Source organism: Mytilus galloprovincialis, chromosome 5, assembly GCF_965363235.1.
Source record: "Mytilus galloprovincialis chromosome 5, xbMytGall1.hap1.1, whole genome shotgun sequence".
NCBI classification, from domain to species: domain Eukaryota; kingdom Metazoa; phylum Mollusca; class Bivalvia; order Mytilida; family Mytilidae; genus Mytilus; species Mytilus galloprovincialis.
Genome location: NC_134842.1, coordinates 42,964,390 through 43,108,568, shown reverse-complemented (window position 1 = coordinate 43,108,568; position 144,179 = coordinate 42,964,390). Strand labels below are relative to the sequence as shown.

The window sequence follows — 144,179 nt, the reverse complement described above, 5'->3', positions numbered from 1 at the left end:
AGAAAAATATTAACAAACAATTAAACAGGTAATAGTGAAGCAATAGTTACTTCATTCTATCGAATTGTGTAACAATGAATAAAAATGACAAGTTCATATCAAATTAAGTGTTAGAGGTTATTTAAGTAGGAAGACAATTTCTGTTAAAAGTGCAAAATCGATAAGTCTAAATTCACATCATTTTTTATCTTTGAATTCAGTATTTGAAGCATTTAAAAGTTTAGGCTACAAAAGTAAACACAATTATTAACTCTAAACAGACATATAACCTTCTTCAAGTGTTTATTGAATAACATATGATGCAAGGACATTTAGCAAAATCATTGAACATACTGCATTGAAAAATGAAGTTCAACAATGAAACTATTACCAACAATTAAGATTGATCAGCCAAATATGTTAATCATATACTTGTAGGGAAGTGAATATTTGATAGGTTGACAAACAAATAGAAACTGTTTTCAATATAACTCCAATTCAAATTATTTTAATATCAACCATATAGTTACATTCCTTTGCGATGATATATAATTTGAGTAATTCAAGATTAATCTCCATCAAATTAGTTTCGCCACGCCCCCATTAAAGAAATTTAAGCATTGTATCAATTACTTCTAAACGTTACATTTAAAGTGTCGGCAACATTGTCAGGTAAATCACTGAAGTAGATAAACCACCATATGTATATACCGTCAATCTGTTCCAAACGATATAGATTTTAGTAAGATAACATATATCAAACTAAGGTTATCAATTTTAAAATGAAAAACAAAAGAGAAAATTAGCTGAAAATCAAATACAGTATAAAGATAAATGATATGACTTATATGTGTTCACATGCAGTAGTTCTACGTCTTAAAGATTGTTGTTTATTGATGTAAATATCTAAATTATTTTAGCCCAACTTTAATTGAATTTTTATAATATCTATAGATTAGGTATAGAAGACTTAAATAAATGATATTTTTTTTATTATCATTTTTGGTTCTCTAGCAACAGATATAACCTGCTATTAATAAGCTATAATTTGCCTGATTTATCATAAATGAGTCTAATACATTTATGAAATCTCAAACAGTGACTTTTTTTAATTCATATTAGCGAAACGAGTTAGTATACATTTTCTCTATCAAAATGACCTTTCGCAAAAATACTTTATACCACAGACTTAAGCATCTATACAAGGTTCAAAAAGTTCAAAAGTTAAAACTATGTTATAACAAATCAAATGCTAACTTAAATCGCAAACACGATTAGAATATTTTCTATCATTTAACATCATATTTTTCATTAAAAATATTATTTTCATAGTGTTCATATGCAACAAAAGGCAAAAGGAGTTTACCGCTCATCCAAAGTCATAAATTTATTGAGAGAAAACACATCCGGGTACAAAATTAATACCGTGGTAAACCCATCAACTATGAGAGGAAAACAACGGAACAACAGAAAGACTTTACTGCAATGTTTTAACAAATCAAATGCTTACTTAAATCAACAAGCGCCAAAATATATAGAAACGGACTATTTGATATCAACTGTCATATTCCTAACTTGTAACGGGACATTTTAAGAACAAATGGTCGTTTGAACCGGATTGTTTGGTTACCTCCGCTGTTCTGGCAATGTTAAAACTATTGTTAAAATGAAGAGATGTTTGGTGTTTTTTTCTGCTCTTTATGATTTGTTTTCATTCATTCGTTGTCAAGTCCTTATTTTTTCAATGTCTCGATAGTATAAATTGATATATTTTATTGCAGAAAAAAATTCTGGGTCATAAACATATATCTTGGGTATTACAATGCACCATTAGTTTTTTGTTTGGTGTTTCCATAGAATATTTTGGAAACTGGAAGTTACATAGTAACTAAAGCTTGTACATAGGTAAAACAAGGGGAAACTTGATTTGTTAATTTCCAATTATTGTTATTTGCTTATATGCATTGAAATGTTATGGGAAATACATTCACATTTTGGAAGAGTCAGGAGAGGTATATAAATAATATGAATACACAGAACCCTGATCCAATCCATCATTTGCCTGAAACATTTCAATGCATATAAGCAAATAACAACTTTTTCTAAATCAATCAACTTTTGAATCAGGACAAAAGTATAGTTAATAGCCTTTCATTCTAAGAGACAATGTCATAATACTATATGACAATGTCATTGACACTGTGCAAATAGTTATCAAAGGTAACAGGATTATAATTTAATACGTTAGACGCGCGTTTCGTCTACATAAGAATCATCAGTGACGCTCATATCAAAATATTTATAAAGCCTAACAAGTACAAAGTTGACGAGCATTCAGGATCCAAAATTCAAAAAAGTTGTGCCAAATACGGTTAAGGTAATCTATGCCTGGGATAACAAATTCTTAGTTTTTCGAAAAATTCAAAGTTTTGTAAACAGAATATTTATAAAAATGACCACATTATTAATATTCATGTCAACAACGAAGTGTTGACTACTGGGCTGTTGATACCCTCGGAAACGAAACGTCCACCAGCAGTGGCATCGACCCAGTGGCGATAATAATTATCAAAGGTACCAGGATTATGATTTAATACGCCAGACGCGAACTTGGTTTACATAAGACTCATCAGTGACGCTCATATCAAAATATTGATAAAGCCAAACAAGTACAAAGTAGAAGAGCATTGAGGATCCAAAATTTTAAAATGTTGTGCCAAATAAATATCCTGATGGAGAGCTTAGTCGATTCTTAAACTGAAGGATTCAACAGGTAACGGAATATTCCCCAAAGGTGACCTACTTGGTCAAATGAAAATGTATCTTCTTAATACTATTGTTAGTAATAAGCGTCGAATGGTATTAACACGTTTTTTTATGTTCTTGGCAGACCACCATCTTATTTTTATCTAGGGAGAGGTGATAACCCCGCAACCTCAGGAGGCTTCGTTATTTAGAAAACTGTGATAGTGTTGATAACTTAAATCGATAAAAATTAGATACAGAAACTTCTTTTTATGAAAAAAAAATCAAATTAAAGGTTTCTATTCTATCATTGTCTATTCTATATTCTTCATATGTATTTTTTTTTTTTATTTTGTGTGTATTGAGGTTTCTTATCAAGACACAACTATCCCATAATATTTTGGAATAATAAGTGTTTTTTAATGTCGGTAAAAAAAAGGGGGGTGCTTTTTGATAATTAAACATGTGAAATAAATTGATGATGGATGATTACCTTCATTAGGCTGTTGTACTTTGAGTTATAAATATTGCGTCATCTATAGTCTCTTATGCCAAATCCAACTCCTGACTCAAAAATGTGTCCGTCTGATATCCGTGCATATTGACTTCATACATGGAGCGTGATGCATTTGTTTCTATCACAATGCACAATACGACCATCATTTACCTATTAAAAAGCTATGGTTTATGAAAGAATATTTAATGGGTATTATGCGAAATGATTATTTCGACATTTGTAAAATCTTCCCATAAAATAAGGTTACTAGTGGGTTTCGTCTGAAAATTCTGTTGATTTTTTTTTATTAATCATGGTTTGATAATGTCAATAAAAATACTATCTAGTAATCTCATTTTTTTTTAATACGCAATATATATGGTTTAGGGTAGGGTGTAAGTTAGTTATAAACTTCGGAATAGGAAACCCCTCCAGTGGATCCCTACAATATAAGTGTACAACTATTACTGCAATCACAGGTTTTTATTACTACCAATCACCCTACCAATGTAGTAATAATAATTCAATAACATATAAACGGCATGACAAAATAGATGATGGAATATCGACGATGCTTTAGATTTGACAATTTAATTAGTTCCTTGTCATGTGAAAAAGTGAAAGAACACAAAGTATATTACAATATATATTGTTGTTAGTTCAGAAAAAGTGGGGGAGAATGTATTATGTAAAATTGTAAGGGTCCACAAACTGTGACGACCAACAACTGAAAATAAGATTTTTTTACTTTTTTAACAACTTATTTACATGTTTTTAAAACTTGTAAAATAGGACAATAAACGCACGGATACATCCGTTTGTATTCGGTCTGTTAACCCGACGTTTTCTTCATTTATTTGGCATTAAGCAAGTGCACTGGTAAGTTTATGTACTGTAAATTTAAAAATTAAAGCGTGCATTTATTTTTGCAATTTTTGAAGCACGGATAACAAATGCCAGTTATTTATTGCAATAACAGGTAACTATTCATACAGATAAATTCAGCCAGTCGCAATTTTTGCAATGATAATAACCTCTCACCTTTCTGAATTTACAATATCAGATCTTTCTTAGTTTCATTGATGAAGATTAATATAAAATAACTTATGACGAATTAGGTTTATATACACTGAGATTCAGTAAAACGGATACGTAAAAAAAGGAGGAACAGTCTTAATATCGTATGAAGCTAAAAAAGTAGTGTAATACCTTGGTACTCGCCCATTTTTTTGGATCTTGTATCTTGAAAAACATGTATAGGAATACAATAGTTTGGAAGGTGGCCGATTGTGTTTTTTATGATTTAAGATGTAACTATCCCTAGTGATTTCTTCCTTGATATTTTTGCTTCTAAATCAGTTGATAAAAAATTCCTCATATGTTATCAATTTATATTATATGCATTGATATTTTAGCATACACGCCAAAATTAGTCTCAATATGTGGTTTAACTAGTGTTAACATTAAAACTATCGTTCTTGTAAACAAATTAAAGGTCAGAACACATTGTTGTCAATTTATCAATGAAAGGATCTCTGCAGTCTGAACTAACTTAACAATAAAATAGTTTTGAAGTTTTTGAGGGTTTATATGCTTTTTAGCTTGTGTTAATCTCTATTTTAGGTCTCGTTTGCTTTGTTGGCATACACGTGGATTTAAACGAGTTGCATTTGCAAAATACATAACGTATTCAAATGTTGACAACATGCACATCCATATCTCGAAAACTCAAATAAGAATGTACTTGTACTGCATTTATGTATAATATACAATATATTACCTTAAATTGAACATAATTATGACGCGAAAAAGGGTCATAGATATCGAATAAAGCATATGCTTTAATCATTTTAGCGTATGTTAAATTATATTTAGTATATGCTATATTTTATTAAGCTTGTATAGAAATGTTGTCGCGGAATCAAGGTCATAATTGATATAATCCGAAAAATGCAACCATTACTTTAAGAGAAACCATATGCTTTCTTAAGAGGGGGAAAAGGGGGAGAGGGTAGTTTTTTGCTCACAATTTTTTTCACAATATATGTAATCGGCTTTTTTTCACGCGCTGTCTCGTTCCATTTGTCGAAGAGAGTAGTCTGCTTTTTTTATTTTCTCAGGTTTGAATCCTGCCATTTTTTTTGTTCAATTGTCCTTGCCACCTACCATCAAAATGAAATGGTAGCTCCTTAAGGTGGTACCTAACACTACAGAGAGATAACTCTGTAAAATCAGCTGAACGTTTTAATCACGTTGTATTGTTAAGGAAATATTAAGCTTCTCAATGATCAAATTAAGTGTTTGACAAACTGCTATATATCCAATGACATTATTCCAAGAAAATGTGAGGTTCAAGTTTTTTGAAATATTTTTTGTCAAAGGGTCAAAGAAAATATGTTCAAAATATAAATTTAAACGAGCCAAATTAATTTCAGTCAAGGTGTTGGGTACCACCTTAAATAAATATTTTGACATTCACTGTGGATTTTTAACTTTCAGTAAACGTATCCAATCCTCTAAAATTCTATCACACATAGTCAGAAAATGAATATAAAAACGATGGTATGTACAGGGTCTTCTGTAACCATATACAATTCTAAATTTAGGTGCGATATGTTTAGTATCAAAATGGACCGCATGCAGCAACTGTCCAACCAAATAGTAAAGAAAGTCAACTTTTCATTGGAGAGCACAATTAATAAATCATAAACTAAATAATTGTTCAGTATCAGCTAAATTAATCTTAGCATAAGCTAAAATCATTTAAGTATAAGCAAAATTCATTTCCCACCAAACTTTCAATTACTTATATATCTTGAAAACAAGCACACTGACCCTTCATATTATCAATTCCTTTATTCATTTACTATCAAATAATAACAGAGTAGCGAACAATCTTAAACAAAATGTTATTTATAAGTATAAAGATAAAATAAACATAAAATACACATTTAGTAAATTCAATAGCTGAACGGTCTTGAAACATTAAGCATTATATTATGTATACAAGTGGTGTGGGCGTACAAAGATCGTGAGATAGGATTTTAAAAGACGGTTTAGTTTATGAGTACTCTATATTAAATATAAATATTTTCTTAAACGTATGAACTATTAATCCTTTTATGAATTTTAACGTGACAGCTATTCAATTCTATTTTGATGTGGAGGGTTATTTTGGTACTACATGTACTTGTTTGCTGATTATATCACATATATGCTGTGTACAAGATGTAAGATTGTACAAATTATAATTTGTACAGATTTGGTAACAAGATATAAAGTTTGTTTGACATATACCTTTTTGCACTAGGTGATAAAATTTTACCTTGAAACATTAAGCATTATATTATGTATACAAGTGGTGTGGGCGTACAAAGATCGTGAGATACGATTTAAAAGATGGACTAGTTTATGCGTACTAGTTTGATGATTATATCATATATATATATATATTAGATTTGTACGATACGGGTTTATCAAAAACCTCACTAAAAACATGGTATATATGAATAAAAGGGGATGTAGGACAACGAAAATGATTTGTTTTAAATTACTAAACTGCACCAAACAAAGGACCATGTTGTAAAAGTTTATAAAGCTTTTGGTGTACCAAACAGGGGAAACGTTTTAATCAGACGGGTTTTAAGGACAGAATTAACTATGGTAAATATGATAAGTTAAACAAAATCTTAATCCTGGTATCTTTGATGAGTTAATTTATGCATTGTATTTTGGAAGGCATCCCTCTGGCCTTTGTTAGTCTTGTGTGGTTTGAATTTTAGTTTCTTCTGTATAATTCGGAGTTTAGTATGACTTCCATTATCACTGAACTAGTATAGATATTTCTTTAGGGGCCAGCCGAAGGACGCCTCCGGGTGCCGGAGTTTCTTGCTGCATTGAAGACCTATTGGTGACCTTCTGCTGTTGTCTGTTCTATGGTCGGGTTGTTGTCTCTTTGACACATTCCCAATTTTCCTTCTCAATTTTATCCCTATATAACATGTGAGATTATTGCAATTCAACATTATTACTTCATGTACTTTAAGGGATATTAAAGGAAGTATGACGAACTATGTCCGAAAGAGCATAAAAAGCCTGTTTGAGTTAGTGGAAAAACAACACTGCATTGATAGTCTAATCAAAGAGAAGACTAATCAGATTGGAGCGGATGTATGTTGATTTACAGTGCTTCAAAATATACCATGATTTCATATTTACATGCGCTATCAAAATCTTAAATAGTAACATTATAATGGGTTGATATCAGATACTCCTTTTTATGTGTAAATAGATAAATTCGGAACACACACATATGCAAACACACATAAATCGTTGGGTATACGTATATTTACAATAAATCATTATAATCATGATTATTCATACAATTTTTTAGGAATGTTAGGTGCAGAATAATAATGGACATATTTAATGCATAGTAAAAACCAACAAATAGATATTTGGATCAATAGAATTATATTTCGTACACATATTGAAAGCTTTGATTTCTCCTATAAGCATATGATAAATATTTATAGGTGAAATATTACAATAAATGCACATTTAAAAAGAGCAACTATTCAGACAATAAGGACTATTTATCCTATGTTTACTTCTTTTGATAATTTGATGTTGATCGTGATTGAAAAACTAAATTTACTACTAACGCGATTTCTTATTACCAAATTTGAAAACCTTCATTAAAACAATCCATATGTTCTAGGTATGCGTTATGTATGAATATATTAAAGATGTTTTTTACAACACCTTTACATTAGAAAAAAAAACGTTGACTCAGAAAAGAAAAGACAACATGTAACACTTATGTGACACCTTCACTACCATATAATTACACATGAATAAAGGTAGCAGTAGCATACCGCTGTTCGAAGTTCATAAATCTATTGAGAAGAAAACCAATCCGGGTTACAAACTAAAACTGAGGGAAACGCATCGAATATCAGAGGATAACTACGCCACAACAGAAACACAACATTAAAAGGTAACATACACAGAAACGAACTATAATATAACTATGATAGAAACGAACTATAATATATAACTATGATAGAAACGAACTATACTATAACTATGATAGAAACGAACTATACTATAACTATGATAGAAACGAACTTTAATATAACTATGATAGAAACGAACTATACTATAACTATGATATAAACGAACTATAATGTAACTATGATAGATACTAGTATCTATTTATATATTTGACAGGAAAATCCCTTTTTCATTGGTGATCTAGGAGATATTATCAGAAAACACAAGATTTGGCAAAAAAGTTTTCCGACGGTTGTACCATTCTACGGTAAATACTTAAAGATGATAATGTTTTCATAGTCAAAAACACCCCCTTGCATTAGAGAGTAGCTGCTAACGAGTGCCATGATTAACGGGCCGATTCTCCTCGCTTCTATTTTTTTTCCGAAAGATAAAAACATCCCTTGCACGACATGAGAATAAATTGGACGTGAAAAGGGCAAAGACATCGACTTAGATGTTTTAAGTTTTATCCAAGATATCAGGCTTATAATTATAATGTTGTTTCGTCTTTAAAAGAATCGTCCAAAAAATATAAATATTTTTTATATATATATTTGAGGTAGTAATAAGCGTGGACGAGGCGCGCGTCTGGCGTACTAAATTATAATCCTGGTACCTTTGATAACTTTTATCTCACTTATAATATCTGATCATAACTTAATAGTTGATAAACATTATAATAGAGAGGCAAAGGATAACCAAGAAAAAACCCCATCCACACTCATAAGTCGAAAACAAATTGACAATGCAATGATAAAACACAAAGAACAACTAAAAGACTAATAGCAGCACAATGTACAAAAACACAAAACAAAGTCGAATCATTATATCTTTTTGTAAGTCCATAAGGTATTGTTTTTATGTATTCCTTGCAGCAGTGAAATGCAATGATTTTTACCCTGTGCTGCGACTTATGGCTGACATGGGGCTGTCCTTTGATTGTGCAAGCAAGGTGCAGGCGCGGATCCAGAGCTTGAAGTGGGGGGGGGGGGGGGGTGAGAAATGTTTTTGATCATTAGAGAGGTTTTCTTGTTATAACAACCACATGTTTTTCAATAATTGGCACACTTTTTGTTCATCCGGCATATGGTTACTCAAAATAAACTTTTTAGATTAATTCAATTATTTAATAACAGATCGTATCTACCCGACTTGCAATTGATGTATCAGCCTTTGCATCTATACCACTAACCGTCTTATCATGTGTTATGGAACGCCGTAACTGCCTTATGTTAAAAACTTTCATTATATGATGGTACTTTGACATTATGCGATGGTACTTTGACATTATACGATGGTACTTTGACATTATATGATGGTACTTTGACATTATACGAAGGTACTTTGACATTATATGCTGGTACTTTGACATTATATGATGGTACTTTGACATTAAACGATGGTACTTTGACATTATATGATGGTACTTTGACATTATATGATGGTACTTTGTTATTTTGTAAAGACAAAAAGGAATCATGGGAAATTAGAAAAAAACAAGAATGTGTCCCAAGTACACGGATGCCCCATCCGCACTATCATTTTATATGTTCGATGAACCGTGAAAATGGAGAGAAATCTCTAATTTGGCATTAAAATTGGAAAAATCACATCATAGGGAACATGTATACTAAGTTTCAAGTTGATTGGATTTCAACTTCATCAAAAACTACCTCGACCAAAAACTTTAACCTGAAGCGGGACAAACGGACGGACGAAGGGACGAACGGACGGACGGACGCACAGACCAGAAAACATAATGCCCATAAATGGGGCATAAAAACAAAATGGACGAATCACTCATGTTGAGTGTACTAAAGAAGGTTGATTTGAAGCATGCGTTTGTACATTTTAAAAGAGAATAGATAACACCAAACATTGTGGGTATGCTTTCGAGACATGAAATAGAAGCTCTAGGAGTTTCATATGCAGCAGACATGATGAAGAGTCGAATTGAGTGTATTAAATATGGGACTATTAAACCACAGACAATTCAAGGAAGTTCCGGACCTCCTTAATTTGACAGAGCAAATCAACACTTGAAAATTTACTTGATAATGGATTTTGATTTGTTGCAAAGCTTTTGCTCGTAACTGAATATATCGAAGAATGGCACAGTTCGATCTGAGTAAACGTACATTTTCAGAACTTAACGATGGTGAGTACAGAGATGGCGTCTAAGAGACTCTACTCAACGTTTAGATTCATCTGAAGCTCAAACAAGGAAATCGGGAAGAATTCACAGACGAATTTATAACGTAATGGGGACTAACCACTTGTGGCATATAGACACTAACCATAAGCTTGTACGCTGGCAATTCATAATAATAGGTGGTGTTGATGGTTTAAGCAGAACGACAAATTTTCTTAAATGCTGTAATAACAACACGTCTCTAACAGTCTAAATCTGTTTTTGTCAGGTGTCGCCAACTTCGGTGTGCCTCTAAGGATTAGATCGGACAAGGGACTGGAAAACGTGTCAGTTGCAGACTTTATGCTCAGTGAAAGGGGTGATGGAAGTATGTTAACAGGCCGGAGTACCCACAATCAAGGGTCTAAGAGATTATGGAGGGACATATTTGAGTGTATCCTATGTTATTATTTTATTATATGGAAGATCAAGATATTCTAAAACCATTTAACCTTCAGCATTTGGTAGCTCTACATTTCATATATATAATGGGGAGATAAACAGAAGGCTTCAACGGTGGGAAACAGCATGGGCTGGTCATAGGATGTGTACAGTTATATCGTCTCCTTTGATTTTGTGGTCATCTGGCCAACTTCAAAACCCAGTAGGCATACAACTTAGTGGAACCGAATTACTAGAGTATGGACTTGAAGGACATATTAAATTGAATAACACAGAAGAAGGGGACCGACCAATATTTGCCCCAATTAGCCATTTAATCAATGAACAGTCTAGACTGGCATTGAGAGAAGTCAACCGTTCTCATGAAAACTTTGAAATAAATGACTATTTAAAGTTTTTGGAAATTATTACAAGAAAATATTTGTTGATAAATTAACACAAGTTGATCTTTAAAATTTCAGCATCTGATAGTTTGTTATAGCCTGTGTTGGCCAGGATGCACTTGGTCAGAACCTTGCTATGAACATTTCTATATAACATTTGATTTTATTGTTAAAGATATTTTCCACAATATCGCTAACATAGATTGTTTTGACCTCAATTTTGACTGACAAAATCAGAGTATGGATTCACTCTATGTACACACTCGCGTTCATTTATGAGCATAATGCATAGCACATGAAAGCATACAAATACATGTACAACACTATGTTCACTGCGTCTTCTACGATTACAGCACTCATATTACAAAGTGAACTACACCATTGTACATGCAGTTTCATACATAATTTTTGGTTTATATCAATCAACTCAAAAGTTGTTTGTTTGCATTTCCATTAAACGCAATCATCCCCTGCCACTTTTGGCAAAGTTACAACAATTATTTTACACTATATGTGTAAAAGTCAAAGTTACAACAATTCTTTTACACTATATGTGTAAAAGTCAAATATCTGAAGCCTAGGTAAAAAAATTGAAACATGCTTGAGACAAGTTAACACTAAAACGGTAATTTGACCTGACGGTCACGACAAACATTTTGGCAATACACTCATGTGCCATACATCTAACGTCTAGGTCAAAAGGTGTGGCCTGGACAAGCGTCACTAAAAAGAACGAGAGAGAATAAAACAACATGTCTCTCTTCATCAAATGAAAGACATAATGGAATAAAGTTCATTGGGTCAAGTTGTTTGAGGTTAGGATAAGTGGTGATATAAGCTTACCCTACCTTTGCATACTAAAACATTCCAATCATCTCTTCATTCAAGTAACTTTTTAACAACTTCAACTAAAGCTAATTAATACAAACAATCAAATAATGTCACTGTTCAAATAATGTGCTCACCAACAAATAAGGGCACTTCCATGAGGTGACCTATACACAAAACCTCAATTTGTGTCCATAATGCTATGAGGTAACTACATCATTGACCTGATGACATTCAACTGGGTTCAGCAAACCAATTCTAAATAGTGTTAAATAGATGCATTTGTTGACCCTATATTGCATGTAGGTTCTTCCTATAAAATTTTAAGTCTATTTATGACCATTGAACTCTGGTCTTGAAATTCAATAAGTTCTTCCTCTTTTGTGTTCAAAATGTTGTTGATCTGCATGTAGATAAGCTTTTTCATATTTTAGAAGTTGCTCTAACATGCTAGTATGCCTTAAATGTTTGCATGTGTGCTATATTTTTATTAGTGCTTAATTTTAGTTGTGCTTCAGCTTTGGTTGTTAAGATATGTATTTTAGTAGTGCTTTGCATGTTTTTCAATGTGCCTATGCTGTTATATATCTTGTCTGCATGTTTGTGTGTTTAAATGTTGTGTTTATGTTATTTTATATTCGGTAAAAAGCTCTTAAGAGCTTATGTTTGTATTCTTAAATGTAAACCGAATCAAAATAAAACTATTCGTATTCGTATTTTCGTTAAAGACATTTTTATAAACACTCTGATAGTTTTAAATGGCTCACCGAGATATATGTTTTATTATGACACATGATATCTCGTATGTGTATTTAAATAAAGTCTAGACTTCATAATTTTGGTAAATTGACATAACCTTGGTTTTGAATGTATCTGTGTTATTCTATTGTCGATAGAACTTTCAATAAAATTACCACTTTTTATTTCTAAATAATGAAAGTGGGCAAAGCAGAAACTATTATAAAGTCAACCTTTCTATTATGTTGATCCCTTTGTATACTGTACATACAACATCTGTCGAACGGAGGTTTGGAGTTTGCATTTCAAAATGCAGTTGACAACAGAAAACCTTGATTTGAATTTAAAAAAATCTAAATAATTAGATTATTTCATCATTTTTCAATCTTATCTGCTATGGAAAAATTAATTTCGGCGAAAAATGGATTTATGATTTTTTAAAGCATCAACCCATAGTCAAAGGTACAATATCAACAATAGAAACATAGGGGGAAAGAAAGAAAATATGAATGTTATTTTCAAATGGCCATTGACATTAGTAAACGCTGACTGAAATTTTTTTTTTTTTGAAGAATGATATTCGGAAATCCTTCTAAAAGTTCACTTGCTATGGGAATTTTTTTTTATCACATTTAAGGTAAAAAAGATATCTTAAAAATTATAACAGGGTATCAGTGTTTCCCGTTTACATCAATTTATAAGATATCGATTTATCAATAATCTAGTATTTGTACTGATTAATGTAAAAAAAAATATAAATGTCCTTCATTTTTGTGTATGCTTGTTTACCAATTTTGATGTTGATCTGGTGATATAAAAATGTAAAATCAAAATTGCAGAGGACACCGAGCTACTCGAAATTGACAAAGCAAAGTATAATGTTAAAGTACCATCGTATAATGTCAAAGTACCATCATATAATGTCAAAGTACCATCATATTATGTCAAAGTACCATCATATAATGTCAAAGTACCATCGTATAATGTCAGAGTACCATCATATAATGTCAGAGTACCATCGTATAATGTCAAAGTACCATCGTATAATGTCAAAGTACCATCGTATAATGACAAAGTACCATCATATAGTGAAAGTTTTTAACATAAGGCAGTTACGGCGTTCCATAATGTGTGCTGGTGATCTTAATAAGGCTGTTTGGTGGTACTTTTTTTGTTTGTTTTTGAGATTAACATTCTGTGTTCACCATTCTATTTACCCAATTCTGAACGTGTTTTTTTAAACTGTCCGGGGTTGTCGTCAGTAGCGAACAAAGCGTGAAAATGTGCAGTAAATTCCGTCCTTTGAAGTTGAATATACAATCCATGGGGGATAGTGCAGCCACGCATTTTAGAATCATCTTTCTCGTTTATGAAAAGAAAAAAGAAAAAAAAACCCTAAATCCGCTTATGCTTTGATTTCATCGCCTTCTATGACTATTATGTTGTCGAAACACGCGCGTCTTACGTTCTAAAAAATAAGATTGGTATATTATGATCTTATTGATGAAAATACACAATAATGTCGATTTTCTTTACTCAATTTTATGTACTAAGAAGTGACATTTATATAGGAAAGTTGATATGTGATTGTAAAAAATCTTAAAAGCTGTGCTCATAAATATTGACGCTTCGTTATTGTTGTTATATTTGTAAAAGTATGACATCAAATTGATTTATGATTTAAAAAATGTGGCGTACAGAAAAACAGTTCAATTCGTAAGCTGATGAGTTTTCTCTACATATCGCATGAAAGCAATACTATGCAATGAAGATGCATGTAGTACTGGTTTTTTTCATATATGTACTGCTACCTATTATTTCAGAAGTTATAACTTGTTGATCCTGCTGAAAATATATACCTTTAGGGAAAGTTGATTAATGCATGTAGCAATTGTATTTGTAAGATATTTGTTTCTCTTTAGATTGAAATACAGAAAATTCTGGATCTTGGGGTTGATCCGACCAGAATCATCTATGCTAATCCATATAAACAGATCTCATTTTTGAAATATGCCGCTGATTATGACGTAGCTATGATGACATTTGATTGTGATGATGAACTAGAAAAGATCAAAGAAGTGTATCCTGCCGCAAAGTATTTAGGAATAGACTTGATGTTTATACATGTATTTACATATATTGTGGAGTCAATTTTCTTTTGAATTTGATGGTCTCAAATACTGTATTCATTGTGATTAAACTTTTGTCAATCTTGGTCATAACTGACAAATTACTGGCATTGGGTCTTTGTATTCGCCTGTTTAATTTGCTTGTCTGAGACGTATCTGATAAAAAATTGATGTCATTTAAAACGTAGAAGAATTATTATTCTATACAGTTTCATCATGCATTTTACTTTTCCGAATTGTCTTAAAATGTGTACTAACAGTTAAAAACAGTTAAGATCGTAAATGAAAGAGGACTGATTTCTCTTTTCTAGGAGAAACATATTAGAGCAACTTCATACTATAAATATCCAATCTGTTCGTTTCAAACAAATCAATAAACGTAAGTACATAGTGTATGATAACTATTGTCCTATTTCTTGTTTGGTAACAATCGTGTTGTCGCTATTGACTGAATATTTCTTGTTTCAAAAGGTGGTCATCCCTTTATAGCTTTATTCGAACGTCCCTGAATCAATTACTGTAAACCAACTAATTTTCGCGAGCGATTTATTTTCGCAACTTTCGCAGTAGAAAAATAACGCGAATTTAAATCGTCGCGAATATGTAAAACTTGGATCTTTCCTTATTTAACTACATCAAGTTAATTAGAAAATCGCGAAATTAAATTGCCGCGAAATGGACCCGAAAGGGCTAAATGCGAAATAAAGTATCCGCGAAAATAAGTTGGTTTACAGTAACTTTGGTTTTAGAAATAAACAATATTATGTTTAGAACTCTCAAGCATTCAATTTGCATACACACAAAAGAAGAAATTAAGGTATGATGCATCGTTGACGATACCGAACATATGGTTAATTTAAATAACTGCTTAATAATTCATATATACCACATTAATATAAACATCAAACTGGTACAAAGTGTGTGTTTCTATAGTTATACCCCTGTGTAACACCTCAGTTTTGCAATGAATTGGTATATTAATTTTGTATACTAGTACTTGGTATTTTATATCGTTGTAATCTAAAATATTTATTTTCATGTTTTAAAGACTGGTTTTGCGAATATGTCCACAAACAAACCACAAGGTAAAACATCCATTAAAAAGAAAGTTCGGATGTCATCCTTTTAAAGCATCACAGCTTCTTAAATATGCAAAGGAATTGACATTAAACGTAATTGGTGTAAGGTAAGCTACTTATTTAGATAAAGCTCTCTTCATTTGAATTTGCTTTTGTGGTGGTAAAACTCTAAAATCATAATGTGGAAAATAAAACTACTACAATCAACACTTGTATTTCGTTAAAATGAAATTGCTGAAGTGTTACTGCATAAAATTACCTTAAAAGTGCATATACGAGTATTATTCAGATTATCCACTGATACAGTCTATATGACATAATTTTGTAAAACATGTCATACTGAACATTATAAAATAACATGTGTCATGTGTATCACAACAGTACAAATCCGTTTCTACAAATGACTGTAAACAACAAAGTACTACTTAAAAAAAGTATTTCTAATAAAAATAAAATAAATAAAAAATAAAAAATGAAAAATACCGAACTGCGAGGAAAATTAAAAACGGGAAATTCTTTTGACAAACGGCAAAATCACAATCTCAAATAAATTTAAAAAAAGGGAAACAACTGTCATTTTTATGACTAAATTGAAAAACTGAAATAAATTAGATCATTACATATGTTTCCCTTTCTTTTCGTTCTTTGGTAAAACAAATTAACAAAATATGATACTGCACGAAAATTCGAACAAAATTCAGGAAATTGAGAGAATTTCGTATGTAATCCGCAATTAAATTCACTATTTAAGGAGATGCTAGATTAAATGGTTATTGTTCATTTAATAATGAAAAGAAAGTCAAATTAGCACGAACAACTCATTTAGAAGTGTTAAAATTTCTTAGATACTAACCAGCTTTAGACAGTCCTTTAACTGGTGTCTAAGAGTTTTACTATATTACAGTTTTCATGTTGGAAGTGGTTGCCAAGAAGCCGAAGCTTATCGAGCAGCTACAGAGGAGTCTAGATATGTATTTGACATAGGACTTGCTATGGGATTCGATATGACTCTATTGAACATAGGTGGAGGTTATCCCGGAAGAAGCGTACCAAATGATAAAAACACGTTTAAAGAGGTACTAAAATGGCTTACTATAATTAGCATATTATTCGTTCAGGGGTCTGATTTGTTCTATTTTCATGATCACACTGATAAGTGAAATGTCTTTATATATGTACCCATGAATATATTATATTATATCTGTATCTTTAATTGTTTATTGTCAACTGAGCTGTATCAAGAAAATGTATTTAAAAAAACATCGATTATTTTTGTTACCAAAGTTTTGATAAAAGTAATTACACCACTAAGTAAATGAAATTTAATAAAGATAGTACATTTTCATCAAAGAAGAAGGATTTACTATTAGATGCATATTTGATAGTAGCATATAACAAAATGTTGTTATTTTTTCACCAATAAAAGCAACAGATCTAATTGATAGTGAAATATGTCATGGACTTGGGACCAATATACCTGTATTTGTATATCACAGTATTGCACTGGTCATTTAATGTGGTCATTTTTATAAATTTCCTGTTTCATGCTGTTTACAAAACTTTGAATTTTACGAAAAACTAAGGATTTTCTTATCCCAGGCATAGATTACCTTAGCCGTATTGGAATTTTGGATCCTCAATGCTCTTCAACTTTGTACTTGTTTGGCTTTATAAATATTTTGATATGAGCGTCACTGATGAGTCTTATGAAGACGAAACGCGCGTCTGGCGTACTAAATTATAATCCTGGTACCTTTGATAACTATCATATCTGAGAAACAGGTTATATATGCCCTCAATTATAGAATTAATTCAAACTTTTTGTTTAATTCAAAATTATCAGTAAATTGTGTGTTCTACAAGGAACACCATCCCTTATCTTTGATAAAATACCTTAATTTTAATAATGCATGCTACATAGTTTAAGATTAATCCCTTATGTGTAGAAACTATTTTGTTTTGAAAATTTACTGCCCCTCAGTGTTTTCGTTTTTGAAAGGGTCCGATTATGTGGTGTTACATCTTTTTTGCTCTGTGTTGAAGGCCGGATTGTGACTTCGATATGAAGAGCAGAAATAAAAGCGCCGTTGCTTTGTGTATTTTTTTTATGCCCCATATTTTTTGTTTTTCTATTATACCATGCAACAATTATTTACCGATGTTTAAAACGTTTAAAAAAGTAAAAACTCATAAATGCATAATGAATACATATTAAGCAAATAGAGAAAATGTTAACTCCATATGAACATTGATTCATTTTAGAAACAGAAAATAGAACTTTACTCATTATGCCAACTATTATTATAGATATCTACCGTAGTGAATAAATCCTTGGACAAATATTTCAATGGGAATGACGTCAGAATAATAGCTGAACCTGGACAGTTTTACGTATCCTCAGCTTTTACAATAGCAACCAATATTATATCGAAGAAAATTGTGGATAAAGAAATTGAAAATATAACACCTGGTTTGTATACATTCGATATTTATATTTATAAAACAATTATTAACATGTAATGGATGTAAACAAGTGATGAAAATTCTAAAACATTTGCACTCCCAAATACTTGAGATTTCATTCAGTACATATCAATACCTCTGAAGTTTAATTAAATGCCCAAAAAAGGCTTCACAAGCCTAGTAGCCAGTACTGGCATGAACATTTTGCTTTATTCAAAGGAAATGCGAAAATCATTTTAAACAAACGAATACATCTTATCATGTATAGTGCTCGTTTCTTGTTCAGGTTTGGCTTTATTTATTGTTGTCGATTGAGTTATAATTCACATACATGTATCACATATTGTCGAATGTTAGTTTCAGATGGTGAACTACATGGCTTCACAGATACACTGTATAAACAAATTAGAATGTATTATGTTAATGATGGAATTTATGGATGCTTTTTCGACTGTCTTCTCTACCCTGGCTGGTTCGTTCCATCCCATTTTAAGGTAATATACAATATGATATCAACAGAAGATTTAGATATTGCGTTTGACATTGCATGACGAATTGGTAACATGATTCTTCTTATAGACAATAATTATGACTAGACAATTCATTTATATTAGCGAGTGTGGCAATATTTTTTGTTAACATTAGTAAACTAATTCTTATCTGAAACGGTAAATTCTATATAGACTGCTCCCTCTTAAAAGACTACACAAAACGTTATGAAGTCTTTTAAACAATTTACAGACTTACTTGCAGTCAGTTTAAGTAGAAGGGGATCTAAACTATAAATCTTTTTTTACAATTTCTCAAAATTTATTTCATATTGCGCTTTTTTAAAATGTAATATAAACATGATAAAGTAAGGGTCACTATATTTTTTTCACGCTGCAAAAAAGTCAGATGAGGTATATATTATGCATGGAAAAAAACTATCTTGTTAGATAAAAAGAAAACTACACCATGGGATTTGAATATTAAGAGAAGGTCCCTCTAATAGTATGCTTTCGGGTAAGAAATAGAAACAAATATATGGTCACCGGACTCGTTTTCTTGTTGCATAATGATATAGGTAAATACACAACACATTCTATCAAAAAAGTTATTTAATCTGAGTTATCTCGCCTTATATCTGCGTTATGTCATCTGATGTGACATAGTTGAAAATAATGAATATAACAAACATATACTATTGTCTGTAAAATACATCGCTAGCCGTAGATATGACAAATCACATAATTTCTAAATTAATGTGAAAAGTGTTACACATCAATTTCAGACAACTCCCTCAATTTGCACATTTCAGTAAAGATCTAGACAGATTATTATTTTTTTTTCTTCAAATTCCAAGATGGAGGAAGCCACCCCATCTGTCTTTAGATTTGTTCAGTCTATGTTTGGACTGTTCTGCTTCAGTAATTGGTGTTTAACTTTACACATCAAAACTATACCAAATTGTCTTAAAAGCCGCTGATTACTTTCGAATTGACTGTCACCGAATAGTTTGAATGGTACTGAATTTACCATAGTGGACTTAACCGATTATGTTAAGATCTAAATGACATTTTCAGAATAAAGTTCGTTAAGTGATGAAACGTCTTGGCACACCGTTTTGCATTGTAAATGTACGTGTCGTATCAAATGCCAGATACAAGTATTTACTTTCCCTTGTCACTACCTTTGAATACTCATGAAATGCATGGATTATTCATTTATCTAATTATACCCTTTGTGTGTGTTTCCAAAATGCACTTCATTTCGGGTTTTATACAATTCGTCGGGTATATCTAAATATCTACATTATTTAACCTTAAACAGCAGTCTTAAGACTGAAATGTTTTACACAACTTTAAAATTTTAATTTCCAGAAAAAAGATAGTCTATTTGAAAAGTTAAAGATGCGTTGTGTCTTTTTGGAGATAGTATTTCAAGCGAACCTAAATATTAAGGGAAGGTGGATATGCATTTAGGTTTATTTCTTTTCAGGACGACGACGAAAAAGTGTATGACAGCGCAATATGGGGACCGACATGCGATGCTGTTGATTTAATTATTGAAAACATCAACCTACCAGACTTAAAAAGGGGAGAGTGGATTTACTTCAAGAATATGGGAGCATATGCATTCCAATGTGTGACATCTTTCAATAGCATGCCCAAAGTCAAGGAATATTTCATATGTGAAAGAGTGTTATTGTAAGTTCTTTTGTATTTATTTCAATAAAGTGAAAGACCTGACAGTAAGCACCACTAAATTGAGGAACAAAAGGGTGCTATGATCCTTCTAGATAAAAACAATGAGGTGTGAGGTACTAAAGTATTTTAAGTAGAAATTTACTGTTATAAAATTTTATAAATCAATTCAGGAATTAAAGAATGTATCTCTCTCATGCAAAGCTCATTATTCAAGTTTGTCAATACTTAAGGTATGATCAGCTCTTCAACATGTTCAATATAAATAACTTGATGTGGTCTGAGTGCCAATAAGACACCTCTTCAACCAAGTCAAAATGTATAAAAAGTTAACAAGGATAAGTCAAAGTACGGCTTTTATATAGATACAGGAAGATGTGGTATGAGTGTATATGAGACAACTCTCTATCCAAGTCACAATTTATAAAAGTAAACTATTATAGGTCAAGATATGGTCTTCAACACGGAACCTTGGTGGTCTAATCTAAAAAAACGAGAAACGAGAAACAATTATGAACCACAACAACAAACGACACCTACTGAACATCAGATTCCTGACTTAGGACAGGTGCAAACACTTACAGTGGGTTTAAATTTGTTTTAATGGTACAAAACTTTCACCATTATCTGAACCAATAGTGTAGCATCACAACATAGAAAGACACACAATAAAATATATAAAATATCAATTGTAATGGCTTAACCAAATCAAAAGACGTACCAAAACAAATAAACATACACTGAACGAATACATTTGATCTATGATACAATGTAAATGCAAAGTTAATGAAAATAAGGGATGAATAGTTAAAGTAAAAGTATTATACCGCTGTGAAATGCCACAGGTAAATGAAATTATTTTGTTGTCAAGTATACTTCCTTTTCTGTCTGTATAATTTTCCGTTTAGTACACCAAGACATTTCTTGTATATCAATAAAACTATTCTAAAACTTGGTACATGTGGGTGAATATCAACAATAAAACTATAAACTTGGTGCTAGATACAACTTCGTGTTTTTCATGTACAGATGCAGGAAGTGTGATGTATATACAGTATAAATGGAGAAAGGAAATAATATTGATGTTCATAGTACGAAGAAGTGAAAATTTATAGTAATTCCAAACATTTATCAAAGCTGGTATATAGACCAGATATAAGTTAACATTACGTAACAAAAAAAACCCAACATTACAAAGAGTATCAACATGTCAAATTAACAAGAAAATACGATTTGAGCAGTAACTGACAGCTAGTTAAAAGTTAAAAACAATTTATAATAAAAAGAATCATGCATCAGAGACTAAATTCAACTAAAACACATCCCAGAGAGATAGTATTTTAACGTCATGGACAGTAAAAGAAGACATGACTTGTGTAATGCCAAAATAAATGTATCGACAGGCAGTAGGATAGTAAGAAGTTGTTTATATAAGGTTTAGGATTTTAAAATATGCTGCCTTCGACCATCACAAAAGAGAAACTATTTGTCGACAGACGCATTTTATGCAGTAAAATTAGTACCTTCAATGTTATCAAAGACCTCAATGAGACTTTCAGACGAGGAACACTAATACTTATCCGTTTTCTTTGCTTTTTGCTTTTCAAACATATAAAATGACTTTTCGTAGTGGATCTATACACCAAATGACTTTTTTCCCCATTATGCTATCCTTCAGGTTTAACCTTTTAAATTATAAAAAAAATAAGCAAAAGAAACGTAAGTTTCGATATAATTCAATAAAATTATATCACATTAAATTTTACTGAATACTAATCAATCCAATAATTGACATAATATTAGGGGAACATGGTTTTATTTCGAAAAATGTTTCTGTGTCTGTAAAAATTCAACAAATATACATGGCTTTGTTAAAAAACAAAAAAAATCCAAAATGTTGCGCTAAGTACGGCTAAAGCAACCTATACATTAAAAGCCATGGAAAATTGAATATTGATTACTATTGATAACTCTTGGTGAACCCTTCCCCTAACATGAAAAAGCGTTATATGAATTCAAACATAAGAGCAAACTTGAAAAAAAAAAACAGTTGGGAAGTGATCGAAGTGGATAGTTGTCTCATTGGCAATTAAACTACATCTCCTTTTATATAATATATATTTATATATATAACATTTAAAATTAAATCTAACATTTCAAAGTTTAGATCCCAAAAATTACGCTGGAATATTCTTAATACACAGGTTATCTTTTAAAGTACAACGATGTCTGTGACCCTAATTTTAGATTTGATACAAGTCAAACTATTTATATGATTATTTTATTTTAATTTTCATTCGAAATAAAGTAGTTACATATCATCGAATAACATTATATTACATCATTCTTGACCTAATCCTTTCTGATTGTATAGACATTTAAATGAATACGGATAGCAATAGAATTCGAACCTTAATCAAACACATGATACATAATTTGTAACAAGATATTTTGTATATTTCATTAGGAATAAATTGTTCTACAGCACTTGCGGCTTCAAATAGTTGTCTATTTGTAGCGTAACATACCTACTCTTAAAATGTACAACTGGTTAACCACAACAATATTTTGGCCGAGTACCATGTCTGGATATTTGGACAGGGTTATGTGTTGTACTGTCAAACAATTTTGAAAATTTTTATTATCCTTTTTTATGTATTACCCATACGTTTAAATATCTTAAATTGCAACGTTTTATTTAACATTTTCAAAGCCAACGATAGATGTTTTGATGATATGATTATGCAATTATAATTGAGAACTTCTTTTTTTTATTTTAGGGAGGAAATATATCCACTAGAACAAAGTCGTCTAATCAAGACTACACAAGGGGAATGATAAGCACATTGGTTGATGTCGAATATATGAAACATTCACAACTTGTATTTTTTAATAACTGATCTTTATCTTGCGGAATGAGGTCACACATGTCATTGTATATTCGGAAAACTATAATTATTTTTAGTTCAGGTGTTTTATTGGACAAAACGTAACCAATTGATAATATTGTTTTAAATGTATACAATAAATCGTACAAGACTTATACAGAATCATAAGAAATGCAATATATCTAGAGCAGATGATTCTCTATACAAGAGGAAAATTTCATTTCGTTCTTATGTATATATAATTTATAAGAAGAAAATTATCTCTTCGTTTTTCGCAGTCTGACAACTGTCTTCAACAGATCACTCTCTGGTAGCTCTTCACTTTGATATTCGCATCCACATCCGCATCAATGAATGACTTGCATAGGCTTTATCAGCTAACTTATATCCAGATAAGCAAACAATACAATTACCACATTTGTTATACTCCGCATTATTCACGTTATTTGCAATAATTTTCTTTTTAAAATTTCAATTCTTGAAAAAAACATTGTTTTATTCTTACGTATTAAGCCAATTCTTCCAGAAATAAAAACAATTATTTCAAAATTTTTTTAATGCAATGAAAAATATTTCTTTAGATGTTGTCTGATTTTTATTTAAACAATTTCAAAGCATGACAACACGTACATAAACGCACGCATACACGTACATATATGCACACATACACGTACATATATGCACACATACACGTACATATATGCACACATACACGTACATATATGCACACATACACGTACATATATACACGCATACATGTACACTATACATATAGACTCTACCACTACACTCAAGAAAGTTACATTTTTAATTTTGAAACTGTCGAGATTTAAAAAAATAATATCGAAGTTGTTCGAGATTTGGTGTTTGAATCTGTTTATCTGATGTCTTTTAGACGATTTGAAGACAAAACTCATCCTTCTTTTCCAACATTCTGCAAAAAGATGTTCTTTGTATGTTAGGTCATCAGCCATAGTCGTCTTTTTTCGTGAAGTCACAATAGGAAATTCAGAAGAAAGCAAGAACGTTTGACGTTATAATTGAATTTTGACCAAAAAAGAACTGAGAACAAACGAACCACGTGAGTTACAAAGAAATAATCAACAGGTAAGGAAAAAGGATAAATCCGCTAAGAATTAGAGAAACATGCATACACACACATAAAAAATATTACACATATTCGCTATGCACATGATCAGGGGTTATGGAGTAAGTAACCTTTAATCATTTATAGGTATGGTACAAGTGAAAAATTAGGGAAGCTAAATATTGATTTTGTTTAAATGATCATCAATGCAAAAAGGGAAGCCCCACACCTAATCGCCCCACTTTTTCGCAAACTCGCCCCACTTTCTAAAAAATCGTGCCACTTTTGTTTACCAACTCGCACCACTTATGCAAAAGGGTAAACTCCCTTGCAAATAGGTATGATAACATGTCCCACTTATGAAAAGGGTTAAAATCCCGCTGAAATACGGCCTGTCAACTCGCCCCTCTCATGTCACTCATGACAATTAGATAAACCAAGTGGAATTTATTAGTGCCAACTCGCCCCACTTATAAAAAAATATGCAATCCCGTTGTATATCTTTGTCCCTACCCCACGTCAATACTTATGAAAACAATTATATATACATTGTATAAGTAGATTTTACCTTTTTTCAATAAGTGGGGCGAGTTGACAGGGGAAAATTAGTTGGATTTAATCCTTTTCACAAGTGAGGCGATTTTTTTAAAAAGTGGGGCGAGTTGGTTAACCAGTTTGGGGCAATTTTTTTTAATAGAGGGGCGAGTTGGGAAAAAGTGGGGCGATTTGGTGTGGGGCGTTTTGCCAGTGGGGCGATTTGTCCTGCTTCCTAAATGTATCATTGACTGCCGGATAATATCTTTCACCATTAAGCAGGATCAGACAAATTTTTCCTAGCATTTACACGTACAGGGATTTATATTGTGAGCTACCAAGATCATAACAGATCTTATGTATGTTTTGCTAGCGTAGTGGGAAGGTTAATATGTTCTATCTCTTTTTGTTCTTTGAAAAAAGTCTTTGTGTTAAGAAATAAAAAATGGCAAACAAATCCCGAAGAAGGAGAAGGAAATAATGTATGAATAGATATTCTGTGTCCTTTTGTATATTACAACATTGTGCGCCAGATTTTCATCAGCTGCAGTATATTTAGCTGATTTTTATGTGATCGTTGTTCTATTTTAGATAAGTTTACAGCTGTAAATTGAGACCTGAGATGCAATCATCACTAACATACATTAAGAGCACATTTCGTTGTATAAATTATCATAGTATTCCTATGAAGAGAGGCAAACGATTTCAAAGGGACAATCAAAACCATAAGTCGAAAATAAACTGACATCGCCATGTAAAAAAACCTGAAAAAGACCATAAGACAATCAACAGCATACAAAACATATCATAGAAAACTAAAGACTGAGCAACACGAACCCCGTCAACAACCGGGGATGATCTTAGCTACTTCAGAAGAATCAGGTCCTGCTTCATATATGGCACCCGTCGTGTTGCTTATGTATGCACAAACTCGGTGATAAGTCGGTAGGTCACATTCGAGGAAAAGAGGACAGTAAAGAGGTTACTATAATTGTAAAATATCCGTCGTTTTCTGTAAAACTGATATTCCAAAATGGTCAACCCTTTTGTGATGGCGTCCGGAAAATGTTTGAAAGAATGATTTTAACTTCATCTCTTGGAACTCTTTGTTTTATAGCTTTCTATTTGTTTTGTTCACATATTGTTGCCAATATAATGGAATTTTATGCAATTGACATATACGTGAGAGGTTTAGCTAGCTATAAAACGAGTTTTAATCCACCATTTTCTACATAAAATAATACCTGTACAGAGTCAGGAATATGACAGTTGTTTTTCATTCGTTTGATGTGTTTGAACTTTTAGTTTTGCCCAAATTGCTACATATAATTGGAATTTCACAATTGAAAAGCTAAAATCATCCCTTTTGTCATTGATTTTTTTTTCGATCGACCCTCATTGTCAGGTTTTAGATGAAAGTCAAGATATGAGACAGGCGTAACTGGATCTGTTGTTTACTTTTTGATGGTGAGTTCGAATGCAATCCAAAACATATTATAAACATATGAGATGATGAATAGGTCTATTGCTTGTTGATTGATTTTAAAATTTACTGTTTGTTCCCATTGTTTTTCAAATAATTTAGCTTTTACTTCGACACAATCTTATCAAACAAAAGTTTTCCTATTTTATTAACTTGTAGTTTGATAAATCGATTGCAAAATAATTTGCTACAACACATAAAAAAATCCATTTTCTCAAATACTGACACCGACCTTCCAACGAAACATAAAAGAGTTTCAAACCAATCAATAAATGATAAATTTTATCTGTTTAAGATATCTTCTCCTATCCGGGACATTTTTCCAATTATATAAGCAATAATATACTGTAAATGATATATAACAAAAGTAACAAATCTTACAGTTCGTCATATACGAAGTCATTTTATACTCATTTTGTGCTCTGCTATAACAAGACTGCAGTTAAAATTGATCATGTTGATATACTTGTTCCCTGAAAAATAATAAAAAATAAAATCATCAATGTTTCTGTAATTGCATAATAGTTTGTTTAAAAATCTTTAAATAATAACATTGGCATACAATGTGTTGACTATACAAACGTTCTGCAAGACCGGGGGAGGAGGTTCAACAAATCAAATTCCTATAGTAATTTTAGAAAAGGACAAACTATGGTTTGTCCCTTTTCCAATTCCCATTGATAGAATCAATCATATTTGATTTTTTGTGGAAAATAAATCACCCTTTGTAATTTTTTTATACATGTTATATGTTAAATGAGGTGAAAATCGCATATAAAAAAGGGAAGAAAAATAGCAAAAAAGCAATGAAAATAGCACTATAAAAATTGCTGGTGGAATACAAAAAGAGTTAAAATAAAGTACAAGAAAAACAAGAAATTAATCTATAGCATTTTTTATTTAATCAATTTATCTTTTTAGATCTTATTATTAGGATAATTTACTGTAGATATATTTTAGTGGATTGAGGAAAAATATAAATTTCCTGTAATCGTTTTCTTCCTTCTTGATTTACTAACCATCAAATTTTGAATAAAAAAGAAGCGGAAAATACTTAAGGGACTTTGAAATCTAATTTGTTGAACGTAAAATGACAACACCATGGCAACGAATAAACAAAAAAAAAAAGAAAAGAAAAGAAAACAAGTCCACAAAACACTACATAGAAAACTAAGGACCCTACAAACAAGTGTCTCTGGTGCTTCAAAAGATTAACAGAAAACACTCATATATAAAAGATATGATAAGGCATTTTAAGGATATCTATCTGTCATAGTATAATACCGTTGTGACTTTTTAAATTACTTAAATTTCCACACAAGGCATTTGATACGTCCCATTTCAATAAAAATTTCGATTTAAATGTATTTACATATATAAAGCTCATTCATCGACTTAAAAGTGGTCTTCCAAATTGAATGAAAAAAGCACATTTAGGTCAAATGGTGGTAAAAATTTGTTTGTTATCCCTTTTATTGACCATACACAAGAAACAAAAGTGTGTCTTAAATTTTTAGCTCACCTTGCCAAAAGAGACAAGTGATATTTTTTCATCACTTGGAGTCCTTCGTCCTTCGTCGTTTACCTTTTATAAAATCTTCGTTTCTGAAACTCTGGGGTCAAATTTAACCTAATTTGGCCACAATCATCATTGGAGTATTTAGTGTAAAATTGTTTCTGATGACTCCGCCTACTAATCAAGATTGCTGACATGACTACAAATAGAACATAGGGTAAAATGCAAGTTATTCCATTATTTTGAAAGATTTTATAAAAATCGAAAATCTATAGGACAAACATTTTCAGAATGTTTAGCACTACCAATTGTGTATTGACGTCAAAAATGTCAGACGACTTCTTAAAGGAGTTATTGCCCTTAATTGACAAATTTTATTATAAGTGTTTTTTTCATTTTTACCTATTATGTTGAAAATTATAATAGATAAGGAGAAATTTTAAAATGGAAATAGTATCAGCAAGACAAGTTGTACAGAAAGAACTACTGGACGAATTCTGCAGTCGACTATTTATTAGAGTTATTGCCCTTTGATGACGAATTTTACTATTTTTTTGTGTTTTTGCTTTATATTTTAAAAAAATATAAAAGATAGGTAAAAACTACAAGCAAGTCAAGATCTGTAATCAAGACAAGATAAAAGAAATAATTCAACGACACCTTATTTAAATTATTGCCCCTTAATCATGTTAATGACGTTTTTTATCATTTTGTCTGCGTTATGCCTTAAATGATAAAAATCAGAATAGTTAATTAGAAACTTTTGAAAAAAAATGATAAGCAAGACAAGATCAACAAACAAATCAAATTTTGCCTATATAGTTAGTAGACTGTCATTCTATAAAGGAGTCATTAACCCCAAATGAGGGGTTTTTAACCTCTTTTCTATTTCTTTTCTGAAGAAGACAGAAACTAAACAAACCAAACGATCAGCTTTACAACATTGTACAAGATCAACAAAAATGATGAGATTTTTGTAATGAATTCTCTTCTTGTCTACAATGTTGGAGAGTGTCATCTGTTGGATAAGCTAATAGGCCTAGGTGAGCTACACAGGCTCTTTAGAACCTCAAATCAATATGTGCAGCCAGTTAGAAGTTAAATTGATTTAACTGCTTGGTTCCATACCTCATTTCACTTTTCATTTTGGAGACAATTTTTTCACAAAAAAACAAACTATCCAAAAAACTGGGACACAATTTTGTTGAAAATTCTTTTAATCATATATTTCAAAGCCAAACTAAGAGGACATACCCATACATTTTTTAATACCATTTTTGATAACAATTCTCAATGACATGAATTTTTGTTTATAAAATCACTTTAAAACTGAATACATTGAACCCAATGCAGCAAACATATGTAGGACTCGGAGGTGCGATGGGGACGCTGAAGTGCGATGGTCACGCTGAAGTGCGATGGTCTACGCCGAAGTGCGCTGGTCCTTTCGCTGAAGTGCGATGGTTTTGCATATGACGTTTGAATATTGTGATGTTTTCAAATACAATGTTATTACAAAATCTCAAAATTAAATGTAGGCAGGAGCATAAGATGATTTGTAGCTGAAAGTTTCATGCGTACAAAGAATCGGAGATAGAATGAAACGAACGATTCAAGTCCCAAACAATTTTGATCATTGGGTTACCAAAATATGTAAATCAATAAGGAGAAGTCGACTAAAAGATAAGATGATCTTGGTCTCTAGATGACCTAACCAGTGTTCGGAACTACAAAATGTATGCCGGAAAACTTTTGTACGACAAGTAAAATGTCTTGATTTTATTATTAATTTTGACTTTTTTAAAGTATCCTTCACATTATTTTGTCTTGACAACTTAATAATAAGATAAAATTAATCATAAGCATTCTTTTTCGTTATATCAAGTAGCGATAATTTTGTTTTATTATTCAGGGCTAAGATGAACCCTGTTTTGTAAAAAAAAAACAAAAAAAAAAAAAAAAACACGCACGATATCAGTAATTTTATTGTGCTTACAGTATTAATCTTCTGCAACGGGATAGGCAAAAAATAAACCCGATTGGTCCCAACTGGGTCCTGAGTGGAGAAGAAACTAATTACCCACTATGAGTCAATCATAAAACTGTTATGATATCAGATAAATGGATGACTGGGTGTTGTGAGCAATTTCTTAGATATGATATGACAAAAAAAGTTACTAGTATATTTGATAAAATATGTTGGATCCTACTTAGTGAATCAATTTTTATTATCGCACTTCAACACGCAATATAAAGACATATCTCGAAAACAACATCGGTGACTCCAATTTGTTTCTCTTAAAATTCCGAAAAAAGTATAATCTATCTTTATGCAAAATTTCAATGATTTATTATTAGTAGACCAAGTAAAAATAGTGCGATTTCCCTTTAATCTCAGCCATCAAGTCTATTTTCTGATCCCATACTGCTGTCTGCTAATATAAGAGGATGATTAGCATATTAAAAATTAAAGTCTTTGGTTTAACCTGAACAGAAATATAAACCCGATCTCTCAAACATGAGGCTAGCACACTAACCACTACACCTCTACATAAAATAGGATTCCAACTTCAGACCGTCGCATTTAGTTAGTATAAACAACGTCAAAATTAGACCATCGCACTTCAGCTTACCCACCATCGCACTTCAGCGTATCCACCAACGCACTTCAGCGTTTCCAATATACACCGTGTTGTTGGAAACGCTGAAGTGCGTTGAACAACAAGTTAGCGTCACAATGTCACCATGGCACTTCAGCGTGTTAACCAACGCACTTCAGCGTAGACCATCGCACTTCAGCGTGACCATCGCGGTTCGGAGTACCATCGCGGTTCCGAGTCCTACACATATATACAAAGTCTACTAAGAACAACAAAGAGTGATCTGATCCCTTCATTTTATCATTAGCACCTGATAGTTTGTGCTTTTTATACTGCAATCAGCTGTTTTACTATACAGATAAAGCTATACGTATAAACGTTAGCTTTATACATCAATGACCCCAACTAACCTATAAGCCCCGCCTACTTAACGGAACGTCACGTCACAACCATGACAACGTGTAGTAACAAAGATCAAACTTTAATGAATTTAACTTGTTAAGTCTTCAAATTGGTATTAAATGTTATTAATTAAGTTGATTTTCCCTTTCTAATTCCTTAAAATGTCAATGTTTACCGCCTGGACTACGCTCATAGGGAAATACCCCAAAATGGTGCCCCAAGAGGGAAATTCCAAACACTTTTTTTAACACTGTTTGTTACATATTTTTTTTAAATTTTTTAAATTTTTTATCGAATTCAGTATAAAAACAATATACGTATAGTGTCTTGAAATATGAAATTTATTTGTATTCGGCACGAAACAGGGGAAATGCTCGGTAGAACCTCGCATTTCCCCCGTTTCTAAGCCTCATACAAATAAATTTCATATTTCAAGACACTATACGTATATTGTCTAAATATACACGTACACTGTAAATTTGGCATTATTTGTACACTATTTATCCCTTAATAACTCTAATTCACATTTAAGGTCACAGATTTGAGCAACTGCTGTAATGTAGTAATTAAATATGGTCAAAGCTCATACCCAGTCCAGACAGTTTAAGATAAGAGAAAATAAAAAGTAACCAGCAGTATACAATCAATATTTAACATAATTATCACTATGAAATAATAACAATCATTCATATTCAAAAAGAAGTATATGGTACTGTGAAATTCACTAAAACTAAACACACACAAGCTTAAAAATGTACAAAATAAAAGAAATTTTCGTAAAATCCATTATTAAAACCATCCCTTTCTGAGAATAGACTGTCCCGAATGATTTTTGAGTTATATGAAATTAAAAAATAACACATGTGTACAAAAAATAAATATGTTTCAATGCTTAAATTTCCTACACAATGCATGCCCATCACTTAGACGTAAAAGACCAAAGAGAAGAATGTTAATTTACAAGTTTCAGAAAAAAAACACTTTCTCTATTATCCAGGTGATTTGTCTAGAATGAAGATTGTTGTCACTGCTGATGGTGTCAATTGCATATTGTTCTTGACTCTGTACGAGGCTTTCAAGGCTACTCTTACAAATTTACCCATATAATTCTTCGCTTTACTTTTTTTTCCCTCTATATTTTTTTCTCTTTTAGATTTTATTTTGTTTGCCGCACTAGTAATATACAATACTTTTGATAGCATCAAAATAAGGTAAGAGCGCATTATTTGTCTAATGGTCAGAGATCAACAGCGGGACGATTGAAATCAAAAGATAATTGAAAGATAAGCTCATCTCATAAGCACTCATATACTAAGTATAGATAATTTATTGTGTGCTTTATTTAAATCATTTACTAATAGTTATTAATTTACTCCATGTTGTGACATGATAATGACTGGGATTTTTAAAAGATGTTCAGTGTGATAAATTCTTCTTCACTTAAAACAGTGCTACCTTAAGTCCCCACTACATTGCCATAATGATAATTTGAATTAATTTTCTTTGCTAGTTGTTAAAAATATTTTTCCCCTTTACCTTGTTTAAGAGCTGTTTTGTCTAGTGAATATTGACCTCTAAATATACATTTTCTTTAAGGAATAACTGTAATATTTCTTGATCGACAGATAAATATTACAGTTATTCCTGATAATCTAATTCTAATATGGAATAAATCATGATAAAAAAGGTAATGGCGTCACGGTCACATGACAAATTGTTGTCTATGAGCCCATATACAAAACACTTTCAACCAATCAGAAGACGTGTTACGACGACAATTTTACGGACGAGTTGGTTGACCGTTTTGGAATAATCGTTTCTCAAATGATGCCGGATATGTTCCCTGCGTCGTAACTACCATCCCCTGTCCTTCGTGAATGTGATCTACCGAATTAGACTTTTTACCAGATTTTTTATAATATAAGCAACACGACGGGTGCCACATGTGGAGCAGAATCTGCTTACCCTCTCGGAGCACCTGAGATCACCCCTAGTTTTTGGTGGGGTTCATGTTACTTTTTCTTTAGTTTTCTATGTTGTGTCATGTGTACTTTTGTTTGTCTGTTTGTCTTTTCATTTTTAGCCATGACGTTATCAGTTTTTTTTTTCGATTATTTAGTTTGACTGTCCCTCTGGTATCGTTTGTCCCTCTTTTACAACCACAATTAAATTATTCTAAAATAAAAACACAGATTATTATGAATTAAGACAATATACCATAATTTCTTTTCACATGTGAAGTACTCCTGGACTCTTGGCATACTGTTAAAATTAGTTGCTGTAGTAAAGGAGTATGATCCCATATCTTTGAAGTATATCCAATCTCCAGTAGATAGATCGGGTAGCTTGATTTTGTCTATAACTAAATCAACTGCAGCGCAAGTTGGTCCCCAAATAATACTGTTATATAATACTTCTTCATGATTGCCCTTGAATTAGATAAATTTAAAATTGGCATCAGTGTTAAACAAAAGATAATTGCTTATTGTGAAACACAGTTTCAAATCAGAAGTTATCGCATACGGACATTTCACAATATAAGTCAAACAAATTAGGGGGAATATCTATTTTAAGAAGAACCGGATTTTGCCAAAGACAACCCTCTGGTTGTGTATACTGTGCTGTCAGGGCAGTAACGTTTGAGCGCTTTTTTTTCTCGAGTGGGGATATGCTAAGAACGAGAGCAAGTTCTGTTGTTGTTTTATCTTGATAAGGCGACAACGAATCAAGTTTTAATGAATACTCAATTAAATGAAGGGCAGCCTCCGGTAATCCCCTTCAGTTGTCGTTAGGGTAATATTAATATTTCCAACAATATATAATATTTGGCAACACTTTTAGGAATGTTGGATCTCAATGCTCTTCAACTTTGTACTTTATTTGGCTTTTTTAACTTTTTTGGATTCGAGCGTCACTGATGAGTCTTTTGTAGACCAAACGCGCGTCTGGCGTGTATTCAAAATTATTGTCCTATATCAGTTATATATAAAGTTCCATTTGTTTATTCACGGTTTACGTAATGCCGACTAACAAATTGGCCATAATTAGTTTAGTAATATAGATAATTATGTAAAATACAACATTTAAATTTTGGTCAAGTAAAGGTATTTGTATTGCGATATGCTTGCAAAAGGTTAAATGTGTGTCAATACATAGATATTAAAAGAACGCTCACCTTAAAGTGTGAAGGTAAATAACACCCTGGATCAGTCAAACATGTCAGAAAACATCCGTATATACCCTCATTTGCATAGTACATTCTGAGGTGTTCATTCGGTGCTGTTGGATGGTCATGTAAATCTCCTTCTGAAATCAAAAGTTACTGTACTGTATAGAAACCTTTTTAATAACTAGAAATATGGTTTTTGAACTGAAAACATCCCCTTTCCCAATGATTTAAGGTTACAATCATAGCTTGGTTGATGGATGTAGCATACATTTTATTTTTTTATTTTTACTTGTAATGTGAAACGCGACAATGCTACCGAAGAACCTGAGTTCCTCTCCAATTTTTTATTAAGACCAAGTTTATTTTTGTCTCGAAGACGAAACTTAGGTGTTGGAGACTATTTGTTTGTGATTATATCAGTTTAAAGGGAAACTAATAGTAAGTAGATATTAAGTGTGTTTTTGGATGAGCATTGCAACATCTCATATACTCCTTGCGAGTATTTGGTCCAGCCGCCTGAGTCATGGTCAATTGACTGAAAGATTTTTTAGTTTTTCTTGTAATTATGTTAGATTTTGTGATTAGTTGAAGAGGAACCTCTTATATAAAGTCCACTTATTTGATATGTAGCTGTATTTCTCAGTTCAACGGAGAATATTAAGCCCTGTACGTTCAGTCATGGCACATTGAGTCTTGCAATTCACATTTTGATCCTCGTCTACCGACGCCCGTCCAAAGTTTGCTAATTTATATTGATTATAAATGATGATCATGATCTTAGAATCTACAATTATGCAAATTTTAGACGAACAAAGCAACAATGATGTATGTAATGTTCTTTTCTAATAATTTTCATCTGGTATCAACTTTGCTTATAAGCATGGCATCATAGGTTTTGTTTTGTAACTTTCAAAGATCGCTTAAAATTTAAATCAAAATATTGCCAGTGGCTTACTTTTCATACGACTAAATTGATCATAAGTTTACTGCGTGAATCCTAATTCCTAATAATATTTTTGTGAAATAAGTCACAGACTATTTGGAGCCTACATTTTGTTTTACATCATCATCGGTTCTTCCTCGACACATGCTTAACTGAGTAATAAGCAAAATTATGAAGACTGTTAAAGATTTATTTTAAAAACCTTTTTATGGGGGTGACAAGTCAGAAAAATCGATGCATTGTAACCAAATTTTACGTTGGCAACATTTTCTAATGCTTAACTTGATTTGAGTGTAAACAATAATAAAAAAATACTTTTTAACATACTTTCTTCATCCGTAATGATTTTCTTTGTTATGATATTGGTAGCAATTGTGAACGCTTAAACAACATAGTACCGTCCTGGTTCAGCTATAATCCGAACGTCATTACCAGGGAAATATTTATCCAGAGAGAGGTTCACATCTGCAGTTATCTGTAAAATTATTCACTGTTAGTTATAACTTATTACTGTGTATTTGTTAAGTTATGTAAAACACAAATATATGTTAATTTTCCTTATATGAAACACACATATGTTCTTTCATTAATTATACTTTAACAGAAAAAAATGACATTGATGACTGTTTACATATGACTTGTAGAGAATATCAACAATTGTAGAAATACGCAACCATGTTCTGTCAGAATAGGGATGTTTAATAACTTGCCAAATGTATTGTCAGGGCCACACTTTCTACACGTTTATGGAAACCTTCACAAGGAATGCTAATAACAAAAAATGTGATAGCCAGGGGTGAATTAATACCGTAATACGTGAGAAGCTGTATAAACAAAAAGTTATAAAAAGTATAGCCAATTGGTTTCAAAATAATTTCGTTATTTGTCAACAAAGAATTTCAGAAAAGTATGTTCCTAATCATGAAAAAAAACAGACTACTTAGCTGCTTTGACCAGTCTTGGCAACAATCATTATCGAGTTTACAAAACTCGACCGTTGAACCAGTTTCCCGACCAACATAACTGACATGGCTTAAAATACTACATAAGGGTAACATGCAAGTTTTGTCTATTATCTTGAAAATCACGATAGATATAGAGAATGTAACAGGGGAACATGTTTAAAAGCAGATCTAGCTTCTGTTTTTTTTTTTTACATCAAATCTGTCAGACGACTTCTTGTGTTAGTTTCTTCCCTTAATAGCAATTCTCTGTAACAACCAACCAGGTTCCGGCACGCATAGTCTCAGATTTTCTTGAAATTTTGTTTGTTGATAGCTATCGATAAACAAACAAGAAATATGTGTGTTTATGTCCCCATTGCCATGGTTACAGGTCCCCTTGGATTCTGCCTCAAAAATGCATATTTTGACGACTAAAGATTACCAATTTTAAGAAGTTATCACGCACACATTTCAATTTTGATGAATATATAAATAAATGTTCGAATTTGTTTCATGTTTGCTTATTAAGTTAAAAATTATGATAGATAAACATAAACTTAATCAGATAAAATGACTAGCAAGACAGGATATACTTGTCAGTCGGTTTCTCAATGGAGTAATTGCCCTTTGATGACGATTTCTCTTTTGTTGTTGTTGCGTTTTTGCATATCACTATATTATCTTGAACTGTTTTAGTTTAAACTTTAAGAAATAATAACGACCAGTAAGCAAATTTCTACAAATAAGTAAAATTGTGGAACCGTCAGATGACTCCTTATAAGAGTTATCGCCCTGAAAAGATGATTTTTACCATTTCATGTGCGATTTGTTGTCTATTTGTATGACACTATAATATCGTCTGTCAACTCTTTATATGAGTTTCTGCCGTATTTGTGCGTGTTTGCCTATTACATTGAAAACTATAATAGATAGATAGAAACTTTAAAGTAAAAATTATCTGAAAGACAAGATCTGCAAATAGTTCAGCATAAATATATGGTGTATATATATAAGTAGATGAATTAAACATTTGTCTTCTTTTAGGAGTAATTGCACTTAAATGACGATATTTACACTTATTGTGTTTTGGGCAAAAACTATAGAAGATAAAGAGAAACTGTAAACTGAAAAACATACAAGCAATGTAAGTTTAACAAAACAGAGATTTTAGTCATGAAAAATATTATAGTCTACAATGTTGAAGAGTGTCCATTGACGAAGATGCACATAGGCCTAGGTGAACCAGCCACTTGTTATATCAGATTCATTACATAAGACAGTTCTAGAGATACCAATATCATTAAAACAAATATTAGTACTCCTATTACTCAACAAGAGCAATAAACTTCCTAATTCGAATAAAATCTTTTTGGATGAAAATAGATTTGGAAATGAATGGTATACAAATTCATCTGATTTTATTCGGTAACCTTATGTTTTAACTTTATTTAAATAAACAGGTTTGAATGGTCTTAGATATACTTCTAAAGTTGCTGATACACTTTTTCTTCTATTGCTATTCCAATGCTTTCTTCATTCATTAATATTATATCTGGAGGTTTGAAACAACGAGAAAGAAGGCCAGAGCTGGGGGCTTTAGTATTCCAAACTTTATTAATGTTACCTTATATATCAACTGATATGTAATTGTAGTTTTATGAAGATATATTTTATTTTGAATTTTTTGTGAGGAACATAGTTATTAAGCATCACATTTAGTTTCATACTGTTGATTAGTTATTAGAAATGCCATTTAGTTTCTCCGTACTTTTGATTAGTTATTGTGCACCACATTTAGTTTCTTCCGTACTCTTGATTAGTTATTGTGTACCACATTTAGTTTCTTCTGTACTCTTGATTACTTACTGTGCATCACATTTAGTTTTATCCGTACACTTGACTAGTTATTAGGCATCATATATACTTTTGATAAGTTATTTTGTATCGCATTTAGTTTTTTCCATACTCTTGATTAGTTATTGTGCATTACATTTAATTTCTTCCATACTCTTGATTTGTTATAAGGCATCATATAAATTTTATTAATTATTAGTTATCACATTTACTTTCTTCCGTACTTTTGATTAGTTATTAGACCTCACATTAAGTGTCTTCCGTACTCTTGATTAGTTTTTAGGCATCACGTTTAGTTTCTTTCATACTCTTGTCATCCGTAGTGTTATTTTTGCCCTTTATTTGCATCCTGTAATTTTATCAAATATGTCCAAACAAACCGTAAAAGAATATTTGATTTACTTGAATGTGTTGCTTTTCCTTTTTCTGCAGAAATAACAAACATTTGACTTTTGAATCAAACGTAATGTTGAACCATATGGCCGGAAACTAAGATATGTTCGAAAAAAAAACCACTACGAATATGAACAAATCAGAATCTATCTAAAAAGTTTTTGGAACTTTTTCGAAAAAAACGACCAGTGGCCTACTCAATCAATGGATCTTGTTGTCATTCGTAAATTTATGAAAATGTAAACAAATGGACGTAGTCCTTAATAAAGAAACTGTCGCTCTTAACATTTTTAAAACTTTAATATATAAAGCTGCTGTGTAAAGGAAATCTCAAACAAAACTATTCGAATTTTAGTCAAATACGCACTTAGTGAAGTACAATATCTACCGTTAATGTTTTACTACAGCTTGGTCGATACCACTATTTGATGACTGTTTGTCTGCAGATACTAACAGCTGTACTTCGGTTAATGCTTTATTGAAATTGTGGAAATAATTTCAAATTAAGGGAAATATCTCTCTCGTGCATAGGTTTGTTGCCTTGTTAGATTTTGCTCTACATTTGTTTTTGTTTTGTTTTACCAACTGATCTTTTCATCGTTCCAATGTGGATTCATTTATTTTTGCGGATACCATTTTTCCTGGAATTGGGTAAAAAAATATTGTGGGTTTGTAAATGCTTATATACAAGCCTTTTAGCAAATGTGTACCTCGTTGATTATTTAAATCTTGATTTACTTCTAAGCACGAAATCCACGAAAATTTGTATCCCGCGAATAATAATAAATCAACAGTAGTAGGCTTCCGACTTTCAAATTTTTGGCAATGACCCTCATTGACAAGACATAGATTGTTGATAGGCGCATATGGTGGAGTAAAATTATTTGTACCAATAACGTTTTTATCAAAACTGTCATTGGTCGACACTTCTATCGGAAATTCACCAAGTGCATCACCAGCCAAGTACTCAACTACAAGCAAAACAATATGTACATCGTTTAATTGGAATATGCTGTTACCAAATTGTGGAAATAATTTTATCAATGTATCATGAAAATTCATCAAATTCCTTGTCGTCGACGCCTGTATTACGGAAGAGAAAATAATCGTCGACATCCGTATCTAGTTAAATATTTGTTACCGTTAATTTTATAAATTAACTAAAGTTTTGTTGAAGAAAAATAATATATTAAATGAAAATACCTTTCAAAAGGAAATATTTTTAACCTGCAATTGGTTCACTTAACCGTTACTATGTAGTTTTTGATTCACAATTTTTTTTATACATAAGGCAGATATATGCAATGCTTGTGTACTTTCATACTTCTAACAACATGAACAATACAGTGATAAAAGTATATAACAATTTGTTGAATCAATACTTTATGCCTAGGTGACACATTCACTGATCACCTCGATGGTTCCACTACGGAAGAAATGTCACGGATGATCCCGGAAATGCAGTTTCTGTAGTCTGATACGGATCCGATACGGATGCACCCCGATGTGACTACGGGCTCTGACGGATCTACCACGGGTGAAGTAGGAAAGGGGTCATTTGGCGACATGAGTGATACTGATTCTAACGGTATAATACGGTTTAATACGCAACGGTACGTGTCGGGGCGTATATGTACTGCGGATAAACAGCGGTTTGCTACGGTATAAGTAAGGGTTAGTACGAATTAGAACGGTCTGATACGGAATAGTACGAATCGCCACATTTTCTAAATCGTCTATGATTTCTAATTAAGCTTGTGATTTATCATTTCTTTATGACAGTGAATCGATGATTTTTAGTTTTTGTTTGTTTGATTAAATCATTTTTCGGTCTTTTTGAATGAGGTGGTGTTCTGTGTAATCGTCGGACCTAATTTTCCGCAAAAAGTTCAGCCATGAGGGCCTCATACTGGCCATGGATTAGTCTTCGGAGAAGCTAGTCTCTAGTCCACAATCTCCGCTGACTCTGGTTGCCTCCACGTCTGTCATCAAGTATCTCGACCACTGCCCTGGGATTTTGTGCCATATCAATATCCAATTCCAGTCAATTAATTGTAAGCATCAGTTGTTGATTGTTCATGTTGGATAATGTTATGTGTATCTCTACGACAAGACACAGACTACCTTGGGCCTTATAAGTAGGGTATTTATACAATAGCCTGATGCCAGTTTGTCGTGGGCAGTAATATTCCGTATTTTGTCGTGTTGTAACGTAGTTAAGTGTAAAAGACTTTAAGAACACTTGCTGATCCCAAGCTATCCGTATTGCAACATTATGACATCTTGCCGTTCCGTGACAAACTAGTAGCCGATTGTAGTGTATCCTTAACAACTACGTGATGTAACCGTACTTGTTCGTAGTTCTCAGAAACAAACTGTAGAAATCCTTCGGGCCTACGAATAAGTACGGATAAATACGGTTTTAATAGGGACTAAAACGGATTAGTACGTTCAAAAACGGTTTAGTAAGGATATACTACGGTTGTTTGATCCGTGGTCAAATCTTGCGCATTTTCAAAAATTGTTCCGGATATACAATTACTACTACGTGTGATTACAGCTACAATACGGAAATCTACGGACCAATACAGATTGCCACGAATGATACCGAATCGTATCCGGAGCTGATATCTCAATTAACATCATATTGCCATTAAATTATATCTTTATATCTCAATTAGTATGATATTTTCGTTTAACTGTGACATATTTTTTGTATAACAAGTAAATTACATAAGGCGACTGTCATTAGGATATATGATATATACTGGCTTCTACAAAATTGTTTTACTACAATGTAGGTGGTGGCAAACCGTAAAAGCTAAAAAACCGAAATTGAAGTTGATTTACTCCAATTTTTCTATTGGTAAATATATGTAGAATGCATTTTTAAACAAAAAAAAGCAAACCAAATTTATTGAAAACTAGTGACATTCATCTTATTGCGATGAGAAAGAGGAATTTTAACGTTAAAAGTTAAAATATCGCTTCTTATTTAATACTTTGTGAACATGGAACGAGACTGCAAACCCTTTTGGCGCAAACAACCAAAAGACATTTTAATATCAAGCTAAAACTTACATTTCAGTCCTGAGTTTAAAAAAGTGTGAATAAAATAAACAGAAACTATCGACGATTTGCCTTCAACAATATTCTGTAAACAACATTAGGATATTTCATTCTTACCTTATACCGATGACTTTTAATTCTAATCTCTTAGCAAATTGCAGCAGTTGTAAAGCTGTCGACGGGTGACATCCGAACTTTCTCCCCAGTTGACAAATGACCTTGTTGTTCGATTGTGGACTGATTCTCAGCACCAAGCTTTAATAAGAAGATAATTCTTTTGTTGGTAGGGAATCAGATGGTTTTCAGTTTTTGCAAGCAATATATTAGTTATGACAAAAACTCCTAGTAAATATAATGTCCATGCTTATACATGTAGGAAACAAGATAGTCAAAATAAAATTATGAAGGATATTATATTTGTAGATAACATAACTTGTTATCAATTTGCTGAAATACTAATGAAAATTGAAGAAGATTGATGGAAATTCTGATTGTATATAACATGACTTGTTATCAATTTGCTGAATTACTAATAAAACTGAAGAAGATTTATTGAAATTCTGATTGTAGATAACATAACTTGTTATCAATTTGCTGAATTACTAATAAAATTGAAGAAAATTGATGGAATTTCTGATTGTAGATAACATAACTTGTTATCAATTTGCTGAATTACTAATAAAATTGAAGAAGATTGATGGAAATTTTTATTATAGATAACATTACTTGTTATCAATTTGCTGAATTGCTAATAAAAATTGAAGGAGATTGATGGAAATTCGATACACTTCATTAATTTTCAAAAAAATCAACTATGAGTCTTTTTATATTTGTTAAATTAACGGACTACCCGAACTTATAATATAAAAACGGATAATTGTGTTTACGATAACGCCTTCTCTGAAGGATTTTGTGGTCATATTGAATATTATGAGGAACTACCTAACTTCTGACCATTTGGATATATTTTGTGTTCAAACCAATCGACACATATCTTTATACCGTTTTGCTGTTTAAAAGTTGAACTTTTGTGACACATTTATCTTATTTTATTTGAATGGAGTTTTTAATCCCAAAAACAACGGATAGTCAAGAGTTTGTGCTTCCTATCATAATTATCTATAAAACGGTTGATGCTTCGAAAGAAGAAACAACACCATTAGTTGATCACGATAACTTTTTCGGGTGCTTGCTGCCAAACACTAGAAATAACCAGATTTTAACATTTCAAAAGTAACACAGTTGGAACTAAAATCAACATCGCTTACCGATGTGAACTTCATCGGCTCAATCTTGTTTTTGTGTGTTTATATTGATAAATCGTGATTTTATTGCTATTGTGATCTTTTGTTGTTTTTATAATTTTCATCAATAGTTTTTATTGGTTCTACATTTTTCCTCCAAATGCATAAACGTACCAGCTACTAAATTACAGATAATGAAAACAAAATCAAAAGTATACCGTATTTTCAAGCTATTCCAATTAAAATATTGTGTACTTTGCTTGGGGGTATTCTTTCTTAATCTTTGTTAGTTCATCCTCACAATCGAAGGTCATCAAAGTGACTCCATTATCACCAGCATATTTGATAAATGATTGTTGTTTAAATGTGTTGGCATATATAATTCTAGAAGGATCAACTCCAAGGTCCAAAATCTTCTGTATCTCAGCCTATCAATGAAATTATGTATACAATAAACATATAAGTATGACACTACTCATTGTAATATTTTCGTTCCGACAACATAAACAATTTGAAAGGCCGAACTTATATCTAGAAAGGTCTGTGTTAATCTGGTTTTATTCATTTGCTTCCATATTCGTTGATAGGAATTAGCTCTGGTGGATTTCTAGTCTCAGAGAGATTTATCTGACCAAAAGCCAGTGTTAAGTCCTGATTTGTTTCAGATAAAATATGAATTCTCATTTCAATCTATAATTATAAATAGTCTAAAACTAAGTTTGCAAATTTCTCTTGCAATGCTAATCTGAGACAGTTTTCGTCAACCATTATAGAAAACGCATCTAATATAGGACATCAATCAAATATCAGGATAACAAACAATTTCCAGGTTCGGGAACATTACATCCGAGATTTCGAGTAAATTAAAATTACTGTGATAAATTGTGAGATATAATGCCAATTAATATTTCAATGTTTGGACCATGACATTCAATGGTCTACTTTTTTTGGCAGTCGTTTGGGGTGACTTAGGCCACAGTTGGTATGTGTAAGTGGGCAGGCTTTTCAATTTACCATGAGGTTTGGAATGCTTTGTTCAAAATTGTTTTCAAAATATTCCACTTATCACATTATATTGATTTTCTCCGTTATTAAGTTTTCTCTCTTTCTTTACATACCACAAAAACCCATATAGTGACGCAACATGATATTCAGTTTGCGCAGATATTAAGAATTCTAACAATGAATAATATGATGTCATCGCCGTTTAATATATGCCAACTAAAACTGATCAGATTTTTTTTATGGGATTTTTTGCATTCACTTATGAATTTCTTTTACTAGTAAATGTTTTTTCGTCCTTTCTTTGGGGAAAATTCCTCATATTATTTTTTTTCTTTCGTATGTTTTCACTCCAATGTGCGTATACTTTTCTTTTAGAATTCGAGATTTTCATTGATTGCTTTTATATGGACGTTATTCTGCTTTGATTGGAACGCCACTGATGAGTCTTCAGTAGATAAAACGAGTGCATAGAGATGAGCCATATATTCCATCTAATGAGTTAAGCCTTTTTATGCCCCACCTACGATAGTAGAGGGGCATTATGTTTTCTGGTCTGTGCGTCCGTTCGTCCGTTCGTCCGTCCGTCCGTCCGTCCGTCCGTCCGTCCGTCCGTCTGTCCAGATTCAGGTTACAGTTTTTGGTAAGGTAGTTTTTGATGAAGTTGAAATCCAATCGACTTCAAACTTAGTATACATGTTCCCTATGATATGATCTTTTAAATTTTAATGCCAAATTAGAGGATTTACCCCAATTTCACGGTCCACTGAACATAGAAAATGATAGTGCGAGTGGGGCATTCGTGTACTGGGGACACATTCTTGTTCAACTGATTTTTATAGTTGTTCTTATGTTGTACTGTTACACCACTGTCCAATGGTTGTGGGAGGGTTGGGCGTCATCTAACATGTTTAACCCCACCACAAGTCCTAAGTCAGGAGCCTGAAATTTAGTGGTTGCCGTTTGTTGCTGTGTTACATATTTGTTTTTCGTTCATTATGTTGTACATAAATTAGGCCGTTAGTTTTCTCGTTTGAATTGTTTTACATTTGTCATTTCGGGTTCGTTTATAGCTGACTATGCGGTATGGGCTTTGTTCATTGTTAAAGGTGACCTTTAGTTATTTATTGCTGTGTCATTTGGTTTCTTGTGAAGGGTTGTCTCATTGGCAATCAAAACAACATCTTCTTTTTTATATTGTCAAATCTGGCACGATTTTGTTGAATTTTCGTTTAATTCTTCAACTTTGTATTTACTTTGGCCTCACAACTGGTTAATCGATCGCCAATAATGACTGTTATGTAGACAAGCATGATGTCTCTTGATCTGTTTAGATTTTTAAATACTGATGAAATCTTAACTGAATATAGGTAAATTACATTAATTATTCAGTTTTGTAGTTCCCATGTATCTTTTGTTGTCTATGGTAGGGTACAATATCTTTTCACTAATATTATGTGGATAGTTTTTGAAAACTTTATTTATCAACTTTTAATGTTTACCTTACTTGCACAGTCAAATGAAATGCCCATATCTGCTAGCAGTCTAATTACAGGATAAATATCATTACATTTTACAGCTGCAAAAAAACCCAAAAAACAACAAACTGTAATCGTCTATAATATCAATGCCGTTTTTATTTGTTTTTTTACTAAATCTTTTTGTCTGTTTTTTTTTTAAATTTCATATCGACACAATAGTTACCCACACTACTGAATCGATGTATTAAACCATTCTCAACGGATTTTTATTTTATACATATTCATACAGTGTACAAATTTATTTTTTTTAACTATCGATGGTTTTTCAAACAAGATGGTGTTTCGCAGCTAAATTTCGAAGGGCGACAGCCCTGAGATCAGCTATATAGCCTAGAAAGAAAAAAAAAATGAAAACAACACATTAAATAACTACATGCGTCCAAAGCGCTTTTCTGGATTTACCTTCATCAGGAACGCTCAAAGTGTACAAATACATGAACGCTTCCTAGGAGAATGATTTCAATGCCTTTCCGAGCATAAATGCCAGTTTTGATCGACGATGTCGTTAAAATTTCAACTAACATTACAATTTTAATTGTGACGTCATTATCATGCAATTATATTTCATTGGAATTTGAACATGTCTTAATTTACAATCTAAAAGTAGGGCTTCATATTAGGATCAGTGTGATATTCTTTTTGACAATGTTGATGTGTACCTTCCATCTGAAAAATCAACAAATCAATGGAACAAAACTAAAGTAGGGTTTACTTTTTGTTAAGGACAATGCATTTGCTTGCAATAAGTCAAAATTCATTGTACGTATATTTGGTTTCAGTTTATCTACATGATTATTCAGATTAATTGCTACAAGAAAAAACCCCATCAATAACCGTAAGTTGCCTCTTATTTCAGCGTTTGAAAATTTCCAGTTTTCCAATATAAAATGTAAAAGGTGAATGTTTACATGTAAAGGAAGTTTAATATAAATTGTGCATTCTGCTATATCTTTAATCATCTGTCTTATCTAGAACAAATTTTGGTTAAACACGATTTACGGGATTAAGACTATACTAAATTCATATCTCGATAATTTTAATGTTTTGTAAAACTTCGATATGAAAGGCCATGCAGAAATTTTATTCATAACTTTGATATAATATTTTAGGAAGTAGATTACTTACCATTAAACGGTTCAACTCTTGGTAAACATTCCTTCCACTTTTTGTGTTTCGATATTATATCACCAAGGTCGCCTATAGAAACGGCTTTTTCCTATAGGGATTATATGAGGATAGTATAAATGATTTGCTTTAATCTAATTAGTTAATGTGCAGATGAACAAAAATTCCACATAAAACGAAACCATATACAAACACATCAATATTACTAAAAAAAAATCGAGAATCAATTTGTTAGCGTGCATAATGTAAAAACGACGAATCAAAGACTTAAACTTAATATATAACTAATAAAGGACAATGGTGTTAATTAACAATTACACCATTCCAGGCCCTTTTGTTTTCTACGAAATTTATATTACCAATGATATAAAAGTTCCGGTTCAAATCAGATACCGATACCAACAGTACCTGTTACCTGTTACCTAAAATGCACGTTCTGCCTCTGTGTGTATTTGGGATTTGCTATATCACCTGAACTTCGTCATAATGCAGGGATTGACATTACTAAATTCAATCAAAAAAACTAAATCTACAAATAGATTCCGGCTGTAGTAAGAAAACTAGGACGATTCACTAGAGAACACTGTGCATCTTATAATCAGCATGACTTATCAAATGATGATACAAATACTAAAAATCCAGGCTGAAAATAAGGCGTAATGACTTTAATTCAGTCACAGACGCGGGTGTGTTCTAGTACAAATATAATTATAATGATAGACATGCCTCATCCATCGCCATTGAAACATGACAAACGCGTGCAAGAATATTACACTAATAAAAGTGTTTTAAGAAAATGTTTAAGTGACCGTAAAATCTAGCTTTTGGAGAAAAAACTGCTTGGAATGTCAGTAATGAGGGGGTCAGTAATGACATTTTTTTAAAGAATTTAACATGAATCATTTTCATACATTCTTATCTTTACAAGGTATTCCGTTAAAGAAATTTTTACATTCATCAAACAATAAGAAATCAATAGACAACTTTCTAGTTCGATGCATTTCCGTCATAAACTTTGGTTTTAGTGAACATCGTTCGTGCGTTTAGGGGCATCGTCACTTCCGTTCCAATGTTGAGCGAGTGGTCGGAAAACAATAAGAGACTATATTACACGAATTAAGCGGCAAATTAAATTCTCATAATTGACATTCAGCACTGCTATCATTGGGAGATTGTGATTAAGTACTTACAAAACGAGCTTTAGTTCTAGTTTATCCTGCACAATGACGATCACTAAGACTCTTGATGTACGTAAATAGTTCAGGGATACAGGCGATCCCCTATATCTGGTAAGTGATGTCATAAAGGCGTGCATAATTGACGAGTTTTTTCCGGTGACAGATGAACTCGAAAGTGGTCTATTATTTTGTGATATTTCATTTCATATTAGATTCTAAACGATGATATAGATAAAAGTAAATAAATGATTACGTCAAGACTACAAAGGTTAATTTTCTCCTGGATTTGTTTGCTGATGGGTTGCAGTTTTTCTTGTATATCAACAAATACATTGTTTCCAAAATCCATATTCATCTGTCTCTTCCTAGAACCTGTTAAAAAATAATATATAAACAGCGAGCATATTTTAAGCTTTTAATTTTCTTTCTTAATTCTGAATAACGAGAAAAATTGATACAATAAATTGTAATGTAAGTATATTATATAACAGTAGCGAGAACATTCAATTACAGAAAGTAGTAGTTATATCGGCAATTGGTATTACATTTTCGCAAAGGTCAGTATAATTTAGAGCGGTAAGTTCAATACAGGTAAACGAATTTCTAAAAATAGGTTTAATATAATCTATGATAATGTTTAATCAGCTGTTATCTGTAAATATTGATAAATTTAGATTAGTTCCACCTACATGGCAACCTAAATAGAAGTATATCTGTTGAATACATTGAAAATAACGTATAACAATTATTCCGATAGCTTACACTATACATTGTTGCATTGTGCCGTAGTTCACATTTTATTTTTGATAAGACATAGATAGCAAGAAGCAGAAATTACAATAATAGTATCACAAAAATATGACAGTTGTTTTTTATTAGTTTAATGTGTTTGATCTTTTGATTTTTTGCAATTTGATATGGGACTTCTCCCGTTTTGAATTTATTTTGGAGTTCGGTAGTTTTGTTATTTTACTTTTTAGTACTTACGTCTTGGAAAAAATGTCACGTCTTTTTTGTAAACACTATTGTGTATGGAACGAATTTAGAGATATAGATTACATTATACTGATATAAATAGCACAACATAGACAAAAAGGAGGTACATTTAGCTTCCTTAATATAAAATATATTTATAAACGAGGTGCTTTTAGCTTCACATCAATAAAACGATATTTATAAAGGAGATGCAATTATCAATGTGAACAATACAGATGCAAATAACAACAATAAACACGATTTCAGTCAAAACAGCTTAGTTTTTAACAGGACCTCCATTTAACAACAAAATCTGGTATAAGTAGCCCCACACATAGCAGCTGGTCTGAAACGGTTCGACTGCCCTCCACCTCATTTTATGGATCAGTGATCAAGGTTATAGCAAGATTTAAGCTAGGATTTTAGGCCTTTAGTCAATTTTGCGTGATCAGAAACCTGACCTTTCTTGGGTAGCAGCTTTACATGATACTTGTAAAGAAGTGATTGTAGAAGGTATTATACATGAACAAAAACATGAGTATTTTCTTTTTCAGTATATCAGAGTATAGTAGTATACATGTACAAATAAAAAATTAACAATTGAGATTCAACAAAAACAGCTGTTTATCTTCAAAAGATACATATTGTATGTTTTTGTTTTTATTGGTATGTTTCAGATCATGTTAACGTTCCTGTTTTTTATAATTTGCGTATAGTCTGCATATGCTACAAAATAGAGAAAATGTTTTAATATTAAAAATAGAGAAAATAGAGAAAGTAAAAAAGAGAGAAAAATAGGTTCTTTAATATACAGAATAGAGAAAATTGGTATAAAAAATAAAGAAAATAGAATACCGAAGCCCCTCTCCTTAAACCCGCCAATTTGCACAATAGCTCAAAAGACCTCTTATTGTCAGAAGTATGTAGACATATCATGAGTTGGTATTTTAATACATTAGTGTGTTATAAGGTTGTGTGAGGGAATTCGATGTTTGATACACCATGGTTCATATTAACTCACTTCATTTGTTAATTTCTGTGTAATTTGGTCTCATGTGGAGAGTTGTCTCATTGGCAATCATACCACATCTTTTTTTTTTATTCGTGACAATACCGTTGAACAAATCAGAATTAAATCTTTTGCAGTATTTTTAGAGGAAATGATTTTTCTATGTATACGTGTATTATATGTTAATAAATAAACGCTTTAAGAAGGTTAATTTCCTGTATATAGTCAATAATATTGTTGACCTTTTAAGCCCAAACTTTCTATAGCTTTAAATACGCTAACGAGAGATCGAAAAATGATGCTAATACAGACATATAGGTTTTCGAGCTTCTTACAAAATATTTTGGTGATGAGTGTTTTGTAGTATTAACATGAAATTGTCTTAAAAATCTCACATTTTCTCCCTACCCAATTTTCCCCAACACTTAATTTAATATGGACTGGTCATTTTTATTAAATCTTATGCAATTCGATTGAATGAAGTTATTATTGCTTCACCTTTACCTATTTAAATTTGTCCTGTGCGTGTATTCTGTTAGCACGCGAAATTTTAAAACGCAACAATAATGATTGTTTATGAAGGCAAGGATTGCAACTCTAGATCCGAAGTTAAAAATCTTTAAGAAATTAAGAAATTATAAAAATACTCTTGTTGGTGGATTAACAATTATAGTTATGGTTTCAAATTGTCTTTAGTTTTCTGTCCTAGTATTATACTAAAAGGTCAAGTCGAATTTTGATAAATAATATTTTTTAATCAATACAATTAAACCAATGTTCTTTAACTAGATAGTCTGGATATGTTACAGTCAGTCTTTCGAACCAGAGTAAATCATGAAAAAACGTTGATGACGTCATGGTCACATGACAGAATTATGTCTATGAGCTGATAAACAAAACGACGTCATCCAATCAGAAGACGCGTTACATCCAAAATTAAATTATTGTTCTTTAACTAGAGAGTCTGGATATGCTACAGTCATTCTTTGAAATAATTGACAACATAAGTGAAGAATAGAGAAAAATGTCCTTAAAATTAAAGAATATAGAAATGAAGATCCCCATCCTGACCCTCATACTTAATAATTCACAATTTAACTTGGCTGGACGTTTCTACTCTGAATGCATTTAAAGTATAATTATATTCTGTATATCTGAAAACAGGTTACTATGCATTTTTGTTTACACACACACGTGTGCTTCAATTGACCATCAAACTGTATACTGGACAAGTTCATGCTATTTTAATTAAATAAACAAAAGATATGAAAGGTTTGATTTTGCATTTCTTACTTTTTTACGAAATTTTCGTAATACTGTGAATCTTTACAATATGAAATAGGGCGTTGTTTAGAAATATAAGAAACTTTACAGAAGTTGTTCATACTCCATGTTTATTGTAGTTTCATGATGTAAATGTAATTGACAGAAAGACAAAAAAAAAAAGAATTTAAAACATTTGTTATTCAATCAATTGAGCTCTACAGATCTGATAATTAAAATAGTTTACTTGGCAAAAAGTAAAACAACAATAATACCGAACTCCAAGGAAAATTCAAAATTGGCAAAATCAAACACATCAAACACATCAAACGAATGGAAAACAACTGTCATATTCCTGACTTGGCACAAGTATTGCCTTATGTATAAAATGGTGGATTAAACCTGGTTGTGAAGCTAGCTAAACCTCTAACTTGTATGACAGTCGCATAAAATTCCATTATATTGACAACAATGTGTGAACAAAACAAACAGACATAATAGGTATAAAGCTGTACTTTATGACAAGCATTATAACCGTGCAGCATCAAAGATACATGGTGTACTGTTCCAGACTCTCAGGGATAGGGTGGCTGGAGACATATATAGATCCTGAGTGTACTACCATAGACAATGCGCCTTTATTTACCTTAGATGAATAAAGCAGGGGTGTGACTCACTTGATGGAAATGGGTGAACTTGGATATGGATATTATCGTCAGGGAGTTTTGGACATAGCATCTGACTATGCAATAACGCTTGATAAGAAAACCAAAGATGATAATCCCTTGATTCTGGCCTGGTTCTATGGGATACTTAGACGACGGCCAAATCTATAGTTGCAAAGCAAAGGGCATTGCAAGTTGTTAAAGGGAATACTGCCATCAAGGAGAACATTTCTAAGTACTTTAATAAACTTGAAAAAGCTTCACTTAAATGCAATCTCATAGACAAACCTCATTTCATTTACAATGTTGATGAGAAAAGTGTTACCAATTCAGGAAAAGGCGAAACTGTCACTATTTTGGGGAGTGGAAACGCAATTTGCAAAGCGCATTACCTCCTTTTGTTATCTCCCTGGGCAGAAAATGAATGACAAGCTGCTAGAGGGGTCTTCAACAGACACTGTTGGCACAGTCTCTAAGAATGGAGGGTCTAATTCTGACATTTTTATGGATTTTCTCCGCAATCATTTCATGAAGTTAGACCCAGATAATGGACATGTGATATTATTGCTAGATGGACATAAATCTCATATCCCTGTTGGCACATTTGAATGGACAATGAATTATAATATTGTACTACAGTTAATTCCAGCACACACCTGCCATTTTTTGCAACCACTTGATGTAGGTTGTTATGACCTTCTCCAATATATCTATAACAGTCTGTGCAATAAAACTATCAGAACAAAAAACTGTGCAAATGATCACAACGATTTTTGTGCCATGGTATGCAAAGCGTACAAAAATGCATTATCAACTAATAATTTGCAATCAGCTTTTAGAAAAACAGGAATATATCCATTCACTAAAGATGTCATGGACTTGCCTTTGGAACCATCTGAGGCATTATGCATTATTGACACTGCAAACATTAAAGAAAACCAGGTTGAGAACATGATTGATTTAAAAGTAAAAGACAATAGTTCATAAGTAACAGAAGTTGTAAATGAGAGAAAGCATATTACTGATATCAATAAATGTTTGAAGATAAGATCGAGGTTTTATTATGCTTTGATCTGATTTATTGGATGAGTGATCAAGGTTAAGATTTCACGATTTGGTCTGTTTTGCAGATGTTATAATTAAATGGGCACTTATATTTTGTGTATGCAATTATAATTAGGTGCACATATCTATTTGGCAGAAGCAATAGGTTAACATGGTTAAGTTTACACTTATGAAAAAAAGCAATATGTTAATCATATTTGGTATACTCAATGATGTTTACATGTTTGTCTGACCTTGACCTCTATTTCATAGGATATTTGTCGATTTTAATTTTTGGTGATGAAAACAGTTTCGCAGGGAGATTTTATGATAGGCTTTCTATATATGGCGTATAGAATGATTGTTTTGTATCAAGTTGGTCTGACATGATTCATCTTGACCTAGTATTCTTGGTTCATTAGTCAAAAGAAAGTTTTAATGATAAAGCCTGTTTCTTAGATTAAAATCGAAATAACTTATCTATGTAAGTTAATAGAATGACAGTAAGGTGTACTGGTCTATCTGAGAGGATTATTTTACCTTGACCTGATTTCCATGTTCCATTGATAATATTGAGTTTTTGTTATACTTGTCTTAATGTTTTATGTAGAGGGGATACATTTTAATGTGTGCACTCTTGGTTCATGTGAATACTGTAAATTCAGAAATTGTTGTGAGGTTTTTATAAATGCAACAAATGCGACTGGGTGAGTATCGCAATATTAAGAACTCGCATACTGGAATCTGATACATAATCTTTATGCAGACTTTCTTGAATAGCAATAATTATAATCTTGCATTTTTGTCCATTCTTCAAAAATAACAATGTCTAAATTAGTTAAAACTGATTATAAAAAAAAATATGTTATAAATCATATCAGTGGTAAAAAGTCAAATTACAAAAATACCGAACTCCAAGGAAAAAGTCAAAACGGAAAGTCCCTCATCAAATGGCCAAATCAAAAGCTCAAACACATCAAACGAATAGAAAACAACTGTCATTTTCCTGACTTTTTGTACTTGGACTTTATGTAGGAAATGGTTGATTAAACCTGGTGTTATAGCTAGCTAAACCTCTAACTACTGGTTTTATAGCTAGCTAATCCTCTGAGCTAAGGAAATCGTTTTGGACCAATATTCTTCGAGTAGCAGTATCAATCTACTAGTAGTTCAAGAAAATAAAATTAACACTATGAAGATTGGGTTCTTCGGTAGCATTTTTATTGAAGTATCTTCATCAGGACTGACCCAAGCTAAATTTTAACAGCCAAGCAAGGATTTTGACTGTAGAATGGATTGGAACCATGATTGTATGTTTATAAATGATATTTGCCTCCTCCCATTTGACAGTTATTTGTTGCAACTAATCAGCCTTGCGATATTTATGAACGACAAAAATATCAAATAAAAATACAAAGGATATGGGGTATCCATCCGTGACAGAAAATCAGTACATGCACAGCAAAAATCTCACAAAAAGCAAAGGAACAGCGCTTTCTTGCCGTTCTTCATCTCAAAGTCACAGTGAGGTCTTCAAACCGGAGCAAAAAGCTCTCACCTCACTGCAAGCTTAAGATGGCCCGTAGCACTAAGATTATTTCGAATGTCACTTATTTTTGTGAAGAACAGTAGTTTTGATGGTTGAAATTGACAAAATGTAACACTTTATTGAATAGCTATCAGACCCCTCCAATGTTCACAATGACGCATTTTGATGTTTGACGATCAATCTGAAACAATCTTATAATCATGATAATTAAGAAAAGCAATCTGCGACATAATTTCAAACGTATTTAAATCAAATATATATATTTTATTAAATATAAGTTCCATAATGAAATTAATATTTTGAAGGAGGATATATTGAAATCAAAGTTCTAGTGTAGACTGTCTATGTTGGTTGGATAATGATGTTGATGTACGGCAAAAGTGCAGTGTCATTAAAGGTTCTGATCATGTGTATTATTACATTAGAACTATATATAAATATACTAACATTAAAAAAAGAGTGAGATGCATGACCGGGAATCTTTCCATAACTCGCCACACAATATATTTCAATTTAGCACTGTATGTTTACTATTAACAAGATTTCAAGCCGTCATAGTATTAAAATACTTGACAAAGGATGTATAAATACTTCAGGAGCTATATGACCAAATGGGACTTGCATTGAAAAGCTAAGATCATCTTGGATCAACGTTGTCTGACAGGGCTATGATCAAGAAACTCGTCATAGATACCAGGATTAAAATTGTGTACGCCAGATGCGCGTTTCGTCTACAAAACTCATCAGTAACGCTCGAATCAAAAAAGTTAAAAAGGTCAAATAAAGCACGAAATTCAAGAGCATTGAGAACCCAAAAATTAACCAAATACAGCTAAGGTATTCTATTCCTGTAGTATATAAAACATCCTTAGTAATTCGAAAAATTCAAAGTTTTGTAAACAGTTACATGTACTTAGTAACTAAGTTTATAATTATGACCATATTTATGATAGCTCATGCAACACAGCAGTGCTGACCATTGGGCTGGTTATCAAAATATTTCTCAATACGAAATATTATTGATTCTGCTTTTATGTAATATGATTAAGCCTGCAAATTCTAAAAAAAAGTAATGTATGTGATTTTCATGAAACGTATATCATAGTTTTATATCTGTTATATCTCGGACAAGTTCGAAAATCGGTCGATCAATTATAAAAAAAAAATGGAAATATTAATTTATGGAAAATTGCATTGTAATTGCTCTCCTGTGGTCATGAAATTTTTATGAAAAAAGTAAAATCACAAAAATACTGAACTCTGAGGAAAATCAATTCGGAAAGTCCATAATCACATGGCAAAATCAAATAACAAAACGCATCAAAAACGAATGGACAAGAACTGTCATATTCCTGACTTGGTACAGGCATTTTCAAATGTAGAAAATGGTGGATTGAACCTGGTTTTATAGCTATGATAAAGGTTAATATCAGCAATGTCTCAAACAAGTTCTAAAATCAGTGCCGATCATTTTTTTAAGGAGTTAATCCCCTTGGAAATATAGAATAAAGGACTTTTTGTTTTTGATACTGACTTTATAAAGTCAGTATCAAAAACAAAAAAGTCCTTTATTCTGTTTATCGGTAATTTAAAAAAAATAAAAAATAACTACAATAATAGAGAAAATAACAAACGAACTTCTTTTTTGCGTCGAATCACGGCGAATCACACTTGACGTCACAGGCGGCATTGCGTCATTTGAAATTTTGTCACAGTGCAGTAAACATAGCGTTGTATTGCACAAAGTATTGATAAAGAATTATTGCATGCGCTTCATTAATATTCTGCTTTCGACATGACACTAACAATGGCAAATATAATAGTAGCATACCGGTAAGTCAAATTTCTTTATTTTTCACAAAGCATCAGCATAGTCATAGTGATAGTCAGAAATATTCAAATAAGAATGATACGATATGAATCAGCAGATTTTTCATCTATCATCATTTCGAGTTCAACGACAAGTTATAATTATGTTTTACTTAGTTTAGTGGATAAAATTACATTTATTTTGTCATTATTCGCTCAGTGTTCATGAAAACCAGGGGCTGATCCAGCCATTTTAAAAATGGAGGGGTCCCAACCCAGAACAAAAGGGGGTTCCAACCACAGGTCCCCATTCTAATGCATTGATCGTCCAAATAAAGGGGGGGGTTCCAACACCCGGACCCCCTTGATCCGCCACTGAAAACGATCACATTGATTTCAAATAATTTTAAGAAAGCACTGTGAGGAGACATTTATACAGGAGGCAATGGCCCAATGTAAGCTGACTGTAAATTATCTGAACAAGCTCATTTCCTGTCGACTTCATAATTATTTCAAACATTTTAATAGACGTCACTTAACTTTTAGCTTATAATTCTTGCTTTTTTAAAGTCATGTTCATTTATTTTCAACACGGACCAGAAATTTGAAACTTGAAAAGGCCCTGCGGTTACCTTTAATTTCTGAAGCGAATTTAGGGGTAGGCGACCCGGGTCACAGTCACCCCTTTTAAAGGCAATAGTTCTGGTCAAAGCAGACTTTTAAAGTTTGGTGCCCCCGGTTACCCCCATTTTTAAAATTTATCCAAGATCCGCATATGAATATCACGGTTCACTTTTTTTGTTTTTTGTTCTATGAATATCTGTCATATTGACAATGAAACCACATCTTTTAAAATTGTATATGATGGTCCCTCAAAAAAGTCGAAAATGCGTAAATTTCAATTTTTTTTCTAGCTTCTTTCATGCGATAGCGGTACCTTTTTGGTAACTATTTATGTGTTGCGTTTAAATATGAATTGTAACACTTTATAGTGACTGAAAAGGTAAAACAAATACTTCTCAAGAAACAGAAAAAGAAAACTACATCGAACAGCACCAAGCTATGTATCAGGTATTGGTATTGTATGAATAAAAACTCAGCATGGACGATATGTTAGTTGTACTTCATATAACGCATTTTTTTTTCATGCATTTTCTGTTCACATTTTCACAACAATTGTTCAAAAAGGCTAAACTGACTTTGTGAAAGTTTCAAACAATGTCAAGTGTTTCATTCGCCAAAAATCTCGTGCGTTTCTGCGAAAAAAATCACGCGCAATTTTGTGAATGAAAGGGGAAAGTAGATCCTTACGCGTTGCATTCGCGCATGTCATTTGCGTACTAACCCAATCATTTTTATATCACGGCAAGTCCACTGATACTGACATTATCAGCGAGTATACATCATAGGAAAAATGTACAAATTACCGATAAATATAAATTATATTGAAAAAATTCATTTTAAGTGCTTTAAGGTGTACAATTATTGCCATAAAGATATAAAATGTTTATATCCATTAAAACAAGGATTATTTCATACTGGTGTAAACTTGTAAATACTAGTAGAGGTGATAAGTTGTCATCCAGCATATATAACCTGGCATATTTCCATTATACAATTAACAGTTGTAATCTGCCTTGGATGAAATATATTTTTTTTCAATTATCAACGAATGCGGACTTACTTTTACCTTCCACATACAGAATGAACACAAGTGGCATACATTAAGCATTAAACAAATGCTCACTGATCAGTTTAAACAAATGCTCACTGATCAGTTTAAACAAATATGGTACATGTATGCTGAAATTTAGAACTCCCCGAAATGTCTTAATTACGATATTTTTAAAGAAGACTTGAGTTTTGAAGATTACTTTAATATTCTGAGAGATCATGACATGATTACATTATGTAGAGCGGTATTTATGATACATATTTTTTATTTCCGAAAACAGTAAATATCTATCATTTTAAGGTAATTCGAAATAAGTGATATATATAAACACCTGAAAATGACGTGGATAACCTTGCAGAAAAAATTGTCGGGTGACGTCGAAATTGTCAGCCTCCGACCACGTGCAGTTTTGCGCTAACGTTAAGGTTACCAAGGGGACTCAACTTTGGGGATTTGTTGAGATTTATCTCTGAATCCAGCACGGTGACAGCAATTTTGAGAATCTATAACAAAAGATAGTTAATGTAGAAAAATGAAAAAATGGCATTGTAAGAAATGCACGATTTCCGCATTTCAAAGTTTTAAAAAAAATCTCACTTTGAGGATCTGGCTTAAATAATAAACTGATTGTTCCTATATTGATTTTTTAATTTTTTTTCTACTTAAGATGAATCCAATCTTATTAATTTCTGATGAAGAATACCTAATCTAAAACGGTCATATCTTTGCTTAACTTTTTTTTAACAAAAGTGCAAAAATCACCAATTTTCAGCCTCAATGTTTTCAAAAACGAACACGGTGACCAATATTTATTTTGTTGATTTTTTACAACTCGCCTAGGCCTACAAAATACTTCAAAATTACAAAAATGACAATGCAATGTGAAACTGTATCGGTTGCCCATATGTTTAGCATAGTTTCTTCCATACTTAATTACGGATAAAAATGCATGCCGAAGAGTAATCTCAAAAGATATTAATCTGCAACATATGGCTAACCTTGTGACAATATTTATGCAAATAAAGGCTTATAAATGTGATCATGTATCATAAATAAAAATGTGTCTAATCAGCAACCTAAATGTACAGGTCTTGGTCTGCTATGGCAAACATATAACTATGGTTTCTATTTAACCACAACTAACGAGAGTACTGTCTAGTGATGTAAGATTTAAGAGAGTGATTTAAAACCGTTTTCCAACATAACTGTATTCTTTTTTACTTTTGCCCAAACAAAAAATACGAAAAATCTTATCTTTCTGAAAGTATAGACAGAAGAACAAATCAATTAGTGGCAATGTGTAAAACAAATACAAAGTAGACTTAAAAACGAAATTCTTAAAACACTGAAATAGGTATCCGTTTTTTAGAAGTGTTTCATATACATCACCAGAGGTATTGTTCAGTTTATTTATGCAGATTATTTCTTTATTTGAGTTTTTCTGCGCTATTTTGGCTTTTTATCTTAATAATATATATATATATATATATATATATATATATATATCAGATTTGTTGTTTTGGTTTTGAAATAATTATCAACTTATTTTATTTACAAACTGAATATTTGATTTTTATGAGTTGTTTTGTATTTTGTTTTTATTAGGTTAAAAATATTTAAATATGCACAAAGAATAAAGCAAAAGTCAAGCAAACTTATGATGTTTTTCTAAGTCTAGTAAACAATGTATGGCTGTAGTGGAATATGAGCATGCTCCAGTACTAAACAAAAACATATTAAATTACGACTAACTCTTTATTGACTAGGATTGCTAGTTTTCCTACCGAAGGTCAGTGGTTCTCTCCGGGCACTCCGGCTTCCTCCACCATACAAAAACAAACGCCACGAAATAGTATAATAGTGCTGAAAGTTGCATTACACACTAATAAATCAACCAATCTATATTCGTCCGTTCGTCTGAAATCCATCGATATTCAGAGACGGTTTGACTGGAAGCTTTCATACTTGGTAGGATTATTTCTATTGCCTGTACTATATCGTCAGTTTACACTACACTTACTGAATGAATAAAGGGACCGTAACAAAATATCGAAATCTGCTGAAAGAATTACCTCGTAAAACTTGGTTAGCTCCAGCTAAGTTAAAAAATATGTATTCTGTGATTGGTTTCATATAATTATAATTTTTCGGAGGAATCTGAGATAGAAACACCGAATGCTCTAATTAGTTTTGAAATTCTTTTAGTGAGGAATTGGTGACAGACATCTGTTTTTACTTCCTGTTTGGGCAATTGTGCCATATTAGTTATTTACTTTTGCAGCCTCCTTTGCTGCTAGCAGCAGTTTATGGGCGGAGTTGCATAAACCCCCAATGGGGAAGGTGAATGGGCAGAGTCGTCGTCTGATGCTGCGCCGTCATCGAGGTAAGCGACGACTTCATCTCCTTTCTCATTAGTTTGTTATCTTTTTTAATTGTTTTTAACTTTTATGATAATATATACTATGTGAAATTATAATCTGGCAACGAACAAGAACAACGCCCAACAGTGTATGCTTATGCAACTAACAGATCAGAAATTGGCTTTTATTAATGACTGTTTTTTTGTTAGCAAACAAAATTTATCCAAATCAGACATAATGACGCTCAATAGCCTGCAAATCTAAAAAGAAAATGCAGGAGATTCAATAGACTTTTAACGGAATACCATGCTACGGTAGAACATACAATTGGCGAATTGAAGACCTATAATGCATTCGGGACATTGTGGAGACACACAAGGAATAAATTATCTGCCATTAGTAATATCTGTGCAGGCTTAGTTTATCGTCCACGTTAGCTGTTCTCCTGAATTGAATAGCATAACATGTAAATATTTGTGAGTTATATATCCTATACACTTTCGTGTTTCTGTGTAAAGACCCCATCCCCTTTTTTTACAAAGTATAATATGAAGATCGGTCAATTCTCAGCTACTTAAGGTGGTACCTAACACTACAGGGAGATAACTCTGTAAAGTCAGCTAAACGTTTTAATTACTTTGGGTTGTAAAGGGAATATTAAGCTTCTCAATGACCAAAATTGGTCTTTGTCAAACTGCTATATAACCAGTGTAATTTTTCTGACAAAATGGTTGGTTCAAAATTTTTGAAATTTTTGAATTTTTATTAAAGGTTCAAAGTAAATACTTTGTCAAAATTTATGAAAATTAAACGAGCCAAATTAATTTTAGTGAAAGTGTTGGGTACCACCTTAACAGATTCAATAAAGGTTGCGCTTCTGTAAATAATTATTCTCAATGCAATTTCCTATAGGAACTTCTTTTACGGCTAAAACTGTGCCATTTTCACTATGAAGTTTCGTAAAAAATCAAATCCTGGAATGGAAAATTCATATGCACTTTGGGTTTAAAATTATACTAAAGTTCTGTACTACCCTCCCTTTACTCTGAGTTTTTGTAAGAATTCAATTGGTCCATTATCCAACAGTATGTATACTTGTAAAATTCCCAAGTCGTATCTCTATGAGATGAAACATGGAGATCATATCTGGGAACCAGTAGGTTAACAAAACAAAACATTTATGAATAATACATACTTCCCCAAAAGAGGCGCGGTTTAGAAATCAGCTATATTCACAAAGTGCAACCTATGCTAACATTTATTGAAATAGAAAACTTTGTAGAAACTCTTACATCACAAGAATACTTATTGATCAGAATCGTAGCCTATAAGAAATCTCTGCATATACTCTAACTTTGTTGTAACAGTACATTTAATACCCCACCCCTTTTTCAATATTTATAGAGTTTGAAAACAAGACTTACATTATTGGCAGCCTGCCCTATGTGCATGTTTTCTGACATGAATAGCCTATACTCTGTATAAGCCTGCTCTGATAACAAATTGAAACCATTCAGAATAATATAAATGTTAAGTTTAATATTTTGATTGATTGATTTGGATCTGAAGATAAACCCGATTTGGTAAAATTCTACATGTTCTCTTTTATCACCCAATATAGAAACAAATCATTGAAATTAGAAAAATATACAGTGTTCAAAATATAAAATAGATGGTATCTTCAAATATGACTGTCATTGCACACTTTGAGATGCTCAATTCCGAAAAAGGTTACATGTCGTCCTAGGCATCAATGTAAGCGTCAGTATCGATAAGTTTTCGAAAATATTTATTGGAACATATCCGTATTCATCTGTGATATTCTAATACGGTCTACCAACTCGTGGTAGCGTCCATAATAAAAACAACTGGTGAATGAAACTTCTTTGAGACCATCTGAAGGAAAGCTTTGATACTTGGTACTATATTATTTGCCGTCATGACTAGTTTTACTAATTGCCATTATGTGAACATGACCATATTATACATGTACCGTAATTTTGATCCAACCATTTTTGCCGGAGTTATTGGACAATTTTTTGGAGTATTGCAAAAGTGTGATTTCATGTCGTTCTGGTCCCAGATTGATTCGGCCTAAGTCGTCCCGACCAATATTCTACGTCGAGTCAGCCCTATATAAGAATACTTACAAGGGATAAGGTGATATATATTTGACTTGTAGTTTTTAACAGTTGGTTCATTCTATAACTTATAACAATGACGGACAATAAACAACTGTCCCCTTGACAAAAAAAAAATAAATTGTAATATAGTCCTAGGTAAGACATTCATTCGAATATATTTTCCCTTGTGAACACAACTATGGTACTTGATTACTTGTTAAGTTTGTTTGGCAACATCTAGTGTTGACCATAGTTTACCGTCATTTGAAAATTTTTAAGGGAATTTTGGGCTTTTAACTGTAGTTTGACTATCGTACCACAATGACACATTGTCGTAAATGTCGTAATTACAATCCCGTTCCTTTTCACGAATGTGTCCTATCGAATTACACTATTTACCTGGTTTGGACTAACATGAGCAACACGACGGGTGCCACCTGTGGAGTAGGATCTGCTTACCCTTCCGGAGCACCTGAGATCACCCCCAGTTTTTGGTGGGGTTCGTGTTGCTTAGTCTTTAGTTTTCTATGTTGTTTTTTGTTGTCTATTGTGTGTCTGTTTGTCTTTTTTCCTTTTTAAGTCATGGCATTGTCAGTTTATTTTCGATTTATGAGTTGAATGTCCCTCTGGTATCCTTCGCCCCTCTTTTGTGACACACCATTTAATTCTTCACTAATTGAGCGGCGTTGGACAATTTGCTTCGTAACAATCTTGTTTAAATTTATATAACGTATCAATAATGCTAAAACACATTTGTATAGTTAAAAGTATGAAAGCTTAGTTGGTCAAGGAGAGAATTTGAAACGGGTATATCAGTATATTAAGGGTTTTCTATCTCAAGACATAGATCGCCTTATCCAGGATTGTCACAACCCTTGAGATTTAAGACTTCCAATGCACTTTAACTACGAATTGAGTTTGGTTACGGTTTGATTTAAACGCAACTAAGGATTTTGTTTAGAAGAAACGCACAGCGGCCGCGTGATATACAATAAGCCTGGTATGTGTAATAAGTTTTTTGTACTTTGAATTATTGGTGGAATCAAATTACAAAGATAAGCAGATGCAAATATTAGTAAACGATAGACGTGTGTCTTAACAATGTGCCAAGTTTTAAAACGTTTCCAGTTTATTTTTTTTGTTTGTCTGGTTATTAGTTATCCAACTGAGTTATTTTGATTTTTTTTTCTTGAAAGTATTTTGATGTAAAATCTTTAGCAGCTTCTTTCGAATTAGGTGATTGTGAAGAAAGATTTTGAATCAAACATAATCCATGAATTCTTGAAAAGTGATAAATAGCAAAGAAGATATACAAACTAAATGGAAAAAATAAATCGAGACAATCTGTCGTATTTACCATTTTAATAGCTGCTGTCATAGAAATTTCTTACTGGCCTGGTAAAAGCAAAGAATTTCAAAAAATACCTAGACTTTATTGAATCTTGAATAATATTCCAATTACACATATTTTATGATAACAGTTTTCCAAATAAATACATGTCAAAAAATCAAACAATTTGTACTAGATAGAGATAACATTAACGCATACCAATTTGAAATATATAATTGTTTTTTTTTTTGCGTATTACAATATACCCAAGTATTTCTATTCTTGACAGCAATCATAGCTTTCACTTTTTTCTGGTACGATAATAGTGTACAGAAATCGACAAATTTACTTTGGATCGAAACTTACTTATTCATTTCATGTAATAGTTTCTGTTCAAATATTAACAATAATCATTTACGTATGTTACACGCTATATTTAAATTCTCGGTTTTTAATGAAAAAAAACCCTAAACGTGCGATTATCATGTCTCTTGGTTCTTATGAAATAGCAATGTATGTTAACAACAATTTTCAAAAACAATTTAAACTATAAAAAACTTGCTTTATCATTTCTGAAGGAAGACAATTATTCCAAAATACTCCATCGAAAATCACTCAAGTTGTATTTGTATCAATAAAGTGTAAACAAATAGGCATGTGCTTTAAATAAATAAAATTTATCAAATAAATAACTTAAACTCAATGTTTAACTTCAATCTGATATTAAATTCAAAGCAAGAAAATAAGACTGTTTCGTTAAATATATAAATGCTAAAATAAAAATTGTTATTAAATTTTTTATTAAGAGAACTTTAAATAATTATACCTTATCATAAACTTATAATATAGAAAATATTTCAAAATTCTTACAGAATGATTCTATCATTAAATTAACGTAAATTCCATATTTTTAAAAAGGGAAAATATAATCAAATGCGTGTGATAGGAAAGTATGTACTTTGTAAGTTTCGGCCAACGTTACAATTTCAATGAAAAAAGCAGCGCATTTGGAACAAATAATACAAAACAAGAACATAAATCATGAAATCTACAATACAAATAATACAATGAGCATTGTTTTAAATTTTAAAATCTTTGTATGGACTATGAAAGTAAAACTTAGTTCAAACCATTTCACCAATTAAATTTGATAATTCATATGATATGTAAACTGTCACAAAGTAATCTTTTGATCGTATACGCCAACTTAGAAAAAAACCCAATATTGTATCAAAATTGTTTAACCTAAAAACCATCCATTGTAAGTAATGTATACTGCATTTGTATACTATATAACACAGTTGAAGATAGTTATTTATACTAAGTATTTAAGATAAATATATTAAACCGTAGATTCTAAAACGTTTCTATGTTATTTCGGTCCCAGAGAGGGTGTGCAATGTGATATTCCCAGCTTAAGGTTTATATTCCCTGAAACCTGAATTACACGTATATTACGGATTATCCTTCCCTTACTGGGTTTTCCTGTACTGGTATAGATTGAACATTCACTATGCAGTATAGATATCTATATATTTTAAATACTTCTCTTACATGCTTTTTTTTTTATCTTGAAAAATAAATTGTTTTACGGTGGACATAATTTTGCAATATATATACATTTGAAAATGCCTGTACCAAGTCAGGAATATGACAGTTCTTGTCCATTCGTTTTTGATGCGTTTTGTTATTTGATTTTGCCATGTGATTATGGACTTTCCGAATTGATTTTCCTCTAAGTTCAGTATTTTTGTGATTTTACTTTTTGTTTGGGTATGCAAGTGATTTATTTGTGTATTTTGATCACCAGAAATATTGATAAACCCACCCTGATATTTGTCTGCATACGTGAATCATTCTGTAATTTGAAGTGAAAATATTTTTTCCGTATGTAATACTTTATAATAATACTTTCATTGACGGATACTCACTAATGTTCCCTTTGTAAGCCTCTGATTTTCTTTTTCTGTTATGTAGAAGGCTATGTCACATAGTAACGTTCGATATTGATTTTTTAACAGGGGTAAAAACAAGTCTTATGTTCCGCGACTGCTTTCGGAATAAACTGACATCTCTGTGTAGTCATCACAAATCCGTAATATTTTCATATTTAACAATGATATTTTTGAACGACGGTGTTAAATCCTAGAAACGTTTAAGTTTTTACGGTTTAATATATTTATTTAAAATATACCTCTAGATAAATTTATTCAACTGTCTAATATATTTGTTGTTGACCTGCAGTATAAATTGCATATTTGCGAGAGATATTGTTTTAAGAAACACATTTTTAGTAAATCCTACTTTTTGTTTAGTGCAAGTATATTGTAAAATGATTATTATATGAAAGTTTTCATATAAGATGTATTGTCAGCCCTTGGTCGATATCAGCCATCACATGATCAAACGTTCGGCTTAACATATACAAACAAGAAAATTGTCTTGTAATAATCAGATATTGTTGAGTCTAAAATATCATAGCAACTAACTTCGGAATAGTACTAAACACTGTGTTTGAAGGTCTTTGTGCAGCGCCACGTTTTACCAATGAAATGTCTTGTTACAACGTTTGAATTTGTTATCCTTAATTTTGTCGTGTCAACAAAACCAGCATATGTATTATCGAATACGTTTACTGGCGTTACTCAAATACGGTTGGTATTGATAATAAGTCGAATTACACTCTTTCTCTAATCTTTCGTTTAGTTGCGAATCGTAATCAAATATATGTCAAATCATATTTCAAATTGGATTGCCACTAGATTGTCCAGTTTTTAAAATCCATGTATTAGATGTGTAGTTTTAAAATGACATTAGATTAAATAATATGATAAAAATATATAATTTGATAGAGTTATATATAAGAGTTATTGCAATATACCCATAACACCTTCCCAATGCTTTGATTTGGTCCAAAGCCACACAACATCAGTTAAAAAAGACAATTAAGTTTAAAAAGGACTGATATCTACATGACTTTGATATATGAATTTTCAAATTAAAATATTCTGAAGTCATCTCACTTGCACAATTCTTTTTTGTCCGTAATAGCTGCCGAATTCTTAATATAAAGCCAGTCCTCGGTGCAAAAAATTGATATATATATATATATGCCACGAAAATGACAAAGTTGGCGAAAAAGCAGTCATCTAACTTAAACAGTCGCACACTCTGTGTCGTTAGATTATTGGTTATGGTGCAATCTGACCATTGAGCAAATAACTTAGATTTTCACAAATGAGACAACTCAAAAGAACAATACCAGATTTGGATGATGAACATGATGGACACAGGGCAGATTTAGTAATTTGTCATCACTCGTAGTAAAAAACTTAGATTTTCACAAATGAGACATCTCAAAAGATCAATACCAGATTTAGATGGTGAACATGATGGACACAGGGCAGATTTAGTACTGGTGTTGGCTATCTGTCATCACTCGTAGTAATTTCTAATGAAAAAGTTGAGTCAATTTTTGCTTCGTTTCTCTTTAGAAAAAGATGTCACAAAGTCTTGTCGAAATAAAACAGTTGACTGTATGATTATGGGAGGTACCTCTAAGTAATTTGTTAACAAATTGTAGAACCTGTCCGATAAAATCCCGGAACGACTTGAATTTTTTTTCTGGCCATATGCATGTTTTTCTTTTTTCGTCTGATTCCTGTTTTTGTATGTGTGCTAGATATTCGGATACATACTTCATTGGTTTCAAAGGTGTTTTTTTGGTGGTCTTCCTATTTTGTATGCAAAATTCGTCTACTTTGTGAGCGAACAATGTGAGACATTTGTGCAAATGAAATAACGGAGAATTTAATCAAACGATTAAAATTCCTAGTAAAAATCAGACCAATATAATTTTGAGCCATATCACAGAAGTACTTTATCAATGATGGCTTCCATATATCGAATATCTTTAAATTGACTTTTGTTTGAGGAGTGTACGAGCTAGTTAGATATATTTGACATAATAAAAATCCACACAAAGAAAAAAACTAAGATATTCATGAAAGTTTCCATTGCCACAAACTAAAAAATATGCTTCACCAAATTTAGCAAATAACTCCTCTTGATAAGATTTTTGCACGTCACAAGCCTCTTTCGTGTTAATAGGAATCACTTGTTTAAATTATCGACCAAGAAGAACAAAAAGTGTTCACCCTTGTGTGTTTGCCTTAGATTTAAGATGTCCGTATGTAATCTTAGAAATAGCCTTGCCACTGGCAAAACACTCAGAGGTTCATTATTGCTCACATGGTCAACTTTATGTTATACAATTTAAAAAATAGGAAATATTTACAAATACATAATTCTAAATAATGATATTTACATAAGTTTCAATGCTTCCACCCAATAGAATTAGTTTGAGAACGGAAAATTAGAAATTAAAAAAATGGCACACATATACGTGATATATAAAACCATTCTGTATACATTTTGTGCTATTTTACAACTATGTTCACTGGAGTTAGCGTTGATATACTTGTTCCCTGAAAAACAAACACGAAATTTACAAAATTTTAGTACGTTACTTTTTTTGCTAGAATTCCCTAAACATTTTATGTTGTAAGTACTTTGAACAGTAACCATAAATGTTTTTCCTAATTTTGATAGAGACGACAAATGTACAAAATACGGTATGAATTATTGATCTAGATCTTAATCCCTCGGCAAGGATGAGGTTATGGCCTACCCGAAATCTAGCCTTCTTTTGGTTCTAACAATCAGAAAACAGATTAATAGCAATAAAAATGATAATAATAAGAAGAATACTATCACTACACTACTTTTATGTTGCTTAATTTTCTGTGGGTTTGAAAAGTAATTATACGAAAAGAGAAAATCATAAACAATAAACATCTTATCTGATTTTACACATGCATTATTGACGCTTTGAATCTTTATACTATTGCATATTTCCCAGCCTACAGTCTAAGTGAAGAAAGGTTTTTGTTTTGTTTAAACAAAGTCATTACTTTCTTTCATGTATAAAATATGCACTTTATATTTGGAAATACTAAGAAATAGTTTGTTTAGATTCTTTTCATTTTATTGCTCTAGAACGCAAAATGTATTTTTGTTTCGCTAGGTTACCGTCATTGATGTATAACCACCATATCTTTTCATTCGAATGTATGTATATATTTTCTCTAGAATAAGACAAATGTTATTTTCGAGATATTTTGTCTATTTTTTCACTACTGTTTAATCATTTGTTCATAATTTAATATATAGATCTAGATTTATGTGGGATATTTTAAACAGACTGACCTGTCCAGGTCTACATTTATTTTTGATGCTAAATCGATAGAAAGATAATTTAAAGCAGAACATATACCATAAACTTTTTTCACATATGAAGTATTTCTTGACTTTTGGCATACTATTGAAAGATGAGGCTGTAGTAAATGAATATGCGCCCATATCTTTGAAGAAAATCCAATCTCCAGTTGTTAGTTCTGGTAATTTGACATTCTCTATAACTAAATCCAGTGAATCACAAGTTGGTCCCCATATAGTACTGTTATGTAGTTCTTCATCACTGTCCTAATATTACAGAATTATAAATTTTACCTTAAAGGAAATCAATTGACCTTCAAACACAGTTTTAATTGTTTGAATGTATTTTTTTTTTTACTCAACTTGGAAACAAAGTAATAGATTATATAAAAATTAAGACATACCTCTAAATATGTTCAAAAGATATCAAAATTCATTTGAAATGTGTTCCAATTTAAACCTACTAATCTCTGTAATATTCTTCATTCTAAAAACAGACCGGTCTGATGCCATGTATATGATCTGTCTTTTTGTTTGTTACAGTAACTGTACAGTGTTATCCAGGCAACGAATAATGGAATTTCTTATTAGAGAAAACACATACTATATAGTATCTGAAGTATATCGTATGCTTTTTGCACTTTTAAGGAGGCTCGAGGGTATAAAAAATTCAGAAAAAAATCAAACATTTGTTTTTCATTACAAATTTTATTTATTTCCGTTCGTAGTTGTTACTTTATTATATGGTACAAAAGTCATTCAAAACAATCAATTCGTGTTGGCCCCAGATGACTTTCAAAATGTATACATCATTGAAAAAGTTCCAAATTATCTCCCTTTGGTGGAAAAATGCCATTTCTTGGCTCTAAAATTGAAATATCTTTTTCAACTCATCGGTGACCTATCTTTTTTAATATAATTTCCATATAAGCTGTACTTAAACTAAATTATTGTAAAATTTTAGCGATTTCTGTAATGAATTTCTTTTTTTTATTTCGACATTACCTTTATTTCTCCTATTACTTCAACAGAAAAAAACCACCTTTACAAAAATGTATGCTTCTTTCGAAGGCAGATTTTGAGCGGAAATGAACGGTGACCCCACTTTTTTATTTTATTTTTCTATTAACTATAAGATAAAGTTCATTTATAGAAAAACATAGAGAAATCCTATATAAATGATTTAGACCCGCGAACCCCCTTAATGTTCAATTATTTTTATTTCATCGCCATAAAGTGAGAAACGGAACAGAAACGAAAGAAGGCGAACGAAATGATACACAGCGAATCGAAACGAAACGAAAATTGACAAAACGAAATATGTATGGTATGAAACGAATCACAACGAAACGAAACAAAGTCGATATTTATAGAAACGAGTCATAGGAAATCTTTCTGACGAGAAATATCTAATTGAGTTCAATGGTCAATTAGGCATGGTTGATATCAGAAGCCCACTACTAGTTATGGACTTCTGCTGATATATTTTAACATATCATAAACAACTCGTGTAATGATATGTATTCATGTATTGTACAACTATCCCGGAATTACACTCCCTGGGGAGGGGGGGAAATAACAAATGCCGGCAAAATGTTATCAAACAAATAAGCTTTATTACATTTATGCACGATCCTTAGCAATGCCTTGTACCACATATATCTTACTTTTATGATTCTGGAAGCATTATCATTTTTTCAGGAAGGGGGGGGGGGGGGGTAGCTGAAGCTGAAAGTTAATCTTTTTGAAATTGTCACATGCGAAGAGAAAGAAAACTGTACGCAGCAAGATCCTTAAAACAGTGGCGCAACCGTTCCTCCTTTGATCGGAAAAACTATATACCCAGATTTCAGATGAGAAATTGTGCATAAATATACGAATAATGGTTAACTCGTAGACAAATTACACACTGCGCTTTATTTCACTCATTGCAACACTGGAAAGAACGCAGTACATATCAATTTTAATTTTCTTTGTGATTATCGACGCTTTATAGTCCCATCAAGTTGTAATCGTTAATGAATAAAACACTTTAGAATCAAGATTGAAATAATCATATCTCAAACATGTAACGGTATAAACACTTTGCAACTAGTTAAAAGGGTAAGATCAGAATAACCTGGTTGGATACATTATTTGCAGAGTTGCTGCCTCATTGACGTTCAGTCTATATTGGCTCCAACATGGTCAAATCCGACCTGCGACCTTTTGGGTTTGGTGGAACAATTTGCGACCTGACACTTCACTAAAAAGTACCTGTGATTTAAAAACAAATTCAATACCGAGAATCGAATCAGTTTAGAACTGTGTAGTTTGCCTAAAATGACATCAGGGAAATCCGGTATCATAGAACCCTCTCTTTTTCATTTTTATACCATATTATAAAATATATACTATTCGACTCTTCCTGTTCTACTTTTGTCTTTAAACTAACCCAAGATAAAAGCAAATATATCAATGTATTTGTTATTTGCCATTTATCTTAACAGATTCGCGTTACTGGCTTATTTGTATCACATTTCCAATAGTGAAGCTACAAAGATCAGAGTATCTCCATAAAGTTGAAATCAGTGGTAGCCTTCAAAGGTTTATATGAATTGAATTGTTAACTAAAAAATGTCTTGTTGCTGTGCAACAAAATAAGAATAAGAATGTCATGATCATTAACTGCCACAATGAAGAAAAAAAACTCAACACATAAGAAACAAAAAGGAAACGAGTAAAAACAAGATTATGTATCCATAATAATATGGCTAGAATTCAAATGACGAAAATATAAGCAATAATAGGTCAGCGTACGGCGTTCAACCTTGTGAAAAACAAATACTGTATAGTCAGCTACAAAAGGCCCCGACATGAAAAATGGGAAACAATTCAAACGAAAAACTATCTGCTATAATTATAATAATACAATTTATGAAAACCAATATGACAGAAATCAATCAACAACAACCACTGAATTACGGACACCTGACATAGTACAGGCACATTACTGAGAATATGGAAGGGTTGGTGCACATTTTTGTGAAAGCCTAACTCTCCCGTTACAAGGGACAGTGGGTTCGACTGGACAATTTTCTCTTTTAGTTTCTGAGATATCTCATTCAGGTGATAAGATATCTTATCTAATTAAAAAGACATTTTGATTATTTTAACAGATATATTATAAACTATATAAGTATATATTATTTACTTTAAGATATCTCATAATCTAAATAATATATCGTATAATAAAATTGATATATCTTTTCAGATTAAATACATGTAGTAATATAGAATATTTTATGAGATAAACATTACAAGATATTTTATACTAAATAGCATACCTTATTAACTAATAGAGACATCTAATAAACTTAAGAAATCATATAACATAATAAAGATATGTTATAAATTGAAAGACATATCTTATAAACAAAATATATTAGATATTAACTACTATATATACCCCCCCCCCCCCCCCCCGCCAAAAAAAAAGAAAAAAAAAAGAAAAGATATCTGATAAATTGATCAGATACGATATCTTATAAAGTTTATAATATATATTTATATAATAAAGTTAATAAGATATATCATAAGAGAAATAAGATATCATTATATGTTTTCAAATATGAATTATAAATCATACAAGATTTCTCATTAAGTATTTCTTTGAGAGATATTTTTTTAAAGAGATATAAAATGTCTGATAAACTATAAAAGATATATAATTAAGTTTAATAGAGATCTTTCACAGTTGATAAATACTATATCGTATAAAGCACATATACTAATATACCTTATAAACTTCAAATAAAATACGATATATCAATAATGATACAAGATATCTTATATACTTTATCAGATATCTTATTAGCTTATCTTATCCTATGGGCACCAATGATGCCCTTCTAATAGCAGACTTTTCCAGGTACTGTTATTTATCACAGGTTATGACCAAACTTAGTAAAGACCCGTTTTAAATCAATTTAATTGATAAATTTCACAACACTTACTTTTACTTTGATAATATGTTTTCGTGATGTAATTTTCTAAATAAGCTGTTGAAATTCACCAAAAGGATCTTACTTTAAATAAACCACATACAAACAGTAATAACTGTCCTTTCCTAGATTTAGATATTTCAGTTTTACACCATTGTACACGGAAAGCTCTTCCTTTAGCACCATCCTACAGTGTTTTTATAATCCAAATCGTTCGCTATGCCCGTGTCTTTAGTGACGTTTTGGATTCAATAAACGTTATATATGTATTATTGGTAAATTATTAAGTAAAGGATCTCGTTACCACAAATTACTTAAAAACTTTATCAAATTGTTTCATTAATACAAATATTTGGTTTGGAAGTCTTGCTTTACCTGTTGAAAACTTAATACAAACGGGATAACACATCCTAATTTCCGCAAAAATTGTGTATACCGAGCCAGTAAATTTACACGGATGTTTGATGTGTGCTAATTAATATTTTAGTCTTATATATTAGTTGTTATTGGCTTTGAACTAGCTTTTAGTAACTATGAGTACTCTCAGATCTGTACTTTGTGTCGTTGGTATTTTTGTTAGGTTTTTTTGTGTGCTTTGTATCGATCTCATGAGTCACGCACTTTTCAACTGATTTTTATAGTTTGATCTGGCGTACTGTTACACCACTGTCAAGGGTAGGGGTGGGGTCTGGTGCCAGCAAACATGCTTAAGCCCACTACATTCTGTAAGTGCCTCTCCCAAGTCTGAAGAATGTAATTAATAGGAAATTAATAGGCTGTGGTTTTTTGCTGTATATCATATTTGTTTTTTGTTTATTATTTTGTACATAAATCAGGCCGTTAGAGTTCTCGTATGAAATGTTTTACATTAAATTTTGTCATTGAAGGCCATGTACAAATTCCTATGTGGTATGGGTTTTGCATATTTTCAAAGACCGTACTGTTAACTGACTGCGTCATTTGGTCTCTGGTAGAGAGTTTTTATTTATTGGCAATCATACCACATCTTCTTATTTTTATACATGTATTTATATAACATCTTGAAATTGAATAAATATAAAAACGGCTTGCTCTAATTCTCTATAAAGATTTTTCACAGTTTATATGGATTTTATTGATTATTCCCGCATATGCAGTGGGTATATTAAACCCAGTGACAAAACATACCTCTCTTGCAAATATTAAAATTGGATCTGTTCAATGTTGGAACGTTTTCCGCAAGGACGCTTTGATTATAAATTCACAAGAAAACTGTCTGGTAAATAGTAACAATAAAGTTATTTGAAATAAACAGAAAATCCCAATATAATGTTATCGTTTCTCTTTTAATTCACTAAACGATGAGAAAAGCAGCCTTTGATAGCTTGGTGTAAATTTGGTATAAAATAAATCCCTCGCGTACCAACCTATTTTTTTTCCTACTAGCTGTACACATCACTGAACATGTCAATTATCCGTATATATATATGCAGCTAGATAATAGAAGTTCAGGAAAAAACTACCGAAAAAATCTATCTGATATGCAGCAAAGATTAACACTTTTGAGATTAGGTTACTAAGCCAATTTAAACATTGAATGCAAATACATCGATAAAACTGCAAAAACATATTTTAAAGGCTAACTTTGTTCAACCGTTATGGGAATTTGAAAAACCTAGACAGAAGCAGAAAACAGTATCAAGAGCAATATTTTGAAAAATCTCCATTTTCCAGTATTTTACTTTATTATTTTATAATTAACGTTTACAAACATTCTCAAGTTAATGTATTTTACACATATTAATAATTTTGTCCAGCCTTCAAAAATTGTGTGACCCAATTTAACTTTATGTGATAGATGGATGTAGTAATTTTGAATTTTATTTTTCCGTACACTTTATTGCTACATTTTCTATTCATCAATATCTTTGTTAAACATTCATGGAATCACGGATGGAAACAATGCTCTTTACAGTTGTATACGAAATCGATTTATCAACAGTAATTACTTCACTTTTCGATTACAATCAATTACATGTCAGAATATAAAAAAATAACAAAGAAAGTTAAAAACAATAGTGTTGCTTATCGTATTTATAGTGGAAATGTAGAATTTTACAAAGACACCATTTGCAGCATTGTTTCCAATGTTTTGTTGACATTTGTTTTCTAGATATAAGCTCTTACTGAGGATCTGAAATAGGAAAAAATCTTGCAATTTGGGTGTTCTAAAAGAGGGTAATGATAAAGTTCTTGCAATGGCATGGACCAGTGCATCGAAACCTTCTTTTTATTTTTGGTCGTTTGCTCCATATTTTGCTGTCGTACTGACTTAAGTTCTGTGGTTTAATTTTACTCATTATCGTCAGGTATATTTGTTTGTATTTCATTACAGTTTTGGAAGCTTCTTTTGTTGAAACAGTTATTTGTTTTTATAGTGATAAAGATTATATTACAATGTTGACTGCTCTAACCTAATTTTTGACGTTTTTACCTATTATGTCTGATTGTTTTGCTCACACACTACTGTCAATATAATGGAATGCAATGCATCTGTCATATAAGTGAGAGGTTTAGATAGCTATAAAAGCAGGTTTAATCCACTGAACATGTCAATTATCCGTATATATATGCAGCTAGATCAGAGAAGTTCAGGAAAAAAAATACCGAAAGAATCTATCTGATATGCAGCAAAGATTAACACTTTTGATATTAGGTTACTAAGCCAATTTAAACATTGAATGCAAATACATTGAGAAAACTGCAAAAACAGATTTTAAAGGCTAAATTCTGCCTACTGATGTTGTTTATCATCTTAACAACGTGTTTTATAGTTCTTTCATTTGTCTTTGTTCTATTATTAATATTACTTTTACTGTTGAATGGTTTTATGTGATATCCGTTTGACGTGGCTCGGTACTTATACATCTCGTCAATGTGTTTGTATTGTCTTTCGTTTTTTGTTGGCGTGTTTTGTATATGCGACTTTTTGTATTTCTTTGGTTCTTATAACGTGACTCTGTACTTTAAAAGATCCCGTCAGTATGATATTGTTCTATTTTATGTCATTACGATATATTTCTATTATGAATTAATTACAAAATACGTTGAACCATAAACGTCAAAATCATTCAATCGCGTAGTGGAATTAACTATTTGTGGATTCTTATAAATTCTATATATAACTTTTGGACTATTTTCAATCTCGGTCTATTTCTGAAATTTATTCTTACATACTTTTGATTTTTAACCCTATATGCTAACATTACCTATGTAAATTTTAAAATTGTTTGTATGCACATTGAACGACAAATCTATGTGACGTATAAAATTTTCTGACGTCAGACACACAAATCAATGTATGTGTTTGTAGATAGATGTTTTTGTGTTCTGTTAAATTGTTCCTTTTAAAATTGTTATACGATGATGGCTGATGTACCCATATTTTGACTATTTTATTTATTGTGTCTGTTTAGTTAACGCATCAATGTAAATATAACGGAATTTGATGAGACTGTCATCAAAGTGAGAAGGTTAGTGCTATAAAACCAGGTTTAATCCACCATTTTCTACATTTGAAAATGCCTGTACCAAGTCAGGAATATGACAGTTCTTGTCCATTCGTTTTTGATGCGTTTTGTTATTTGATTTTGCCAAGTGATTATGGACTTTCCGAATTGATTTTCCTCTAAGTTCAGTATTTTTGTGATTTTACTTTTTTTCTATTTGTAAAAATATATATCTTTAACCTTTTAACATGTACAGACAAAACTTTTAAATCGTTTTATTTATGAAAAGACAATATTTCTATTATGAAAGTTTTAGGACTAGGAATGTTTTTCATTCGTTAGATGTGTTTGAGCTTTTGATTTTGCCATTTTATAAAGGACCTTCCGTTTTGAATTTCCCTTGGAGTTCGTTTTTTTTTTGTCATTTTACTTTTTGATATCTTTTTATAAAAAAAAGTAGAACAATTTGTTCAGCTAATCTAAAAAATATAACAAAAAATCCAATTATAATAGCTGAATGGGTTTATCTTTTTCTTTCTATCATCTTCATAATTACATGTCTAAAACTGTCAATGTTATAAAATGTATAACCTATGGCAATATAATAGAAACCACATATTTAAATAGACGTAATTGAAATCGAAACAAAGTATGCATGTCATTGATAAAAGTCTTTGATCATCTGATCAGTAAAGCCAATTTATAAATAATACATAATTTTAGTGTCAAAATAGGATACATGCATTTGATACTGAATAAGAATTTGAATGCATTCTTTCATTTTCAAAAGGATTTTGTATTCTTTCGCAATCTTTACATAATAAAATTTGATGAATCAAAGGATTATTCATATTAGCTAAAAACCCATACTCTCATTGACAAAAAATAATCTTTTTATGGATTTTGTTTACCATCAGCTTTTAAGTCCAATGTAGTACAGAACTTAATCTTATGCCATTTTCATATTTTGTATTAATAATCTTTTAATTTTAAGTATAAACATGATTTGCAGGTCTAAACGTATTGTCAAGCTTGCTTCGAGTCATTTGTTTGAAAAGCTGGAAATGCAGTACAATTTGGCAGGAAATCTGGTTGTGTATAAGGCAGCTTTAGACATAAACAGATCTGAATAAGGCATTTGATGGACTCTCAAGTCATATCTATACGTCTTATCATACCTTTAATATAAACTGAAGAATACATACTGTTTTCTTTTTTTCATTTAAGCTAGTTTTTTTTCTTTTAACTATTTTACTAACGTAATCATAAGTGAATTTACATCATATTTTGTCGCTGTAATCGACTAAATTAATTACGATTACATTTAATCGAAAAATTTTACGATTACAAATTAGTGTCGATTACATAATAAAATGTAGTCAACTACAATCGATTACCAATAACGATCACCACACGCCTGCATGGAATGTTATGAATCTTAGGAAAAAAGCGTCTTTGTGACCTAGAAATAACATCTGCAGACAAAAACATCGCTTTATTAACCTCATGCGTCCAAATCGCACCTCTAGAAACACCTGAATCAGGACCGCCTTGAGCAAAAAACCCGAAAGCAGGATAAATATGCGTTTATGTATACATTTCGTTGATTTGAATACTTTTTGTTTGGATTAATATATATATGACATGTTTGTGTATTTTTTTCGTTCATGATTGGTATATCTGAGTTGAGCTTTTTACTCTTTTGATTTGCATGCAATAAGATTCATATGAATCCATAACAAGATTTTGTGTTGAGGTTTTACCTTAAAATGTGAGGGTACAAAACACCCAGGATCTATCAAGCATGACAGAAAACAGCCATATATTCCATCATTTACATAGTACATTCTGGTGGGTTCGTTCTGTACAGTTGGTTTGTCGAGAAAATCCCCATCTAAAATCAATATTGACTTTGTAAAATCAGTTAAACGTTAAATTTGAAATCATAAAAAACGACTGATTGCATTATTTCTTTTGTTAAACTAGTTTCATTCATTGTAAACTGTTAAATCTAATCGAATAATGAGTTTTAAATGTCCCTTTGAAATTCACGAAAAAAAAACAAAAATTTATGATATGTTATTTTTTAAGTTTCTTTCAAAGAACTCAGCTTCTATATTAGTATAAATTAAGGCGATAGTTTACCGGTGTTCACATTTCGTTTATTGATTTGGAAGAGACAAATCAATGTAACAAACAAAAAAAAAAACCGGATGGAACCGCGCAAACTCTAGATCGCGCATAATACTTTCTATCCTGCAGAAAGGCTAGATAATTACTAACATTATTCTTGAATCTGCAATATTCTAACAGAGCATTTGCTGTTATCAGTTTATTTGGTTATTGAATTTACGTAATTCTATGAGGTTGTGACTCCATACTTTGAAAACATTGAACTAAAATTCATCTTCAACAAACCTATCAGAAATATGAGTTTACACTTTATAACTATATCTGTCGGCGTTGATATTGAAAACAAGATTCTTTATTTTGGCGACTGAGATCCTTTTGTCAATTTTGTGATTGTGATCTTAACAATGTCCGAAATCGTAAGGTTATGATTTTTTTTACTACGGGACTGACATAATGGTTCCTCTAATTGCAAAACTTTGTGCAGAGGTAATTGCAATAAAAATTTCGAGCGTAACTTTAAAGACAATCGTTTTAAAGAACCGAAATCTAGACTTAAGGATGTTCGCTACTCTGTTTCAAAATAACAAGCTTTTTAAAAGACTGTTATAAAACGATTCTCTCTGGATTTTTCATACACTTAAACTTGTTACCTTTTTCCTTTCGAAAACTATGAAAAAATAACAATAATTTTATAAGATTTTCAAAAAATTGTTTTTGAACTTTATGTAAAAAATTATGAAAAGAAAATTAGAACTTAGTGGGCAAAATTTATTAATGGCAACACATGCATAAAACCAGATGATTCCGAATACCTAACAAAAAATAAAAAATAAGATAAGCAAACATCCTCAAATAGCGAATTTTGTTCTTCTAACTTTAAAACTTTGTGCAGAGATAATCACAAAATTTCTGGGGTAACTTTTCAGACATTCGTTTTAAAGAAACGAAATAAAGGCTTATGTATTAAATACTCTTCGAAAGTGTTTTTTGTTTTTGTTTCCACTCACTTACAAAGCACCCAACAACATTTTCGATGTTTCTCGAAAGTACAATCCTGAACTCTCTTAAAATTAAGATAACAAATTCGAGTCTTTTCCTACCGACAAAACATCGCACATCAACAAGTGGCAACAACGACTAAATGAACGCTGCTACTGAACACCACTCGTTCCCCGCTATGTAGTGAGATCTTAAATACAACACAAAACTTTATAAAACTAGTGTTTTCATATCTGCATCAAGTGAAATAAGCACAATAAATTTGACTTCTCAACGCTTTTATACAAGTAAGCCTCATTTAAAAAAAAACAAGAGAAAAACAAAAATAGTTTCTTCCATAAAGAGGAACAACGCAGATAGATAATTATCTGTTGTTTGAGAAAGGAGTAAATCATACTTTAAAAGCAATAATCACTGATTTAAACAAACAGATCTCTAAAACCGAAATCATCATAATACGTGACTTTGCACTGAAAAAAAAAAAGTTTTACGGAATGTTTTTCAGATCGACGGTCGGCATTTCTTTTTAGTAAGGGTATTTTTATAGTATAAGTCTTTCCTGGTTCGCTTCGGACGCAACACATTAATAAATCATTATTTTCATTGTTGAAGCACTGAGTTGATACCGTGGCTCACTGACTGTTAGTCTCTGCGGGTATTACGAGCTTAAGAATCGGTGCTTCGGTACTGATATGTTTTATAGCAACGTTTTGCAATTCAATTCTTCGTTGATACATTGAAAAATTTTCAACCCCCTCATACAAAGCTGACTTCAGATGGATTAATTTTAGGCTCCTTTTGATCAAGTAGTTATATATCCGTTGCTTTCATTTTGGTTTGCGTAAAGACGTTCCTGATTAAGGTGAATCCACAAGTGCGCTCCAGACGCGAAAAAAGCATATATTATTATTTTCGCTATTCTCATTATAATCAGATGTACCCTGGTTCCAGTCAACTTGTTGTTCGAGGTAGATATCATACATAGTCTTCTCAAGAAACTTTTTAAATTTCAATTATGGAATAAGGCTAATAAATGACCATCGATTTGTGCCGTTTATCATCACCCTTTGCTTGTTTATAACGTATTAACTTACTATCCGAATTTGTATACATAATGAAAATAACATACTCTTCCCCACTTACTGAGTTCACTGTTGCTTCTTTTGAGTTAAAGTTGTTCAACATCTAGTTTTTGTTGTGATTGTTGACTGTTGTTTTGCCTTTTTTGTTTTGCCATAGTACTGTCTGTCTTTTTTCAGCCGATGGTAACACTTGGATGTTTTCCGTCAAGTGGCAAACTAAATGCATGTGTAGGGCAAACATATTTTAGTTTGATATAAATATAAACCTTGCTTTGTACTAAATCGTGATTTTAGCCGTGTCGTTGTCAAATTATTTTCAACTAACTAGTTTGAATCTCACTTTGGTATTTTTCACCTCTCTATTGATCATTAATTGTACCCCTCTGAAACATAATTCTGTAGTAAATGTTTTTCACCATTTTTTTTTAACATCTTACCTCATGTACTAGTATTTGTGAATGTCTTTGTAAGAACATTTAATAACGCACCTGGTGATAAAGTGTATTTGTCTGTAAACGTTTTCTTTGTTATAATATTAACGGCAACTGTGAAAGCTGATGAGACGTAGTATTGTCCTGGTTCAGCTATAATCCGAACATCCTTTTCCGGGAACAAATCATCTAGTGATTTGTTTGCAACTTCAGCAATCTAAAAAAAAAAAACACTTCAGTGACATTTTAAATAATAAACATGTTTGTGAAATATAATTTTCTGAAAACAAGAAAAAATAAATACGCCACTAAGAAGAAACTGCTTCTCATCGTCCACATAAAAGAAGGTGGAAACTCGATATGTATATAGTCATTATACTATTTGAATTTTGAGTCGCAATTTCGATTTCGGTAACAAAACATTTCGGGCAGTACAATAGAATAGATATATAGTGAAGAAGTATGTAGAGAGCATTTTAGCCTGCAATCGACCTTTTTTGTATACAAATGCAGATGTTCAGAAAACACAAAGCGATAAACTTGAAATCATTCAGATTTCATTTAAAAACAAATTCAACGGTTGGGAGGTAGAAAACTAGCGTTTCAGCGTGAATATTAAAATTGCAGAATAAAACAATATTCGAACATACAGAATTTAATTAGAGAAACCATAAACTAATACTGTATATATTCTAATTGGTTATAAAATACCAATGGTGAAAATATTCTCTAGATGGTCCTTTGCACACTAAGTTTGATTTGATCAGGCAATATTATGTCAAATTACATAAACGTCTCACTCATTTGTTTAAATGTCAAAACAAGGTGTCAGATAAAAAAGAACACGTTGTATGAATTATTGTTAAAAACAAAATACAACGTTTCTTTAAAGATATAGAGTGTTAATTTGCATTCATACTCTTGTATTAAGGAAATACTAGTATTTATAATGTTTTATGTACATACATGTACATGATTTGACGGACAAAACTAAGGTTGCACTTCTCTTCTGAAAATGAAATATTTTACACATACCCTTTCAAAAGTAATATTCGTTTCTACATTTTGTATTTGCTCTCCAGGAAATCCACCACCAATGTCTAGTAGGTGCATATCAAATCCCATAGTTGCTCCGATATCAAATACTTTTCGTGATTGCTCTATTGCTGCGACAAAAGCTCCCGTTTCTAGACAACCATGTCCAACATGAAAACTAATAGAACAAATATCATTGTCAGAACAAATAATATTCAAAACTTGTTTAGTTTAAATATAAAAAAGTTATAATCATTGTCCTTTTTAAAGGTGCACTTAATACATGATATTAAGCCAAAACATCCAATAACGTTTGGTCCAAAAAAGATAGCAATATCAATTCATACAGTACTAATAGTTTTATTAGTTAATGAATGAATGAATGAATGAATGCTTGATTTTATTTTCATAAACTAGTACAAAGCTACAGAGATAAACAGTTCGCATATAATACATATTTTGTGTTGCACATGTTGCATGCGTTAAAATAAATAACAATGCAAAAGTAGTGTTACTCTAACCAGGAGGACAGTTGACTTACATTTGCGACATTCATTTGAAAACCTGAAGGCATCAAACTGCAATGAACAATCACAAGAAATGAATGACAGATGGCACTATGTCCAAAAGAAGAAAGACAAGACAACAACAATTCACTAAGCAGTACAAATTAAACCAACATTGCGTAAATGAAGCAACCCTCCTTTTAGAAAAAAAAACGCAATCATTTGAATAGCATGTCAATCTCCAAATATACATCCCATATATCAGTGCAGCTTAAATTTTGTCACATATAAACTGAAAACTGAGACAGAAAAATTGAAGACGTAACATATGAAGTTTATAGTGGTACGTCAATTACTAAGACAGTATTACTTTTACATTTCAGTAATATGGCATAAATGTGATCAACAAAATCATCAAGGATAAAAGCTTCAGGGTTGCACCATGGTTATAATATTTCGCATTTATATTAACAGGAGAATAAGGGATACCATAATGAGTAAGATAAAAAAAAAACTGTTTTCACGTTTGAAAAACATGAACTTCCACTAACAGTGGTGAAAAATGGATGCTAATTAATACCTATTTTTGAATACGATGTTAAAATTAGGATGTACATACTCAGTGCGAAAAAGAAACACACTCACTATTCTACGGTTTTGTTTGGGGCTCTAAAGTCAACTTTGCTCAAAGAAAATTAAGTTGTCTGAATAGAAGCTTGAAACGGATTAAATGATCAGTTTGGAAAGTTTCATAAAAAGCAAACATGTCAAAATAAATTAAAGAATATAAGAAAGTCCAACACACAATTTGAAAGCAACTGCCAAGTACTGGCTAAAAAACTTTTACAATAATTTGAGATTGAATATTTTTATGTTCATGTAAAAATCTATAAATAAATAGAATTGATGCCAAGTATATGTCAAAATTCTACTAAAAAGCTGTTACTGCATGGTATGAGATTCATATTAAAATGACAGAATGTTCAAGAAATTGAGAAGAACATGTTTGGCAAAAATAATATAAAATGGAAAAGGAAACTTTTGTTCTTCCCAAGTCATATCGCTAAAATCAAAGATGTTTGGAATATCGAAACAGAAAATTTGAATTGTTACCAATAATATTTGAAAAACGTATAGAAAAAGGAAATTAAATATGCGAATAGACTCTTATCATGAAACACATTTTCACTAATTTGATTTACGAACCTAGAAGCACCATTATTAATCAACAAATTTGAAGCACATAATAATCATAAACAAAATATATGATAAGGAAAGAAATACATTCCCCGTCGAAAAAATCAGTTTATATTATTACAAAAAATTTTCAATAAATGCATTAATCTGCAATGTATAGTTAGATGGAATAGAACATTAAATACAGAACTACACTGGCACTCAGGTTGGAAAAACTACACAAGCTGCCTGTTTCCAACAATATTATCCTATTTCAATAGAAATCACGGTATAATATAAAGTATGCTGAATTAAAATTGTCTTATGGCGAGTATCTGATGGCTTATGTGGCAATTTGATGTTGACACCAAAAGGCATCTATTTTATTGGTATAACATTCAAATCATCATCAAGAAAATCAAAATATTGTATTCTCTGTACACAGAACATGTAGACATAACGCTTATTTTTTATTACCTAAATTTAATTATTGGATATAATCGAGACCTTGATAAAACTCAAATGAATATGAGAGTTTGAAAGTGTTTTCATGAAAGTCTAGTATTCTGAAAGGTCGGAATGACATTATATTGAAAAAAGGTCAACTTTTACCATTTATCACAAATTTTATATTTACTACTAATTGTTGAATTTAAAAATGCTTTTTCTAGTTATGCAGATGTATATATCATTATGAAATAACTTCTGTATTCAAGTTATCATTAAAATACAAAACACACACTTCGAAACAATCTTCATTGTCTATAAAAGTAATGAAATTCAAGTTTATTGTTGATATTTTATGCATATTTATATTACATATTATATAATTGTATCACAATTTTATATTCTAGCATTTTACTCGACACGAATTGTGCTTCTTCATAAAAAAGAATAACAAAAATACCGAACTACAAGGTTAATTCAAAAAGAGGAAGTCCATAACAACTGATAAAACCAAACGTCATCAGCCAACAGACTAAATGGAAAACAAGTGTATTGGAACATGCATTATGCGTTAAACATCAGTGCACATATTTATATTTCACAACTAGTCGTTAAACAACATTCTAAAGTGTTTGGAGCACTTGCCGTGTCGATGTTAAAATCTAACAGTCATTTTGATCTGGGAACAGAAATCAAATAGCTAGCGACTTCATTATTGTTTGTTATTGCAAAGAGTTTTCAACTTTAATCTGTGTAAGAGGTTAAAAAAATATCCAAATAACATCGAAATATATTTCTATGTAAAAGGATAAATCTAAATGAAAATGCAACAACAAAAAAAAAGAAGAAGATAAAACACTTTCCAAATAAGTGCGTCAGTCTTTTCTATCCATGCCATACGTTTTGTTTCTGAGAGTATCACTAGCCTAGGAGCAAAATTGTAGTGATGGTAAGTAACATTGGAACGGCCAATTTCTGTAAATTTACTGTTCATAATTCTTTTTTTAATTATTTGGTACGAACACAAAACACTTTGCGAGTACTTGAATTTTGTTTTTAATCATAGAAATGGTGTATTACTTCTTCTTTTATTGATTTCTAAATTATTTTTCGAATGTGACATGCGAATATCAACAATATTCAGTCATTTATTCAAATAGGAATCAATTGTCTCTTTGTTAGATTTCTCCCGTTTACACCATTTTTTACAATAGACTGAAAGAGCATCTTTAATAACCTGACGACACTTTTCCCAATTTATTTTCGACGGTGAATGATAGTTTGGTCCTTTTTTCAGGAAGTTTATGACCTCTCGGTCTTGGATAATATTGAGGTCCCCTGTAATTACATGGCCATAGGGATCATATCTTAACTTTGATGTTCACAGTCTCATGTCGAAGGAGCATTATTTTCTATACTGACGTCTGATGTAACTGACGTATGATTAAAAATTAAACTTCTGCTGGGTTTTTCATACGAATAAGAAATTATAGGTGGCTCTTTGTTATCAAAATATGGAGGTATAAAGCTTTGAACGGTAGAGTAATGAAAAATACTAGACAAATGAATAAAATCAATATCTCTATTTACGTATTTTATTTTTATGAAATATTTTTAAGTTTGTCAAGTTGAGGGAACAGTCTATGGTGACAAAAGGCTGTAATAATTCGTGTACACTCATATTTTGAATTGAAAAACGATACTATATCAATTTTAAATCTAAGGGAAAATACTGAAATTTTAACACACCAATAGCATCTTAAACAACCGATATTTATCAATTCCCATACGTTAATAATGATGGATAAATACTGGTGTTATGGCAAACATTATGACAGAAACTGACATGAATCTTATATCTAATATATGAATAACAATAATATAATATGATATATATATAATAACGTAAACGTTAAGTAGTAGCTTAATACTGTTACTGTTGTAAGATTGTATGTTTGTTTCTACTTTCTCAACCAGAGAAAATATTTAACCATTCAAGATTTAAAATGTTCAACAGTCCAATTACCTTGATTGAGCAATATTTAGATAAGTATCTGATTCGTACATAAACAATATATAAAGTGAAGAGAATTACGAATAAACTAGAAAAATAAATATATAAGAAGATTTCGGAACTTTTAATATTCAATGAAATGATATTCTACTTCGTAATTGATTGAGCCTAACTGTTTGATTCGAACGCAATTGTCAATGCTTATAAAGACAAAACGTGCGTCGGCGTACTTAACCATTAACCTGCTATCTTTGTTCATTTTATGTATGATAATGAATTCGCAACACTGGTTTAAATTTGCATGATGTACAACATTTGAATCATCTTTGTGATTCCTAATCTGTGACAATGTATAGATAGTTAATGAAAATATATCCATACATGACAAACATTTTCTGGGATACAAAATGCCTGTATATTACTGCATTATCAGAAATTTTAAAATCAAAATTAAAACTAATAATACTTTGGTAAATTTCCATCAAATCTTACAATTAATATTTTTCATCTTTGTCTAACCTTACCTTACACCAATGACGTTCAATTTCAGTTTCATAGCCATTTCCAGCAGTTCCGATGCTTTCAAAGGATGATATCCAAATTTCTTTCGTAGGTCCAATTTGACTTTATAGTTAGACTGTGGACTGATCCTTAGCACTAGTCTACCAAAACAATTATAAAACAGCATATATATGTCAAATTAATGTCCTTAAATGATGTTTCTACTAAAACTTTCTTATATATTCTCGCTAACGTACCTGCTAAAATGTTATTCATGAAATTTTGTTTCAACTTAAACAATTTAAAGTAAAAGAACAATAAAAAAAAACTTCATTAGACATCAACAATTATAGCAGTTTTGTTTAATGAGTAGTCCGTGTATCGTTTATAGTCTACGACCAACCCCGGAAACATTTCAGAGATTGCCAACAAGACATCAAAATGGATTTTGAAAACGTAATTAATGTCACCGGGTGACAAAAACCAGTGACACTGACACCTTGCTTCTATATAACACGCTTCCGTGTTATAAATATAACTTATATGCATATTCCACACATTTCAGCATTAATGTAAACATATTCTTCTCTATACGATATTCGCTTTTGAATACTCTCATCGTTGTTGTTTAAAATGATTATAAAAAAGTAACACCAACATATCAATTAGAGATTAATTTCCGGAACGTCAAGTTAAGAGACGACCATTTGATATTATGAGTGGTTGGGGTGGCAGAAGGATTTTATTTTCGGATTGACTAGTTAGTTTCATCTGTTGTTATGCACTCTTATATTCTTTAGCGGCATTTTGTGTTGCAGAACATGCATTTCATCCTGTCTTTTGCAGGGTTATTTATTTTCAGCTCTAAGCAGACCAGAATATTCATTTTAAAATCCTACTGAAAAAAAGAAATACATGGCAGCAATCCAACACAATAAAACCATAGAAATAATAAATTTCATAAGGGAACACTGTAGATTAATCTTGACATGGCACACAAATTCTTAAACGATCAATGCTGTTGATAAATTATTGATCCATTTAAAACTAAACTCTGAAGAGAGGAATGTTTAATCAAGATGATGAAATAACACCTATTATTATACCTTACATATATTTCAAACAATTCTATTGGGTGAAACGTTATTACGTGACATGGAATAATTCAGTTAATTTTCATTCAATTGCAAGGAAGGACGAATAATCCTAAAAATTTACACCAGCGGTGAATAACCCTATTATTCACCGGTGAATAACCTTTTTAGTTTGTTTATTTGTACTTGAGTTACCTCCCATGAAAATGACGTCATAGACGTAAATAAACAAAATGGCAGCGTTCACGTTACACTGGAAGCCCATCGAGAGACGAGGAAATAAGACATTGGACATAAATAGAGCTGAGAGTGCCAGTAGCCGATGATATCTCTTATAAACGGTCCTTTTAAGGGCCATAAATATTTTACAAAAAGATTCTACTTTTGTTGTAAATTCGAGTAATTTGAACCCAAAAATGTATTTCCGAACGTCAGTATGTGTGTTATGTTAAAAATATAGACTATACAGTGTAAGTGTTCGAAATGCCCTTCCACTGTTAGTTCGGTATAATAAAACAATTGTGGCCCGTTGAAAAGGTGAATATCCAAAATTGTCAACCCTTAAAAGCCCTCAATGAAATAACCGTCTCGTGTTGACAATTTTGGATATTCACCTCTTCAACGGGCCGTAATTGTATATTGATATACTCTTTTATTTGATAAATAGATGTTTCTGTGGAAAGTACCTTTCCATATTTATACTAGAAAATCTTTAAACATAGTCCAATTAGTTTGATATCAGAGGCAAAATAATGAATTAGAACAAAACGAACAGAAAATAAATCCAAAAAGAAGTTCAGGGAATAAACAGGAATATTTCATATTTTCACCATTTTTTACATAAAGAAATGCTTGTACCAAGTCAGGAATAATGACAGTTGTTTTCCATTTGTTTTAATTGTTTGAGCTATTGTTTTTACCATTTGATAAGGGACATTCCGTTTTGAATTTTCCTTGGAGTTCGGTAATTTTTTTTTTACTTTTTGCTAGTTAAATGGAATAGGTAACTGTTCTCCTTAATGTAAAAATTGTGATTGACACATTTCTGATGGAAAGTATCTTCTAGCTGCCCGTCAAGTTGTTCAAGACTTGAATTCATTTGGTGTAGGAGTGACACGTACGTTATCGACCGCCAAACTATCCACCCAGTACTGAAGCATTTGTTGGGGTTGATGATTTAAGTCAGAAACTTCATTGTTTATTGAACTGTATGCCGTTGATTTTATTACTATCATTGGGTTCATACCTCTGATGGCGAACTATAAGCCCTTTTGGTATCCCAAACCCGTTAGCAAGTATTTCAAAATTGACATGAAAAAACGGATGTTTCTTATATTAAAATTTGTTTTCATTGAAACATTTTTTTTAAATCATTTTATATCAAGGAATTTTTAAAGTTTTGCTTTACTTTTGATTCTTTTTAGTTTTATCATCTCGACAACGTTTGTATTAGTTTTTGGATGTTCAAATCTGTTTGCCTACAGCGTTACTAAAGGGATGTTTATCTATGATGAGTTTATTTACAACCACTGGGTCGATTCCACTGCTGGTCGAGATTTATTTCCCCGAGGGTATCACCAGCCCAGTAGTCAGCACTTCTGTGATATCATTGATATGTTCATAATTATAAATTAACTGTTAACAAAACTTTGAATTTTTGAAATACTAAGGCTTTTCTACCTCAGGAATAGATTAACTTAGCTGTATTTGGCAAAACTTTTAGGAATTGTTGGTCCTCAATGCTCTTCAACGTCGTACTTTATTTTGCCTTTTTCATATTTTTTTATTTAAGCGTCACTGATGAGTCTTTTGTAGACGAAACGCGCTTCTGGCGTAAATATAAAATTTCAATCCTGGTATCTATAATGAGTTTATTTATTGTAGAGAGAAGCATCTGGTGCAGTGAATTTGGTACCGTTACTATGATGGTATTATGTACAGATTTTGCGCATATTACGACCAGGGCAAATCAGTAAAACTGTTGTTGCACTGGTTTGAGTCAAATTATAAGTTATTTATATATGTTCTTTGCAATAATTTGCAGGAGCTTCATCTTAATTTACAAACAATATTTTCATAAAAAAATAACATTTGATTGATTGTTAAAATCGACATTTAAATGCATTTCATTTATATAATATATTAGTTGAGATAATGCTACTGGATGGATAATTAGATCAAGGAATAACAGTCCACCCTGAACTCTAATGTGCCAGTGGCAGTAATGCAAACATTGGATACGAATTTTAGAAAGCACAACACGTGTTTGACCTATATGTTTTGAACCTATGTTTTAATTGGATTCTGAATAACTGTTGATCGGAAATGAAGTTGTTATGATACGATTAACCTTATTAATTTTTGTCACTAGAATACCGATGGGTTGATATTTAAAATTTGCAATAGTTTTAAAGCAACAAAACATTATATACTTTGCATCTGGATAAACTTTTTTGATTTTAATCAGTTCATCCTCACAATCGAATGTCATCATGGAAACTCCTTTATCAGCAGCATATTTGATAAATGATAGTTGTTTATTAGTGTTGGCATAGATAATCCTTGATGGTTCAACTCCAAGTTCTAAAATCTTCTGAATCTCAATCTGAAATTGGCACATATTAGTTGTTATTAAGTATATATCTTTAACACAACTTCTTGATCTTGTATGTAGCTTACTCTTACGTTGAATCTATTTACCATTAAGAAATTGAATTCAACCTGATATAAACATTGAAACCTTTTATATTACAACAACTTAAATGTTGTTGTTTGTTATCAGCTGAGTTTAAAATAACAATTCCGATCACATGTAATGATACAAAATGGTGATCACTTTCTTTTCAAACATATTTCAATTATTTGGCCATATATATTAACTTGCGAGATACACATTTACTTGTGCCCGGTATGTGCTAGGTTGAACGTAGCAATTATGAAAAATAGTTTACCTTACTTGCACAATCAAATGAAAGGCCCATATCTGCTAATATTCTAATCACAGGATCAACATCATTACATTTTACGGCTGTAAGCAAAATCAAACAACAATATATCAAAAAGTATAAAAAGTAAAATAAGACAAAAGATAGCATAACACGCAGGAAAGTCTATACAAGTATTTAACATTTCACATTTTAATCGGTTGAAATTTTTGGTAGAGTGGTTATCATTACCTAATACATTTTGAAATTAATCTTACCTGAATAAAATTCATCGGTCATGCGGTAATTGAAATGAAATGAATTTGTAAATGAGTTTCTTTAAAGATAGAAAGAATTGAAAATCAAGCCTGTAATGCCAGTAATTTTCAATTTAGAGTTTAATTACATCTGTGTTCGTAGTTGGTTTCAATAATAATTAATCAATGCCCATGTACAAACCACTCTTTAACAATTTAAATTTGTTTACTGCAAGCAGTTGGGGGACCGCAAATAAAAGCAGTAAAAGATCACTGGTAACAAAGTTGCAGACATTATACATTATCTGATCTTGTAGTATAAATGAATATAAAAGATTTAATATGTTAAAACGTTCGGACAAAAAATATGAACACGGGACTTCAAAAGAATAGCCAACCTTTCATCAGGAGTTGAAACCTAAAATATCTAAAATGTCTTGATTTATGAATGGGAAATTTTAGAGATATATGTTATACATTATGCCAGCACCGAAGCAATGGCTATTGAGCTAATACAAACCTCCGTCCATCAGCCGCATTGACGACCAAGCAAGGGTAAGCTATACATACTTTGAGAGATAGATAGTATCCATGTATCCTATATTAATACAATGTAATGAGAAAAAGATTACTCAAGCTATTATCACATAATGATAATTTAAGAAAAAAGCTTAAATAAGATCTATCAAGATCGAACCTTTTGATGCAAAAATATTAACTCTTTTATCTAATTGAATGCTTCGAAAGTTTGTGATTTTCCCTATAATGTTTGTCATTAAAGCAAGTAAAAGAGAAGCGAAAGATATCAAAAGGACATTCAAACTCATAAGTCGAAAACAAACGGAGAACGCCATGGCAAAAAAAAAAGAGGAAAAAGACCAAAAGACAAAAAGACAAACAACAGTATACAAAACACAACATAGAAAAACTAAAAATTGAACAGCACGAACACCACCAAAAGTCGGGGGGTAGCAGGTGCTCCTGAAGCGTAAGCAGATTCTGTTTCACATATGGAACAGAACCGTTTTGTTCATGTAAGAACAATCCCAGTGATAAGTCTATTTCGATAGGTTTTATTCAGGGAAAAGGAGTACGTGATTGTAAATACGACGATTGGAACATATCCGTCGTGAAACAGATATTCCATAACGGTCAACTCGCGTCCGTAAAACAATTCGAAGGGATTGTTTCAACTTTACTACTTTGAATCTCTGGTTTAATAGCTGCCTCATGAGCAGCAACCCTCTATCATGAAATCGTGAAACGTAAGCCACAAGGCCAGGATATTACGTCAGAAGCAAGAATACGTTTCTATTTTTTCATGGCTTCAAGGTAGGTGGACACAGTTGTATACAACTTATACTCACTCCGTCGAAAAACCGATTTGTTCACCGTACTCCTTTCAACTTGTACGTTTTGATCGTTATCATTTGGTGATCTAAAAGACTGTCAATTTTGAAAACACCTCTGTATAGTTTGAAATCTGTGCAAGATTACTGTTTCCACTTTCCCGTTAATATCGTCAAATAGCTATATGTAATTAAAATGGAACTAAATACATGAAATTCGTCGAACATTATCAACAAAATACAAAACACAGACTGTATAATAACTGCATGCAGCGTAAATTGCACGTTTTGATGTGAACATCGTAAAACCAGAATATGATACATTTCACTTCATCTATTTAAGGATGAAGTTTGCACCTGAAGGTTAAATTAACTCTATGTTCATCTAATTCATATGTGCCCTTATTTTTACACATAGCAAGTTGACAAAGGAATCGACTTACGATTTGTATTCATAAATAAGCACTGGATACAATTTTGCCCGAAATGCAGATACATCTGGCCCGAGCACATAGTTGTGTGATAGAGCATTTTTTAAGACAATCAAATCAAATTAAAAAAAAAGTACCTGCTCTATATCAAAGCGATTTTTACAGTGTAGTGTACTGCTTACAGGACGAATTATATTAAATTCATAGAAAAATCTATCAGCTCGAACTAAAAATATGGACACTTCTGAAGGGTTGGACAAGGGACAGGGAATATGGGAATGAGGGGGCGGGAAGCAGCAGTCAAGGGCGAGAACTAGGGGAGAGAGGGAGTAAAAAGTGGGATAATCTGGTAATATTTTTTGAACTGATTTTCTTCTGGGATACAGGGGGAGGAAAGTGAGATTTAGAGGACGGAAGTGGAAATTGGGGGTAGGGACATGGGAATCATCCCCCCTGTCCAGCTCATCAATTTTATATTAAGAGGTCTATAAAAACATATTGTAATTCTTCCTAAGAAGCTCCTGTATAAAGTCAGCTTCATTCAAATATTTAACATTGGATATTCAACATTCATAATTAAATTTTCATTATTCAACAATTCAAATGTTAAATGTTGAAATCGAATAATTATTACTGAAAACCGAATGATGAATGTTGAAAAACACATGTACAAATTTGATTTTTGACCGTCGAATTTTGAAAATTGAAATTAAAAATTGAAGATGAAAGTGTGAAAAATTGAATTTACTAGAAATTGTATCCTTTGTTTGTGAGTTTCACTGAAACATCTTATTAAGTATGATTCACATTTACAATAGCTTGAAAATATGTTAAAAACTTTACGTTAATAAATGGAGAAAATATCATATACGTATAACATATGGTCATTGCATTAATATTAGTGAATATTGTCCAAAGAAAAGGTTGATATTATACGAACTTGCGAGTTCAATTAATGTCTTAGTAATAGTAAAAGTTCAATGATAAGTTAATATTGATATTAAAAGGCCTCCGAACAAAAAGGGGTGTTCAGATCCCCGAGCCCGAAGGTCGAGGGGATTTGAACAGCCCTTTTTTGTGAGGAGGTCTTTTAATGTCAATATTAACTTAATCATTGAACTTTTACTGACTTACAAACCGTCAAAAATATATGAAAAGTACATAAAAAACACTTGCAGAAACCTAATTCCCCTGAACTGGACGAGTCTAAATATGTTTAACTTAAATGATAGTTAAACAGTACTCAGACTGGTATATACAATTAACAGTTACGTATACCAAATTGAAATGAAAACGGACCAATTTAATGGCATTATTTATTTATGATAAAAAAAAATTAGCATCTAGATAACACCAAATGATAGCTTTACAAAATTAGGGGGTAAATTTATATTTTTTAGCCAACTTTTCAAAATAACGATTTCTTATTTAATAAATTAGCAATCAAAACCCCCGTACAGACCTCATTTATAACTGACCAATGAATATTATGCCCAACAACTTCATGCTATATATACTTGATGTTTTTGATCTGTCAGTAATCATGAAATAGAATAGTAAAGATCAGACCTTAGAAAACAGTAAGTAAACTCTTCCAACAATTAGCTTTTTAAACAGCTTGCTTAAGAACTTTTAATTGGACAGTCCTAGATGCATAAGGTCCTTCACAATATTCATCCGGCAAATGTTCCTTTTGTTTCTGATTTGGTAATTTTTCTACATTAAAATACATGCGAATGCAAAATAATTAGTGTTGTCTATTCAGTCCAATCAATTAATAGATCTAGCTTTATTTGTGTTTTTTTTTTTAAATAAGAACTATGCATGCAAACTTCAATGAATAAAACCGTATTGAACTAGGTTTCACTGTCCCGATCAAAACGTGTTGGGTGAGATATATTCGCAAGTTCAATATATTATATGAAAACAAACACTTTAATTTAGTCGTCCGTTATTCCCTTTTCGTGTCTAAATGAAGCAAAAACACCTGAAATTTTTTTTTATCTTTCTTAGTTTTATCCTTGCCTGACAAAAAAAATCATATGTTATGAATCGTATTTAAACATTAATAAGATTAATAGTAAAAAAATATCTAAAACTTTTGAGTAAGCAGTCAGTTATGTGATAAACTGAAGAGACCCCCCTCCCCCCCAAAAAAAAAGAAAAGAAAAAAAAAGAAAACAACATGAAAATTTAAATGAAAATTGTAAATTATAGGATTTTACAAGATCTTGTCTTTGTGTGCCAAGTACTAGTACTGTAACAGAGATATTAATCAAATTGATTGATTGTTGTTTGCTTTAAGTCCAGTAGCAAATATTTCATACCTGTTAATGACTACAACACATACATTTTAAATACAATAGGTAGGTCGTAAAATAGGTGCAAGAGTTTTTAATTTGATTCATAAAATCTACCCTGAAGTCGATCATCCATGTTTCCGTGTAGTTTACAATATCATTTCACGCATCCAATTTAGGTTAGATACTTTTAGCTCGCTTTAGTAACTGCGAGAATTCTGTGAAACTGTATTGTGTATTGTACTTTAGTTTTTGGTATGATATTCTGTACTACCGATCATGCACTACTGCTCTCCTGGTTGGTCTCGTGTGGGGGCGTTCGCCTAGAGAGCTTACACGATAAAAAAAAAAGACTCAGCTTGTCAGTCTAGTAAAAAACGGGGTTAATGCTCTTATATTATTTCACGTAATCGTCCTGAATATTAATTTTATTCGCCGCTGGTCGTCATCCATTATCATTATTTAGTTTACCGTTTTATTATACAGTGAGGTGTTGGGATTATTATCTTTCACGGTAAATAATTATAGTAAATCAAATGTGCCTTTTCGGATATATAATATTTGACGGAAAATATTCAATTTGAATAACTCCGTATAACTATTATTTAGTCATGGGTCGGTTTTGAGCTTATTATTCTGTACACGGAATGTTCTATAAAAAAAGACCGAATGTTGACTCTAAATATTTTTATGTATTTGTGTCTTTGGGTTGCTGTCGCATTAATGTATACCTTTATCTCCTTTTATTCAAAACCAATATTTGCTTGGGTATAGAAATATTTACATCTCTAGACCTCTCCCGTTCCACAGTATACCCTTGCTAAATGGATGCGTTCGTTTGGCTTATTGGTTATATAAATACGCAGCTTTGTCCGATCAAAATATAATAGGAATGTATATCAGATGCCTGGTGCAGTGAGATTTCCAAGCTATCTTAACCTTAAAAAAACATTAGAGGAAAAGATGATTTACACACGAGTTGAATGATTGAAGTGTGTAAACAACAAGAAAAGACAGCTTAATCTTGTTAAATAATTATAAGTCGCATGGCTGATTTTAACAACATTTTTGTGACTTTTGCTAGAACAATAGTAGATGAAAAAAAATATAACAAAACCGACAATATTAAAAAAAAATGAAACGCTCAAAATAAGTTGAATCTTTTTTATAAATTATTGTCAACCTTTTTTATCATTTTTTTTCCCTTTTATGACAACTATTATACCAGTCTGAGATATAAATAAACTTCAAACAGCAAATGAGGGAGCCGTCATTGTATGCTTCAATATATGAGTTCTTGCCACTCAATGAAGATTGTTTTTCTGATGTAGTCCCTCCCCTGTTAGTTTTGCTAGAAGTTAAACAATGTAACCCCTGATGTGTACTACGACAACGTTTTTTTTAATATTAAAAAAAAGATTAAATGCAAAGAGAAAAATGATGGAAGAAATGCTAAGATTTACGCATAAAAATTCAATTGTAAATAAAAATGAAATATATAAAAATTGGAAAACTGTTTGAGACTATAATCAACTGAGGACAAATTATTATAAATCACTTAATAAAGCTGATTAATTTATTGCTCCTTTGTGTCCAGTGGTAAATATGTCATGCATATTCACGACTAGATTCAAAGTGGATCAATTTGAAGCAAATGTTCACAAATTTAGAGTGGCACTTTTTACTAGCGTTCGCTAGAGGTAAAACGTATGCCGTAATAGAATAGATTTGAACAATAATGATCGAACTCGTAAGTTATAAAGCCCCACCCCCCTCCCTTCCTTTTTTTTTCTCCACGATAGACGAATGTCATATACAAAACGTCATGAATTTACAAACAATAACGGTCACTATAAGTAAATGAGATATGGACTTTTTTATAAATTAATTCCTATTGCAGCCAACATCTCCCGGTTCGGGACAGGTTATTTATTTCCACAAAATACCGCCTGATTATTGATCGAAGATATTTAAGCAACCAAAAGCACTTTGAATCAAACAAATTCTTGAAATGGTAAATTTAGGTATTTTGCTGGGTGTTTTTCCCAATCCTATTTCGGGCCCCCTGATTTTAAGAGGGCGTATCTAATTAGTCATGCCCGATTAACTTTTATTGAATTGAACTTCAACTTAAAGACCTACATCGGGTAAATAAGTTCGAGGTACAATAAGTAGACAATAGAAATCCTTTGTAAAATAAGATCGTCCAAGGTATCTTAGAAAATAAATTTGCGTTGAAAAACAATGAAAAATGCACGAGCAGGTTTGTAACGAGAGATAATATTTACCAATATAAGTGTAATCACTCATTAATTGTATATCAAAACTTTTCAACAACTAAATATGTCAGTTTAAGGCTTTTATAATACAATTACTATTGAAAATGTTTGTGTAGAATATAGTTACCATAAAACGGTTCTACTCTTGGGAAACATTTCTGCCAATTACTGTGTTTTGTTATAATGTCTCCAAGGTTTCCGACAGAAAATGGATGTTCCTGTAATGGAAAAAATATCAATATTTTAATTCAGTATTATTCATTTCAGTTAAGACAAAACCTAAGCATGTGAAATCCAAGTCCATCTCGAGTATGAATTTTATCGTTTTTATCTTCATTTGTCATTGATTAATTTTATAATTGAAATAGATAGGAGATCTTGTACAGTAGATTGTCTACTTATTACAAATTTCAATAAAAGGAACATTTAATTTGTTATAAGAAAAAAAAATAAAAAGTGTCCAAAACTTTTCTTTGTCGGAATATTATCACGAGTATCATTCTATAAGCGAACGTATCACATGAGTTCAAATAAAGCAGGGGCATAACGTTTCATTACACATAATGCAAATACATTTCTGTCGTTTTTAAATTTCAGTTCATATGTATGTACAACAACTTAACGTCGATATCTTATAATTGTTTTGTACTAATGTACACGTGTTTACAGTGTTTTTCCTTCTTTTTGTTTGTTTGTTTGTTTGTTTTTGGTTTTTTTTGTGGGGGGGGGGGGGGGTTGTAATCGTTGTAATAAATCCTTCCCACCTTTGGTAAATAATCCCAAAAATGGGTTTGATTACTTTAAGGTCTGTTAACCTTTCTTGTTAAAAGATAGTTTAGAACATTCCGATAAGGGTTTTACCCTTATCCTTGGAAAACCTTTTCGAAACAATCCAATTGTTATTTACTTCTTCTACCGGCACTTTTTTTGAGGTGTATTGAGCTATTGCGTGAATTTTCACTGTATTATGCTTTTGCAAGAAGTTTTGCTGTATTGTGCCTTCACATGAAGTTATCCAAGCACTATATTATTTGTTACCATTACTACTTCCCAACTGTAATTTATTGACAACGATTGTAACAATTGAGAGTTATTTTCCCTTTTGCATTTGATATATCATCCTTAAGTGTAACTCAACCAGAAGAGATATTGACCTAGGGCCTTTTCATAATTCACCAAAACAAAAGGAAATTGAGTTTTAACCAATGGTCACGGTATTTTTCGTACTTTTGAGTTTTTCATCGTAATAGATATAATATTTCTTTACCAGAATGTTAGTTGCAACATGCCATAACTGCATTGTATTTAGATTGAAATTTTATGGTGGCATATTAGATATGATAATAATAACTCTTTCGAAATTTTGTGCGTTTGATTCGCTTTTATTGACTTAATTTCATTCTGCACGCTCAAGTTCAATCATTTGAAAGTCAGGGGCATAACTATGTGGAAACGTGAGGAACTATATGATCAAAAGGGACATAAACAGCATAGCCAAATTCATTTTATGATGACATAATTCATAAATCAAAGTATGTTATAAATCATGCAAGTACCGAAGCAAGGACTACTGATCCTCGGGAAAAAAATACCAATACAATGTAGTTGTTTCAACCCTGTGCTAGCGAATAATAAAGCTCATGAATCATACATCGGAGGTCATTCGATTTGCGATCCTTTCTAGATAACCTAGAAATTAAGGGGATAGACCTTGGTTCAGGCAGATGACTCTTTAAATCAGTTATGCGTTTGTAAAAGTCAAGTTTCGTCAATGAATTTTAAGCATTTACCTGAAACAGATTGGAAATAATCTATGTATCCAAGAAGCTTAGAACATATTTATGAAAATGGCTGACACAAACGTACTGATGATTTTAAGAGTTATTTTCCTTAACCTAGGTCTACCTCCTTAAGGTCAGCATCAAAGTCCCATTAGGCGTTCTATGTTTGGGATTATGGTCTTTATGTTTTTTTTTCCTCTCTTAAACAGAGAAAGGAAATAATAACGAATAATGTTTTGGACATTATGGCGAACCTTTGAAACTTATAAATCAAACCTATCGAATGATAGTTATTTTCTCTGCAATGTTTGTCTCTATCAGTCATATTTTAATGCCTGTCCATGATAAATAAAGGCAACAGTAGTATACCACTGTTCGAAAGTCATAAATCGATTGAGAGGAAACAAATCCGGGTTACAAACTATAACCGAGGGAAACAACGAAACAACAGAAACACTAAAGTGAAAAAAAACAAACGACAATGCAGCACACACAGAAACGAACTATAAGATAACAACTGCCATTTTCCTGACTTGGTACAAGACATTTTAAGAAATATGGTGACTTGAACCTGGTTTTGTGGCTAGCCAAACCTCGTGCTTTTATGGCAATGTTAAATATAACACTAAAATGACAACATTACATGACAGGAATACAGTACAAATAAATGCAAGAACATTCAGGACAGAGAAATATACAAATAAACAATACAATAATACATTTCGACATGCTAACCACAGAATAAAAACGAACACGTAAAACAACATAGGACAGCACACAATAACAGCACAACAGAAGCACGAACTGTCTTTCACAAGACTGGATAAACGCCACAAAAGTGACGTCACAGGTAAATTTCTAATAATTTGATACAGTTCAAGATCAGGTTTGTAACTGTCTTTTGATGTATTTTATAACAATTACAAGAATATTAATATACAATTGTATTAGTAATTAGATAATTAATTGTATTATCTAGCTATGTCGGTATTTCTTCTAATTCAAACTGTAAAACAAATAAATCGTGTACATATAGTTGCTTTAAACTAAAATCTTATAAATGAACAGGGTGATTAATAATCTTTACTTTTACATACATAAAGCCATGGAGTTTTTGGTTTTGTTTTTTGTTTTAGTTCTCTTAAACAGAGAAAGGAAACAATAACGAATAATGTTTTTGACATTATGGCGAACCTTTGAAACTTATAAATCAAACCTATCGAATGATAGTTATTTTCCCTGCAATGTTTGTTTCTATCAATCATATTTTCATGCCTGTCCAGGATAAAGCAATGGAGTTTTTTGTTTTGGTTTTGTGAAACCAAAAGTAACCATTATTAGCACTTATTTCATCCAAGAGTGCATAGAAATCCTTCATTTTAGACTCTGTGTAAAGTTATTGTTTGCAAATAAAAGCATATAAAACACCAATCATTTTTGAATCACTGTGAAATAAGCTATCATTTGACACTTGGACTTAATATTCTTATCGAAAGTTGCTACATATCTCCTTTGTTTAAGCAACAGGTGCCACAATATATGTGTTTTTTAATAAGTAGTATATTAACTTTCTCCGGAAGTAAGTATTTTGTTCTTTGCTGTTATCTTTTTATCAATAATTGAATGAGATAGGTGGAAGGATATGCAATTATTCCCAGAACAATTGATTTAGATTTTGTCCTTTCATCATTCCGAGAAAAGACGTAAGAAACTGTCTTAGTTTTCTTATTTTGGCAACTGTCCTTTGCAAACAAGACCAATGTTTATCAACGATAACTCCAGACCCCTTCTTGCCGGTGCTTTGGTCTACTTCTTACACCAAGAATCGATTACGAATATTACACGGCTTGTCACTGAGCATATCTGGGGCATAATTGGAAGTCGTGTATGTGAAAGTGTATCACAAGTATAGAATCTCGCTGAACTCATGAGTTGCATCAGGAATGGCAAAGACTATAAAAATATACATGTAGATTTAACGTTTAATTCATGAATTGAGTAGACGGGTAGCATCGATGATTCGTGAGAACGATGGTTTTACTCAGTATTGAATATTCATTGACACATATTCTCAGTTTCCAAACACAAGGAATTGTGTTATTTTTGTTCGAAGCATCAAAAGTTAAACATTGTCATTTTGAGTCCGCATGACATTCTCTTGTTTCACAAAAACTTAAGTAAATTCAAGTCTTTATTTTGTTCAATTTTGTTATTGAAATTTTGCCAGTGGTATAATTTAAAGACATCTGAATCTATTTTTTGTGATTTTTTTTTAGAAAACTACATGACAGAAGACAGAGAGAAGTTGTACAAAGCAAAATTGACCAGCAAGACAAGATATGCAAATAAGTCAAACCAACTGAAATTTGCAGTCGTCTTGCTTATAGGAGTTATTGTCTTTCAGAAACGTTTTGACCGATTTTGCATTTTTCCATTAACAAGAAAACTAAAAAACATAGAGAGAAACTTTACACAGCAAAAATGATATACAAATAAGTAACATGGCTGAAATTAACAAACCACTCCTTATAAGAGTTTTTGCCATTCAATGCCATTTTTACTCTTTATGCGTTTGTTGCGGTTGTTGTACCATTCTGTGTAGTAGTAATTATTCTTTAATGACAGTTTATAACTTAACTTTTCCAAGTCCACTCTTTTTTCGTTAGACATTCTTAAATCTTTCTTCATTTTTATTTTAGAATTGATAAACTAACTGGAAATGCAATCGCAAATAAATCAAAGTCGCCGTTTTACCCGAGTTGTTTGTTTTATTCAGCTGAATGTTTAGTAACCATTTGGTTTTAACTATAGTTATGATTTTGATTGTGTTTTCCTATAATTAATATATTTAAGATCCCCTATCGTGAACTTGTTTGAACCTCTCCATGTAAAATCAGTTTTAATTCTCACAATCTACTTCACTTACTTACCTGAATGATTAATTATACTGGTCCAATTTTCATCTAAACCAAAAACCTATATAGATCATTAATTGAAATTGATTGATTTATTGATCCTTTAATGTCCAATGCAAATATGAAAATTCTCTTCATGACTAGAATAAATCAAATTCTTTGTTATTGCGAAATACGTCAACCGGTAAAAATGAGGAGTGTATATTAAATAACATGGTGCGTTGATTAAAGGCATAAACTATGACTGACAAGACTAAATTTGAACAAAGACCAATATCAATTTTTGTATTCGAGTATCACTGATGAGTCTTTTGTAGACAAAACGCTTCTGGCGTGCAAAATTTCATAAATCTATGATGAATTTTCTTACAAATGATCAACACAATGCAGCCCTATTTCTTACTGGTCACAAATTAAAAATGTAAATGGTGATATGATGCTTGCCGTTTTTTATCCCATTGTGCACTCCCTGATTTTGAAAGGGTGTCGAATAAGACATGTCCGATGACTTTCGTTATTGATCTTCCATTTAAAGATCTACTCCTGGTCAATAAATTAGGGGACTTCATATACAGGAGTGTCCTCCCAACGCAGAAACTGATCCAACAGAGTCATGAGGAGGACAGATTAAAAATGACACTCCGTAAATTTTATGGACACCATCACGAATTGGTTTATCCATACGATGTGTCTTTGTTCAAACTAACTAAGGACATTTTTACCACGTGTTATATTGTGGTTTGCCATAACGTCGTCTGATTTAAGTACCGAACATGACTTATTCCCGATGGTGACTGTTTTGCTGAGTGTGAATTCGCATTGCTATAAGACGTGTCACGGTATTTTTCTATCCACAATTCATGTATTTAGTTTTGATGTTATATTTGTTATTATCATCGGATTTTGTCAAATGTCTTATCGTTTGTAGTTGTAAATCTTATTTTTTTCTGTTCTATTAATCACCCAGTTCATTTATAAGATTTTAGTGTGAGTCAACTAAAGTTATACGATGTATTTGGTTTACAGTTTGATTTAGAAGAAATACCGACATAGCTAGATAATACAATTAATTATATAATTACCACCACTCTTTTATATTAATAAGTATTGTAATTTTCATTGTTATTAATACATGTTATATCAGTATTACAAACCTTAACCTTGAACTCTATCCTATTTTTTTAGGGAAAAAAATAGAAATTTAAATGTGACGTCACTTTTGTGCGTTGTTCTCTTCGGCTAACATATTATACGTTGTTCGGCTGTGCCTTTTTTATGTGCTGATTTATGTTGTTTTACGTATTCGTTTCTATTCTGTAGTTAGTCACCACTTTGGTGTTAACATGTGAATCTATCATATAGTCAGTTTTATAAATTTACTGTTTGCAAAAGTATGGATTATTCTAAATACTAAGAATTTTCTTATCCCAGGCAGATAACCTTAGCCGTATTTGACACAACTTTTTGGAACTTTTGTCCTCAATGCTCTTTAACTTTGTACTTGTTTTGGCTTTCGAACTCTTTTTATCTGAGCGTCACTGATGAGTCTTATGTATACGAAACGCACGTCTGGCGTATTAAATTATAAGCCTGGTACCTTTTGATAGCTATTATTTGTTTGTTTCTCTGTCCTGTATGTTCTCCCATTTATTTGTATTGTAGTCCTGTCGTGTAATGTTGTCATTTTAATGTTATATTTAACATTGCCATAAAAGCGGGAGGTTTAGCTAGCTCAAAACCAGGTTCAACCCACCATTTTTATTTAAAATGTCCTGTACCAAGTCAGGAAAATGGCCATTGTTATATTATAGTTCGTTTCTGTGTATATTGCATTTTAGTGTTGTGTCGTTGTTCTCCTCTTATATTTGATGTGTTTCCCTCAGTTTTAGTTTGTAACCCGGAATTGTTTTTTCCTCAATGGAGTTATGAATTTCGAACAGCGGTATACTACTGTTGCCTTTATTTATACGTGAAATATATTAAATGAGATTGTCCGAGGAAACTTGGACAATTATTTTCTGTTCAAGAACAATACAAACTGCACTAAAAGTTCGTAAGTGTGCTTCCAGCAGTACAAATTTTGATTTCAGTATTTTCTGAAACATCTCTTGCAAAAGTATACCAGGCATGGTGTTGGGTTGATTGATGTTTACTTAACGTCCGAGGCCGTCCGGGATGAAGGTCTGGAAAGTGTGGACTTCCACTAGACAATGAGGGTATATTGGATAGGAGTAGAAATTTTGCATTGCACAATGCCACCTTCGGATCCCAAAAAGAGTTGTTGTTAGGTTGCACGAAGAGAGCGTGGCACTGTTTCTACACGAGGCATTATATTTAATTTCCCCAGTCTGACCGAACGTGGCAGAATCTCGCACAGCCAAATGGACGCCCACGTTTGGCAAGGGTCCAACTGCCGATTAGCTAAGACCCAATGAACCACAACCAACACCATGTCACTGTTGGGGAGGCATGGTGTTGGTTGTGGCCGAATAAATCTATCGAACTTCCTAGTATGATATATTTCCTACAGATTTAAGCTTAAGTATTTCTTTTTGTGTTTTGAAATTTGGAGGAAACCTTAGGTTTACCTAGCTATGCAGCTCAGAAATGTTGTTCCATTATTGCAGGCAGACAACACATGACCGTCATCTTAACATTGCAACACCTTATATTTCTGTCAATTGAAGCAGGAATATGGATTTGGAATATACGGACTATCTTGAACTTCAATAGGACCAACATAAATGTATTTAGAAGCACTAGTAAATAAATAATTAAGAAGATAGGTTATCAGATTAATATTTCTACACTGTTCCATTTTCGTTAATAATTAAACGACTGCAATTTGAAGATATTTCTGTTTTGAACATATCTAACAGGTCACTGCCTCTGTCTGTTATAATTCAAGGACTGAAGTTGAGACTTTTATATCGAGAAGGCCCTAACAGGTAATACGCAAAAGTCTTCAAAATAAAGTACATTTTGAGTTTTTCCCTGTTTACACATTTAAAAAGTAGCCATTTTTCATTTTGGAAAATGTTTTCAATCACAAACAATGAGATTCTAGCAGCATATTTAGGTTAATCAATACTTTCTAAAACATGATATGGTTCTTGATCATAATTTAAAATTGAAGTTCTTCCTCTTTGGGGGAATTATCAAATTATCGTTCGAAACTCCCTATCTCCATATACAGGATACAAAAATGGTCAAAACACCAAAGATACAAGATTAGCATGAGCATATCTTATATGGACAAGCTTTGTGCAAGGGGTTATCCAGTAAAACAATTCTTCAAAGCAACATTTTTAAAAAGGAGACCATAGAATGAATATGAAAGATTGAATTTGTTGTGCAAGGAATGAGTAGCTAACTGACCGAACCGTGTTTATAAGTCTTCCAATCTAGCATTCTATGAGGGAGGACCAAGACAGAAAATGAGAGAGTAAAAAAATAACCCCAAGAAACCAGTTACAATCCTCCTTTAACACGGATAGCAACACTCTGCTAACAGGTCGGAGCACCGTTATTTATTCTAATCAATGGGCGCCTCATGAATGCTTTGATTGTTTTAGTCTGTCTTCTATAAGTTGATTTGTTTAAAATTGGGAACCCTTTCAGAATACAAAGCCTCAGTTGGCGCTTATCTTGGTGACACTGAGACACACAAGCCCCAACTCCGCCCAAGGCAAGGATAGCAATCAACCGGCGAGGATGTCTGTCGCAAGGTATCATTTAGATATTTGGCACATGATATCGTATAATATTTGCGCTTTTGAAATTCACACGTTTTTAACACAAACTCTTTTGTAAAATTATCTCCATGGACACTGTTTTATTGGTCTACTCTTTTGCAACCGTAAAAGATATCGACAACACATTTTTTTCTCTCAAACTGCTCGTAATATCCTCAGCCAATAACGTTCTGTTCCATCTATGTTCAGACTGTTCAGTATTTGTTTGTTATCTACATATCAACATCATACCGAACTGCTTGGTCAGATACAAAACGTAACTGAATTAACCGCAGTGGATAAGACTGAAAATTGACTGAACTTTGAAACATGACTTAATTCTTTATTCGAACTTTTGAGATGACGTTGAGATTTCATAAATTGTAAAATAGATATATGTAATGAAAAGATATTATTTCAAGAACTTTATCTTATATATGCACTTTTGTCCTGTTACTGTTTGTCCTATCAAATTTGTGACTTTCTGTCCTGTGACTTTTTGACCTATCAAATTTGTGACTTTCTGTCCTGTGACATTTTGACCTATTAAACTTGTGACTTATTACAAAGTACGTAATCGAAAGTTGTTCCTTTTTTAGTTTTATACACTGCTGGAATTAAAGATTTTAATTTCAGTTTCAATGAATTTATACATTTAATTTTTTTTTCTTGTTATTGGATATTTAATCTTGGTGTATTAAACTCACCATTTTCTTTCCGTTAATCCATTCAAAATGACAACAATCACACATGTTACAGTGTACGGTATATGCTAAGATCCACTTAGTAAAGTTCGACTGAATTGTTTAACAAAATGATCATCTTTTCGGGAAATAAACGAGGCCTTTCCGAAGTAATAGACACATTCTATTTACACAGACTTTGCGTTGTAATGGTAAATAAAAGCGACAAATATTTTCCGTTTAATATCAGTAAATAATTTGTTCATTAATTATCCAGAAATAAAATCGATACCATTAATGTATTAAATTAAATCGAAAACGTATACCATAACCATAGGAGTGTTTATCTTATCAATGCAAAACGTTACACGCGTGTTAATTTTCTTTCATTCTTATTTTATGGCTATTAGCTATGACAAAACGGTCATCTGCGCGCTTTTAATTATGTAAAAATTCGACAAGCGATTAAGACTTTAACTGATTTTAATTTAATACCCAGCATTCAAAATCAGGCTAAAACGTTACACCCTGATGACGAATGTCAACCAAAGAATTTACAAATATTCGATTACTCCGTTATTAGGAGGAATATAAATTTACAACTTTATGAATGTGTTTTTTTTTCCATAATATTATGAACATGTTTAGATGATAAGTAAAAAATCGCGAATTTTCACTTGAAGTTAACCCAACGCACATATTCTTTTAATCATTTCATATATAATTATACATTAGGAATAGGTAAAACTTACCTTTCAAATAACTACATACATCGGAAGCTACACATTATCTCCCTTATTAAAAAATATACGAACATTTTCTTTTTGAATCTGATAAAAGTTGAAAATAAGTTCACACCGAAAGTGATATTTAGACGAAGTAGCTGATTATCTCCCTTAGCTCAATTAAAAGGTCTACAAATTAGATGTTTGTGGAATCGGTGCACGATAAGCTATCTTCTGAAACGGAAGGTTATTCTTATGAAGGTTGATATTTTTCAACCCCAAGTCATTGGTTAAAACACATTTTGAGTATGTTATAACCAAATACCTCAGCAGATTCTGTAGATTTAACAGGATGATCAATACGTTGTGATCTTTACTATTTTATTTCCCTTTGCATCTTTTCATCATTCAAAAATTACTTCTGACTATTTAAAACTTTTTTACTTGATCTTTTTTTTCCTTTTAAATTATCATTATTATTTTTCTTCTTCTTTATTGTCAGTATTATTTTTCTACTTCTTCATTACCATTATTATTATGATTATCAATAATTTCAATTTTATTATATTTCTTATTATCACTACAAATATTAAAAGTGCATTAACTGTCCAATTCATGTTTACCGATTTCACTCAAAATCATGTTTACCGATTCCACTCAAAATCTCATATTTCATTTATAACATACTGAAACGTCTATATGAATGCTATAAGTCCTAAAGAAACAATTAACGTGCATCGACTCTTTATAATGTGTAACAATTCTTGTGTATTTTAGAATAGACGCCATGCAATTAACAATCGAGATGACCTCCGAAGAACCCCATAGGCAATATGACATGACGGAAACATAAATATAAATATAAATACACAGGCAAGCACATGCAATCGCATATAATGACGTTTTTATTTCGGTCTGTTTGAATTCATGTCAAAGATTAACAAAATATATAAATCTTCAATCTTCGTTCTACCTGTATTTGAATGATTTTTGTGGGCAGAATCAGTCACCGAAAAGGATACATCCTGTGGTTGCTTTGTTATACTTTTCAATGTTGACATTCTTCTCTTTTTAATAACTAAACATGCTTAGACCATGCGTAGAGCGTCCCTATAAAGGCTTAAATTACAGATCGTATGAATACAGATTTAAATGAATCGAATTATTGACTTGCAAGCTAATTATAAATTATCAATGTTTGAGTCTTTTTTGACAAAACTGACTAGTTATAGCGAAATATAATTAAGGTTAATTATTATTTCACCATACCACTTTTATAAATATTTGAAACAAAAAAAAAATCATATTTTGACATTTGTCTACTTCGTAGCTAATGCCCCTATACTATTATTATTATTATTATTATTATTAGGTCTTTCCACTTTTCTGTGGAAAGACCTATTGTATTTGTTCTGATTATTAGGTCTTTCCACTTTTCTGTGGAAAGACCTATTGTTTTTCTTCTGATTTTTTTTTCTTCCGCCAAATTTTGTTCTTGCGATAAACATTTGTTTCTAAATATGTCGCTTAGATATTTGGTATATGATATCGAACAGTTTATGCGCTTTTGAAATTTACCCTGCGTAACCGAATACTTTTCTTTGTAGGAGTTATCTCCCCAAACACTGTTTTCCTTGTGTCCACGACTCCTTCGCAACCGTAAAAGATTACGACAAATTTATTTTACAAAATTGCTCGTTATATCCTTCACATGATTTGTTCTATTTTGACCGAAGCGATATGAAAGCTCCATATGAGAGTTATTTCCCCTTATGCATTTGATATAAGTGATATGCATTTCTATCTTGTAAACCATAAGTTATAGAGACCTAGGATCTTTTGATTTGAGGTCCTTGGTCCAAAAAAATGAAAATTAGGTCAAGGCTAAGCCGAACTATTTTCTTTGTAAGAGTTATCTCCCTATTCACTGTTTATCAAGTGAGTGCATCTCCTTGGTAACAAAAAAAGATATTGACAAAATTCTTTTTTACAAATTGTTCATTACATCCTCAGTAATTTTTGGCTTATTTGGATTGAAGCGATTCGATGAAATTTTATAGGAGTTATCTACCTTTACAAAATAAATTTGTCGTTATGTTTTTTTAACTCATAAACAGTCAACCGTATAACCCTAGAATGTTTTTATTTGAAATCCCTAGGTCCTAACTTAGAAAAGGAGGTCAAGGTCAAAGGTCAAGGTCAAGTTCTCAATTGTGACTTTTGCTTGTTTTTGCATTTTCTCCGACACTTTGAAAGATACATATAAAAGAACAAGTGCAAAATGTCTGCTTTATTGTAAAGAAGATATGCTACATTTAGTCTGATACAATTTAATGGCATCTTATAGGAGTTGGTGCCCCTGAAATGTCTTGATATGAGGTTATTTGATTATAACTTCAACTAAGTTCATTATAAAGCCATTTGACCTTGTAAAAAAGGTTAGGTGACAAATTACCTTGAAAAATGACTACCAGAAGTGACCTTGAGAAAACCGGAGGTAGCCTTTTTTGCAATTTTTTTCATATAAAAGTACACAGAATCCATATATTTTGTCATATAGATACATAAACTAATTACTGAAGACTAAAAATGACTTCCAACAAACCGGAAGTGGCCAATGATCTCCGATTCTACATACAAAAGTATATAGAAAATATATATTTTTGGAATCAGTGTGAAAGAAGCTATCATATGAGACCGGGAGTGACATTCATTTCACCGGAGGTAGCATATTATCTCCCTTATATCACTCAAAAATATATTTAAACCATTAATTATCACATCAGTATGAAGAAACTATCTTCTTTGATGTGGAAAGTTTTTCAATTGTTCTCTGAACAATTGGTTTTCAATTATTATTATTATTGTTATTGTTATTATTGTTATTATTATTATTATCATTATTATTATCATTATTAGTTTTACTACTATAACATACTGAATTGTTTGAAAAGCTACTGAACCGCAGTAGATGGATTGATTTAAAGACTGAACATGACTCAATCATCTAATGTTCAGACTTTCAAAATGACATTAAGATCAAAATGACTGTTTAAGACATAAATTCATTGACTAGTGAGTACTTTGTTAAACATGTTATATGATTATCAAAGAACATAAAATAACTCATTACGTCATCTCCAAAATTGTCAATTTTTTCCTGGATTTGATTGCTGATGGGTGGTAGTTTTTCCAATATCTCCACAGGTGTATGTTTGCCGACGTTAAGCATTCTGGATCTCCTTTTAAATCTGTAGATAAAACATTAAGAATTATCAAAATCTTCCAATAACTAATCAGTATTTCTTAAATCTGTAGTACATTACACAATATGTTAAGGAGACAGTTTATGTACAAATGTTAAAATCTTGTAAATCGATTAAAGTAGAGACAAATCCCAAAATTGAAAAAAAAAATGAGACCGGATGATTTGACGAGATAAGCATCTTCTGCTATGCATGAATCAATAGCCATATGAATTTACATTTAATAGAAATATCACAATCGAACATCGGACATAATCTGTTTCATAACAGATAAGAGAAAAACTGCAAAATACTGTCAAGTTTATTTTTACTTTTTACTACTGGGTTGTTTGATGCATTTCGTTGTCGTAGTAATATCTTATGACATTATCTGTCAATGTCTGTTCTGCCAGTAATATCATAACGGTCACATTTATCATTTGTCCTGATAACTTTGTTTCATTTCATCTGCTTTCAAATTGGATGGATAGACCTAGATTGACTGCAAGCTAAATGACTGAACACGACTGAATTTTTTGTAAGATATATTACATGTAATAATAAAAACGTTTTAGAACTATACAGAATTATAAATTGCAAAATTGAAAACTTGCATTTTAAGTTTTAATAAAATTATTTGTGCATGATTTTCTGAAATCGTAATAATTAATCCTGTCAATTCTTCAACTATTTCTTGGTGATGTATTAGGGCTAAATACGAGTCAATTATCACTCTGCTTCTGTCTAATGCCAAATCACTTAATAAAAGATATTTTTTTTTGAAGTACCACAATGGGTGTCACATGTAGCTATCCCCTAATAAATCAAAGTTTTAATATTTTCTATCTATCTATATGGAGCTTTTTCCTTTCAGAACGATATGTCTTTGATTTGAAGAAACAATCCGGACGATACCAATTTTTAATGAAATATACTTATTTTACCTGACTTCAATGCAAATTACACTGTGTTAAAGCATTTGATTAATTTGATAGCAGTCATGTGTTGGTGCGCATCGGGGTTTTGGAGGCACACCACTAATTCTTGTCCCATTGCTTTTATACATGTATGTTTAGTTCTTCAATTTCAAGCATTCTTAGCTCGTTTGTCTTGAATTCAAATCAAGTAAAAACCGTTTCAAGTCAGACACTACCTTGACTTGTCTTGTGGCTAAAAGATCAACATAATTTTGATTGCATACAAGAGCATACTGGTTCCGGTTTTACAGGAAGTCCTAAATAGGTAAACACAGAAACAGGAAAAAACAACAATTTCGTGCAATTTTTTTATCATTTAAATTGATAAGTCAAAAATGTTCTACGGTAATCACCAGTCATTCGGCTTTCATTTCATATCAAAACTATAAACACATTTTTCACATTTTTGAAATTAAATCTATGCATTGAAAGTATTTTAGATATGCACTACGTTCTGGTATGTTTTCAATCCGTTATATTCTATTGAGGTTTTTGACAGAAACAAGCATATTCTCATTTTATTTGACTGAAATATCAAAAAACGTCGTTAACGCACAATGTAAACGTTCAGAGTATTGTACGCACATTTCATTAAAGAATTCGTGATATATAACAGAATTCATAGATACGAAATATGCAATCGATTGAAAGATGGGATAAGGAAACAAGAGGAATGCTCATCGTTGATTCAATCTTCCTAACAGTTTCAAAACAAATAATATGACTTTTTGTTAATTTATCACCACCAAAAAGTGAAATTGCGTCACGTAAAGTTAATAATACAAAACTTTTTATAAATTTTAAAAAGTAAGCCGAATTGGACCACATCAAAATGTAAGATTATTAAAGAACAAAAGACTTGTTGTAAAATATTACTGAATTACACTGTACTAGAAATAGTCCTATATATGACCTATAAATGTCCATATTTGTTTCACGTTAGATCTACACTACGATTATTTGCTCTCTTTGTGCCAGTTTGTTATTTTGTACATCTATATTTACATTGTATACTATCAAATAACCAAATATTTTCATTAACTATAGAACAGCCATATTATAAATTGAAAAAAGGGGGGCTAATATATACTATTCTGATTTTCAAATTTTAAAGAAAAAAGGCATTGCAAGGAAAAAAAGAGAACAAACTTATCTGCAAAAAACTATTAATAATTGTAACAAATTGTGTAGCTTTTCCGACGCGAAAATGTCGTTTTAAACCACACCAAAAACATAGCACCTCCTTTTATAAAACTTATACAATAAATTATTTACAAAACTGACTTGTATTGTAAATACACCGTAACAGTTAATGTGATTTTGTCCTAAAGTCAATACATTTATATTTTTCATGAACCTAGACAATTTTGTGTAAAACACTTCGATATTCACAATGAACACGGAAGACGTCTTTATGTCCAAAATACTGTTTTAATTTAGGCTGGTGGACTTGAATTGAATGAAAAATTGATGTTATGCATGTTATGATGTTATGAAAATTAATTTCTAAAAAGCTAGATCTCCATGGTCGTTATGGCCAAAAGAAAACTATTAGGTAAGAATATAAGTAATTTTCTAATATTTTGAAAATGTTATCAACAACTGTACGACTGTTGGGTTGTTTCTTAATTATAAATTAGTTCTATTATGTGAAAATGTCAGTAATGACAAAAATGAAAATATTCGGTAACAGTCAGACACTGATTGATGACAAGTGAACTTCTGGTATCATATTTTACATATATGAAATACACGTTAGTTTTTAATCTGATATTGTTGGTAAAAAATGTGTAAGAAAAAGTTAATAGAAAAGGCATGTCCTTGAATATAATTTACTTGCTCCAAGGGTGAACTTTAAACATCAATTACATAATAATGATTTATTGTATTTATTTATCAATGCTTTTAAGGCAGCATATTTTGAACTAAGTAATCAAAATATTTACTATTATTACAGTTTATCGAATCGAAATAAGATAATTGAAAGGTAATTCGCCGAAAACGATCCACCTTTTAAATTATATAATTTTATAAAAATATAACCCGTATGCATGGATTATTTTCAACATTACATCAGATTACATTAAATAATTAAAGAATTCCTTAAATGGAAATATATATTTGCAGTGTCTAACAATAACTCTGATTTCATTATTTACAATTATGTTGAAATGATACGCTTGCCAAGATCTTCTGCGAATTTCTCATACTCTGTGTAGAGTACTTTGAAACTTACACAGAAGTCGTACTTAGGTCCCTATATTGAGTTTTTGTTATATGCTGGCAGACTTGAAAATAATGGTAAGTGAATGTTATGATGTTAAGAAAGGTAATTTCGAAAAAGGCAGTTCTCCATGGCAGTTATGGCTAGTGCAAAGATCATTGAGTAACACATATAAGTAATTTTTCTAATATCTTAAAAACATTCACATAAAAACTCTGACAAAGATTAAATAATTTATATACCAAATACTACCAGTCCCTCTTTCTATTTTTATCCTATAATAGAACAACTAATAGAGTTATTTCCGAAATTTTAGTTTTTGTACGTTTTTTTGACAATCGAACTATACATAGGATGGACTGGAATTTTAATTGCAAACCTGATCAGTTTTACAATTCCTACCGAAGTGGAAATATAATTGAAACCATCTGTTGACTGCCTTTTATGGTTATTGACCTGAAATGACAATTTTGTCAAATTTTCGTTCCTGCTTATTATCTTTAAATTAATGGAAGCTTAGTCTACCGATCTTACAATTTCATAAATCAAAAGATACAAATCAAGGTGACAAACAAAAACTTAGAGAATTGAATAAACTGCAAAGGAGTAAAACCACAAGAGATACACAGATACAATAAACAGCAAATATTTTTTGTAGAACAAAATCAACAGATTACTAAATGATTGAAACGCTCCGTTAATTTTAAATAGCAGTTTTTGGCTTATAATAACTATTTTTGACAAATTGTTAGTCTTTTTTTTTCATTTTTAGTATGCTTTTGAGGATAGACAATATCATCTGAATAAAACTTTTTCAGAAATGTAGATCCCTGTTTACGCCAATGCTTTGGGTAACTCTTGAGTTTTATTTCAAAATCTTTTGAAACACAAATATGTACCTTACAAATCGTAAGAGAAATGTTCTCAACCCCTGTACGACTTTGTTGGGATTTTTCATAAACTCAGTCTTAGTATGAGAAAATTTCAGTTATGACAAACATGGACATATTCGGTAACAGTCAGAGATTGGTTGATGACGAGTGAATTTTTGGTATCATATTTCACATATATAAAATACACGTTAATTTTTAATCTGATACAGGTTGCAAAAAATGTGAAAGAAGAAGTCAATAGGCTAAGCATGTCCTTGAATATAATTTGCTTGCTACAAGATTGAATGTTTAAATATCAATTATATAATGATAATATATTGTATAAGTTCATCGGTGCTTTCAATACAGGATATTTTGAACTGAGTAATAGAAAGATTTGCTATACTAACAGTATAACGAATCGAAATAAGAATATTGAAAAGTTATTCGCCGAAGACAGTCCACCTTTTATATTATATCGTTTTATGAAAATATAACCCGAATGTATGGATTATTTACAACAGTATAAGGTTACATAGAATAATTAAAGAATCACTTAAATGGATCGATATATTTACAGTGTTTCACCAAAATTCTGATTTCATTCACAAGTAACCAGAATTTAGATTGATCGGCCAAAAAGGTATTTACCCTATTTTAAAAAGGTTAATGAATATTTGAATAAGATTGACAAAAATTAAAACCGTTTTTTAATTTATTTTATTCCATTTCAAATCATTTAATACCAGTCAAATAGATTCCCTTGCGGTCATTCAAGTTATTTTAAGATATGGTTAAGCTATGTCAAACTAATTAGCCACGCCCCTGTTGACCGAAATCAAACTGGTATTAAATCCTTTTAAACTTTAAATGGTCCGCATTTTTGTAAGGTAAATCACTCAAGCAGAAAAGCAACCCCGTTTATCCATCGTCAATCCTTCCAAAACGTTATCGATTTTAGACAAATGATATACCTCTGACAAATAATCGCAATTAAAAGGAATTAATGACGAATACATATGTAAATTATACATATGTAAATTATAGTTATTGATGCCAGATTTTCAAAATCAGTTATAAATAAATTTGAAAAATAAAAAATATAATTTTATTTGTTCACATACAGTAGCTCTAGATAAGAAAAAAATGTTGATAAGTGATATGAAAACTAGCGTCACCTAAGTAAGTTTGGTCTCTCACAATAATTGTTCTTGCAGGTTGCATGTAAAATAATCCTTAAAATAAATCCACATAAAATCTGAGCCTATATACGCGACTAGTTGCAGGATAAAGTTTTAGTTTTTTTCCCAAACAGATCTGCATACCTTTTTTTTTAAGTGTCAGTTATATGTTTAACCTATCATCTTTGTCGACCCATATACCGAACTAAATTGACTTATGAACCAAATGTTTGATTAGATTTTTTAGGCGAACTTAACATGCTTGAAAATTGCCACACTCGACGTTACACAAACATCAATCAATACAAAGGAATCTTTCTTTCAAAAGACTGAATCTCACACGTAATTTCGTCCTGAACATGCATGAAATATATGCCACTGGATGTTAAGCAAGTTGAAATGAATCAATAAGAAAATTATTTTGTTTCAAACTTTTAAAAATTCATATTAAAACATTCGATTTCTGTTTTATTTTATTTTCCCGGAAAATAAAAATTTTGTATAGCTTAAATACTTCACGTACTAGTATATCTGATACTAAATATGAACTGATAATTTGGCATGAATTTTTAAAACAATAATGTCAAGTCATATCGTTTCAATTTATTCACGAAGCGGATCAATAGAGGGAAACTTCGCAAAAAAAAATGAAAAATTGATATGTTGTTTATTATACATAACAAAAGCACAAATTCGGAAATATTTACGTTTTATTCTCATGGATAAGAGATCAGTATAATAGTCCCAGTTTAAATTGAGAATATAAATTATCTACATGTAGCAATCCCGACCGTTTCCAGATTTAAAAGAATACATGATATCTATAAACCACAAAGCACTAAAACAAGCAAGGACTAACGTAGTCGTAAATTCAGTGTCAAAATCACTTGTCAAACGTGCGGTTGTTTTCCCCGACAGTTTCCCGCATCCTAAAAAAGGAGTTATACCAGACTTGTTTGTGCAACCTATCGGCAAACATTTTAGTTAACTTGATATGAACATTTTTTTTTTTAAAGAAAAATGGTTTAAAAAAAAGTATAATAACAAAAATACCGAACTCCAAGGAAAATTCAAATCAGAAAGTTCCTTATCAAATGGCAAAATCAAAAGATCAAACAACTCAAACGAATGAAAAACAACTGTCATATGCGTGATTTTGTACAGGCGTTTTGTTATGTAGAACATGGTGGATTAGACCTGGTTATAAGTGCTCGCAAAACATGTTTAACCCTGCCACATTCTTTATGTGCCTGTCTTGAGTCAGGAGCCTGTAGATCAGTGGTTGTCGTTGGTTCATGTCTGTCATATTTGTTTTTCGTTAATTGTTTTATTATGAATTAGGCCGTTAGTTTTCTCAATTGAATTGTTTCTTATTTTTCATGTTGGGGCCTGTTATAGCCGATTTTGGTTTTTCTCATTGTTGAAGGCCGTATGGTTGCCTATACCTGCTTACATCCAATATATTTGAACTTTGGTGGATAGTTGTGTCTCATTGACAATCATACATCATCTCCTTATTTTTATATGAAGAGTCGGAAAAGTCCTCCAATTTGATAACTATGTTTTTTAATAACTATGGTCTGTCGTTTCTAACTTGTTTTGTATCGCTAAGTTTGTGAAATAAGTAAATATAAAGGAGGATAAGTTTAGAGCGATTACTTTTTAAAATATCAAAGTCATAATTAACTAGCTGTGTTCCGTACAAAATGTTTTGAAAATAAACTGTGTTCATAACTCTATTATGTAATACATGTACATTTATCTAAATCGGGCCTTCCCTTATTTGATCATCAGCAGAGCTAAAGGTATTATTGCCAGACGTTATGTGAGGTGACACATCTAGGTAAATAAGCGACTTCCACTCTTATTACACATTTACATAATGCAAGTGCATGTATCGCTTCAATGCTGAGCGTATCAGTGTACACGACCGGTTACTTAAAACGTTCCATTTAAAAACAATCAGATGTAATAAAATTGAGAATGGAAATGGGGAATGTTATATTTTGTGTCGAGTTCGACAATAATATACTAGTCATTTCAAAACTCATACGTGTAAAATTATACAATTGCACTACCACTTGTTTACGGATGACATTTCTGGTGTAAAGAATGATATTTATGAAAGTCTAAAAAATTACAGCGAAAGATTTGATGAAATAAAAATCTATTGAGATATTTTCCTTGGGTGAATTAAAAAAAAAATGTCAGTATATACTCGTTGTAAATATTTAGGGACATTTTGAAAAATACAATTCTCTTTTCATAAAAATGTACGCACTTGTCGATCGGTGGTTTATACAGATAGAAAATTACGGAACTTTATCTGGTAACATATTAAATATATATTTATTTAAAATAAGAGAGAAACCTCCAGAACCTATCTGATTTAAATACAGATCTATATCTAACTTGCTTTGCTTCATTGAAATTATGAACATAGTAAAATCACAGATTTATATTTGTATTAGATTGTTCTAGAACAGTTTAAGAAATTCGTCGTCACATGTATAATAAATATTCGCATTTATTTTCAGAATATTATACAATTAAGATTTTATTATGATCGGATATTCAGGTAATCTGTTAAATTATATCTGCTAAAATGGCATTTTAACCTGTAACAGTATATTCATGAGGCTAAAATGTTTTCAGTGCTCATCTGTTCGAAAAATAAACAATGTCATTCCAATATAATACATATTGTGTTTTAGTTAGTAGTCTAACATGATACCCACCGACCTATCGTAGTTAAAAGGTTGTCAAAAACTAGGTTAAATGAGAACGTACTGTGAGTGTCGGAAAATTGTATTTGTGCAACAAATACTTCTGGACAAATTATGAACTAATAATTAATACAATTAAATCGAAAATGTATAAACCTTAACCATAGGAATTTGTATTCGTCATTATGAAACGTTTCATGTGTGTTCGTTTTCTTTCTTTCTTAGTAGAGGTTTCCCGATTTCCTACCGTACCAACCGTAATACGAAATGGGAGCCGACATTGAACTTTTGAAAATAAGTGATATATATACTTATAGTATTTATGCATGTTTTATGAATCATAATTCAAAGTATTTGAAGGATGTTTAGCTGCAACTTGGTATTAATTTCACGTGGATATTATTCGTATTTATAGCCAATGACATATATATATATATATATACATATGTACGTCTGAGTCAGTGACAACTCTACAACAGATTTGTCCATCGGATCACCAGCAATGATGGTGATACATGGCTGTGTACATTATGTATATACAACTCGTCTAAACATCAACCCAAAAATGTTAGCTCAGGTGGTCGTGTGGTCTAGCGGGACGGCTACAGTACAGGCGATTTGGTGTCACGATCTTTCAGTAGCATGGGTTCGAATCCCGGCGAGGAAAAAACAAAACATTTGCGAAAGCAAATTTACAGATCGAACATTGTTGGGTTGATGTTTAGACGAGTTGTATATACATATGTATATAGATTATAACATGGCATTTATCTTATGAGATCCCTTATCAGCCCGAGAGCCGATAGGCTCGAGTGATGATATTGACCATTGACTGATAAGCGGTCTGATATGAAAAATGACATGTTATGATCTTTTTATCATATACTACAATATTGTTGTTTTGAATGTTCCATTTTTGAAATTCTGTTAATGTGTCTGATATGAAAAAGGACGAAATGGGATTTTTATGTCATTGGGTCAATATATGATACAATCATGGTTGAACATTTATCTTAAACAAGTTTAACATGAAACAAATTGATAACAACAAATGTGGTTGTACTGGGCTCGTAAACTTTAAGACTTAGGACTGCAGTCATCTTTCGTGATTTTCTTAAAAAAAAAAACTTGCTATAATTTATTTCAATTCCATAACAGGAATATCCTCCAAACTTACATCCTCATTGCACCTCATTTATTAGGGTCAAAATAATAATATCAATGAGTATTTTACTATTTGTGTTGACATTTGTTAGGGAATTTATGTAATTGGTGGTTTTGTCCCAGCTGTCGTCTGCCATGTTCGGAAATGACTGAAAAGGCGAATACTAATTGAGCGTGTGTGATGAATCGGAAACAGTTGATATAAACTGTAGGCAGTTGATAACGAAAGTCATATCACACGGCTAAGAAAATTCGTCCGATTTTAATATTATTTACAGTTTTTCAAGCGGTGCAATTATACCATTATTTTCTATAAGTATATGATAAACACACATTTGTCTCTGTTATAGCAAACAATTTTGTGTGTACTCGATTATGATTTCAAGCAACGTATATAACTTATAGTGTGTGATAACATTTTGTGAGGGAATTCGATGTTTGCTATACCACGATTCATTTCAACGAAATTTGTGACAATGCCACTATACCAATCGGAATGAAATGTTTTGCAATGTTTGAACACTGTGTATCTCGCCACCGAAAATTGGGTACCAACGAAGCGGAGAGAAAGGAGAAAAAAAGAAACAGGTAAGAAATCCTTTAATTCGAACAATTTCTACCGTTTTGATTAGGTTACGCTTATGAAACGATTTTCTGATAGATAGTGCTTTAATTTTTTATGCCAACAAGTAGCAAACAATGACAAGATTTTTGCTATACTTTAAAACTGTGCACTTGGTACCAGAAAATTTTGAGGTCGATCGCACTGATATTCAACTGTTTCTCATTCTTTTTTCACGAAAATGTTTATGATTATGATGGTGTGACTTCATATTAACTGAAATTCGCTATCAAAAACATGTTTTCTAAAGAATATCGGTGAAAACCAATCAAGCCTAGGGTACGGCAACTTGCTCGTGTTTACAAATATACAGTACGGCAACTTGTTATCCAACTGTATGACAACTTGCTAGTTTAAAAAAAAATGTACGCCGTCCTTTTCAAAAAATAGTGCTATAAGTTCATATACCTAATTATGCATTACATTTTATATATCCGACGAATGACAAACAGTTGAATATCAGGCCAGCGGGATGTCGGAGAGCGATCGACCTCGAAATTTTTCTTGTACCAAGTGCACAGTTTTGAAGTATAACACACAATCTTGTCATTGTTTGCTACTTGTTGGCATGAAAAATTAAAGCACTATCTATCAGAAAAAAGAACTACGCTTCGTTGGTACCCAATTTCCGGTGGCGATGATACACAGTGTTTAAGTAATGAGTTTACTTTGTATCCATTAAGGAATTGTATATTTAAAATATACAATTCCTAGTATCCATGTATTATGTGTGAAACAATAAATGTTCTAAAAGGGCAAATTTTCTGTATAAAATCAATAATTATGTAGACTTGTAAAGCCCAAACTTTATATTGCCTCAAATACGCAAATGAAAGATCAGAGAAACAGGAGAAATCATACGTTTTATTCCATTAAACAAGTCATTTAAAAAAAAAGATAATTAAATTTAAAAAAACATCGTCGTCGTCGTACGATAAATATCTCCTCATATAGCTCCAAAAGAAATAAATGCTGTGTTTTCACAAAAATCGTTTTACACATGTATGACTAATTTCAGCAATAATAATAGTATAATTATAAGATACACAAGTGTCAGCGGGAAATTAAATGCATATTCAGGACGAGACTATGTTAATGTAATATGAATATTAAACCGTGCTTTGCACTAGACCGACACGCTGAGCCGGATTTTTAACGTTCTAGGTCACAAGGCAACAGTCCGAAGGAATATATCAGCTGCGGATACACGATTTTGAACAAGGGGAGGGGCCCCCAAACTAAGCAACGTTTGGAGTGAACCAGGCAGAAAATCTTCACTAACCATGAAAGTAGCCCAATGGTTACTGTTTTGACCCATTCGGGGTTCGAACCCATGACCTGCATAACTCTCGCTCGTCACGCTTGGTCGCTTAGAAATGACACGTACACACAGACGACAACTTTTCTTTTTCCAAATTTATTCTTTTTTCAATTTTGATATAAAAAAAAGAATATACATGATCTATGCGTGTCATGCACAGCGACTGCATGTTCAAAATTTTATCGGCGTCCAATCCCTAATTTCAGAGTTTGACTTTAACATAAAGTATATCAATGTTTTAACAATTTCGACACCATTCAATCAATCAATGCACTTAAATTACACTATAATAGACATTATGGTATCCCATAATCTAGAATATATTTTGATAATCAATAATATTATAACATAGCATAATGTGTGAATTAATATTATGCAATCAAATAATTTTGGAATTGCATAATCATGCATAAAATATATAAAATTCGAACACATCTTGATAACGATTTTATTGTACATGTTGTAATATGTTTTTGTTTCAGTAGACAAATCTATCATTTTTGTTTTATAAGATAATCACCGGCAATGTTTTGTAAAACATTTGCACTTTCTTCTCAACTGTGACATAAGCATGCTTAAAATTTGTGCAGTTGAGCCGTGGTGTAGTGGTTAGTGCATCGGACTACTAATACAAAGGTTCCTAGTATCTCAGATTATGTAAAATGCACTCGGAAATAAAATAAAAAGCATCAATTTTCAATGAACGAACTGTTATTTTATCTCAACCCGAAGGGCCAAGTGAACTATTATCATCACTTGGCGTCCGTCGTCCACTGAATGGAATGGAACCAAATATGGTATCATGTTTCGCATGAGGTGCTGACCAAGTGTTGTTAATTTGTAGTCGATCCATCATCCAAGATGGCCGCCAGCGGGGCACTAACTTTAACGTAGGATCCTATGGCAAATACATACAAATGTTTTCTTTTAGAAAAACCACTGAATGGAATGAAGGCAAACATAGTATGGATGTTCCCTGTAAGGTGCTGACAAAGTGTTGTTACTTTGTAGCCGATCTATCATCCAAGATAGCCCTCAGCGGGGGACAAAGATTAACATAGAACCCTATGGGAAATACATAAATTATTTTAGAGAACCACTGAATGGAATGAATGCAAACAAAGCATAAATGCTCCTTATGAGGGGCTGACTAACTGTTGTTACTTTGTAGCCGATCCATAATCCAAGATGGCCGCCAACCGGGGACTTAGTTCAACATAGGATCCTATGGGAAATACATACAAATGTTTTCTTTTAGAGAACCATTGAATTGAATGAAACCAAACATAGCATGAATGTTCCTTATGAGGTGCTGACCAAGTGTTGTTACTTTGTAGACGATCCATCATCCAAGATGGCTGCCAGCGGGGGACTTAGTTTACCATAGAGTCTATGGTAAACTAAGTCCCCTAAAATCACTACTTCCATTTTTTAAAACAAACAATAGGTGGGCTTGGGTATTAAAATTTTATTGTCTTAATAACAATATCAATAAAGATAAAAGTGGTTGATTGTCATTATTTGTTTGAAAATTTTTAATACTTGATCTAATTAGTAATAAATAGAATTATTGTCAGGTGAAAACACAAAACAGTTTTGTAACTTAGGAAATATTATACATTTCTCTTTATATTAAGAAACAGTTTATTGTATTAAATGATATTTTGTATTGATGAAACTTCTGACGTCACCTATTGTTTACTATGCATATTGTTTTTAATATTATGCCATATGTATATGTTCCAGACCGTATGAGTATTTGGACCGTACGCGTACGGTCTGGACCGTATGCATACTTTTTCAAAATACTCATACGGTCGGACCGTACGCGTACGGTCTGACTAATATTAAGAAGTTAGTCAAGTTTATTAGATAAAAGTGCATATAACAGATCAACACAACTTAACTCTAAAATTAATATTAAAAGTTCAATTGTAATTGTCTTTTTGAAATACAAACTTCAGATTTTAATAACTTTAAAAAAGCACGCTAATTAAATCTGTTAATTTCTTATAATTAGCATCTCGATGTAATATATCACATTTTTTCTGTATTAAATTATGCTCACTGAAATTGAAGATATCGGAAGTAAGCATAATGTAGGAGGACAATTGTTTTAGAATATTATAAAAATGCAAAGATTAGGATCATGCATGAACTGCAAACATGTAAATGTAAAAAAAATATTACGTTACTTGTGGTAGCAAGTGTCACCTAGTGCGAGAGTACAAAAATAGGTCTCAGATGTACAGTTCAACAAATATTTAATTTCAATTGTTCGCTTGTTCACTTTATCCATCTAATTGTAATAATAACAATTTGCAAAATTAAAAATAAAGATTTCGATAAATGTTTCTTTTAAATTTAACCCATTTGATTCAATAGCATGTATTGCCAGCTGGACCGTATGCGTATACTCATACGGTCCGACCGTACGCGTATGGTCGGACCATACGGGTATACGTATACGGTCCGGACCGTACGCGTACGGTCCAAATACTCATATGGTCTGGAACATATACACTGTACATGTACTTGTTTATACTGGTGAGCCTTAAGGCTCAAAATTAATAAAGAATAAAAATAAGAAAGCAGATATTATACACGAATTTATGGAAAATAAAATTTATTCAATTTTGTCAATAAATGAAACCTGGTTTTAACTTCCATTTGAAATAACTGGGCTTATATATGTATGCCGACCATCAAAGTCAAATAGGAACTAAATGTTTTCTGCATTTGAATTTCAATGTAGTTATGTAAAAATATTGGGTAAACTGATATGAAATTGCATTTCATATCAGAAGTTTTCAATCAAGGAAAAAAATGCTTTAAAGGCATATTCTTGTATCATAAGAGCTCAATCTCACAAAGAAATATTGGAGAGTAAATTTCCTTTTGTAAACTGTTAACAAAATAAAACACTTGGTTATACAGATGTGTTATATAGATGATCACATTAAACAAGGTCCCATCATTGTGATTACTAGTTTCATGATTTTTCATTCAAGCTTTACATTTTCTTATTTTCATCTTGTCAATCAAAAACTATTTTCATATATATACAAGATTTGTAATCAGCAAGTAATCATATGAATGTAACCTTAAAGTAATCAAAAAGTAATCATGATTACACCTGTTTTTTGCCATGTAATCGATTACATTACGATTACTTGTAATCAGAAATGGCATGATTACTGATTACATAGGATTACACTGCAAAATGTAATCGATTACAGCTGATTACGATTACTGATTACGATTACCCCATGCCTGCCATAGACACCTATGGGAAATACATACAAATGTCTTCTTGTAGAGAACCGCTGAATGGAATGAAAGTAAACGAAGCATGACTGATCCTTATGTGATGCTGACCAAGTGTTGTTACTTTCTAGCTGATTCATCATCCAAGATGGCCGCCAGCGGGGGACTTAGTTTAACATAGGACGCTATGGGAAATACATACACATCTCTTCTTGTAGAGAACCGCTGAATGGAATGAAAGTAAACAAAGCATGAATGATCCTGATGTGATGCTGACCAAGTGTTGTTACTTTGTAGCTGATCTATCATCCAAGATGGCCGCCAGCGGGGGACTTAGTTTAACATAGGACGCTACGGGGAATACATACATATGTCTTCTTTAGAGAACCACTGAATGGAATGGAAGCATGATTGTTCCCCGTGAGGTGCTGACAAAGTGTTGTCACTTTGTAGGCGATCCATCATCTAAGATGGTCGTCAGCGGGGGACTTAGTTTAACATAGGACCCTATGGGAAATACTTTCAAATGTCTTCTTTTAGAGAACCACTGAATGGTGAACACATTTAATGTGAAACCAGTGTACATTACATTAAACTAATTGTAAACAATTTTACTGTACATGACGTTTGGTGTGAACACGGCCTAAGTCGTAAACATTTATTCCTGTGTAATTCAGAATTTGTAGATTTGGTACTGGAGTTCGATGATAATTCAATTCAATTCAATTCAAATATGTATTGCCATATCAACTTAAAACATTAAGTTTGTGACATACAAAATAAGTAAAAATATATATATACACAATCATTCATTTACAGTAAATAGTCCAGTGTCCGATGTCCTCAGTTCTAATGACCTTTTGATGTAGGACACAAATTTATTTACTTGTGATGGTGATGATGGATTGAATATAAAAATCAACTTTTCTTCATCAGATAAATCTTTAACAGAAAAATTAAATTCCAAATTGTCAAAAAAGTTGTTTCTTAGTTTCCTTTTTAATTTACAATCTAATTTAAAATGTTTTTAGTTTTCTAATGTTTTACATTTAAGGCATAATCTCTGCTCTCTAGGAATATTAGAATGTCTGCCTTTTTCTATATTCAAATTATGGTCACTAACTCTTAGTTTTGTTATTAATTTTCTATAAGTAAAGTTTGATGTTTTTAAATAGTCTTCAGAACATCAATTTTGTTAAGGTTCTCATATAAATAATGTTATACCAATAGTATTATTATATCCATAACATATAGAACTATCTAAAATGTTTGCTAAAAACTACGTTTTAATCCAATATTTACAATATTTACAATAATTTCGTCTTACAATTTCACCACATTATTGTCAACTTATCGCATGATAAAGACGAACTGTTTACGTCTGCAACATTAGACATAAATAAAGGCAACAGTAGTATACCGATGTTCAAAACTCATAAATCGATAGAAAAAAACAAATCCGGGTCATAAACCAAAACCGAGGGAAACGCATTAAATACAAGAAAATGACGACACAACATTAAATGTAGCACATACAGAAACGAACTAAGCATTAGACAAAATCCGATGCGAATAACAAATATAACATCATAACATAAACCTTTTCACACTACTTTAACCTGATTCCCAGAGATGATCAAAACACAGTAATTAAATCGCCACAGCTGCAATTGCAGACGACTATTAATTGAACTCTAAATGACTAAATTGACCTGTTAAAGATGTATTATAGCCAGTCAAGGTTGTTTAACACTTCCATCATCAATGCCGTAAAATTAAGGAATTCCGTTTAGATTAACGTTTAACTTTCTACACTGGCATAAACTCTTTGGAAAATACTGTTACTATCTTTAGACGAAAATTTAACTTTGTTTCAAAATAATTGTATTGAAAATTAACGATTAAATTAAACATATAAAAATATAAGTGCAATTAATTAAAACGATTTCTACTCGATTAAAAAACAATCATAATCATATTTTTTTTAACAATTAACAATCCATGAATAATCTAAAACTACTTAATTTAAGATATCGCATCGTAGTATTTATTTATTGAAGGACATGTAGAAAAAATACGTCCGTTCGGATAAGTAGTTGTATGCATATCAGCTCAAGGTTATCCTTAAGAATGATGGATAGCAGCACACACAAAAAAAAAACAGTTTAAAGGTGATGTCAAACTGACAAATCCAATTTAACTGCTTTTTTTCTCAAATGCGCCCTCTCAGAGTTATATTTGTTTGATTTTTACGTTTCTTTAAAATGATATATATTGTATTTTCTCGTTTCTATCGATTAGATACTGACCAGTTAACTGTTTGTATGGATATTGATATGTTTTATATAAATATTAAATTAAAATTATGTACAAGAGTCGTTTTCTGTCAATTTTTAGAGAGATAAACGTGAACATGTCGAATACAGTAGTTATGAACATAAAAAGCGAAACATAGAGATCCTACATTCCGTCGTCAGCATCAGTGTCCTCGTCGTCGGCGGCGTCTAAAAATATTCAATCTGTGGTTAAAGTTTTTGAAATTTAGTAACTTTCTTAAACTCTTTCTGGTTGCCATTACGATTTGGTTGATCATTGTGGAAATTATAGAAATTCCGAATGTTTATTTCATAAGTGTTTATAGACATGCTCCCCTTGTCGTACATTTCCACTTGTTTAAGACAAGTCATTGGTCGTATATGAACTGTATTGTTCCATTTATACAAATTTTGCCATAGATTTGGAAACAACAAAAATGCGCCATAGATTGTGAAATTACAAAACTTGCCATAGATTAGGATTGTACAAAATCTGCCAAACATTGTAGTTTGGGGATGGTATGACGTCACATTTGCCATAGATTAGGAATCTGCCAAAGATTTGGAACCCCCCATAGATTTGAGTCCTAAATACATTTTAGAAAATTTGAATCATATTGACCGATATCCTTGAAATCATTGATAGGATGCACAATTGCTTATATTTTTTTTCCAATTTTACCCCTCCCCCCTTTTTTTGAAAAGAAAATGAATAGATTTCATAAATAGAATTACCGCCAATTTGTTGTTGTTGTGTCAAATATGGTTCTCTAAACTCCTAATATTGGTAGCGCCTACTAAACAATCAAGCCTGGATTAATGCATGAGATATGTTATGTTTATGTTATTAGACGTGCAAATAAATAACTTATGGCCAGTGCAAGATACATGAAAGAATTACATCTTTCTTCTTAATAAATCATCTTTCGGAGTCCACAGGAGTTCACATTCATATGTGCCGTGTGTTTGCTTAATTCGATTTTTCATCAGCTATTGACTTGGTAATTCTTATCAAATAATTTGTAAGAATTTTAAATCTAATTTTATATACATCTTAGTTCCTTACCTTTTCTACTTTAAATTCATAAAAACGCCATTTGCCAATGTAATGAAATGAATAAATATTAATCAACGAATTCAGATATGCTACGCGCATTAGTGAAATTGAGAATGGAAATGGGGAATGTGTCAAAGAGACAACAGCCCGACCATAGAGCAGACAACAGCCGAAGGCCACCCATGGGTCTTCAATGCAGAAAGAAACTCCCGCACCCGGAGGAGTCCTTCAGCTGGCCCAAAAACAAATCTGTATACTAGTTCAGTGATAATAGACGTCATACTAAAATCCGAATTATACACAAGAAACTAAAATTAAATAGCATACAAGACTAACTAAGGCCAGAGGCTCCTGACTTGGGACAGGCGCAAAATAACGGCGGGGTTAAACATGTTTTTGAGATATCCACCCTCCCCCTATACCTCTAGCCAATGTAGAAAAAAAACAAACACACAACAATACGCACAATACAGTTTAAGAGAATGTCGAGTCCGATGTCAAAATAGGTAACAAAAGAAACTAAACAATATGTTAATAATACACAAATTAACAAAGGACTACTAGCAGTTACTGACATGCCAGCTCCAGACATCAATCAAACTGCATGATTAAAAGACTATGTCTTCATCTAATGAATATCAAGCACAATCCCTCCCGTTAGGGGTTGAGTGTTTAGTGAATCAATGTGTTGTTTGGTCACTCGTTTAATATTTTTTTTCTATTTGAATTCTTCGATTAGTTATTCTATAAATCTCAATCTAATTATATATACATGATAGTATGTATATATGTTTGTTAATGGGACAAGTTCTATCTGTCTTAAAATCAGTTATACGTACTTTTATATGTCATACCTGTATAGTAAAGAGTTAAGGTTTTTTGTTATATGTTTACATCATTCTGTCTTTTTTAGAAATTTAATTTTTCCATTATTGCACTGCTGTAGCTAAAAATCATAGTAGGAAGGCTCGGTTTTAAGAAAACAAGTTGAACCCCACCACGAGTTAAAACATTCATTAGATCTGTACTTTCTTTTTATCTTTTGCTGTAAGGGATGTATAAATACCCTGCCACGTGAGGTCTATGTTTTTGTTAAAGGTTTTTCTGTTTGAATTGATCTGATGAGTTTTAAATTGCTTTATATACTATTTTATATATATATTAATAAAAAAAAATCACTGCATTTTTAGCTAAAACAGTTCCTAAATTGAAGAAATACAATAGATAGATACAAAAATAGGTCTAGGTTGGCTAACACTTGGTCGAGTATGGTTCAGACTAGGTCGAGTATGGTTCAGATTAGGTCGAGTATGGTTCAGACTAGGTCAAACATGATTCAGACGCATATAAAATGGTTAAGTACAAATTCAGACAGTTCAGTATGGTTAAGACAGGGGTCGGGTATTATAAGTAAATTTCAGACTAATTCAGACTGGTCGGGTGAAAATCAGTACAGTCGAGTACAGATATAGGCCATTTCAGACTTTTACTGGTTTGTAGTGTTATATAACCAGTTCTTTAGATATTTTATGTCTGATCAGATCAGTTTTTCTATTACACTTTCGTCTATCTCACATAGATTTCAATAAACAAAAAAGTAAAATTAGTCAAATTTTGTCAATATCTATTTTTAGGAGTAGTTCTATAATTTTGATAAAAGTGAGGAGACGGACTGGTAGTATTAAGTGTTTAGATTATTTTATCTTTGTCAGGTTTTCTATGTTAATGTCTTTATGATATTAAAAAATTACTATAACTTTTATCCAATGTTCTATTTGTTAGTCATGACGGCAATGGAGAACAGCCTTTTTCGAAATAAACTTTCTGAAAATCATAACTTAAACTTATCAGTGCATGCAAGTCAACAATGATGATAACAAAATATTAGGACATAAGAGGAGAGGATCTTGCATATCACGCATATTGATTAAGAATAATAGAGTACACTACACGAAATATGAGAAATACGCCAAACATCTTAGCAAGCATATCATTTCAACATAATTGTACATAATGAATTAGTTTAGCAATTCCAACCGTAATTTAAATATAATCAAACCATCTGTTAACCTCTCTCATAGTGCTATTGACCTTAAATGACAACTTTGTAAAATTTTCCTTCATGCTTATTATCTGTAAATGTTATCAATCAATTAAGAAAATAGAAATCAAGGTAATAAACACAATCTTTGGGAAATGCATGAATTGCAAAACTAGTAAAACCAAAAGAGATAAACGGAAACTATCAACAGCAAACATTATTAGAAGAGCAAATCTACAGATAAATAAATGATTGGAACTTTCCGGTTACATTGAATAGGAGTTATTATCCTTAGATAACTACTTTTGACAAATTTTTGCTTTTAATCTAATATCCTGAATGATTTTAAAGATAAACAATATCAATTAGATTGAACCTTTTCAGAAATGTAAACCTCTGCTTGCATCAATGTTTTAGGTAAACCTTAAGGATTTTTTTTTTCAAAATCGTTTGAAACACAAATATGTTCTTTGCAAATCGTAAGAGAAATGTTTTTACCCCTGCACGACTTGGTTGTTTTCTTTCAAAAATGATAAACTCAGTACTATTATGTGAGACCTCAAAAATGATAAAAAGGAAATATTCGATCCAAGTATGTTCTAAGATACAACTTTAATTGCTACAAAATATGAAAGTTAAGTACTAACTTTACAGTTAGGTGCTTAAACAACAATAATATAATAATAGTTTATTGTATTTATTTTTCATCAGTGTTTTTTATGCAACATACTTTGAACTGAGGAATTGAAATATTTAATCTACTTACTGTTTCATGAATCGAAAAAAGAATATCGAAAGAAATTCAAAAATGTTAAGTTCCACAAAGGAAAAAAAGGATATTTGATTTACTTCAACAAAACTTAGGTTACATTATATGATTCAAGAATCACTTCTGGATAAATGGATAGATATATTTGCAATGTCTAAAGATAACTATTATTTCATTATGTACAATTATATTGAAATGATATGCTTGCTAAGATGTTTGGCGTATTTCTCATATTTCGTGTAGTGTACTCTATTATTCTTAATCAATATGCGTGATATGCAAGATCCTCTCCTCTTATGTCATAATATTTTGTTATCATCATTGTTGACTTGTATGCACTGATAAGTTTAAGTTATGATTTTCAGAAAGTTTATTTCGAAAAAGTCTGTTCTCCATTGCCGTCATGGCTAACAAATAGAACATTGGATAACAGTTATAGTAATTTTCCAATATCATAAAGACATTAACATAGAAAACCTGACAAAGATAAAATAATCTAAACACTTAATACTACCAGTCCGCCTCCTCATTTTTATCAGAATTATAGTACCACTCCTTAAAATAGATATTGACAAAATTTGACTAATTTTACTTTTTTGTTTATTGAAATTTATGTGAGATAGACGAAAGTGTAATAGAAAAACTGATCTGATCAGACATAAAATATCTAAAGAACTGGTTATATAACACTACAAACCAGTAAAAGTCTGAAATGGCCTATATCTGTACTCGACTGTACTGATTTTTACCCGACCAATCTGAATTAGTCTGAAATTTACTTATAATACTCGACCCCAGTCTTAACCATACTTAACTGTCTGAATTTGTACTTAACCATTTTATATGCGTCTGAATCATGCTTGACCTAGTCTGAACCATACTCGACCTAATCTGAACCATACTCGACCTAGTCTGAACCATACTCGACCAAGTGTTAGCCAACCTAGACCTATTTTTGTATCTATCTATTGTATTTCTTCAATTTAGGAACTGTTTTAGCTAAAAATGCAGTGAATTTTTTTTTATTAATATATAAAATAGTATATAAAGCAATTTAAACAATTTAAAAAATATCACCATTGTTTTGTTTAGCAAGACTTTAATATAATTATGATAATAAAACTTGTATAATCCATAGCAATACTTGATAACCTTTTAAAAAAGGAAATGTGTTCCAAAGTTACAGTAAAAATTTGTTTCAATTAAATTTATTTTTTTATTTTATTTATTTTTGTCAAAATTTAAGACATGATATACTAAGAAGCACTTTAATAACTTAAAGGTTTAATTACCTCACTACATGTGTTTTTTACAGGTAAAAAGAAAGACCTATTTTTCTTAAACTCGTGTATTACGTATCTAGTGAATTCAAAAGGCCTTGCGATTTAAATTAAACAGGATGTTGCAATTTCGAATGGATGTTATTTAGAATTTAATACTCACTGACCAGTGAGATCTTTTTAATGAGTTTGCCCCAAGAAGGATGTATTACTTTATACTTCACCACTAATCAGAAGAAAAATTTTATCAATTTCTTTAATCTTTTATCTCTTATTGATATATATTATATAAAATATATTCTAATTAATAATAATAGAAATATTTCTAATATAAGGTTAAACAATTTCAATGATTTTGTTGACTGTTGCCTCATTAAAATTATTCAGGAATTATATAACTATTGAATGTAACCATAAAAACCTATGTAGTTTTTATTAAGGAATTTAAGAAAATTAAGTTAAAAAAAACACACATTCCAAACAGGAGCACCTTATAATAAGGTTTAATTACACTCAGTATAGGTGTGGTGTTTAGGTTAAAGAAAATCTTTTTTAACAAAACTCTTTATACTTTAAAATTAATATAATTAAAGTATTATATAAGATAATTTGATTTAACTATCTATATTTGATAAATCTGAATGTAAAAATCTTTTTATATATATATCTTTATTTTTACTGTGGCTGTTGTCATGTCAGTTAAAAAGAATTTTTTTTAACAATAAAAATTTTAAAAAGTAGAGGTTATTTGGTCAAGTATGGTTCAGACTGGTCAAGTATTGTTCAGACCGTTGGTCTAGTATGGTTTGGACTGAAAAAATAGGTCGAGTATAGGTCGAGAAAGGGTTCAGACTGTTTCAGACTGGTCGAGTAATAGTTCATACTATTTTCAAATGCAAAGATAAGGGTCAAGTACAAATCAGTACAGTCGAGTATGGTTAAGACTAGGGTCGGGTAATGTCGAGTAATATTCAGACCAATTTAGACTGGTCGAGTAAAAATCAGTACAGTCGAGTACAGATATAGGCCATTTCAAACTTTACTGGTTTGTAGTGTAATTGATACCAACTATTGGTTCTTGATTGGAGTTGTTGACCTAAAATGACGATTTGAACAAATTATCGATTTTGCTTACTATCTGACAATTTGGACAACAATAGTTGAACAAAGATAATCTTATAAATCGATTGGGGAAGTTACAAATTAACAAACAATAATTGAATGGATTGCATAAACTTAAAAGGAGTAAGAACATAATAGATGAACATAAACAGTAAACATTATCAGAAAAAAACAAAACCTACAGATTATACATCATTAATGAATGATTTGAACTAGTAATTGACATCTTTAGATGAAGAGTTTTGACTAGTTTTATCTTTTTATCTATAGTCAAAGATACAAATAGTCAATGTTCATGTGATAAGATTTGTTTTAAATATTAACCTTTGTTTGCATCAATAATATGGGTATCACTAGCCCAGTAGCCATTACGTCGGTACTGACATGAAAAAACGGATTTTCAAATGGTTAGGCGAAGAGCATTACTGAGACATTACATGTCGCAAGGCGCATCTAGTGCAAAGAAACTTGGTACCGTTAATGTTACATTTTACATAACTGTTTCCAATATTCTACCAGGAGTCGGACAATTCCTTAATTTTATTGGGACCGAAGAGAAAAATTCCAGTATTGTTTATATAGAAATTAATCAAAAAAGTTTTAATGTAAAATCTTTCATTAACATGATATATTGACTTTTGATTTTTTAATCTATATATTTAGTTATAGTACACAACTTTAGAGATTGTCGTACAAGTTCATATTTTTTTTTACTTTAGTGCCTAACATTATTTTGTGAGGTGACTTTTCATGTACAAAAATAAGCAGATTGGTCATATTTTGACTTCATTGACTCACTTTTTTCATTTAGATTAGATTCGACTGATGAGACTGAAAAATACTATTTTCTATTAAGACACAGAAGCTTTTTACCTTGCGTGCGAAGACGTGCGTAAAGCATATTTCAATGCTTTTTTTTTCAATATAAAACATTGTTCAAAAAATTAAAACGCATGATCTGTGAAGTTTCTCAAATTTTTAAACATCGCGCTATTTCATTATATTATTGTTAATTTCAATGTTTTACGAAAATTTCGTAAAAAAGTAAAAACTGCAACATCAAACCTTTAATACCTTTTGTTTCATTCATTTAACTAACATGAACTCGTCCAGTGTACAGTTTGATGGTCAATTGAAGCACATGTGTGTTTTAAAAGTGATGCAAATTGACCTGTTTTCAGATATACATAGTATTAATCATACTTTAAATGCATACAGATTAGGAACTTCCAGCAAAGTTAAATTGTGAATGATTTAGCATGAAGGTCAGGATGGGGATCTTCATTTCTATATTCTTTACTTTTAAGGACATTTTTCTCTATTCTGCACTTATGTTGCCCATTACTCTCAAGATTGACAGTAACACATCCAGACTTTCTAGTTAAAGAATATTGGTTTAATCGTATTCATTAAAAAAAAATAACAATTAAAATTTGAGTTGACCTATTACAACGTTATAGATTAATATTAGAATAGAAAACTGAAGACAAACCTTAGCTACAATTGTTAATCCACAAAAAAGATATTTATTATAATTTCTTTAACATATTTTAACTTCGGATCAGCCATCCTTGTCTTCATAAACAATATCTATTATTACATAATATAATTTCGCGTGCTTACAGAATACACATATGCAGGACAAATTTGAACAGGTAAAAAAGGTAAAGGTGAAGCAATAATAACGTCATCCATGTCTGTATTGGCATTGTTTTTCGATATCTCATTATCGTATTTGAAGCAGTAGAAAGTTTCGGCTTTAAAAGTCAACAAAATTATTGACTTTACATAGATAATTTACTTTCTTAAAGTGTTTTTTTTATTAACAAATGACAGACGGACACATAGCAAAATCATTTTGGAAAATACTGCAAAAAATTAATTTCTGATTTATTCAGTGGTATTGTCATGAAGTGCGTTTAATGCAACATACTTTGAACTGAGAAATCGAAATATTTAATCTACTTACTGTTTCATGAATCGAAATAAGAATATCGACAGAAATTCAAAAATGTTAAGTTCCACAAAAGAAAGAAAAAAGGAAAAAGGGATATTTGATTTACTTCAACCAACATTAGGTTACATTATATGATTCAAGAATCACTTAAATGGATAGATATATTTGCAATGTCTAAAGATAACTATGATTTCATTATGTACAATTATGTTGAAATGATATGCTTGCTAAGATGTTTGGCGTATTTCTCATATTTCGTGTAGTGTACTCTATTATTCTTAATCAATATGCATGATATGCAAGATCCTCTCCTCTTATGTCCTAGTATTTTGTTATCATCATTGTTGACTTGCATGCACTGATAAGTTTAAGTTATGATTTTAAAAAAGTGTATTTCGAAATAGTCAGTTCTCCATGGCCGTCATGGTTAATAAATAGAACATTGGATAAAAATTATAGTAATTTTCTAATATCATAAAGACATTAACATAGAAAACCTGACAAAGATAAAATAATCTAAACACTTAATACTACCAGTCCGTCTCCTCATTTTTATCAAAATTATAGTACCACTCCTTAAAATAGATATTGACAAAATTTGACTAATTCTACTTTTTTGTTTATTGAAATCTATGAGATACAGACAAAAGTGTAATAGAAAAACTGATCTGATCAGACATAAAATATCTGGTTATATAAAATAATTGACACCAACTATTGGCTCTTGATTGGAGTTGTTGTCCTAAAATGACGATTTGACCAAATTATCGATTTTGATTACTATTTGACAATTTCGGCAACAATAGTTGAACAAAGATAATCTTATAAATCGATTGGGGAAGTTACAAATTAACAAACAATAATTGAATGAATTGCATAAACTTCAAAAGGAGTAAAAACATAATAGATGAACATAAACAGTAAACATTATCAGAAAAAACAAAATCTACAGATTATACAATTATATATCAATGATTGATTTGAACTAGTAATTGATATCTTTAGATGAAGAGTTTTGACTAGTTTTATCTTTTTATCTATAGTCAAAGACACAAATAGACAATGTTCATGTGATAAGATTTGTTTTAAATGTTAACCTTTGTTTGCATCAATAATATGGGTATCACTAGCACAGTAGCCATTACGTCGGTACTGACATGAAAAAACGGATTTTCAAATGGTTAGGCCAAGAGCATTACTGAGACATTACATGTCGCAATGCGCATCTAATGCAACGAAACTTGGTACCGTTAATGTTACATTTTACATAACTGTCTGCCAACATTCTACCAGGAGTCGGCCAATTCCTTAACTTTATTTGGGACCGAAGAGAAAAAATGCCAGTATTGTTTTTATAGAATTTAATCAGAAAAGTTTTAAAGTAAAATCTTTCATTAACATGATATACTGACTTTTAATTTTTTAATCTATATATTTAGTTATAGTACACACAACTTTAGAGATTGTCGTACAAGTTCATATTTTTTTTACTATAGTGGCTTACATGATTTTGTGAGGTGACTTTTCATGTACAAACATAAGCAGATTGACAGCTTAATGAGACTGAAAAATGCTATTTTCTATTAAAACATAGAAGCTTTTTACCTTGCGTGCGTAGACGTGCGTAAAACATATTTCAATGCTTTTCTTCAATATAAAACATTTTTCAAAAAATTAAAACGCATGATCTGTGAAGTTTCTCAAATTTTTAAACATCGCGCTATTTCATTATATTATTGTTAATTTCAATGTTTTACAAAAATTTCGTAAAAAAGTAAAAATTGTAACATCAAACCTTTAACACCTTTTGTTTCATTCATTAAAATAACATGAACTCGTCCAGTGTACAGTTTGATGGTCAATTGAAGCACATGTGTGTTTTAAAAGCAATGCAAAATAACCTGTTTTCAGATTTACAGAATATTAATCATACTTTAAATGCATTCAGATTAGGAACTTCCAGCAAAGTTAATTTGTGAATTATTAAGCATAAAGGTCAGGATGGGGATCTTCATTTCTATAATCTTTAATTTTAAGGACATTTTTCTCTATTCTGCACTTATGTTGCCCATTACTCTCAAGATTGACAGTAACACATCCAGAATTTCTAGTTAAAGAATATTGGTTTAATCGTATTCATTAAAAAAAATTAACATTTAAAATTTGACCTGACCTATTACAATGTTTTAGTTTAATATTAGAACAGAAAACTAAAGACAAACCATAACTACAATTGTTAATCCACAAACAAGATATTTATTATAATTTCTTTAACATTTTTTAATTTCGGATCTGCCATCCTTGTCTTTATAAACAGTAACTATTATTACGTAATATAATTTCGCGTGCTTACAGAATACACATATGCAGGACAAATTTGAACAGGTTTATCATTACCGTATTTGCAGCAATACATGTATAAAGTTTGGCCTTTAAAAGTCAACAAAATTAGTGACTTTGCATTGATAATTTACTTTTGAAAGTGTTTATTTATTAACATATGATAGACGGACACATAGCAAAATCATTTTGGAAAATACTGCAAAATATTAATTTCTGATTTATTCAGCGGTATTGTCATAAAGTGTTTTTAATTGAATCATGATACAGGAAATATTGAATTCCCTCACACAATCTTTTCACTCACTATAACATGGTAATCATACTTATTGTTACATTTCTTGTGTTATCTTTTTGTATCAAATAGTCAAGTACGACTATTTTTTTTTTATTAAATCCATTATTAACACTAGTAACCAGAATTAAGATTGATCTGTCAAATATGTTTTAACCCTTTTTTTATTAAAGAGGTTAATATTAGATAGGATTGACAAAAAATAAAAACTGTTTTCAATGTAATGCAATCCAACTCAAATTATTTTGATATCAATCAAATAGATTCCCTTGCGGTGATATATAATTTAGGTAACTAAAGGTTAAGCTCCGTCAAATTAGTTAGCCACGCCCCCGTTAAACAAATTCAATCATGGTATCAATTCCTTTTAAACGTTACATCTAAAGTGTCCGCAACGTTGTCAGGTAAATCACTCAAGGAGATAAACCACCCGATATATATAATGTCAATCCGTCCCAAACGTTATCGATTTTAGTTATAACATATTTCTAACAAATAATCACATTTAAAATATATTAAAGAAAAATACATATATGTAATTTAAGTAACTTGTAATCATTCATGCAATATTTTTAAAATGTAAAAAAAAAGTGAATTAGCTGAAAATCAAATTTAATATATTGTTTGTTTCATGAATGCCCTCTGGGGAAACTGTCCTTAACTTTCTTATCCAAAAACTTTCCAGAGCATGTCTGTCGGCCCGTGACCAATCCTCGTTGTGATAATGATGGTAAAGTTTTCGAGATCAGCTTTGGCGTGTACAGGTGATCTCAAATGACGACTTGAGGGGAGTTTTAAGTTTTAATGAAAAAACATAAAATAAATCCCTACCATCACTTGTTTCCTGTAACTCAGGCTTCAGTACAGGACTCTCACAGGTCTAAGGAATTTATTCCTGCTCCAAAACATCAAAATTGAAAAATAATTACCAACGTATTGATTCGTGATCAACTGCATGATGCTCAAGATTATTAGTTCAGTTCGACTACCACATGTCAAGATAAGAATCATTTGAAATCTTACTGATGAAGGGTATTAGTTATCCGAAATATTTAATATTTGTTCATGATTTTACTATTTTGTTTTGGTGATGTTGTACCCTTCTAGACTTGCTTATTATATATTATATTTTGTAGTGTACTGTATCATATTTATATGATACATCGCCTCTTAAAATTTATCGTTGGCTATTATTCAGACATTTAATATATATATATATAAGTGCCTATAAATAGCAGCACATGACATACAAATCTATGGGGAGTGTGGATTAATCAGTACAGAGATTAATTCAATTACACAAATAAAATTATAGATTGCCTAACAATGTAATTTAAACACACTATTTGGTATGTAAATATAAGAATGTTTAAAATATTTACAAAATGATGAAAATAAACGCAATATTTCGCTAGACCAACTAGCTTTATCAAGCGTGCATCTATCCAGGTGAAATCGGATGTAGATGATAAGGAACTTTTGCATCTCAATCATGTCAATGTATATGCTGCACTTGAATTTAGCTGTCTTGAAAATAATACATAATTTGGATGAAGTTCAAGATTTTTACAAAATTGGAAGTTGAAGTTAGCAACGTCCATTGGCCAATATTACAGTATAAAAAAGGACGATGCTGTGTATTAAATTATTCTTTATATTTCCTGTATCTTTTCTCGTCTTTTTCGTTAAGACCATCAGGTTCTAAAGTGTGAAGTTGGTGGATCCAAAATTTTCTCTTCTCCTTCTCGCCGTGGTGTCCCACTCGGTGTTGATTTCTATGATTCGGAAAGTAACATTATCAACAGGATGTTTCGTTGAACGAAGATGTCTTGTGAGAGGACAGTTTTTGTTGGTTTTGTACCATGAACGATGGTTATTTAGCCGAATATTAAATTTGTCCATTGTTCCTCCCACATACTGAATGCCACAAGTGTCACATGTTAATATATAAATTGAGTTCTCCGTTTTACAGTTGGAATTTGAGTAGATAGTATAATTTGGTTTAGTAACGGAGCTGATGAAAGAACTGCTTGTATTGGCAGCTTTACAACACAAGCAATTCCTTCGACCACATTGTTTGTAGCAACTGGGAGATGGAGTAGGCTGCTTTGCTAAATAAATACAGATGTCACTAATTTGTCACGGATGTTTTTAGGTCTTATAAAGGCCATGACTGGTGGTGAGGAAAATACTTTTTTTTAGATTTGAATCATTTTCTATAATTTTCCAATGCTTCTGAACAATGGATGACACGTTTTTAAAATCAGGATGGTAAGTGAGTACAAGGGGTGTTCTGTTAGCTGCTTTATTCTTATCTTTGTACTCTAGAAGTTCTTGGCGACTAGTTCTGTTTGCTCTTTCGAAAGCGCTATCAATGATGTTGTTATTGTATCCTCGAACAACTAGATGTTTACGTAGTTGTCCAAGTCTAGCATTTTGCGTATCTTCAGTAGAGCATATTCTCTTGATTCGCAATGCCTGGCTGATTGGAATACCACGGGAGCAGTGTTTAGGATGTCAACTTTTAGGAGAAAGGAATTGATGTTTGTCCGTTTGTTTGGTATACGTATGAAGGTCCGTTATAATGGTTCCGTTCTTGATGTAACTCGTAGTATCGAGGAAGTTTATTTTCTCCATAGATGATTCATATGTAAATTTTATTGAATGGTGGAAAGAGTTACAGTGTTCTAAAAATTCATTAAGATGTTCTTGTGAATCTGTCTATTTGAAATCAATATCGTCAATGAATCGAAACCATGGTAAGGACTGGTAAGGAGCACTAGCCAAGAGGCGTTTTTCAAGTTTACCCATAAATATGTTAGCATATGACGGGGCCATTTTTGTGCCCATACTAGTACCGTCTATCTGGAGATAGTGTTTTTCATTGAAAGAGAAGTTGTTATTCTCGAGCACTAGTTTCAGAAGTGTAACAAGGTACTCAGTAGGAGGATTTTTTGGAATGTTGGTATATAAAAAAGACACGTCCATGGATGCAAGTATAGTATTGCTTGATAGAGGATTGAGGCTTTCCATTTTCTTTAGATAATCAGTTGTATCTTGAATGTAAGAGGGTAGTTCTTTCACATGAGGTCTTAGATGATGGTCTTCAAATTCTGATATCTTTTCAGTTGGATGACTATTCGCTGACACAATTGGTCGACCTGGATTGTCCGTTTTATGTATTTTAGACAACATATAGAATCTTCCGGCCTTTGCTTCGTTCTCAAGAGGTCGGAGATAATCAAAGGTGTCATTGTCTTTATGCTTTTTGTCGAACATCTCTTGAAGGATGGTGTTGATCCTTCGAATAGTATTTAGTGTTGGATCTGTGGTTAATTGTTTATAAAAAATGGAGTTTGAAAGTTAGCGATTCCCCTCTTCTATTTAGTCTGTTTTATTCATGACAACCACAGCGTCTCCTTTGTCGGCAGTTTTTATTACAATATCATCTTGATCTTTTAACGCTTTCAAAGCTATGCTTTCTGACTTGGATAAATTATTATTTCTTGTATTTGTTATACAGGACTTTATATCAGACCTCACGAAGTTAATGAAGACGAGAAAAGATACAGGAAAGATAAAGACTAATTTAATACACAGCATCGTCCTTTTTATACTGTAATATTGGCCAATGGACGTTGCTAACTTCAACTTCCAAATTTGTAAAAATCTTGAACTTCATCCAAATTATGTACTATTGTCAAGGCAGCTAAATTCAAGTGCAGCATATACATTGAGCTGCAAAAGTTTCTTATCATCTACATCCGATTTCACCTGGATAGATGCACGCTTGATAAAGCTAGTTGGTCTAGCGAAATATTGCGTTTATTTTCATCATTTTGTAAATATTTTAAACATTCTTATATTTACATACTAAATAGTGTGTTAAAATTACATTGTTAGGCAATATATATATATATGTTGTCTCGATATCTCAATAGCATGAGTTAGAATCCCGGCGAGGGAAGAGTCTGAACAAAAATTTACTTCCGCAAATTTTCAGATTTAACATTGTTGTGCTGATATTTAGAGTAATTATGTACGTATATATATACATACAAGTCTAAATTGAAAACAAAACCGATATACATGTGGCATCTTGTGCTACATATATATAAAGTAGAATCCAAGTAAATACTAATATTTATTATACAACTCAAACGATCGAACTACAGTTACAGAATGATTATAATCCTAATAAAAGCCTTATTAAACTATGAGCAGATAATGAACCCGTGTGTGGTCGAAATGATAGATACATAGAAACTGTCACAGTATCAATTAATTTATCGGATGTAACTGTTTATATTAATGTCACTACACACCTCCATCCTTAGATTTCACATAACCTTAATGTTTATAGTTCATTTATCACTGAATGAATGAAAACACAATCAGCTGTTTTTATGAATGAAATTCTGCACATATATTAATCTATAGAATTTTAAACTGAATGAACTTTTACAATTATAGTGTATTTCCTAAATCCTACTAGAAATTGAAAATAAGCAATATGTAAATCTATTTTTGCATGCAAAACAAAGAATAGGTAGACTGCCTTATTTCTTTGCATAAAATGGTTATAAGGGATTATTCTGCCCTTTAACATTTTAACCATTGCCTTAACCAAAGTTCGTTTAATTTTAATTATACACAAAATCTCCATATCTATTTGGCGGTTTCCGTGTTCTGGTTAGTCTCGGAGTCTCAACGGTAGGTTTTATAACGGATTTTGAATTGTCACTAGTGTCACTAGAACCAGACGGTGTTTCTACATCTGCTTGATTTTCGGATACGACTGTAATCGGAATATCTGGAATCTCAGATATATCTGGTAATTTATTGTCACTATACTGATCATATTTGTGTCTGATCTGATTCTGATGTCGTTTAACAGTTCGGCCATCGTTTAATTCAATTACAAACGAAACTGGTCCTGTTCTTTTAATCAAAGTTCCTGTAATCCATTTAGCTTCACGGTTGTGACTCAAAATGTACCCACTATCTCCTACATTAAAATTTCTCACTTGAGCTGTCTTATCATGAGATTGTTTTTGTCTTTGTTGTTTCTGTTGAACACGGCTGCTAATGTTCGGATATGTTAAGTCTAGAAACGATCTTGGTCTCCGTCCCATTAACATTTCAGCTGGAGCAATAGCGGTTGTGTCATGTGGTGTTAGTCTATACGTAATAAGAATTTCGCCATTCTTGTTTCTATACTTCCCTCGGTTACCTTCTTCATCCCCTCTTTAAATGTCTGAACAGCACGCTCGGCCAACCCATTGCTAGGTTGATATGGTGAAGAACGAATGTGCTTAATTCCGTTTCTTTGAACAAAATCCTGGAATTCCTGACTAGCAAACGGTGTTCCATTATCACTCACGATGCTTTCTGGTAATCCATGAATTGCAAACATAGTGCGCAATTTCTCGATAGTGATTGCACTGGTTGCAGAGTTCACTACATGTACATCCAAATATTTTGAGTGTGCATCAACACATATTAAGAACATTTTTCCGTACAGTGGCCCTGCATAATCAATGTGTATCCTTGACCATGGTTTTGACGGCCATTCCCAAGGATGCATTGGAGCTTCTGGTGGAGCATGTCGATTGACTAGACATTTATGACATGCACGAACTGTCTGTTCAATTTCTGCGTTCATATTTGGCCACCAGATATAACCTCTCCAAGTACTTTCATACGTGAAATTCCTTGATGACCCTCGTGTAGTTCTTGAAGAATAGTTTCTCTTCCGGGGTTTGGAATAACAACTCTATTTCCCCACAATAGACAACTGTCAACTACACTTAACTCTGTTTTTCGACTAAAATATGGCTTCATTTCATCATTGTCTCTGTAATTAGGCCAACCTTTCAAAACATAGTTAGTTATTTGTCCCAATATCGGATCCTTGCGTGTCCATGCTTTAATTTGCTGGGCAGTAACCGGCGTAGAATCCATGTGATCCATTTGCATGATCATTTCTGCGGGTACTTCCGTTTTCCCTTCTCGGTTTAACGGTAGACGGCTTAGTGCGTCAGTGTTAGAATTCTTCTTTCCTTCTTTGTAAACTATTTTATATTCATATGCGGACAGTGTCAAAGCCTAACGCTGTATTCTTGCGTTTGCCATTGGTGGAATACACTTATTTTCGTTAAATAATCCTATCAATGGCTTATGATCTGTATAAATGGTGAATTTTCTATCAAACAAATATTGATGAAATTTCTTTAGTGCGAATATAACGGCTAATCCCTCCTTCTCAAGAACACTATAATTCTTCTCGGCGGGTGCTAGCGTGCGCGAAACATATCCAACCGGTCTGTCACATCCATCTTCCATTTTGTGCGACAGGACGGCCCCTATTCCATACGTTGAAGCATCACACGATACAATAATGTCCTTG

At 31.5% G+C, this 144,179-nt stretch overlaps 4 protein-coding genes across 6 annotated transcripts; 1 reads left to right on the top strand and 3 right to left on the bottom strand.

The window, feature by feature from the left end:
• The first annotated feature begins 7,282 nt into the window (after positions 1–7,282).
• Positions 7,283–23,720, top strand: LOC143074043 (ornithine decarboxylase-like). Its single transcript, XM_076249595.1, has 10 exons — positions 7,283–7,390; positions 8,453–8,543; positions 9,154–9,230; positions 14,743–14,915; positions 15,998–16,135; positions 16,933–17,104; positions 18,336–18,498; positions 18,849–18,985; positions 20,472–20,680; positions 23,458–23,720. The coding sequence occupies exons 1-10, from the start codon at positions 7,283–7,285 to the stop codon at positions 23,513–23,515; spliced, it is 1,326 nt and encodes a 441-aa protein (XP_076105710.1). The 3' UTR covers positions 23,516–23,720.
• A 3,266-nt stretch (positions 23,721–26,986) lies between these two features.
• Positions 26,987–35,770, bottom strand: LOC143074533 (ornithine decarboxylase-like). The gene is made up of 4 exons (XM_076249943.1): positions 35,627–35,770; positions 34,363–34,493; positions 33,405–33,616; positions 26,987–27,142 (listed from the first exon to the last, which is right to left on the bottom strand). Exons 2-4 carry the CDS (start codon positions 34,444–34,446, stop codon positions 27,112–27,114), a joined length of 327 nt encoding a protein of 108 aa, XP_076106058.1. The 5' UTR covers positions 34,447–34,493; positions 35,627–35,770; the 3' UTR covers positions 26,987–27,111.
• A 2,606-nt stretch (positions 35,771–38,376) lies between these two features.
• On the bottom strand, positions 38,377–48,020 carry LOC143074042 (ornithine decarboxylase-like). Its single transcript, XM_076249594.1, has 6 exons — positions 47,903–48,020; positions 46,472–46,562; positions 45,308–45,384; positions 43,059–43,231; positions 41,677–41,814; positions 38,377–38,446 (listed from the first exon to the last, which is right to left on the bottom strand). The coding sequence occupies exons 1-6, from the start codon at positions 48,002–48,004 to the stop codon at positions 38,377–38,379; spliced, it is 651 nt and encodes a 216-aa protein (XP_076105709.1). The 5' UTR covers positions 48,005–48,020.
• Positions 48,021–64,170: 16,150 nt separating this feature from the next.
• Positions 64,171–135,276, bottom strand: LOC143075855 (ornithine decarboxylase-like). Of its 3 annotated transcripts, none has more exons than XM_076251439.1 (11): positions 135,148–135,276; positions 110,129–110,246; positions 97,285–97,375; positions 90,569–90,645; positions 90,050–90,222; positions 86,547–86,684; positions 81,880–82,057; positions 80,902–81,061; positions 77,963–78,093; positions 68,787–68,995; positions 64,171–67,938 (listed from the first exon to the last, which is right to left on the bottom strand). In XM_076251439.1, the coding sequence occupies exons 1-11, from the start codon at positions 135,153–135,155 to the stop codon at positions 67,917–67,919; spliced, it is 1,305 nt and encodes a 434-aa protein (XP_076107554.1). In that variant the 5' UTR covers positions 135,156–135,276; the 3' UTR covers positions 64,171–67,916. The 3 variants fall into 3 exon arrangements, with proteins under 3 accessions (XP_076107554.1, XP_076107555.1, XP_076107553.1); XM_076251440.1 differs by lacking the exon at positions 135,148–135,276 and adding an exon at positions 134,671–134,759; XM_076251438.1 differs by lacking the exon at positions 135,148–135,276 and adding an exon at positions 130,774–130,897.
• Positions 135,277–144,179: the final 8,903 nt, after the last annotated feature.

Excerpts from the sequence above, each read along its gene's own strand:
- LOC143074533 (XM_076249943.1), bottom strand. The coding sequence starts at position 34,446 with ATGTACTATGCAAATGAGGGTATATACGGATGTTTTCTGACATGTTTG. Across the intron at positions 33,617-34,362 it reads ATTTACCTTCACACTTTAAG|GGCAATCATGAAGAAGTATT; the intron begins GTGAGCGTTCTT and ends ATCTAATTCAAG. Across the intron at positions 27,143-33,404 it reads ACATGTGAAAAGAAATTATG|GGAACAAGTATATCAACATG; the intron begins GTATATTGTCTT and ends ATTATTTTTCAG.
- LOC143074043 (XM_076249595.1), top strand. The coding sequence starts at position 7,283 with ATGACGAACTATGTCCGAAAGAGCATAAAAAGCCTGTTTGAGTTAGTG. Across the intron at positions 16,136-16,932 it reads TTAAACGTAATTGGTGTAAG|TTTTCATGTTGGAAGTGGTT; the intron begins GTAAGCTACTTA and ends ACTATATTACAG. Across the intron at positions 18,986-20,471 it reads TCGTTCCATCCCATTTTAAG|GACGACGACGAAAAAGTGTA; the intron begins GTAATATACAAT and ends ATTTCTTTTCAG.
- LOC143074042 (XM_076249594.1), bottom strand. The coding sequence starts at position 48,004 with ATGAATATGGATTTTGGAAACAATGTATTTGTTGATATACAAGAAAAA. Across the intron at positions 45,385-46,471 it reads AAGAGTTGAACCGTTTAATG|CTGTAAAATGTAATGATATT; the intron begins GTAAGTAATCTA and ends GTTTTTTTGCAG. Across the intron at positions 38,447-41,676 it reads TTAAAAGTCATCGGTATAAG|GATGCAAATAAAGGGCAAAA; the intron begins GTAAGAATGAAA and ends ATAAAATTACAG.
- LOC143075855 (XM_076251439.1), bottom strand. Across the intron at positions 86,685-90,049 it reads AAAGTTTATCCAGATGCAAA|ACTAGTGCTAAGGATCAGTC; the intron begins GTATATAATGTT and ends TTGTTTTGGTAG. Across the intron at positions 67,939-68,786 it reads ATATGTGAAAAAAGTTTATG|GGAACAAGTATATCAACGCT; the intron begins GTATATGTTCTG and ends TTTGTTTTTCAG.